The sequence below is a fragment of the Brachycentrus maculatus genome, unplaced genomic scaffold (genome assembly GCF_059751285.1).
Source record: "Brachycentrus maculatus isolate JH-2025_06_01 unplaced genomic scaffold, ASM5975128v1 h1tg000257l, whole genome shotgun sequence".
Classification (NCBI taxonomy): Eukaryota; Metazoa; Arthropoda; class Insecta; order Trichoptera; family Brachycentridae; genus Brachycentrus; species Brachycentrus maculatus.
The window spans coordinates 4,139-121,232 of NW_028281008.1; the positions used below are offsets into that span (position 1 = coordinate 4,139).

Below are 117,094 nucleotides of genomic sequence, written 5' to 3' on the forward strand. Positions count from 1 at the left end.
AAAATGTCAAGGGTCAAAGAAAAATGTCAATGGTCAAAGAAAAATGTCAAAGGTCAAAGAAAAATGTCAAGGGTCAAAGAAAAATGTTAAGGGTCAAAGAAAAATGACAAGGGTCAAAGAAAAATGACAAGGGTCAAAGAAAAATGTCAAGGGTCAAAGAAAAATGACAAGGGTCAAAGAAAAATGACAAGGGTCAAAGAAAATGTTAAGGGTCAATGGAAAATGTCAATGGTCAAAGAAAAAATGTCAAAGGTAAAAGAAAAATGTCAAGGGTCAAAGAAAAATGTCAAGGGTCAAAGAAAAATGTCGAGGGTCAAAGGAAAATGTCAAGGGTCAATGGAAAATGTCAATGGTCAAAGAATATTGTCAGAGGTCACCGAGAAATGTCAAAGGTCAAAGAATATTGTCAAAGGTCAACGGAAAATGTGAAAGGTAAAAGGAAAATGTCGAAGGTCAAATGGCCAAGATTTGGCCAAAGGGCAAAGAGCAAAAATCAAAGTGCAAAGATCAAAAGGAAGAAGTTCAGATTTTTTTTTTTTTTTTTTAAATGTCTAAGTTTCGCCTTTGCGAATGCCAAAAAAAAAAAGGTTAAATTAAATTATTTACATAAGAACGTAAGTAGACATGAAATTTGTCAAAAATCAAACAGAAAATATCAATAAATAAACAGCAAGAAACTCAATAAAACTCTTATCTTGTACGCAAAGAATAAACTAAATTAAGTAGCGAAAAATGAACGAAGAACAAAAAAATAATTAAATGAATTAAACATACCATTTTATGAAGATATTTTGTCACCTGTAGACGAATAGTCAGAAACTCCGTATCGATGTTTGGTAGAAGAAATCTGCTTTCCGCTTTCTACTGGTAGACAGGTGGCGGTAGTGTGCCTGAAATGAACGAGTGAGAAGAATTCATTATTTTTTACTATTGTCGTTGATCGAAAAACATATGATTTTATAGTCTATGGAGGAATATGCGTGTGCGATTGGAGGACTCGAAGAGGCGAGGGAGAAGGAAAGTAGAAGACTTGTCCTGTAAGGGGAAACGTCAGGGACTTAAAAAAAAAAAAAAAAAAAAAAAAAAAAAAAAAAAAAACCCTATTGACATTGCGTTGTGATGTAGCTGTTGCTGTTGCTGTGATTATTGTTTAATTGGTTTGTATTTAATATTTTTTAATTATGCGTGTAGGCTTGACGATATTTTTACGTTACATTCGTCGTTAGCGAATGAAGAGGTAAATATGATGATTCATTTTATCAAGCACCCGAAAATGGATGTATATACGTTAATAAATGTGTACGTTACATCCATATGTTAGGTACATAAATCGAAATGAATGAATGAACTTATAAATTGCATGTTGCTTTGACCCTTTTTGCACGTTCGTCCTTATAACAATAATAATTGATTGTTATAAGAACGAACGTGCAAAAAGGTCAAATCAACATGCAAAGACATGCAAAATTTACTTGCCATTTTTAGTAATACTTGTTTTACTCAGGATCGTTTTGCTGCTGACTTCATTTGCGTTTATCGAATGTCACTGACAGCTCCTTTTGACGCGTTGTTTTCTCAGTGTAAAAGTTTCTAAAGGATTAAAAGTATTGTTAATATATATTATATATTGTATAAAAAAAAAAAGGAAGAAACGGTTTCGAACAATAATACATTATTGATCCGTCGGTCGATATTCGTTTCCAATCAACTTTGACGTTTCAGAAAACAATAACCTCAAAACTCCCAAAGAAAAATTGTTACCACAGAAGACTTTCTTACTTTCTCGATTATATTATCCTAGCAAAAATGTTCCGTTGTGCCCGTGAAAACTGTGAATTCTCTTACGTTTCCTTTTGGAGTCATTTCCATATTTATTACAGTCATGCTTCGAGATTTTTCTATTCGTCAAATCTCTCTGAACAATCCACCGATCCCCATCGTTTATAAACCCAACATGAGTTCTGCTGGGATAACCATAACGTGACATGTCCACGTCTACGTGTGCAAGTGTGTGTTCATTTTTTATTTCGTGGATTTGCACGTACATGCACGTGTAATTAACATTCACGTGTAATTGCACGTGTAATCGCAGTTGTAATTGCACGTGTACTTGCACGTGTAATCGCACGTTTAAATCCACAAGTAATGACACGTGTAATTGAACATGTAATTTCACGTGTAAAAGCACGAGTAATTACACGATTGATTACACGTGTTATTTCACGTGTAAAACCACAAGTAATTACACGTATAATTGCACGTGTAATTTCACGTGTAATTGCACGTAATATCACGTGTAATCGCACGTGTAATTGCACGTATAATCTCACGTGTAAATCTACGAGTAATGACACGTGTAATTGTACGTGTAATCGCACGTAGACATTTGAACTTTGACCTTTGAACTTAGACATTTGAACTTTGAACTGAGTCATTTGAACTTTGAACTTAGACATTTGAACTTTGACCTTTGACCTTTGAACTTTGACATTTGACATTTGCGCTCTGACTTTTGAACTTTGACCCAAAGTTCAAAAACTAAGATATTTGAATTTTGATCTTTGAACTTAGACATTTGAACTTTGACCTTTTAACTTTGAACATTGAACCTTTACATTTGATCTTAGACATTTTGACTTTGAATTGATCTTTGAAGTAAGACATTTTTAACTTTGACCTTTGAACTTTCACCTTTGACCTTTGATATAAACATCAATAAGAAGAAATGAAGATGAAGACGGAGATGGAGATGAAGATAGAGATGGAAGATGATATGATGAATAAAATGAAATGAAGATGAAGACGGAGACGGAGATGAAGACGGAGATGGAGAAGAACACGGAGATGAAAACGAAGATGATGACTGAGATGAACGCGGAGATGAACACGGAAATAAGGACGGAGATGAAGACGAAGATGGATATGAACACGGAGATAAAAATGGAGATGAACAGGGAGATGAAGACGAAGATGAACACGGAGATGAACACGGAGATGAACACGGAGATGAAGATGAACACGTAGATGAGCACGGAGATGAACACGGAGATGAACACGGAGATGAACACGGAGATGAACACGGAGATGAACACGGAGATGAAGACAGAGATGAACACGGAGATGAACACCAAGATGAACACGGAGATGAAGACAGAGATGAACATGGAGTTGAACACGGAGATGAACACGGAGATGAAAACGGAGATGAACACGGAGATGAACACGGAAACGGAGATGAACACCAAGATGAACACGGAAATGAAAAACAGAGATGAACACGGAGATGAACACGGAGATGAAGACAGAGATGAAGACTGAGATGAAGACTGAGATGAAGACGGAGATGAACACGGAGATGAACACGGAGATGAACACGGAAACGGAGTATAAACGGAGATGAACACGGAGATGAACACCGAGATGAACACGGAGATGAACACGGAGATGAACACCAAGATGAACACGGAGATGAAAACGGAGATGAACACGGAGATGAACACGGAGATGAAGACAGAGATGAACACGGAGATGAACACGGAGATGAACACGGAGATGAACACGGAGATGAACACGGAAACGGAGATGAACACCAAGATGAACACGGAAATGAAAACAGAGATGAACACGGAGATGAACACGGAGATGAACACGGAGATGAACACGGAGATGAACATGGAGATGAACATGGAGATGAAAACGGAGATGAACACGGAGATGAACACGGAAACGGAGATGAACACGGAGATGAACACCGAGATGAACACAGAGATGAACACCAAGATGAACACGGAAATGAAAACAGAGATGAACACGGAGATGAACACGGAGATGAACATGGAGATGAACACGGAGATGAAAACAAAGATGAACACGGAGATGAACACGGAGATGAACATGGAGATGAACACGGAGATGAACACGGAGATGAAGACAGAGATGAAGACTGAGATGAAGACTGAGATGAAGACTGAGATGAAGACGGAGATGAACACGGAGATGAACACGGAGATGAACACCAAGATGAACACGGAGATGAAGACGGAGATGAACACGGAGATGAAAACGGAGATGAAAACGGAGATTAACACAGATATGAACACGGACACGGAGATGAAGACGGAGATGAACATAGAGATGAACACGGAGATGAACACGGAGATGAAAACGGAGACGAACACGGAGATGAACACGGAAACGGAGATGAACACCAAGATGAACACGGAAATGAAAACAGAGATGAACACGGAGATGAACACGGAGATGAACACGGAGATGAAGACAGAGATGAAGACTGAGATGAAGACTGAGATGAAGACGGAGATGAACACGGAGATGAACACGGATATGAACACGGAGATGAAGATGGAGATGAACACGGAGATGAAAACGGAGATGAACACGGAGATGAACACGGAGATGAACACCAAGATGAACACGGAGATGATGACAGAGATGAACACGGAGATGAAAATAAAGATGAACACGGAGATGAACACGGAGATGAACACGGAGATGAAAACGGAGATGAACACGGAGATGAACACGGAGATGAACACCAAGATGAACACGGAGATGAAGACAGAGATGAACACGGAGATGAACACGGAGATGAACACGGAGATGAACACGGAGATGAAAAAGGAGATGAACACGGAGATGAACACGGAAACGGAGATGAAGACGGAGATGAACACGTAGATGAAGACGGAGATGAACACGGAGATGAAAACGGAGATGAACACGGAGATGAACACGGAGATGAACACGGAGATGAACACCAAGATGAACACGGAGATGAAGACAGAGATGAACACGGAGACGAAAACGGAGATGAACACGGAGATGAACACGGAGATGAACACGGAGATGAACACGGAGATGAACACGGAGATGAACACGGAGATGAACACCAAGATGAACACGGAGATGAAGACGAAGATGAACACGGAGATGAACGTGGAGATGAAAACGGAGATGAAGTAGGAGACAGAGATGAACACGGAGATGAAAACGAAGATGAACACGGAGATGAACACCAAGATGAACACGGAGACGAAAACGGAGATGAACACGGAGATGAACACGGAGATGAAGACAGAGATGAAGACTGAGATGAAGACTGAGATGACGACGGAGATGAACACGGAGATGAACACGGAGATGAACACGGAGATGAACACGGAAACGGAGATGAACACCAAGATGAACACGGAAATGAAAACAGAGATGAACACGGAGATGAACACGGAGATGAACACCGAGATGAACACGGAGATGAACACGGAGATGAACACGGAGATGAACACGGAGATGAATACGGAGATGAACACGGAGATGAATACGGAGATGAACTCGGAGATGAACACGGAGATGAACACGGAAATGAACGTGGAGATGAAAACGGAGATGAACACGGAGATGAACACGGAGATGAACACGGAGATGAACACGGAGATGAACACGGAGATGAATACGGAGATGAACTCGGAGATGAACACGGAGATGAACACGGAAATGAACGTGGAGATGAACACCGAGATGAACACCAAGATGAACACCAAGATGAACACGGAGATGAACACGGAGATGAACACGGAGATGAAAACGGAGATGAACACGGAGATGAACACGGAGATGAACACCAAGATGAACACGGAGATGAAGACAGAGATAAACACGGAGATGAACACGGAGATGAACACGGAGATGAAAAAGGAGATGAACACGGAAACGGAGATGAAAACGGAGATGAACACGGAGATGAACACGGAGATGAACACGGAGATGAACACCAAGATGAACACGGAGATGAAGACAGAGATGAACACGGAGACGAAAACGGAGATGAACACGGAGATGAACACGGAGATGAACACGGAGATGAACACGGAGATGAACACGGAGATGAACACCAAGATGAACACGGAGATGAAGACAGAGATGAACACGGAGATGAACACGGAGATGAACACGGAGATGAACACCGAGATGAACACCGAGATGAACACGAAGATGAACACGGAGATGAACGTGGAGATGAAAACGGAGATGAAGTAGGAGACGGAGATGAACACGGAGATGAAGACAGAGATGAAGACTGAGATGAAGACTGAGATGAAGACGGAGATGAACAGTGAGATGAACACGGAGATGAACACCAAGATGAACACGGAGATGAAGACAGAGATGAACACGGAGATGAACACGGAGATGAAATGGAGATGAAAAAGGAGATGAACACGGAGATGAACATGGAAACGGAGATGAAGACGGAGATGAACACGTAGATGAAGACGGAGATGAACACGGAGATGAAAACGGAGATGAAGTAGGAGACGGAGATGAACACGGAGATGAAAACGAAGATGAACACGGAGATGAACACCAAGATGAACACGGAGACGAAAACGGAGATGAACACGGAGATGAACACGGAGATGAAGACAGAGATGAAGACTGAGATGAAGACTGAGATGAAGACGGAGATGAACAGTGAGATGAACACGGAGATGAACACGGAGATGAACACGGAGATGAAGACAGAGATGAACACGGAGATGAACACGGAGATGAAATGGAGATGAAAAAGGAGATGAACACGGAGATGAACACGGAAACGGAGATGAAGACGGAGATGAACACGTAGATGAAGACGGAGATGAACACGGAGATGAAAACGGAGATGAAGTAGGAGACGGAGATGAACACGGAGATGAAAACGAAGATGAACACGGAGATGAACACCAAGATGAACACGGAGACGAAAACGGAGATGAACACGGAGATGAACACGGAGATGAAGACAGAGATGAAGACTGAGATGAAGACTGAGATGAACACGGAGATGAATACGGAGATGAACACGGAGATGAATACGGAGATGAACTCGGAGATGAACACGGAGATGAACACCAAGATGAACACCAAGATGAACACGGAGATGAACACGGAGATGAACACGGAGATGAACACGGAGATGAACACGGAGATGAACACCGAGATGAACACCGAGATGAACACCAAGATGAACACGGAGATGAACACGGAGATGAACACGGAGATGAACACGGAGATGAAAACGGAGATGAACACGGAGATGAACACGGAGATAAACACCAAGATGAACACGGAGATGAAGACAGAGATGAACACGGAGATGAACACGGAGATGAACACGGAGATGAAAAAGGAGATGAACACGGAAACGGAGATGAAAACGGAGATGAACACGGAGATGAACACGGAGATGAACACGGAGATGAACACCAAGATGAACACGGAGATGAAGACAGAGATGAACACGGAGACGAAAACGGAGATGAACACGGAGATGAACACGGAGATGAACACGGAGATGAACACCAAGATGAACACGGAGATGAAGACAGAGATGAACACGGAGATGAAAACGGAGATGAAAACGGAGATGAACACGGAGATGAACACGGAGATGAACACCAAGATGAACACGGAGATGAAGACAGAGATGAACACGGAGATGAACACGGAGATGAACACGGAGATGAACACCGAGATGAACACCGAGATGAACACGAAGATGAACACGGAGATGAACGTGGAGATGAAAACGGAGATGAAGTAGGAGACGGAGATGAACACGGAGATGAAGACAGAGATGAAGACTGAGATGAAGACTGAGATGAAGACGGAGATGAACAGTGAGATGAACACGGAGATGAACACCAAGATGAACACGGAGATGAAGACAGAGATGAACACGGAGATGAACACGGAGATGAAATGGAGATGAAAAAGGAGATGAACACGGAGATGAACACGGAAACGGAGATGAAGACGGAGATGAACACGTAGATGAAGACGGAGATGAACACGGAGATGAAAACGGAGATGAAGTAGGAGACGGAGATGAACACGGAGATGAAAACGAAGATGAACACGGAGATGAACACCAAGATGAACACGGAGACGAAAACGGAGATGAACACGGAGATGAACACGGAGATGAAGACAGAGATGAAGACTGAGATGAAGACTGAGATGAAGACGGAGATGAACAGTGAGATGAACACGGAGATGAACACCAAGATGAACACGGAGATGAAGACAGAGATGAACACGGAGATGAACACCAAGATGAACACGGAGATGAAAACGGAGATGAACACGGAGATGAACACGGAGATGAAGACAGAGATGAACACGGAGATGAACACGGAGATGAACACGGAGATGAACACGGAGATGAACACGGAGATGAACACGGAAACGGAGATGAACACCAAGATGAACACGGAAATGAAAACAGAGATGAACACGGAGATGAACACGGAGATGAACACCGAGATGAACACGGAGATGAACACGGAGATGAACACGGAGATGAACACGGAGATGAATACGGAGATGAACACGGAGATAAACACCAAGATGAACACGGAGATGAAGACAGAGATGAACATGGAGATGAACACGGAGATGAACACGGAAATGAACGTGGAGATGAAAACGGAGATGAACACGGAGATGAACTCGGAGACGGAGATGAACACGGAGATGAAAACGAAGATGAACACGGAGATGAATACCAAGATGAACACGGAGACGAAAACGGAGATGAACACGGAGATGAAGACGGAGAATAACACAGAGATGAACTCGGAGACGGAGACGAACACGGAGATGAAAACGGAGACGGAGTTGAAGACGGAGATGAACACGGAGGTGAAGACGGAGATGAACTCGGAGATGAAAAAGGAGATGAACACGGAGATGAACACCGAGATGAACACGGAGATGAAGACAGAGATGAAGACTGAGATGAACACGCTATGAAGACGGAAACGGAGATGAACACGGAGATGAACACGGAGATGAACACGGAGATGAACACGGAGATGAAGACGGAGATGAAGACGAAGATGAGGACGGAGATGAAGACGGAGATGAAAATGGAGATGAACACGGAGATGAACACGGATATGAACACGGAGATGAAGACGGAGATGAAGATGGAGATGATGACGAAATGAAGACGGAAATGAAGACGGAGATGAAGATGGAGATGAAGACGGAGATGGAGATGAAGATGGAGATGGAAGATGAAATGAAAAATAAGATGAAATGAATATGAAGACGGTGAAGAAGACGATGATGACGGAGATGGAGACGGAGAAGAAGTAGTGAGTGAGATGAGATTGTCAAGTACTAGAACATTGTGATCACTTAAAGAGTCATCTTTATTTGATATTACACAAATATTTTCACTATTTTCAATATTATTAATATTTTTAGTATTTATTTAATACTACCCTGGGCTGGTCCCTGAAGCGCAGGAGTGATCATCTTACCTTCATGTAAGTATTGATCAAGATGCAGTGCATAAAGGTAGGTTAGCTAGTTGCTCTTGTGGTAGGATGAAGATGAAGATAACGAGGATGAAGGGACCGACTGATTTTGCTCGTTATAACCGTTCCTCGTTATGTCCAAAAATATGTTTTATTTTTTTAAATACCTATCACATGAAGTTTTTTTTATTTGAAACGGTCACAAAACACAATATGTCATAATCGAAACATAATTCATACAATTCACCCATTACGCACATTTCATATTTTTCTGTCAATCCAGTTTTCCTATAAAAAACGGAAAATCTTGTGCTGCTTGAGTACAAAACCAGTGTAGCAGTTTGATTAAAATTCGTACGATCACAGTTCCCATAAGTTTTTTTTTAATGCAGATAAAAATACAATATTGACACTGAGAATGACGAAAACTTTTGAAATACTCCAATTTCAATTGCCTGTTCACGAGAGACGCTTTTTCTTATTAGTACATTTGTCGATAATTCGAGGATTTGTTTTTAACGGACCTGCTCTAGAATTGATCTGACATTCCCCGCCTCGTAATGTTTAATATGCTATGTCCATAGTAAGCATAGATAGAACATACAAAATTACGAAACAATCGTAAAAATCCTCGAAAAAAACATGACGTTCAAAACTATATAATAAGTTATTGTAACAAAGTAGGTCCTTACAGACATGACAAAGCTTGCAATTTGCAACATGCAATTCAAAACCCATATGCGTGAAACCTTTTTTTTACTGTCGGTGACAACACCAAATTAGTACTTAAGAGTCATAAACGCAATCCCATCCCGGCGGCAACGGTCTAATTGCCCGGTCGGATTTTATTGCTTAAGGTCGAAAATGTTTTAAAGCATTCAAATATTTTCAACATTAAAAAAAACGACGATCTCTTTTTGCCCCCTTTCCTATAGCCGAGAAGTTCTTCGTTATAACCGTGAATAAATGTATGGAGAAAATCAGAAACCAAAATGTCAACGAATGTTTCCTCGCTACATCACGCTATAACCGTGCTCGTAATAACCGAGTTCGACTGTATCGATTGAAAAAAAATTGCTCACTGTTCGGTATTTATTTGGAAAAGACCTGGCAACACTGCTTACAAGTCACCGTCGACGGTATACCGATCCTTGCAAAGTCGCTGTTGAGCATATCTATACGGTTTAGTTCTCTGCTTCAAAAAATTTCGCAACATCTCCGAGTCCGACGTAATGTTGACATTTGAATGATTACGGCTCGGATAAACAAAAAACGAACGCAAATATCCAACTATGATAGGAGACTCGTCGGTTGCCGGGAGCCGGGAGGATGTCGGACGGCCAATGCGGCGACGCGATGCATGTCTGTTCTTGTTCCGATTCGGAACAAGCACGGACAAAAAACATCACCTCCAGAGTTAATTTCTGAATTGCAATCAAGATATTTATTTGTTTACATTTTTTTGCTAGTTTTGGGGTGTATCACCCTCTTCTTCTTCTAAATACCTAGTTCGATTTGCCCCATAATTTACTAGCGAATTGAAATCGCTTTTACTCGAATTTAGCCGGTCTTCGAGAAAATTTAAAATTTATGTGGGACATACGGAGAACTGCCAAAATCAGTTATAATAGGTGCATATTATGATTTGAACTGTGAGAAAAAACTCAACATTAGTTAATATTATTGACTGTTGGCATTGTACTTATGAATTAAAGGCTACACGATAAAGATAATCATCAAACATGAAAGATCTAAATTTCATGAGCACACAACGGAATTATGTAGGAGCAATGAGGATTATTTTCTCGTTACTTCTGGAGTTGCTATACTTACTAAATATACAAGAATGACTTGCATGTCACGTAACACGTGCTGATGAAATTTAAATCTGCGGATAAATGTAAGATTAGCACTTGATGTGAAGTTCTATAGGAACCAACATGCGTGGTATTTTATTCAGTTTTAGATGAATAAGTTGATACCACATATAGATTGGATCAAACGCCGAATAACGAAGTCAGAACTCAGCTAGTGTCCGCATGCCGCGTGCGACATGCGACTGAAATTTCACATGGAAAATCTTTGTCTCACACCGACAATTTTACAAAAAATCAGATGTTTAAATCAATTTTTAGATCAACACAAAATACAATAATAATAATAGGAATATACAATACAAATATATTTTTTAAACTCTAATGTATGGAAGTGAAACATGGAGTTGGCAAAAGAAGGATGAAAGTAGACTAAATGCAGTCGAAATGCGATCTCTCAGAAGAATGTGCGACAAAACGATGTATGATAGATGTTCGTATAGTGAAATAAGGAAGGAATGCAAAGCTGAGATAAGCATTATAGATAAAATTAAGAAAGGTGTGTTGAGATGGTTTGGACATGTAGAACGAATGAGTGAGGAAAGAACGGTAAAACAAATTTATGAGGCGAATGTTAGTGGAAAAAGAAGCAGAGGAAGACCGAGAAAAACATAGCACGATCAGGTATCCCAAATACTTGAAAGTGGTCAGGTTAGGAGTCGTAACAATCGGCGGGTATGTATGAGGAGATGCATGAACGTGGAAGAGGCGAAGTATGTTTGCAAAAACAAAGTTGTATTGCGTTCTATTCTCTCTGCCTACCCCCCTGGCGTGATGGTTAGTTAGTTAAAACAAATAATATTATTATTATAATAAAATACAATGCACATTGTTTTTTTAATATAAGTTTTACGAATATAATATATCAGATGAAAAAATAATTTGTCGTGAAAGTTCCTTTCACGATTGAATAAGGAAGCTGATGATTGTGTTGTATAAATTTGTCAAAATAAATATTGTTTATAAAACACGACATCCGGCATCCGTGCATTATCCGTGTACACTTCTGAAGGGTAATAATGACCAAAGTGCAGAAAAACAAGCACTAACGCGTATCAAAAATGCGTGCGAATATAGATCACATAGGCAAACATTTTTGAGGTTATTAGGTTGAATTTCGTATAACACATATTTAGGATTTTGCAAAAACCGTAAATAACATCTCCAACATTTAGGAAGAAAAATTAATTAAGCTAGGGGAGACCACAGAAAAAGGTAAAACATTGCCTCGATCAAAATCGAAAATACATGGCACAGCATTGATCTTTTATACCTATTGACATATTTTACCACCCGGTTTCATCAAGGGTTATTTGTATTTAATGTTTATATGTAGTATATAATTTTGATTTAGCTTGAAGGTAAGGGAATAATAAATCATCTACAAATAGGTTGTCGGCGCCATTTCTTTTCGCCATATGTTATTGAAGAAAAAATAGAAATAGAAATTTTTATTTTTATGTGCTTTTAAATGAAAAATTAATGTGAATTATGAAAAAATAAGCCATTTCGTTTCTACGTACGTGGCTGATAAGTTAACTAGTGAGATTTAAAGATTGAGGATATGAATGAGTAACTTTGAGACTGATTTTTTCTGTGGTAACAAATAATAATCAATACTTATAGTTGTTGCAAACTATCACTTTGCGAAAAAAAGTCAACTAAATTATAAATTAAATAAGGAAGTTTTGTCCTTATTTAAAATTTCAAAATAAATCGGTATTCGTTATTATTGCTTTGTTATTGTTATTTGATTGTTTGGCACGTAAGCTGATATGAGAATATGAAGAATGTCATACACCGCCCGCAAAATAAGTTTATGGTTTATAAAAATAAAAAAACATTTTGTCAAAAGTACTAACATGTCGGTTAGTTAACTCAAATTTATTCTAAATTTATTCACATTAAAAAAAATCAACGAATCGAATTGCGTAGTTATAAATTATGTGTACAGTACCTAAATTTGCATTACCTGGGGAGATGTGATTTGATGTGTGATAATGAAGAAATACATCCAGCGCTTGCAGATATATCCGATGTTGAAGTAGAAGCTGTTGAAAAAAATTTAAATGTAAATAAAATGTAAAAAATTTGCAATCAAAATGCCATCGATTATCGGATCATTATTTGAAATGAAACATGTTTCTACTAATATGATCACACGATGAACGTGCAAAAGGGTCAAAGCAATGCACGAATAAGTTATTTCACATAGTAAGTACAGTGGAACGTATACATGACGAGTAATTTAATGTTTTAAACTTTCTGTAATTAACTTTGTAACTAACAAAGTTAATTACAGAAAGTTTAGATAAACATCGTAAGTTAATTGCAGTTTTTTTGGACCTCGCAAAAGCATTCGATACAGTGTCTCATCAAATTCTCCTAAAGAGACTAGAAGAAATAGGAATTACAGAAAAGGCCCTTTTATGGTTTAATTGTTATTTGAGTGGTAGGACACAAGCAACAATAATTAAACATACAAACGTGTTATCCACTAGCAATAATCAACTTATAACCTATGGTGTCCCACAAGGAAGTGTGTTGGGTCCTATACTATTCCTTATATATGTAAATCAGCTCTGTGAGTTGCCAATATCTACAAAAACAATTGCATTTGCTGACGACACTGTCCTAATTTATGAAGCATCTTCATGGGACGCAGCATACCAGAAGGCAAACACTGGAGTAAACAGAGTTAAACTCTGGCTTGAACAAAATCTACTTACCTTAAATATCGAAAAAATAAAATGTATCCAATTTAGCCTTATTCCTCTGCTTAGTGATAAAAATATTTACATTCATACTTGTCAAAATATTTACCCATCTTGTCCATGTATACCAATTGAAAAATGCGAAAGCGTAAAATATCTAGGAATATACATAGACAAAAGACTTTGCTGGGAACCTCACGTAGCGTATTTGGTACCAAGACTACGAAAATTAGCACACGTGTTCTAGGTGCTGCGTAGCATACTTGATCCCTCCATCCTCAAAGAGGTCTATTACGCTCTGTTCCAATCTATAATTCTACATGGAATTATTGGCTGGGGCGGAGGTGCCAAAACCACGCTAGACCCTATTTTCAAAGTACAAAAACTTATCCTGAGAATAATAAATAAATGTAACTCGACACACCCTTCCAATGAGCTATTTACAAGCTATACGGTACTAGACGTACGGCAACTGTTCGTCAAGGAAGTACTGATTCACTTCTGGAATAAAATGGAAAAGGTTAGAACGCAACAAACTATTCGAACCCGGGCAGCATTAAATAAAAACTACATTGGCCCAGCCATTAAAACAAGTTTTGCCCAAAAAAAATTTTCATTCCTCGCTCCAAAAATATTTAATTTGCTGCCCGAAACCATTAAGATTTCCAGGAGTGATCAGGTCTTTAAGAACAGTGTCCGTCGATGGTTACTTAACATTGGAAGGGACAAGGTGGAAAGTGAATTAATTAAAGTCCAGGTGTAATTATCACACTGAAAAACCTTAAAACATAAATTATTTTTGTATCTCCTGTATGTTATGTTTATAATCTAATCATTAAAAAAAATATATGGATATTAAAAATTTTAAAAAAATATATATAAACTTTGTATTACCATGTTAGTATTCGGCTCAACACAGGCCATGCCTAAAGAGCCGTAATACGTATAATAAATGTGTATATGAAATGAATATGTATATTGAATGTATCTATGTATTATGAAAATAAATAAATAAATAAAAAAAAAATTAAAAAAATTCGCATAACGAACAAAGAAATGTGAAAAGGTTGCTCTTTTAACGAGCGACATCTCGTTATGACGAGCAGAGAAAGGGCAAGTCCCTTTTTTACGTCATTCACTTGTGAGCCGGGACTTTCGTGGCTTGGGAAGGAGTCACCAAGAAGGCCCCTTTATTATACTTGGAAAAACTTTGGCCAGAGAGTGTTGTCGAATGTAATTTTGAAACAGCACCTGTGAAGTCTACAGTCAACGAGATTGTGTCAAAAGTCAATATCATGGGACTCTGGGTGGATAACAACGATGTTGAAGGTCTTGTTAAAGAGCACAGCTAAGAGCTGACCACCGAAGAGCTTATGGAGTTGCATCATGTTTCATAGCAAGAAATTATGGAGGAGAGCTTGTTGATGGAGGAGGAGGAAGTAGCAGATCAACAATCTTCTAGCACAATAAGAGAAATGCTGAAAGTATGGGAAACTGTTGCATCGTATAATAAGAAGCATCATTCTAAGGTGGGTATTCGTGCTACAAATTTCAATGATAATGATGTGGCAGGTTTTCGCCAAATTTTTAAGCTTCTGCAAAAACAAATGTCTTTAGACGGTTTTCTAGTTTAAAGAAATTAATTATTTGTCTTAAACTCATATTTTGATTTAGGTTTTTTTCAAATCTGAATTGTAATCCAAGTTGTTACTCTCCTTGTATAAGTTATCTTCTTTGAATAAACGTTAATATATTTTTTAAAAGACTATACTTACGGCATGGAATGCATTATCGTATTTTACATTGATTTCTATGGGAAAACATGTTTCATGTAACGAGTAAGATACTGGAACGAAATTTGATCGTTATAAGAGGTTCCACTGTATACTTAATTTCGCTCTCATTTTATGAAAAGGGCATGCAAAATTTACCATGTTTTCATAACAAAACTTGTATTGTTCGGGTTGGATTTGCAAAGTGCCTTAATTTCCGTTTGTTATCATTGACAGTTTCTTCAGACGCGTTTTTATTTTCGTATCGACTTCCTAAAGCTTGAAATAATGGTTGGGATATCCTGGAGAGACCACATCTCGAACCACGAGATATTGTACTGCGAATAATCGAAGAAAGAAGGCACCTACTCGCGACTATCACGAAGAGACGCGCCAAAGGGATTGGTCCCGTGTTGTAGTTATATTGATATCAGTAGTGATTTTTTAATCAATACTTTTGATTTACGAAAATTTATGAAAAATTAAGAGGAAAGTGTATTTTTGTTGACAAAGTATTACAAAATAAACTTAATGAAAGACAAATATTGATGAATAAAATAATTAAGAGCAAAGTGTATTTTTAATGAACAAAATATTACAAAATAAGTAGAATCAATAATTTAAATAAACGACCTAAAAAACACCCGTCCTTAGTGTGTTAAAACACAGATACGCAAAATTACACCGCGCTGCCTTCGACGATACAGATTGATTTTGCCCTTTACAACGTTGCCAAATCTATGCAACAGCAAATATGTGTGTATATATTTTCAAATACTGTTTCCATTATATAAAGCGTAATGTGTTTTTATGTTAGTTAAGGTAAAGTTTCGTTTAATTAGGTTTTTTTTTTATGAGAGTTGCATTATTATCTTTATCATGTACGAAGTTTATACATCAGTTAGTGGTTTTTTTTTACTTCTACTCGTAGGTTAAATCTGTGTAGAGAACAGGAGGATAATCTAGTGTGAGCCAATCATTGACTTCTCGGCATTTGGTCATTGCTGGGAGGGAAGTCTTGTTAACTTTGGTTTAGTTATGATCATTTGTTAGGTTAGGTAAGATTCCAGTAATTTTTGTAAAGTTAGATTAGGTTAGGTTTAATTTGGTTGAGTTAAGATTTGTTAGGTTGTGTTATGTTAAATTCTGATACCTTGAAGAAACCCATTTGACCAGGATGTTCTCGATGGCGGCCGTTGAGATTGGTTGGTTTGATTGCTCCTCCTCGTTGTCAGCTTCTCTTTGAGTTCCATCATGTTGCTGGACCTTGGCACTACAGTTGTCAGCTCTTCAACCACTCGAGTGTCCTCAGCTGCTTGTCCCTGCATCGGAATGCAGTCCGCGAGTGGCGTGATGGACGAGCATAAAAATCGTTGTGCGCAGCGTTCGTTATGCGAGGCATCACTGTAAATTAATAATAAAATAATTATTGTTTGATAAGAAAAAAATTCAATTGTATTTTAAGTTAATAATATAAATAAACAATTATATTAAAATGGGTGTTATGGTTACCGTATTGGAAGTCCTAGGTTCGATACCCTTGTGAAAATAAATATAAGTGATTTTACACTCTAATATTCATTTAATATTACCATGGGCTGGTCCCTTAAGCGCAAAAGTGATCACCTAACATTCATGTAACTATTGATCAAGATAACACTGCAACATATAAACGCGTTGTTATCTTGATCGTTAACACATGAAGGAAAGGTAATCAGCCCTCCGCATCAGGTATCAGTCTACTGTGATACCTGAAGCGTATCTTTGTATATTAAAAAATAAGAAATGAAGAAATTAGGATCAAAACCAGAATACCTAAAAAAAATGACGTCTGGTTTATAGTTGTTTATAGCAATTTATCCAATTTAACAACAACAACAAAACTTTTGAATACTAAGATGAACGATATTTTTAAATCGGTGATTTTTACCGATGACTTTGATGGTCACCACTTTTACCAGCAACCCGATTCTCCGCAAAGTGATGACCCTGGTCTTAGTTATATTGATATTTGAATGATTACAGCTCGACTAAACGAACGTGAACTTCAAAGACAACAACGCCTGGAGGCGCGTTGCAGGAGCCTGGGTGAGGACCGACATCGGATCCGTTATAGTTCACAAGGAACTGTCACGAGAGGTGGTATCATACATGATATAACTAGCGAAGGACATTGGTACCCTAAACCAAGCTAGGACAACCCTCTTCTAGTGGAATGGAAGGTCTGCTGACGACTATCAACAATCCGGCTTCTGAGGAGTTTTGCGTGGTTTTCTCCCAGCAATGAGCAAATGCTGACAAGTTTCTGATTGGCCTACACTAGATCCCAACCTCCTGTTCCCAACACAGATTAAAATGTAACATATTTTTTTAAGTTAGAACAAAAAAAATCACTTAATGATCTTTAGATCATTTATAAATCTTGTACATCATAAAAAGCAAGGTAAAAAATAGATGCAACTCTAAACTGACCATTTATTTTTGTCTTCAAAACGGGACATTTACCAAATTTTACGTAAAAGTATATATATTCAAGAAAACACATATTTTTTCATAGTTTTTATGTATTAATAAAAAGAAAAGGAATGTTGATAAAGAAAATAAGAGAAATAAATAATACGAATATGAAAAAAATTATGTTGTTTTATATTTTTGTGATGAACAAATTTTCTTGAGTATTTTATAAATTTCATTAAGTGGGTTTTTATAAATTAGTTAGTCTTTGCACGTGACTCACCAGCCACCTACTGTAGCCATATGCACCGACATCAAGCTAGGATTTGTTCAGCAAAGTTAAATGAAACGGCTATATGTACTACAAACTACCGTTGAGTTTTTGCACTTTTTTATTGTTACCGTGTGTTGTTCTTTTTTTGAAACCGGGACATTTCGACGTCCCGAAACTTTAAAACGGGACGAATGGTCACTTTATGCAACTCCCATCTAAAAAAAAGTGTTTACATAAAAGTTTTCTTATACAGTACAATCCCGATTTTCCGGGATGTATGTTATAAAAAATCCCGTATGTTAATCCGAAAACATGAAGAAAATGTAGACAAATAGAATTTTAAAACTGCGCTTGTGTATACCTACTTGCTTAGTAAGGCGCACGTGTTGGCAGCGTGACTCGGCTAGAGACGACTAACCTTATAAAACTTTTGCAGTTGAAAAAAAATTTTTTTGAGGTTGATACCACAAAGTATCGTAATTGGGTAAGATCCGATCATTTAGATGATCCGCATCAGGAAATCCGTACTCAAATACCGAAACAATAAATCTGTCGTCGAATAAGGCTGGAGAATTTTTATCACAAATATTATGACTAAAAAATTCTTTAAAAAAAACAGGTTATCAAAGTAATTCACAAATATTCTAAGCCATAAACATCACATATAAGTGAGATACTGTTATATCACTGCGGACAACAAATGAGCTCGGCCGACGTACGTGTTTCGACATTATAAGTACTATTGTGAAATATGTTATTTTTATAAAATTATTTTGATATAGAGAGAGAAAGAGAAATCTATAAAGAGTGTGATTCCTACTAAAGACAGACGCGGAGATGGACGAAGTGAAGCAGCGACACAAGTCGCTGTTAAACAAAGCGGTGACTTACAAGTCACCGTCGACGATAAGTCGCTGTTGGGCTTATCTACGGTTTAGTTAGCTGTTTCAAAAATCGTCGCAACATCTTCGAGTCTACGACTCGGTTAAACTCGGATAAACAAAATACGAACGCAAACATCCAACTGTGATCGTATTTTTTTAGGATTGCAATGAAGATATTTATTTGTTTTTAGATTTTTTACTTCACTCTTTGTGTTAGTTTGGTGAGTACCACCATCTTATTATTATCCTTCTTCTTCTTCTAGATACCTAGTTCGATTTTCCGCATAATTTACTACTAGCGAAATGATATCGTTTTTACTTGCTTACGGTGATCACGAAAATTTAAAAAAAGTGGGACATACGAGAAACTATTAAAATGAATTGATTACAATAATTATTATTACACCGTATTAACATCAATATGATTTGAACTGTGAGAAAATAAAATTCAATTTTCATCAATATGACTGATTTTGTTGTACTAAAGAATTAACTCCTATTTAATATTTAATCATCGAACATGGATGATTTAAATTATCACGAGCAGACAACGGTCTCATGTAGGAATAATGAGGATTCTTTTCTCGAGAATGCTGGAGTTACAAGTAACTACAAGAATGAATTATATGTCACCCTTGAAGTATACGTCACGTAACAAATTTAAAATCTGCTGCGGATAAATGTAAGATTAGCGCTTAATATAAAGTTTTATAGGGAGCACCATTTTATTTAGTTTTAGATGAACGAGTCAATACCGCATACAGATTGGATCAAACGCTTCGGCGTTATTCGTAACGAAGTCGGTGCTAGTTGCTAGTTGCTAGTGTCCGCATGGAACATCGTTTAAAGCAATGTTTAGATCAACACCAAACACAATAATTATAATATAGGAACATACGATGTACATTTGTTTATAAATTAAATTATTTTAATCACACAATAATAGACACACACGGGTATCTCAAGAAAAATTATTTCTAATCAATCACAAACGTTTTAAATACAAGTATTATGAACATAATATTTCAGATGAAAACTTAATTGCACGTGAAAGGAAGATAATGATTGTGTAAAATAAATTTGTCAAAATAAATACATATTACATACAAAACACGACAACCGTGCATGACCGCGTACACTTCTGAAGGGTAAGAATGACCTAATTGCAGAAAAACACTTAAGCGCGAATTAAAAATGCGTGCGAATATATTGTAGATAACATAGGCGAACATTTTTGAAGTTATTAGGTTGAATTTCGTATGACGCATTTAGAAATTTGCAAAAACAGTAAATAATATCTCCAACATTTGGGAAGAAAAATAAATTAAGCTGGGAGAGACCACAGAAAAATGATAAAACATTGCCTGGATCGAAATTGAAAATACAAGGCACACATTTTACCATCTAGTTTTTTTTCGCAATCTTATTTTTATTCAGAATTTTACTGTCAATCTTTTAAAAGCAAATCTGTCGAAAAGAATTCCGAGTTCTTATGCATTTATATTTTAACGACAGGAATAAAATGGCCGGCGTTTTTGTTACGTTTTGTTTTGTACAAAACACAACATCCGTGTATGACCCGCGTACACTTCTAAAATGGGTCATTTTTACCCATTTTAGAAGTGCAGAAAAACAAATACTTAAGCGCGAAATAAAAATGCGCGTGAATATAGATTACATAGGCGAACATTTTTTAAGTTATTAGGTTGAATTTCGTATGACACATTTAGGAATATTCAAAAACAGCAAATAATATCTCCAACATTCGGAAAAAAATTAAGCTGGGTGAGACCACAGAAGAAAAATAAATCATCGTCTTGATTAAAATTTAAAATACAAGGCATGGCATTAATCTTTTTCATCTATTGACATATTTACCATCCGAGGTTATTTGAATTAAACGTTTGTATGTTATTTTGATAAAGTATACCGCATGGACATTTTACTTGATAATATTTGAATTACAGATACGATGTCTAAAATGTAATACTTAAATATTTTCATAATGCATAAACTACAGATTTTTAGATTTAGTAAAAGAGAAAATTATGGATGGTGAGGCCTACGCAGTCCTTTATTAAAAATTTAATCAAGTTGTGGTAGAGCGGGGAAACTGTACCTACACACCTATTGTTTATATATGGTCGGGGATATTATTGATTTAACAATAATTATTTTATTAATGAATAAAAAATACATACAATTATATTCAGAGAATACAAAATACATTTATATTTCTTTAAAAACCTTATGTACGTACGTTCAAATACGAAGATCTATGCGAAATTATTCACTTCCAAGTGTACCACGTTGTAAAAATTTAAAGAAAATGTTTTTTTTTGTAACAGATGTTACAACTAGAGAGTTTGTGATTTCTGAAAACAACACAAGCAATGAATGAATTAATTATGTAAAATAGTTTTTACAGTTAAATTTAAATTCAATAAAAAAATATTGTATGAGATACTATATTTTTTAAATGGTTTGTTTGCTTTTGAGATACAATATTTTAGCAATCCCTAGATTGCTAAAATAATGCACTGTGCGGCGGTGAGAAATTTTAGCATTGGGGTGCCAGAAAAAACCTTTTTTGGGAACCTGTAGCTCAATCCCCTATTAATTTCTATTCACCCCTTATAGTTTCTATTCACCCCATTTGAAAATATGTAGCAAAGCTAAATCGATCGAAATTGTAGGTACTTTTTGTTCAAAACAAACGTCACGTTGCAACGTTGGATTGCGCACGTGTTGAGGTTTTGACAGTGTTATGTTATGAGCAATAAGGGTTATGGTTTGAGACGGTTTGCTCTCGGTTTATAATATTTGACACTAGGTCAACGTCTTTTACATTTAATCATACATAATTTAGTTGAAATCACAAGAGTTATACGTTTTATATACCAATGATTGCTTAAAAACGGTCATTCAAGATGCAAGTTTCTGAAATAGATAATGTCAAAATATATAACCTTAGTGCTGGTAAATCTCTTCCCGATGTATGTATAGAATTCCTCCTAGTTTTATGAGTGTGGTGATTTTCGCCATTATTCGTGATATTTATTTTGTTTTATTTTCGCAGTGGTTGTCTGAAAGAAAACGAAGGGCTTTACTCAAGAAAGATGTTGACATTCGGCGCCGAATTGAACTCATTCAAGATTTCAATATGCCCGGACTTAGTACCTCTATTCGAGTTTCCAAAGATGGACAGTATATCATGGCAACTGGCATATACAAACCGCGAGTGAAATGCTTCGAAGTTAATAATCTCTCATTGAAGTTTGAGAGGTGCTTAGACTCGGAAGTTATTACGTTTGAGTCATTGAGTGATGATTATACAAAGGTAAAGCAAATTACTGATTTTCTTATTAATGTGACATCCACAAAATATTGTACATAAGGAATCGCCGCTCCGCCAAAGCTGCATTGTTTTCTTACGACCTTTTCTGTTTTGTAAATAATTACATCACCACTTTTTGCGCTGCCAATACACATAGAGACTTTAATTAATTTCATTTTATCCTTTTGAATTTTCTAAATTTAATTTAATTTTAATTTTAAACATCTAATTTTCCATCACCTTCTCCCACTGTCAGAAGTGGTCACTCTATCCCACTCCCTTTTACATGAATAAGTCACTGCTGAGTTGTTGATTTGTAATATTTATTTTCAGATGGTGTTTCTGCAATGCGACCGCTACATAGAACTTCATGTTGGCCACGGCAGACACTACCGCCTTCGAGTTCCCCGGTTTGGACGTGACATGGCATACCACAGACAAAGTTGTGACTTGTATGTCGTTGGAGCTTCTTCGGTATTTATTTTACTAAAACTCTTTCTGTATGGCTACTACTTACATCTACTCCGAACCAACATTGACTTTTATCATAACAAACGGTCAGGCTGGAGACGCATACTACTACCATACGCATACCGAGGCAGCTCGGAGCTACCGCTGTCTGGTCATCCTGCAATGTAATACAAAATCACTAAACTGTCATGTATGTGTCGTATGTATATGAAATCTGTCCTCGTGAGCAACAAGTAGATGTAATAATGATTAATTATTGTGACCATCTTTTATATTTTGATGCGTTATCAAATTTAGTGTGACGATTGAGTGGTTTGTTTGTAGGATATATATCGATTGAATTTAGAAGCCGGACAGTTCATGACACCATATTCAACAAGTGCGAGTGGAATTAACAAGTGTGTGGTCAATCCTGAACATGGACTGGTCATCGTCGGCACTCAGGAAGGGAAGTTGGAGGGCTGGGATCCTCGCACCAAATCCCGTCAGGCTACTCTGGATTGCGCCGTACACTGTTCCGATATCGACGACAGGTAATATTTACTATTGTTTTACATCGCACACTCATTCTATTATTGTTATAAAATAATTTAAATTGGCATTTTATAATGTAAGTAGTTTATAAGTACATTATTGTAATTTGTTTTTTAAATTTATTTCTTTATGGTGCCAGACATAAAAAACATTTGCAATGCACATGGAAGATTGTAATAATTAGAGCATAATGGCCATGCGTGTATCAAGAGCTCATTAAATAACCAGGGAATAATTGATTCTATATTGGTTTCCAATTAACTATTCATTTGGGCAACAACAAATGTCCCTAAAATTAAGATCTACAATTAATTTGTAAACACGCTTAGCGACTATCTTTTTTGGATTTTGAGTATATATTTTCTAAACCCCTATTCGATACCCAAAATATATTTACAAATTAATTTGTCGCTTTTAAGTTCTATTATTCGATTGCAATCAACTTAATTGTAATGATCGTTATTCTAGTTCAGAGTTAATATTTTATGGTAACATTTATAGGTTAGATATAGTACCATCTATCTCGGCTCTGAGCTGCTACGGAGCGCTTAATATCGGAGTGGGAACGTCTACGGGTCACGTTATACTGTATGATATACGGTCGAATAAACCTCTACTTGTTAAAGATCACATGAATGGTTTACCGATCAAGGATGTAGTTTACCACAAGGACATGGATTATATTTATTCTATGGACTCATCTGTGCTTAAAATATGGGACAAAAATACGGTAAATCTTTCATTTTCTTTATTTTAATAATATGCTTTAAAATGTTTCAAAGATTATCCTAACAAATTTACTTACAGGGGAAGCAATATACGAGTATAGAAGCTACTCACGACTTTAACAATCTGTGCGTAGTTCCCGGAACTGGATTACTGTTTCTGACAAATGAAGATCCCAAGATGTTAACTTATTATATACCTACATTAGGTTAGTTTATCCAAATAATCTGTTCATTTTTAAGATAATAACTTATTTCAATTCAATGCCATTAGGTTTTAGAATTTAACCCTGGCAATGTTGTATTACATTTTCTAAGGTAATAGTTATAAAATACCCAATTTTTTTACCAAATGCATGATACAAATAAGCTTTATTCATTTAATCGCTGTTTTGATTACAGGTCCTGCACCGAGATGGTGCGCTTTCTTAGATAATTTGACCGAGGAACTAGAGTCTACTTCAGCACAAGATATCTATGATGATTACAAGTTTGTCACTAAACCAGAGCTGGAAACATTAGGTCTGGGACATTTAATGGGAACCAATTTACTAAGAGCATACATGCATGGGTAAAATATTTATATTTTTGTTTAATAATAACAGGTTGGCAGAAATCAACAGTGATTTCTAGAAAAGTGACAAGCATCACCAAGTCATTATTAAAATATCAGTAATGATATTTTTCTTTAAAAAAATAATAAAGCACCAGTTTTATAAAATATATATTTTTTTATAAATGGCATGGTAAAGGGTAAAACCCTGAAGCTATTTATTTTTTAAATATTGGGACTCACTTAAAATATTTTAAATAAAGGTTTAAATAAGTTCAATAAATTTTTCATGGTATTGTATTTTAAGGCTTGTCATTAGGACGTATGAGGTAACTAGGTGAATCTCGCATGCATTAGTTCCCGCTAACTCACAAATTTTGCCTATGAAGTTTTTCTGATGTGTTTGTTTTGTCACTTTCAACATTTTGAAATTCGAGTAATGTCACTATGTATGTAAAATACACGTGGGTTCAGTAATGGCAGTCCATTGTTTTTTTCTTCTTTTGCAGCTATTTTATAGATATACGATTATACAAAAAGGCAAAATCCATTGCTGATCCATTTGCATTTGAAGAATTCAAGAGGCGAAGAGTTCGGGAAAAATTAGAGCAAGAAAGACCTTCTAGATTGAAATTAAAGGTTGATCTTCCGCCAGTCAATAAAGAACTTGCTGCCAAATTTATGTCCGATGAATATGCTAAGAAAAAGAAGAACAAAGCTACTGACATTCTTGGAGATAAAAGATTTAAGGTAACAAAAAAACATTTCTGTATTCTCTTGTCAAATAATGAATTTTATATATTCTTTTTTTTATAATAAGTTTGGTAGCCATAAATAACCTCAGGTAGTGAAATTATTAACGCATTAGACTTCTATGTATTATATTCCCACAATGAGTTACTAATAATTTTCGTATTATCAGAGTAGTATTTGAAGTGTAAACCTAATTACGCTACACTCAGACCTCGCTTTGCATCGTTACTGAATTAAGACTAATTTTTGCTGTGCGTTGTTGTTTTTTCGAATTGCGTTTTTTTTTTAAATTATTATTCAGACAATCATTTTTAAATTTTCTAAAAGGTAATTTCCTGTTTTGTAAATTTACATTTTGTTTAAATTTCGGGGAATCTTTTGGAAAGTATCTACGATGCATTACATAGTTCACTTACCGATTACCTTAACACAGTTCAGTTCCCTTGTTTCAAATTTATTTCTTTCAAAGCAGTATACAGTGAATTGTCATATGTATTATTACTAAAAATATATACATTTTTAATATTCTGATTGATAATATAATATGAACAGAAAAGAATAAATAAATGTTCATAAATATTGTTAATTTAATGTGGGAGAATAATATAGATCAAAGCAATTGATGTATTACAGTGTGTATATATTTATTTATATTTATATTGGACCTCCTTAAAATTACAATGTTTCTGTTTAATTTTTCTTGTAGGAATTGTTTGCCAATCCAGATTTTGAAGTAGATAAGGAATCCGAAGAGTACAGGCTTTTAAATCCAGTTGTAACAAATCTTCAAGTCAACAAAAACAGAGCTGCTAAGAAAGCCGTTACTGAGCAGTTTAATCCAGTTGAGGTAAATTGATCATTCACTTAACTACACTACCTAAAAACCCAAAATGATAAACTAGTACATATATTATTTCCAGTTTAACCGTATGTATTATCTTCACAGTAGTATAAAGAAATACCTACGTATTGAGCTAAAAATTATTACGATGCCAACACTTAGTTGGGAGCAATTGAGGTCTGAATTTGGGTACCGTGCTGTGCGCTGCGCAAACTCTGTGCCAAACCCGCGTTAAGAGTTTAACACCTGTTTTATTCAATAATAATAATTGTGTTTTCACACATTCAGCTTAAAAATTGATCATATTTTTGTAATTACAGGAAAACGAAGAGGAAAAAAATTCAGATGATGAATTATACGAAGATTCCGATGGAGATAGTAGTTCTGATGATGAGCACACTTGGTCTGCGGATGTAAAGAATAAATTAAAATTAGCAAAGCAATCTATTGACAGAAAAAGGAGGGAGGAAGATGAGAGAATGGAGAAGATTGCTCCAGAACCCAAGTTCTATGAGCTGAAAGAAGGGCAAGAGTTTAAGGGAGGCTTTAAAGGGGTTAAGAGTTTATCTAAGAAATTCAACAAGTAAGTTTTTATTTGCATTTGAATATTGAATATGTCATTTTAAATCTCCAAAAAAACTATAAATCTAGCATAGAGATTGGCCCAGTGAAATTGAGAAACATCTTAAATATTCTTACACATCTAAAAAAATATATATTATAAATATGTAATAAAATTCTAATATCTAAACTAAAATAATAATTCACAGGGTTTTTTAAACCCTATCTGCGTGCTTAGATGGTGCATAATACACCGCATTGGATCGACGTAAGATCGTGGAATATGTTTTATAAATGCAACATGATTAGTTCTCTTCTCTATATATTGAACTAGAAATGGAATGTGTTTGATAGGGTACAAATGATGAACGTGTAAAGCTCAAAGTGAAGAACATTACTATTATGTGGGAAAAGAAATAGTAAAAATTGCTAGGGCACTTATCACTAGTCACATATCCACACTCGTACTAGCTTGTGTCACTTGGACACTGCCTATGCGTACGAGTCGTTTGTAATATGTACTAATTTATACAAGCACGGATATTAATTATAACTGCTACAACTTGTATTTGTGCTAATATGTATTTTTTTTTAGAAGCAGTTTAGGAGAGAGAATCAAACATGAAAACAACAATGTAAAGTTCCTCGGATCCGTTGGTAATAGAGAAATGACATTTAATGTGAAGGGAGATAGAAGAGAGAGAGAAAAACGAAATGAAGATAAAATGCACAGAGAAGACAGAAAGAAAGTATTCCGACCGACGAATCATTTAGGAAAATCAAAATTTAAGCCTTATAGTAAAAGGCGGTAATTGTTGTTAATATATTTGTAATTAATGTATAATAAATGTGATTACAAGTAAATTTCTTATTCTTTTGACCCTTTCACGTCATCATATTGAAGCAATGTTTTCTTGATCAATAGGTATATGAAGACAAGTTGATCGTCCTGCACTTCATGTATCAGTCCAGTATGATTGTATTAAATAAATAAATGAGTGAAAAATCACTTCTCCTCGGGATTGAATCCAGAATGTTTGGATATCTGTTGGAGGTAGTCAAACGCGTTAACCACTATATTACAGTGACAGACAAGTAAACTACTTTATTATTAACAATCCACTGAGCTCTGTAACTTAATTCTAGAGGGACGTTAATTGATTTTTGCTTCAATTGATAAAATGTAATACTTTTTTCTGAATGAGATACCTCAGAAATGTTTTATGTTGCGGTTTCAACTGATTGTAAAGGTATCTTCAATTTGAAAATACATTTTTGATGAAAACCTATAGATAGTATAGAATAATTCTAGTTTGCTTAGATTATTACATTCAATACCTAGCTAAACGGTTATAAACGATTGGTTCTCATGATAGCATACACTTGTGTAAATATGAAGTATCCCTCAACATAGTGATTTTCGTACAGTAATTTTATGTGCATCCATAATAAATAAAATTGATTCAGAAAAAAACTTTATCTTTTTATGTAAATAATAGAAATGTGATTCATAAAAAAAAAAAACAAATATATCTACAGATTGTTTCAAAACTCAACGTCCAACACTGTCTTTTTCCCTCATATCATCTACACTTGATGATGTATGAGGAACCATATTATGTATATTGCAATATTAATAGTAAATTATTTGATGACAAGTGTATCAGCCTAATACAAAAAAACTTTCCAATCTTTATCTGCACGCAATGGTGCATGGGCACTGCATTTCATTGACGCAGTTTTATCTTGATAGCGAATTATGATAAGGCAACATGATTAGTCATATGCTTCATGTACAAGCCCAGGTTGATATAAAACTGGGTGAAAATTCTCTTATATTTATTATAATTACACAGAATTTTGATCTTCGCCTCCGTAGTATAATAGTAAGCGTGATTGCCTGCTTTACTTACTGATTCTCAGAGAGTTTACATAAATACATAAAATATCACTTTAATATTAACTTCCCCGAGAATCAAACCTAGGACTTTACATACTGGAACCAAATGATCTTACTACTACACTATGAATGTTGAAAATATCACACTATCTTGATTAATATTTTTATGACTTTGTTTACCAAGTATTCTTACAATGTGGTTTATTTTTAATGTTGAAATCAATATCCAATTATTTTAAATAATTTTTGTACACCTTTGTGTAAGATTATTATTTATCATCCTGTGAGGTTATCATCAACTCGCACGGCTCGCTGGTGAATATATCTCTTAGTATTGCATGCACAACAACATGATGGTGTGTGACTTGTAAACTTAGTATTGGATAAAAATATGTTTAAAAATGTCTAGCTTAAATGTGTTTTGATTATTTTTGCTCTTGGATGCTAGAATTGATAATAATTAACAATAAGTAAGAAAAGAAGTTGCACAATGTCTGGGGAAAGTAGTGGGAATCACTCGTGCGATGACGCACAAACTGCAGGGGACAAGACTCAATGCTCTGTTCCTACGAATATGGATGTTTCCACTCCATCCTGCCTGGACATGTCCAGTGTTGAAGTGAGTTACTATTTTTTAGTTGTTTTTGTTTAAATAATATATATATATATATATATATATATATATATATATATATATATATATATATATATATATATATATATATATATATATATATATATATATATATATATATATATATATATATATATATATATATATATATATATATATATATATATATATATATATATATATATATATATATATATATATATATATATATATATATATATAAAGCCACTTGAGATCTACCCAAGCTCCTTTGCATAACCGTCAAAATATTTTAAATTTTGTTAAGTAGATAGTGTTTTAGTATTAATCAGTCTTCATAAAGAAGCGTTTAGCTTTGAAACCTGTAAACATTAAAATAAAATATTTATAGTGATTTTAAAACAAAGTAACATTTTAATGGAAAATCACAAAGTTAGTGCTTCAAATACAAATTATATTGAATTGTTGGGTAATATATCCAAAATTAAACACGGTTTATCTGGTTGAATTTTTCATTTATTTATGTATATATTACATATTAACGTGACGCGTTTCGTCTTCTTAGGACATTATCAAACACTGACTAAAATTATTTACAAAATGCCATTTTGTCATTTTGTAAATAATTTTAGTCAGTGTTTGATAATGTCCTAAGAAGACGAAACGCGTCACGTATTAAAATATACATAAATAAATGTAGAATTCAACCAAATAAACCGTGTTTAATTTTGGATATATTACCCAACAATTCAATATGGAATTCTACCAACTGTCTGCAGTTACAATTAACAAATTATATTGATAAAAATTGTTAGTTCGGAATCATATGTATCCAGAAATATAAAACGAAACCGGAAAATAATGCATAAAATCGTTGAAAAAATTATTGAATATAAATGAAGAAGTATTTTTTTAGTAAACAAAGATTCCAATTTCATTCCCTGCTTTTATTTCGTTTAAAAAATATGAACCACTTAGAAAACATTGCTTTACTTTAATTTACATGAAAAATAGTGAAAAAATCTTCCCATTTACTTTTTTCAATTTTTGATTATAATTTTTTTTAATTTTGGTTCCACCAATTTGAAATAAATGAGCTTCTACTGTATGTCATCTATGAATAAAATACATACTATTACAAGCTAAAAGAATAACAGTGCAATGACATTATGTTTACCAATTCTTCAATATTAAACAACTAACAGACTTTTCTAACTTCATATGTCAATTCTGATGTTATTAATGTTTTATTTAAAAAAAAGTAAATTTCCAACAAAGACCATTTAAATAATCTACACTCTACTCATAATAAATAGAAATGTATACAATCAATAACATTTATTGTAATTGAGAAAAACTTAAATAAATAAATCTGGCGGTGTCAAAAGTCTTCGTAATCGGAGGGCATGTATGACTAGATGTATGGATGTGAAGGAGGCTAGGAGTGTATGTCAGGACAGAAGAGTGTGGCGTTCCATCCTCTCTGCCTACCCCTGCGGGGAAACGGCGTGATGGTAGTAGTAGTAGTAGAGAAAAACTTAATTAATTTCAATATATGCAGTTTGAAAGTATTACGAACTTCAAAAAAACAGTTTTCAAATAAAGAAAATAAAGCTTATATTGACCCATTTATTAATGTTATATTTCAATAATATTTTATACCACACAGAAATACATTTCAATATTAGAAATGCGAATATTTATGATATTGTCGGCATTCAAAATTTTAAATAATTTTTTTTCTAGATTGGCGAAATAATTGAAACCAATAATGATGAATTATTAAGTACATCAGCCGTGTTATTTTACTGCAAATCTAAGGTTAAGCATTTATTATCTCGAGTTTTATTAAAATATATTTAATTTAAATTGTTATAACTTAAATGTATATTTATTTTCTTTTAGATATTGTATCCTTATCTTAAATTTTTGTCATTTATGGGGCTTCGTCCGGTTTCTCTGGATCAATTACAGACATCAAAAATAGTTTTACTTCTTTGGCACTATCATACCATACAAATAACTGCGTTAATATTATTGGGATATGTTTTACAATACTTGTCTTGTTTTCGGTAAGTATACATTCTCTTGTAACCTTTGTCTCCATCCAATTATGCATAGGGGACTACATCGCTTTAAAATGTTTTCTTGATCGTTGATTATGTGAAGGCAAGTCCTGTATTTCAAGTACCTGTCAAGGGTGATATAAAATTAATATCAATGTGAAAAATCACTCATATTTATTTTGGCACTCCTGGGAATTGAACCGGAGCTCCAGTGCTAACAAAACATGCATCATTATGTTCATTAAGGTTTAATTTCACAAAAATCACTTGTTTAGTTAGGAGAGAAATGAGCAAAATGGGTGGTAAAATTTCTCTTTTCTAAAGTTTGTGTTAAATCACCATTTTTTTTTTCAATATGAATACATATTTAAATATTTACTTTTTCAGACGAGATCGTGGCTTTTGTTACAAAACTGATGTTCCACACGATGATTTGAAATATGAGAATTACGGACTGAAGGATTCCCATAAACTAATATGCTACAATAGTTCCATTTTAAGTTTCATTATTCCCAACATTCTTCATTTCTGTGGATATGTTTATGCTATTTATTTATTTCGAATTTCTGACAATGAGCAGCTTCAACATTTAATGGAAAGGGTAATATTATTTTTAACAATACACTGAAGCCTTGGTTAACATAAGTATATGGTTCCACAAAAACCTTGTGTAATACAAATCCGTGTTATACAAGGTTTGAAATTTATACAAAAGTAGGGTTTGCGTTCCCAAAAAAATCAAAGATACTTTAAATGAATATGTACTTAATTTTTTTAATAAAATTAAATAAATTTACATATTTATGGAAAAAAAGAACTTTAATAATATTTATAATATAATTTCTCTTAATCGTAATAATGTATTTTACATATAGATATTTGTAAAATCTTCTTTATTATTTTTTTTGTATAGTCTTCTCTTTTTTCTTCTTTTTTGTTCATATTAAGTTTATTGATGTAAAAAGCCATATATAAATTAATAAATATAATGTAGTATTCAATTATCATCACTATCACTTAGACCAATTCTATATGTTTAACTCTTTTTCGAGATCAGTTTAAGTTTTCATCATCGAAGAAGGGCTCTGAGTTTTTTGTGGTTTTAACCTTCAAAAATTCAGTAATAAGCGATTGTCTGCTTTTAGTGTTTAAATCTTTACGTATTTCCTTATAAGATTCTAAAATCTGTTACAATTCTCTCTTGAATTTCTAACTTCTTTCCATTATAGGATCCTTTTCAATAAAAATAATCTTATTTAAAAGCCAATTCCAAGCCCTCATTTATAGTTTTTAATGTAAAACATGTAGCTACCTCGCTGCAACTTCTTACTGAGTCATTAATTGTGGTAGGTTCACTCAAAATTTCGATTAATTTTTGTTTTTATTCAACAAACGATCTACCAATATTCAAGTCATGATGAACGAATTAAATTATATGTTAAATCTACAAATCAAACATATTATTTTATTCATTTATTTTTCTGAAACCGTGTTCTACAAAAAAATATGCCACAATTTATACATCCGTGTTATAAAAAATAGTTTATCACCGTGTTATACGAGGCCCAAGTGTACTCTTTTTAATGCAATATTTTATATTCGCTTACATCACATCCTTTTTCTAGGTATTTTTACTTTCGTCTTTCCCACCTCAGGGGACACCTTACACAAGTCCGAAGAGATTGCTCATGACACTTTGGTTTTATATATTTTTAAGCATAATTTGGACAGCTTTATCTCTCATAACTGTTAGTTTGATGCTTATTAATGGAACCATTGCATATTACTGGATATCCCCAAGGTAAATATACACACATATATATATATATATATATATATATATATATATATATATATATATATATATATATATATATATATATATATAATAATAATAATAAAACCCCTATCCGCACCCCAATGGTGCATAGGGCACTGTGTCATATAAACGCAGTGTTATCTTGATCGTTTACACATGAAGGAAAGGTGATCAGCCCTCTGCTTCAGGTACCAGTCCATGGTAATATTGAATAAATATTACAGTGAAAAAATCACTTATATTTATTTTACCCCCCTTGGGAATCGAACCCGGGACCTCCAGAACGGTAGCCGAGCGTGCTGACCATTACACTACGGAGGCGGACTATATATATACATATATATATATATATATATATATATATATATATATATATATATATATATATATATATATATATATATATATATATATATATATATATATATAAATACATACCTATACATAAACAGGGCTTTTTTAAACAGAAAAGGTCCCGGAATTCACTTCATATCAAGCTTTTTATAATATTCAAATATTGAAATGTGTAAATATATATAAATATATACATATATATATATATATATATATATATATATATATATATATATATATATATATATATATATATATATATATGTATATTAAAATTGTTCCTCTATGTTGCGCATAGAGGAACAATTTTAATTCATTCTTAAGGAACAAAAATTGTGTGCAGATTAAATGAGGGGGGAGGAGGATGTATAGACATCTGCATGTATGTATAGACGTCGGCATCTGCCGACACTTCGTCCCAAGCCCTCAGGATTCCTATGCCTATTTAAAAAAGCATGTTTACAAAATTTACAAAATTTATGAACCAAGATAATGACTTAAAACTAAAGTTAAAAAAAAACTTAGGTAAAAGTATAAACATTTAAATGGCAAGAACAGAAACAAACCACTGTAATTTACACTCATAGAACAAAAATAAAGAATTAAATGAAGAATAAGGTAGGACTTCGTGGATGAACAGAGACAGAGGAACTGAACACTACCCCCGTAAGGGGAGGACAAAACAAGAGAATGTGTGCGTTCCGCTCGGAAGGAAGCACAGTCCCGACTTTATCAGTATCCCACAGGAACAGTTGCCTGTCCCACCATATTAAGCCCAACTAGGCGTCTGCACATCTAAGGAGTTGCCAAGGAGACACCCAAGTCCGGACGAATTGACGGAAGAGTGCAAAATTTGTACTGTTGGCCATCAGATCCACATTCCATGCTGGTCGCATGACCCCTATCAGAACATTCAGCATCTCATCTCAGGCATAATGCAATAGCACACAGTATCATAAGATGTGTTCGGCCGATTGATGGTCATCACTGAAAGTCCAAGCTTATAAAGCTTATCTCTAAACTCCCCATGTCCAGAAACCATTTATGCAGTATTATGATCAAAAACAGTATGATGTCCGCTGAAGAGAGCCCTTCCAAAAGCGTAGGTCGAATTACGTGGTTTCTTGTCATCAGCCCTGCCCTCGGATATGCTCCTCTCTCGAGTACAACACATGGTGGGTTACCTCGGGTCCTACCGCTCCAGGCATACTGTTCCTGAATGAACATGATATCCAAGCACATGTCCCGCATAATGCAATGCATCTCAAGCGTGATAGCCCGCGACCGACAAAGATTGATTTGTCCAATTTTAGTTACTAGTCTATTGGTCTTAGCCAGTTGTTCTGATGTTTTAATAATCCATGGCTGCCTTAAAAACTGGACAGATCTGTGACCGTGTTGGATGATCCGCCTGTCGTTTAAAGGCAGTGGCAAGAAGCACATTTATATACTGTATATATACACTGTGCAACCTCAGAGTACAAACGCCTCTATTCTATTTCATATTTCCATCATGAATTACTGTTATAAAAGTTTATTTTCTGGGGGTGCGGAACAAATTCAACTGTATTGGCTAGAGAAATAATTTATTGTCCGCCTCGGTAGTGTAATGGTCAGCACGCTCAGCTACCATTCTGGAAGCCCCGGGTTCGATTCCCAGGGGGGGTCAAATAAATATAAGTGTTTTTTTCACTGTAATATTTATTCAATATTACCCTGGACTGGTACCTGAAGCGGAGGGCTGATCGCCTTTCATGTATAAACGATCAAGATAACACTGCGTTTATATGAAGCAGTGCCCTATGCACCATTGGGGTGCGGATAAGGGTTTTATTATTATTATTATTAAAATATCATAAGTTTAAACAGGTGTACTCTTTTGCATAATTGAAAATTCTTGTCTCTCTTTTCATGAAAAACTTATTGATAATTTTGAAAAAAATGGTTTTAATTTTTTATAATTTGCTAAATAATGCAAGTTACTTAGTAAATATTACTACGCATTTTTTTATGTGTAAGAAATATTTGTTTTTCTTTTTTTCATAGCTGATAATCACTTTTGTTTATTTTTATTTTATTTGGTCCTTTAAATTGCAAATTACCGAGCGTTTAATAATATACAATATTTCACTGTTATTTAATAATCCTCGTTTCAGAGGGAAAGCAATATTATTTTGTAAAATTTTGCTCGCAATAACAACTCTAACTCATGACATGGTACAAGCCACCATTATAAGCAGTTATTGTTTACAAGCACAACTTCTCACGGCACATCTTCAGTTTCTGCGAAACAGGTTGCTAACAAGAACTATTTCATCATTAGATTGGATGAGGGTAAGAAACGTCTTTCTTATTTTGAATAATAATAATTATTCACTATTCAATTTTCCACATTAATAATATGTATTTCAGGAAGTTGCAGAGTTCAGAAAGTTATTGAGGCATTTAAATGAAGTATTGGCTCCAGCAATCTCTATATTTACAATAGTGAACATATCCTGGGCTATATCCGGAGTCCTGTGGCTATTGAATGTTGATAAGGTCGATACACTTACTAAACCCGTTCTCGGATACACTTTTTTGAATGAATTTCTTTGGATTTTGGCTTCTGTTATACCATTTGTTTCAGTAAGTGTACTTTCTTCTTACAAATTGTCAACATCCCATAATATTTGGTATCTCTGAGATAGAAGATAGAGAAGAAGAATATGAAAGTCTTAGAATTTACAGAGCTTATAACCTGTCATAGGCTGATTTAAGTGATCACTTTATACACAAGATTGACATTCACCATTCTACCCGTGATTGTCAACCAAGTCTGGTCATCTCAACATAGAGTGAGTGGTCACTCACTCTATGTTGTGATGTCAAAAAATATAAAACAACTCCTGGAGGAAATAAGTGGAAAAACCCAGACTTGTGAACAAGAACTTGGACATACCCAAAAATTTATTAAGATTTACGGAATCGTATGTGTTGGCAATTATGTTGCTGCAGCAAATCATTATTATCATCTATCACCTATTCCAAAATATCTCTTTTTTGGTGTGTTCTCACATGATCTGCGATTAATCACGGAGGATTGAGAAAGGATCCATCTAGATTTTACAAATTGGCACACTATTGCGATTGTACAGATTGACTCATATAATTATAGGCGGCTCGTCTATCAACAGCTTGCTCCGTGACACAAGCGATCGGACACGAGATAATAGTTCGGCCCTTTCTGCACCAGGACACTCCGCAAGAGGACCTGAATACCGTGTTGCTGTATGCGTCCAGCCTACAAATGTCAGCTAGATTATTTAGATTACCAATAACTGGAAGATATCTTTGTTTAGTGCTCACAGTCATAAGTATTATAATATTCACCCTGAGTATGTGCCACTATCTTCCTGTTTAAAATTGCAAAAATGTGAAGAAACATTGACATAAAGGTTTGTTTATATAATAAGGCTCAAAATAGAACAATATAAATTGATTGTTAAACATAAGAGAGCGAGGTGTCAAGGAGAGAATTGACAATGAGAGAAAATTAGGTGCGGATAAGGGATATATATATTTATATATATATTTTTATTTTTTTTATATAAATATATATAAAAATTAAAAATACACATCAAGTGCTGAATAAAAGATTACTTTGTCATTTATTCAAATTGGAAATAAAAACAAATACAATAAAATGTACCAAATAGTCAGTATGAAACCAAATTGAACTAGGCCAATATAAAAATTTTTTTTTTTTTTTTTTTCATATTATTTTTTGACATCTCATCAAAGATGAAGAAGAATATGGAAGTCTGGGCATTTACGGGGCTTACGACCGTCATAGGCTGGTTTGAGTGATCACTTTACACACGTGTAACATTCACCAATTCTACCCATTATTGACAACCACACTACTCAAATTCTTGGAAGTTCTATATATATATGAACCAATTTAGAAACCTTGTTCATGAATCACTAAAACTTCACTAGAGACATCTATTGGTGAGATGTAAAGAAGCTTTTTATTAAGCAGAAACTCTTATATTAGTATGTGAGATCCGAATCCCGGATTATAATCACACACATGAGAAACGCCAGAAAATACCATTTTCATTTTTATTATTAAGCTTATAATTTGACCAGATAATTTATTTACAACATTTTGAGTGTGTCCAAATACTTGTTCACAAAATCTGGATTATCTCCAATTACAGGAGTTATTTTCATATTATTTTTTGACATCTCATCAAAGATGAAGAAGAATATGGAAGTCTGGGCATTTACGGGGCTTACGACCGTCATAGGCTGGTTTGAGTGATCACTTTACACACGTGTAACATTCACCAATTCTACCCATTATTGACAACCACACTACTCAAATTCTTGGAAGTTCTATATATATATGAACCAATTTAGAAACCTTGTTCATGAATCACTAAAACTTCACTAGAGACATCTATTGGTGAGATGTAAAGAAGCTTTTTATTAAGCAGAAACTCTTATATTAGTATGTGAGATCCGAATCCCGGATCATCTTTGATGAGATGTCAAAAAATAATATGAAAATAACTCCTGTAATTGGAGATAATCCAGATTTTGTGAACAAGTATTTGGACACACTCAAAATGTTGTAAAAAAATATAATTAATAAGACTTCACTTCCACAAATATATCTGTGGATTGGGTGGAAGTGCCGTGTCCCTATTTTTTATTATGAAAATAATTGAGTTTTTTAACCATTCTACTGATATGTTTGTCAGTGAACTCTTTTTAATTGGCTTATTAAGTTTATTTTGGTTAGATCTGGCCAAATGTAAAATAAATTTTATTCAAAACCTATATGTATAACAAATAAAACAGATTTAAAATAGGTATTCGTTTGGTTTTGTATCTCTTTCTCAATGTACATATAGTTTGTTTTTTAAATTACTATCCTAAGAAATATTTTAAATAAAAAGGTCTTTGAAAGCTGTTTGAATCTGAAAATTTTATTTAAATCTTAGTATAATCAATCACTACATTAACCTGGTTATCTGTATAGTCTCTTTTTAAGTAGATAACATACAACGGGAGCGCCCTTTTTTGTAAAGACGTGTCCTATAGTGTCATGTGGGGGTGTTGTAATTTATTATTGTTAAAAAAATATATCAAAGCTTGATGAAATTAATGAAAAGACTATGAAACATGTATTTTTTAAACTTTATTTACATATAAAAAGGTAAAGAAAAATAAAGAAACGTATCCAGAATTTGTCTCTTTTTTCTACCTGCCAGTACATTGACTATGTTACTGATGTCATTTGAATAGCTTGCGTCCATCTCGATGGATAATAAATAATAAACAAATCCCGCCTGTTCAAGCGTAGAAGTGGTATATATTTGATGGGATCAAAGTTGAACTTTGTACTAACTTGTGTAGCTTAAGTGTTAAAACAATATATCAATCAAATAAAAATTAAATAGCCTTTTCCACTTTTATTTTATTTGACCAGGGACCAGGTTTCGTTATTAACGGCATCCCCAGTTTGACCATGTTGGTAACAACAAATCTTGGCCACTGGCCAAATAAAAACACAAATAGCTAAAAAAAAGTTAGTAGACATATTATTCTTAAAATGCAATCCCACCGAGAAATGTTATAAGCTTGAAATATTCTGTACATGGAAGACATTTTTCCCACTTTGTTAAAATACCCCATTTTGCTTTGTAACAAGTTTTTGATAGTTTTATTTATTGAAACACTGTTGGTTTCGTTTTAAAGAAATTTATCAAAAAATCTTTTTACTTTATAATTTTATATAATTTCATTAGGGTACTATCAAATACAGCACCCCTAACCCTGCGTAGATCCCTGAAATCCCTCAAAATGGTAGATGGAGGTAAGAAGTAACTAGCTGATCCCCAGCTTTAGCTTTCAAGCACATCTTGAAAGCAGGGATCAGCTGAAGTCCATATGGGAGGAGGACGGTGTGAAAAATCACAAACAGGTTACTCTGCCAATACTAGGGTCCGATCTTCGGTGCAACTTCCAGCTCCACGGATGGGGGCTGACACCATCTCCAGGATGCAACTGTGGAGCGGAGAACCAGACTATCCGGCATAGTGGAGGAGTGCCCTACCAGAAGACACCCTTGGCTTTCACGAAGCTACGCCAGGAGCAGTCAAGCGGATGGAGAGTCTGGACCTGTGCCTGTAACGCGGGCCAACAGCCTAGAGAACTTTCTACATTTGGCCAAGCCATACAAAAAGTAAATTAAGTATCGGTTAAGGATTGAAATGCTTAGAAGCATGCGGTCGTAGTTTTTAAACAAACAATTATGATATTTCAACGTAGCTTGTAAATTCGCCTGTCACAAAAAAAGGATCTTTCATATCTAGTCTTCCATTGGTTTCATAAACTTAGCTTTCTTATTTTTATGTCCTGTACTTTGGTTATTGGTGGAGTTTTTATCTTCTTTCGGTGTGTCTGGTGAATGGTGTCGTTTCTTTTTTTGATGCGGTGAATCATTCTTGAAAAACTTCATGTTCTTACTTTTGAATTTCGAGTCCATTGTCTTTACTAAGGGATTGCGGAATGCCGCCATTTCTAGGTCGGAAATCTCTGTTTCTTTTTCGTTAGATATATTGGCTTCGGCCTTTTCCAGCTCCATTAATCTTTCAATCTCTGGATTCATACCAAGATATGATAATCGCCCTACTAGTAAATCCTCGCAATAGACGAAACTAGGTTCAATGACAAAACTACCAGCACCTTGCCTCATTTCAGCCGTAATTTCGTGAGAATACATTTCACGACTCTCTGCATCTTCCAGTTCTTTCTCGACCTTTTCTTTCGTCCGTTTCATAAACTTCATTTCTAGAATAGATTTTGACAATTTGGTCACGTTTTGTTCTCTAGCCATTTTAAGGTTAGATTTCAATATTTATTACTAATATTTTACAATAATAATCAATATTGTTTTGAATTTAATGATATCATATGATAAATAAATTCCGGGGTATTTGAAATAATAAATATATATAAATAAGACAGTAGTTCCGAACAAAGACTGACTAATTTGTATATTCCGAACAACTCGCTGCCACGATATATATCAGGGGGGGTCGACTCGTAAACGTCAGATTGTTCAAAAAACGACCAGAAATGACGAGATACACTAATATACTAACAAAAACGCCAAAACGGGAACGAAAAATACGAGATACCAACAAGTTGTTCAAATATTTCAAATAAATATAGACAAACTATGGTTATAGACAATTATCGATAGAAAAATAGAAATCCGTATATGAAGAACTTGATAATATTGAGTATTATGCCAAAGTTAAAGTTAAATTTTGCGTATGAAAGTGTAGTTTTTCTTACTTGACACAACGCTCCCTTGAACTTCTGCAGCACCCCCCAAATGCAAAAAATTTAAAAACGCCTAGCCAGACTTCACAAAGGGGCGCTGGCACCCCCGTTAAGAAACATAACTTCAGGAAGTGGTGGGCACTCCTTCCGCCCTTTTAAAATATTGTATTTTCTAGAAATTTAAATATAATATAGTAATTTGAAAATTCTACCGTTTTTGTTTTTGTTGAAAAGCCTTATATTTATACATGGTTTGAGATAATAATTTCAAAAAAGTTACCATTACCATTTACCATTGTAAGGCTGAGTTGAGTAACCATTTTTAATCGCCTGAACTCTTTTTATAAATGTCGCGTTTTAGCCGTGACCTTTCTATTTTTGTTTACACTGAAATAAATAAATTTAGATAATGAAATATCTTCTTTGTAATATTAATATTATAATTTTGAAAATATGTATTACAACAAATTTCAATATAAATACCATTTAACCTGAAAAATGAATGATAAATATTTCGGCGGGTGGATTCGACATTCAGCCGCGGCGAAGTCACGCCCAGCCGGGAGCTTAGTACTTCTAGCCACTTCCGGCCGCTGGCGAATATCACTTCTAGCCATAAAAAATCGAGGCAGTTGGCGGTCTTTATATAAATTAGTGAGTCTGTGATATATATATATATATATATATATATATATATATATATATATATATATATATATATATATATATATATATATATATATATATATATATATATATATATATATATATATATATATATATATATATATATATATATATATATATATATATATATATATATATATATATATATATATATATATATATATATATATATATATATATATATATATATATATATATATATATATATATATATATATATATATATATATATATCACAGACTAACTAATGATATATATGTTATTATTTTGTGACATTTATGACAATTAGTGTTGCCAACCTGAAAAAGGCTTTCGCCTTTTCCAGGTTCACTTCACAAATATATCGGAAAATTCCTGGGGTTGTTGTACTTTGTGTTTTGTATTTTTGTGTCGTATTTTTCAGGAAAAACTGATTATGATTATGCAAAAAAATATTTAAAACTATATGACAATCTAAAACTTTCCACAGAACCCTTTGTGATATATGGATAAAATATTACAAAAAAAGTATTTACCTTTCAAATTAAGTACCAAAAGTGCGTCCATTATCCAGAAGCATTTGATCACTATAACAAAATGATCACCATAACTAAATTAGGAATAAGAAACTAGGCAAATTGACCATTGATGATCATCTTTAATTCCATTCATTTATTCATACCTGCTCCCTATGTGATGCGCATGGAGTCTATAAACTGCCTCCAAGTTCTGCTGTCAGTTACCAGGTACTTTGCATCTTCTCACTTGAAATCCACCATCTGAAATTCAGACGAGAACTATTTACTATTTTTCGGTATTGGATGTCCCTAGATGGGAGAGAACTTTATCAATTAAGGCTCCCGAAAGGCATACGAAGTATATGTCCCGGAAAATTTATTGCTTTTAACCCCTATCCTTGATTAATACTACAAAACTTTATGTACATTACCTTTTCACGTAGTTGAATATGGCTGACGTGGAGTTGAAAAATTATGTACCAATAATATTATTATTTTGGCAGCGACGCACCTTATTTTTTGCATTTAGAGGAAATGTTGGAGTCTCGTCTGAAAATAAATAAATATAGTTTTCCACCTTTTTGACCCAGGCTTCATTGTTAATTTGTTACTTTCCCAAAAGCCGCTAAGGTTCTTGGTGAGGTTAGGCTTGTATAGAGGTGTATACACCGACATCTAAACTTATATTCATATATTTACCAGAAAACGTGCGTTTGCTGGCTACTTAATTTGTGGTCTAAACTACATAGTATATAATCTTTGGTCTAAAGTAGGTGACCTTTGAGCGCATGGATGTATTTCTTGAACGAGACCCATATATTTTACGTCAAAAGTTTAATTTGACGTTCGTTTTTGTTAGTAAAGTTAGGCGAATGATCAAATTTATCTAATAAGTTTTAAAAATATATAAATACACTTTGAAATGTGAAAAAGTTTTTAAATATAATCAATTTTAAGTTTTTATAAAATCATTAACATGTATGCAACAATCGCTGCAAGTTCCAAGGTCTGAGTAATATCTCGTCACGCACAATTGTTATGATTCCTCGCGGTAATCACTGGTTATGTAAATAATTGTTTTGTTTTTCAACAGAGGAGAGAGTCGAGCGAGGAATATTCGCAAGATTCTTTCAAAATGGTTCACACACAAGACGATGCGAATGAACATTTACATTATGTCAAACCGTCAATTGAAAAAACCCCGATTACTAACCCAGAAACGATGAAACTCTGCAAACTTTTTCAACAGGAATACACGATTGTTGCGGAATAGTAAGTTTTTTTTTAAAATTCCAGCTATATAATTTATATTTTCCGCCTCTTCTACTGGACATATAATAGAAACCATGCTGTAGCCAAACTTCGTCTGTGTTTATTTAAAGCTGTCCACAATAACTCGTGACTCATCAAGCATGTGGTTGAAAAGGCAAAAAAGTTATTATTATTTTTGAATCTACCACTGTTGGACGGGACAAAGATGGCTTCCACTGTAAATATTTCATGAGAAGGAAATTTATGATGCCACAAATTCGCCCTTAGGTACCGTCTGCTTGCGTTACGCAATAAATTTGCTATAATACAAAAGAAAAATGACAGAACTCCTGCTCAACTTATTTTTGTTGATGTATTGTTATTATTGTTTAAATAATTATTACAAACATCTTTTTAAACTATGTTTGTTTTGTAAAATATCAATTATTACATATGAAGTATTTCAATAATTTAATTGAAAAATATTTTGATTCATTGTGTTCCAAAGCAATCTATGAGATTTCACAATGTTTTATAACAAATTGGTTTTGAAATCTGCAACATTATTATTTTCATAGTCATAATATATTTACATACATATTATGTTATGTTATAAATATTCCAGCTTTTAGTATTCAAGAAATTTAGTATTCTTATCTCGACATCCCATGTTTTCATTTAAGACAAATTTAATTAATTTGTGCCAAAATACAGAACTAATTGTGAAATCTTTATAAATAAAATGTTATTGTTTTTTCATATTCTTGAATTATTCACCAATTACTTTGAAATTTTGACACAATGTTGCATTCAAATATGTATGCGCCTGTTTTTGTCTATGTAAATAAAAATGTAATTGTTCATTGTTCAAAATCTCAAATTTCGTAAAGTTATTCACAAGTAAAGACATGGTTTTTCAAATAAAAACCTTTTTGGATGCAATTACAGCGCCATCTGTTGAGCTTAATAGCAGTTCATGGCAGCAGCATGCTTCTTGACAGCCGGTGTCATTCAAATTAGCTCACCATTACTTCTTTTTGTTGTTATGTTTTTAAATACATAAAACATTTTCTATAAAGATATACATACTACATACACATGTTAGAGACTTGTTTGTGTTAGCAATGTACCACTTACGTAAGCTGGTGTGGGTACGCAACACTAAGTACCATAGGCATTGCTGCTTTTGTTGCTCCTCTATTTCCTTTCCCATATTAGCAGTAGTTTCCTTCACCCAAAGCTCCATCACTTACGTCATCCGCATCCTAACAAATGTATTCCACTTCTATATGTATGAATCTGGAGCACAAAACTGATCACCCTGCCTTCATATAATCACCATCACTTTGACAATGTGTCGACCTGCACCGCTTGGCCAAGATGTCAACTTTTATTGATGACAAAATTATATGACATTCACTGAAACCCTTATCCGCACCCTATGGTGCATAGGGCACTGCATCATATAAACACAGTGTTATCTTGATCATTAACATGTGAAGGAAAGGTGATCAGCCCTCCGCTTCAGGTTCCAGTCCAGGGGAATATTGAATAAATATTAGAGTGAAGAAATCAGTAATATTTATTTGATCCCCCCTGGAAATCGAACCTGGGACATCCAGTACGGTAGCTGAGTGTGCTTACCAATACACTACGGATGGGGACATATGACATTACAAACATAAAACGAAATGTATATATTTTTTTCAGTAAAATGCTTCAAAGCGAAAATCTTCATGGAGTTTATGTTATACCTTCATTCGAAAATTCATTCTGTAAGTTGGTTCCTTTTTTATATTTTATAGATTCATCCCATACTCGACTACGGTGAAATATTTAATAACATTTCCATATTATTTTTGTTTCATAAGCAACATGTAAAGTAAATTTTAGTTTTTATTGCTGTTTTATATTTATGGTAATCTTATTTTTTAAAGCAAATAATGTTCAATGTATACTTTTAGTGTGGTTTGGAGTGATATTTATAAGAAGTGGGTGCTACGAAGGTGGCGTTTTCAGATTTTCTATTACTTTACCGGATACGTTTCCCGACTGCGAATGTCCGGTAAGTTTATTAAACTATTCTTATTATTTCATTTGTATTTTCAGTTTATTGCCTCTCTTTATTAGGATTTCCTACAATTTACTCATATTTTTTTTTGTTTACTGGGATTTGGGGAAGATACCTCATTTGAACTAAATCCAAGCGAAAGTATCATTAAGTAAGCTCAAAGGGAATAAATAACAAGTGAATACTTCATAAAAATCATTTATACTATTTTATTATATAATAATATAACCGATTTATTCGTGTTCTGTGAAGGTGGTGGTTTTGTTAAATTATTCAGTAATTTTCAACATTAAATTGTAAAATGCCTCATTTTGCAAATTACTTGGAGAAAACATCCAGATTTACTTCTTGAGTGCCATTAATTCTACAGTTGAACTTCTGTAAAGCATGTAAAATAAAAAAAATATTAAAAATTTTGCATTGAATAATATTTTTATTTTACATAGAACTTAATTTTTTTATTTTTCAAGAGAAATATTTGTGTTTTTATTATTTACACAAATATTTCAATTTCATACTATTTCTGTGAGCCTAAGTGGCTCTTATTAAAAATAGGTATCAAATTGTGGTAGTGGATTTGAGGACAGAGAAACTCTGATTTGAGAGTCCGCGACACTAACCACGGGACCACAACCCGACACAAGGATATTTGTCAAGTATTTTGGCTTCTTTATAACAAACACTTATTTCTAATTTACAAAGTTTTATGTCTGAGATTCGTCTCCCATAATACTCATCTATAATTTCACCTAATAGCGTGAAATAAAATATTTAGTTTCCAATACGACAGTAATAACCAATATGCAATTTTTACCTGGAAGCTTCACAAATTGCTCCGCATTTTAGAAATTTAGAATTCGAGATGTAAATGGTAAACCTTTCACATACATTTTCAGATAACTCTTGAAATGAAAAATCAAGAATTTTTACAGAAATCAGAAAATATTCGAGCAGTATAATATTTTTTACCCTAATCAAACTAAAATTACATATTTTCTCTATTGAGAGTTCTCTATATAATGATATTTTTGTGTGATTTACGAATTTCGTGATATGAAAATTCAACTGTATTTTTATATAACCATAGTAACCGCATAGTATAGTATTATTAGTACAGTAGATATTGTATATATTTATCCAAGTAATATACACATCATTGGCTTCATCCGTATCCAGCTCTGTCGCGCATACTTTTAAAAAGATAAAATTGTAATTATTTAACTTACTTAATATGAAACATGACAAGGAGTACTTTTGACATTTCCTCGTTGATTATTATATTTTTCTGCCTTCGTAAAACAAGCTCAGATGGAGTTAGCCACTTTGCAGACTAAGCTGATTTATAAGACTAATCACCTCGCCTGCATATAATTAGTGATCAAGTAAAGGCACCTTTTACATAGCATTCCAGATAGGGGTCAGAAAGTGGTGAAATAATCACACATAGGAAAAATAATCATAAGAAAAACTTTTAAAATCATATTTCATTGATAACAAATAACAAAGATCAAGAAGAGGATTGATATGTGAATATACTTATCGAAATTTGAGTAATGTGGTTATCAATCACTGGTTGAATAGTGAATGTTACATAGTGTATAAAGTACTGACCTAAAGCAACCTATGACAATCAATGACCCTTGTAAATACCCGGGACTTCCATATTCTCATCTCAATAAGTTTCTTCATCTACGTTGAGATATTAATGAAATATTTATTTTCCTCCTCCTAAACTCCTAAGCAGTGTAAAACCCAGAATTTGTTAACAAAGATTTAAACATACTCAAAATATTGCAAATTCATTTTCAGACTGTCACTTTTCAATCCCAAGTATTTCACCCTGCCATAGATATTATAACCGGGGTGGTGTCACTCGGTGAAGTGTTTCCTAAGTGGACCAAGTCCAATAACCATATATGGCAGATATTGAAATACCTTCACTGGATATTTCTCAATATTAATGTGAAATCACCAGCAAATGCGGAAGCTCTGAGATTGTAAGTATTACATTTGAATAATTATTACCGAGGAAAGCAATTGTAATTCTTCAGTTTCATAATCTTGCCATTTCCTTTTTCAGATTCAAAACGAACAAAGTAGTTTTTACAGAAAAGGCCAAAGAGAGTGTTATGTTAAGTATAGACCACTTGTACGATGAACCGCCGACTGATGACAAACATTACATAAGTTTTAGTCCCTACGATCCTTCCGTTCACGACTCTGTCAAAGTGTCCATGATGAGTTCGTCCCTGACTCCATCCAGCGGCCACAGTCAGGCGGCGGGACTCTCGTGGGTCCGGCCCGGAACATTTCGACCATTTACCAAATGTGATGATAATGACGACTCGCGGTAAAGATATCTTTTTGTTTTTAGAATATTAATTATTATTTTCCCCATTCTTTAGAAGTGAAATCCATGGAAACTGCAATAGTACCATTTATCTACTGTAAATTTATATCTTTTGTGAATACTAGCTGAACTTTGTTTTTTTTATATTTACTTAATAAGTAATGATCTATTTTTAATGTCTAAAGTCTTATAATCAATGCAATTCTTCTTTACATTTAATAGTACTGCCGAATCGCTGTAATAATTCGCTATAATGAGTATTTAAATGTGTTCTGCTAAACCATAGAACACATAAAGACCTTAATTAATCCAGTTAGATGAAAACGGCCTTTTTGCCATTTGTAATAAGGCGATATACCGAGTGGTCTAATTGAAAACGAAAAGTTTTAATTCTCTTTCAACATTACAATTTAATAAATTACCTGCCATTCCAATCCAACTCTATCACCGGTCATCACTAGATTAAAAATCAGCATTTAATTATTACCTATTATGTATTTATAAAATCTATCTTTATTTTAATTTACTGTGTGAAAATTATTTTAATATTATTAAATAGCATTAGCTACATAATAAATCCTCTTTTTACCCATAAGTATATATTTTGGATACTAAACGTTAAAATTATAGATACAGTGCGAGAGAAATATAAATTGTTTATACGCATATTCAGCTATCAAGCTGGCTGTGAATATATTGTAAGAATATAAATGATTACTCTCACATTGTATGAGTATTGGTGCTGATGTAATTAGTGTGGATTTTTAAAAATGTCCTTTTGAAAAGTAAGAATTTACAAAGAAATAAAATATTAATAAAACATGCACATGTGATGTGAATTACATTTCACGTATGTGCATGATAAAACATAAAACATTTTTACATTATTAACCCTTTTCGCAAAGTTCTCAAAGTTTAAAAAAAATTTATACAACTTCTTAAAGAAAACAATCACCCAAAATTAGAAAACAAACATATCCCACAGATATAAAAATGATTTGAAATACACAAATGCAACATAAAACAGTACCAACAAAATTACATATACTTAGGAATTAAAAATTTCAACAACTTCCATTTAGAAATTAATCATATAAAAGACACAAAACACAAAAAGAAACTTAACGAACACTTTAAACATATACAGACCATACAATAAAAAAACTAAACAAAATAACTCCCTCGCACCGCATAAAAATATATGTTCCCCCGTGATATATATTTTTGTTAATGTCGCTATCAACAAAAAAATACAGTCCCTTTTCAAGCACAAGAGCTCAGGCTCTTTTTGGAAAGGGTCAGCGGAACTAAAAATATAAGGTTGTATTATGTAGAAATGTATAGAAATTGTATTAAATTGTATAAAAAATATTAACTATATTAAATAATAATAAAAAGTACAGTAGTCCCGCAGAATCAGATTTATTATCAACAGTTTGCCGTGTTCATGAAAAACTTTTAAACTAAAAATGATAGCTTGATACTAGTATATTAATTTCGATTCACAATAATAGTTTGAAATGTATCTTTTAAAATATAGCATTTGTGAGTAAAATTATATGGTAAAAGAAAAGTGTGTCAAAATGACACTAAAGTAAGATTCATATTAAAAGCTAGGTAATTCGAAATTGACAGGACCAAAATTTGAAAAATAATTCAAATTATGAATAAGCTAATTTTCCGAAAAATCTAAATATTTGAATTCCGCAGAGAGCACTGAGTATGAACTCTGAGTTAAAGTTTAATTTGATAATTTGCCTGTCAACAAAACATTTTAAGTGTGTCCGAATCCTTGTTCGCAAATCTGGGTTTCTCCACTTTGGAGTTTTTTTAAATATATTTAACATCTCGTCATAGATGAAGAAGAATATGGAGGTCTGGATATTTACATGGCACCTGTGATATGCTGGTTTAAGTGATCACTTTATACACGTGTAACTTTCACCATTCCACCCATGATTAACAACCATGCTACTCAAATTTTGGAACTCTTATATTGACACATTCTTTCATGCGTGAGTTCACATTCTTTTTATTTAGTAGATACCCTTATAAAAAAATAAAGGTCTCTGCTAAATAAAAAGTTTACTCAACTGAACTGTAGGTGCTGCCATCTTATATACCATCTTTTGGGGCTGAGAACAAATGAATTGAATTTCAGTTAAATCACATGAAAAAAACTGCTTCTATATTCCGTAGTGATCAGCTCAATGGTGAATAAAGAGGTTGCGCAGTATGTTATATCTCCACTACTGACTCATCTAGCCTATAGTTTACTAACATAATTAGATTTTATCAAAATACAATTTGTGAGTTTTTATTTAGTAATAGGTATTTTGGCAGCCTTAATAAATTATATTTTCATTTCACTTATCAATAAAGAAGCATTAATGGCGCAGAAACCGGAAGCGAAACCAAAAGTTCATTATTAACATCACTTGTGAAAATAAAAATAAAGGGACTTGTAATATTATAATTAGTTTATGCATAGAGTTTATAAAAATATATGTGAATTATCCTTGTACATACCCAGATAATTAATTTATAAATCCATTTACAGATTCACTAAAAAAATCAAACATATTTGAACCTATTCAAGGAAATAAATTATAATACTTATATACAAAAAATGTATATGCATATATGTACATTAATTTAATAGAACAATATAAATATAATGAACATCCTATTCTGAAAGCGGAACGTGCGAATACCCTGGTAGTCTTTTCTAGGTCATTCTGCTCCTTGCCAACATTATCATACTTGGCATGTAATCCAGAAAACTGCTATCAGTAACTAGATGGCCCTGAAAAGCTATAAAATGAATCATTTTAATACTTCATCTGTATTTAAGCATAAATAAAATAATCTATGTTTATTTTAAATTGTTTATATTGTTATTGTAACAATTATTAACATAATTTTTATAATATATTTGTTATCAAGGTTTTCCAAGTAAATGATGATGTAAATTTGTTATTTGAAATGTAACAATTTAACTTTAATTAATAAATTTGAATGAATGTTCACTTTACTTAATGAAAGTTATTGCTTTGTCAAAAATTAGCTGATTGTTTATTTGAAATCAGTCAAATAAGAAAATAACAGCATTGAGCATGTGTACAGTTTACATGATAAAATTTATTTAATATAGATTCAAAATATGTAATTTGTATTATTTACTATCCATGATGTCATTCCAAGTGGCCTCATACCTAACTTATTTAAACTTTTTCTCAACCATAATGCGGATTTCTTTTATACTTTTTAAAGTTATTTCATATTTTTTATTTTATTTTACCCGATTTTATATAAGAAATTTAACAAAAAGTTTAAACAAAATATTAACCATTGGATGAAATATCTATCTCCACCAGTTGGTTTTGAAATACCATTAATAAAAGTGTTAATTAAATTTTTATGTGTAAGGTGTTGCGATATAAATGCTCTGTACAAAACTAATTTTTGTAAAACATTGTTCTAAGTAAGTTTGGAACAATTTAGTCTGTAATAATGGAATATTAAGTATTGTATTTAGTTTTGATTTAAATCTATCTGCAAACATGCATTGAAGTAGTAATTAGAATTATTAGTGATAATTAGCAAAGTTGTAAGTGCCAAATGACCAGACAAATGTGAGCACTGCGCTGATTGGTTTAACCTACATTCTGAGCCGAACACAGTATACAGGTTCCACTTCTAATGGGGTACACTGAATATATCTACATCACCCATGACTGGTGCCTGAAACGTAGGACTGTCACATTGACTTCGCATAGTTAACATTCAAGACAACACTGTGTCGATGCAATGTTATGCACGATTGTACGTGATAAAGGTTAAAAAGAAAGAATATAGCTATTATTCTTATTTACGTTAATTTTCTTAACCAACTCCAAACCCCTGGTGGTTTCCATCTATATACAATCAAAATAATATTTTAACATCTTAAAATAGAATGTAATGTTTATTTATCGTTGCATTTTTTTTCTCCGGTAATATTTACGAAATATTAGTTTACTTTATTTGACCGTCAATGTTGGAATAAATACTCATTTATAATTCATCACTTTGTTTCTTTAAAATTTAATATAAGCAGGATTGATAACAAAAGTATAAAAAGTTTTTACAAAGATAATTCTTATCTTCACCATGCCATAATGTTATGTATATTTTTAAAACAATAAATTATAATGCCAAACGAATAAGTAATAGGGGCACTCAAAGGGTTTAAAATTATTTCTCAATATAAACAACAACAACAAAAAAACTAACAATGACCCTGTGATGTAATATATAGAGAAAATAAATAAAAATACAAAATACTATCTCGTTTTGTTTTTTATTTTTGCTATCCCGAACCAATTATGGTCCAATTGATGTTGAATTCCATCCCAAGTGAAGTGTGTTGGAGGATTATGTTCACCATTGTGAAATACAAAGTGTTTACTGATCTCTATGGCTAAGTTGGAGCGTACTAGACCGATAGATCCGAAGCGATCGTGGGCGGGATGGTATACTCGACCGGTCTCAGGGGACATGTAAATCATTTGAGGCAACATTTCTGTAACAAGTTGGTCTCCCACATGTCCGTATGACAAATAATTCAAATTTTTCTCTTCTGTCCTTTTTATGACGATGTGAGTATAAACTATAGGATAATCATCGCATCTAATAAAATTTCTCTCTCTTCCGCAGAGAGATATGTAAGGGAAATCATCCATATATTTTCCCGTGTCGTTTATTTTGAGATTTTTGAAAAAAAACTGCAAAAACTTTTTTTCTTTGAAGCAAGATGTGAAGTTTTTCATTTTTGAGTCATCCAAAAATAACTGAAATGATAAATTAACAGTAAGAAAGTGCACACAAAAATAATGATACCTGCTTATATATTTTTCGTATTTACCATGCCTTGGTGATCAATGTAATAAAAATATTCCCTTATCCTAGGTTCTGGTTCCTGACCCTGAACATATGAAATGGGTTGTATAATATGTTTGGTCACAAATTTTTGTTTTGTTCCGGTAAGTACGATTTTTTCTATATATTTATTAATCATAATATTTTTAAGGCACAGCATAATGTCATGTGCTAAAATGAACGAGTATCAAAAAATAGAAACGCCTAAAATATTTTGAAAGTAAAATTGTATGAACGATCGCCAACTGCTTGCTTATTACCGAAGACTAACTAATTTGTTGCCACTTTGCTTATTTACAAATTTAGATTTTTCCGACTTTTGTGTATAAACTTTTGACTTTGACAGATTTATAATGTATTGCCATTTAAAAAAAAGACTTAGATACTTTAGACTATTTCACATTGAAATAGATTTCAGCGAAAATGTTCCGTATTGTGTACTTCATAAGTGCACTTAAATATTATTTTTGTGTCTCATGAAAAAAAAAAAATTTTTTTATGGAGCCATTGAGGTAATATCAGTGGGAGGTAAATTTGCTCATATCTGTCGATATCTGTGATTTCTGTCGTTGACAGGAGCAGGCAGAAAGTTGAAAGTTGATTTGACATATTTGTATAAGTCAGTAAAACAACGTGTATTATTCGTTTCAAAAGATTTGTGTATTATTCTAATGCGTAATGGGATCTTCTGTCAAAAGAACATGGAAATTGCGTAAGTTATTTTTTCTTCATTATTATTTTTTGAACATTTATAATACCAGACCTTTTTCATCCTTAACCGTGCAAAATTATTTGGCCTTCGATTCGCTTTTATGTATTTATTTATTTATTATACCGATTTGATTCAATGGCTTTAAATTATTCAGTAGTTTATACTTTTGTTAAAATTAATTTTACGATTCCTCGTTTGAAATTTGTCGGGAACAATGGACCAGTTTATTTTAAATTTTATGATTCATAACTGGAACAAGATTTCAGTTATTTGATTCCGTACCGTCTGAACTAATAATTAAATTTGTCCGTACAAGTTCTTAAGTACTCTAATCGAGTAGACTTTGGATAATGTTTTGAAATATGATTTTTTCAGAGGAATTCACCGCTCATACTGCAAACGTAAATTGCCTCGCTATGGGCCACAAATCCAATCAAGTTCTCGCTACCGGAGGAGATGACAAGAAAGTTAACTTATGGGCCATAGGAAGACATGGCTGTTTACTGGTAATCTTTTATTAACTAGATCTTTTTTACTCACATGTTCTTAGTTATTTCGACTGTAAACTGTGTGTAATCTACTATACAAATGTGCAAATTTGATTGCTTCGCCTCCGATCCAGCTCCTCGCTTCCTAAAGAAAATAAGATGATAAGTATTCGGGAAGCCATGACTGGTATCTAACTATAACATTAACTAGACCTTTCTATACATGAATTATTATCGGATTAAACAGTTGTATAATACCACTTAATGAATTTTATTTCATTGCACACTAAATAAATTCAATAATCAACATGTCACTCCACAAAGTTGGTGCCGAATCAATGAATAATAAAAATATTATCGGTGTTTGTATATCTATAGATAGGTTTTTAAAGATTGCTATTTTTTCAGAGTCTCAGCGGACACGTGTCACCGGTGGAGTGCGTCTGCTTCGGGCACTCGGAAGACATGGTGTGCGCCGGTTCGCAGTCGGGGGCGCTCAAACTATGGGACCTGGAGGCCGCTAAGCTGCTGCGCTCACTATCGGGGCACAAGGGGGCCATCAAATGCATGGATTTCCATCCGTACGGAGGTTACCTCACTACGGGCTCGTGCGACACGGCCATCAAGTTGTGGGACACGCGTCAGAGAGGCTGCATCTGCACCTACGCCAGTCATAACATGGCTGTCAACAGTTTGCAGTTCAGTCCTGACGGTCAATGGATTGCCTCGGGAGGAGATGAAGGTGAGTTTTTTGGAGTTTTTTTCCATTTTTAACAAAGTGTTTTAAACATGTGTTTTAACGCACATGATTTTAGTTTCTTGAATGTTTTTCGCAGATACTTTGTGGTACATTTTATAAACTTTATAAAATAAAACTATTTTGTTTTTAACCACTTTTCTCCAACCGGTTTCGATAAGAACCTTGTCATCATCAGGGTTAAACATGTACTTAACCTAAAACATTGAAATATTCATAGTTAGGTGAGGGCGTGGGATTAAGGAATGGGTATTTAAGTTATGATGCATTATTATTATGTACATGATGTTGCATGTGTTATAAAAACAAATGATCAAAATTGTGTGCTTTTTAAATTAGAAATATTTGTTTCTAAATAATTTAAGGATTTTTAAAATAAAATTTATCAGAAATCATAGTATAAAAAATGCATTAAAATATTTTAGGTGTCTCAACAGAAACAAATCAGCCTTTTTATAAGAAGAAAATATGAAAATTAGAGCTTTCTTGTGAGTTCCTGTGAATACCCACACTTCCCATTCCCTTCCTATAAAAAAGGCACTCCGTCTTTGTTGAGACATCTAATATATATCTTGACATGTGATCCTCGGGGGCTAAATCTAGTATTTAAATACTGTCAAATGAAAATAAAACTGTCTCAGAGTAAAAACGAGGTTTTACTGTATTTTCATCTGTTCCAAGAGATATTTAGCTATATATTTACTACACCATCTAAAATGGCAAAACAATCACATACTCGAGTGTTTGCATTGGATGTAGGCTTAAGGAACGGTAACTCTCAAATACGTTGTAAATTTTTGGCGCTCCACATACATGCAATGCACAAAAATAGATATTTATTTAAAAAAAAAACAACAGGTTAGAAACTAAAAAAAATGTAAATATTTTTTTCAAAACCTATGTTTTCCCCATTCTTGTTAATTCAAAAGTGGCGGCAATATTCCAAAATGTGGCTCTACCTCATTAGGTAAATGTAAACAGTAGTCCAATTATTGGAAGATAATATCCTATTTGTAATATTTCAGGTGCTCTTAAGGTTTGGGATGTTCGAAATGGGAGGGTTTTGAAGGAGTTCAATGAGCACACGGGTTCCGTGACGTGCGTAAAGTTCCACCCGCACGAGTTCCTCCTCGCCAGCTGCGGCGAGGATAGGGTCGTCAACTTCTGGGACATGGAGAAGTTCAACTTGGTTTCTAGCACTGATAAACATACTTCGCCCATAAGGTCAGTTATTTTAAAACATCCGTGTGCATTCATTTCACAAGTTAATTATCATATACTATTTGCTAATGTTGTCAGTAGTTGTACTTACTTTTCAGTAATTATCAAAGTATTAGTAGATTTATTTTCTTCATAATTACTTATGTAATAAGGAAAAAGACATAAAACACACACAGTTAATCTTAAAAAGAAAATTAAAGACCGAAATATGTACCTACTATTGAATTTTAAGTTTTTTATTGCCAAATCTGTTTTACTAATCAGTTACCTAAATTGTCAGAAAAACCTTTTTTCTAAACAATTTGATGTGAAAGTCATGTTTCTAAAATATACATATTGACTTCAGAGGACGACCCAACAGTTTAACGATAAATTTACATGCGTAATAGTAGAGGTAAATTACTTCATCGCATTTTTAAAAGGAACAATTTTCAGTGAAGAAAGCAAAACGATTCTTGATATTGCAGAGTAGCTTTTTTATTATTAGTGTTTTTTTTCTTCTTTATAAAGCCATGCATTGTAATTTCTGTTTTCCAATGTTTTGACAGCCATTATAGAAATATTCTTCAAGGTAAAGTTATTGTAAAACATTAATTTTGATTTTAAAAATATTATTTTCAGATTATTGTCTTTCTCCGAGAATGGGCTTTGCCTTTTGGGAGGCGGTGGGGAAGGACTCCAAGTCCTGGGGTGGGAACCCACTCGACAGCTGGATACCATTCCCGCCTCCTGGGGACAGATATATGACATGACCGTAGCACATAATAAACTTGTAAGTACCTTTTTCACTCCCCTAATTGATAACCTTTTAACCTATTTATTGATTTGGCGTTTAATTTGTAGAACTCCATTTTAATTTATGTATTAATTTTAAATCAAACACAGTTGTCACAATATAATTTTTTATTTGTTTTTGTTAATAAAATACAACCTTTTAACCTCTTCAACTGGAAGAACTATTAGGGTTTAGTCAAATTACTTTTGCTAAACCCTAAACTGAACAATTTGTACTTTTAAAGTTTTTTATTGTTGTTTTTTTTTTAATGCACAAAACTGATGCACATATTTCAATTATTATATTCATTAGAATTTGAAAAAATAATAATATAATTTTCTTTTATTTTCAGATTGTTGGCTGGTTCCATTCCACAAATGTTGTTTTGAATGTTGTAGAATTAAGTAAAGTCCATCCGTTTGGCGGTCCTCCCCCTCCGGGCCCTCCTGTGGAATCCGTCTCTCCATTCCAGAAAAATTCTTCAGTAAGAAAAAGTTTTTCAAAAGAGCGACCAGCTAAGCAAGGTGTGTAATACAGTTTCATATAAATCAAAAAACCTATTTGCACCCAAAGTCAACCCTTTGGTTACCAGGACTTTTGGGGTTAATATGCTAGAAATACCGCGATAACATAAATAATTCAAAGTAAAATATTTTCGATAATTTATTAACACTCTGTACCATTGTAGAAATGATTTTTTTTTCAATTTATCATTCGGCGAGATAAAAATTTCACAGCCGGAGTTATGATACACAGATGACATTACTATGTATCCAACCTTTACAAAATTGACTAACAAGTAAATGCTGCCGTGCGCATAATACTGCAAATCAAATAAAATACAGACTTGATTAAGTATATATATATATATATATATATATATATATATATATATATATATATATATATATATATATATATATATATATATATATATATATATATATATATATATATATATATATATATATATATATATATATATATATATATATATATATATATATATATATATATATATATATATATATATATATATATATATATATATATATATATATATATATATATATATATATATATATATATATATATATATATATATATATATATATATATATATATATATATAGTGTGTCCAAAAATACTTGTTCACAAAATCTGGATTATCTCCAATTACAGGAGTTATTTTCATATTATTAAATTAAGTAGTGTGTAGTTAAATTTGAGTAGTGTGGTTGTCAATAATGGGTAGAATTGGTGAATGTTACACGTGTGTAAAGTGGCCACTTAAACCAGCCGATGACGGTCGTCAGCCCCGTAAATGCCCAGACTTCCATATTCTTCTTCATCTTTGATGAGATGTCAAAAATAATATAAAAACAAAATGAATTGAAAACTTTTGCACAACACTGAAAAAATCCCTAACGTACTGTCCAAAATGTATCTGATACTTTTATAATTTATAACGTCAGATCCGATATTTCTCGCCAAAGTACCGAAAACCGATATACATATTGATTTTGGTAGTCAAAGCGTTGTTAAGAATATTTCTATAAATAAAAATTTTTTTCATTGCATCGTATTGATGATCTAATACAGAAACCTAAATAAAAAGAAACATTTAAATAAATATTTTACAATCGTTAAAAAAAAAAAAAAGAGTTCCTTGTTCCGCATCGAGTGTATGATGTTAAACTCAGGTTTTATTAAATAATGTCCACAATCAGTTAATTCAAATGGATTTGTTTCACCATCATAAAACTAAACTGAGCCCTTGTTATCCTTCCTATTCTGATGTACAATTGGCTTCCAGTGGTTCATAGGAAGTCATTACTCGATGAGAGAACTGTGGAAGAATCCGCTTCAGGAACAGAAGAAGAAGAACCTGCGGTGATTCCAAATCTCACCGATTACACTGAAATATTCCGTCCGAGTCGAGCGTGTGAGTTCAACCCTTCATGTTATTGTGCTATTAATATTATATATTACGTATATGTTGAGCCTTTCATATAGTATGTAATATTTGCTTAAGCGAACTGCATCGGTGAACAAGAAAACCGTTAAATAAAAAATGTTGTGGTGGTTAATGTTAAGATTTTTATATTCTGCTTGAAATTTATCACTCGTACAATAAAAGCTCGTTGAATCAAAATTAAGAACATAATTTTTAAAAAAAATCTGATTTCAAATTATCAAATTTTAAAAGAAGACATTGCTTGGAGTGCTTTGATTAAATATTCTGTAATATATTTTTTTTATCATATTAAAATTTTATATTAGCCATTGTTTTTGCTATATTTTAAGGTTTTTGGTGAGGTTTAGTTGGATCTTTTATTCAAGGAAATAAACAGGAGGTCCAACCGAAAAGAATTTCTTACTGTGTAATTATGTTTTGTTATTTTACTCCAGCTTTCTTCTACTATTGCATTTATAAGGTATTATCATGGTGTGATTAATTGTCTTGTTTTTACTGTAAGCAAATGTGGTTATAATGGCTATGTGACAGTATTGTAAATGCCTAATGTTGTTGTGTCAACAGTAAACCGCACTCCACCCCCGAGCACAAGCTTGTTAGGTCCTCCCGAGAGCCCGCCGCCTCTCAGCTCAGGTGAGCGCATGTCTTATCTCACCTCTTCTCTCTTTCTCTCGCCTAGCATGGCCATGAACTGGTTAGCGGATTTAAACTAATTTTTGGTTTTGATAATATCTCTTAAAATGTCTTCTTGTTGTTGTAAATTTCTGAATATTACGACACATGTAAAGTACTTTAGATCTTTAAATGCTTCTGTCGCTGTAAATCTCTTTTTGAAAATGATTTTATGCCTGCTTTAAAGTTTGCTAAAAATAACTATTTATAATTCTTTTTTCTATTTGTGTGCTTATTAGAGTTAAAACAATTAATATTTTTTGCTTACTCTTTTATATTTAAGTAAATTATGTCACTATGGATGGACACAATCACTTTTCTTTCTACCTTCCATTACCATGTAATCTACAATCCACTATACAATCTACAATCCACATAGCACTGCATTTTTCTCTACTAATAATAATAATAATAATAAATTTGGATAATTTGTATAGCGCCATTTTCGAAAAATGCTACCTCAAGGGTGCTCGTACTAAATAGTACTCCATCCATTGTTGGAGGCAGATAAGGGCAAGGAGAAAAATGTTTTTCGTTAGCTTATTCCGTTTTCTGTATATATTTTTTTATATCTAATTTATTTGAATTGTTTGTAATTTATTTAATTTAATTATACATTTATTACATTTCTTTATTTGCAGATAAATATTTAAAAAAATAAATAATAGGTATCGACCTTATTGTACCTTTCGTAAATCAATATTTTTGTTTAAATTATATGCATTGTGAATTAAGTAATTTTATTTGTATTATTTAATATATGATTTTCTTCATACAGTTGAAGATAAATTAGAGTATAGTTTGAGTATTTATTCTGATTTTAGATATAAACCAGCCATCATCCCTGTCCAGTGATCTGGGAGGACTGTCACTTACCGGGTCCCCCCCGGGAATGGGGGCAGGTCCCTTCCACTCCGCTCCTAACTCGTTAAATAATGATGTACCGCAACATTTCTCCCACAGGTATATTAAAACTACATATTTGAATTATTACAATGTGTTGCCTTTGTAATATAGTCATTATAACAAAGCGCACTGTTAATGATACACTAAATAGTTGCTTTGTAATATAGTCATTATAACAAAGCGCACTGTTAATGATACGATGCACTAAATATCGAGTTTACATTTTTACAGTTCTGAAGCTCGAGTTTTTGTTTAAATTTATTTGTTTATCTTCAGAGTTCGGAAAGTGTGTGCCACAAAGTTTCTACGAAAAACATTCAATAAATTAACATCATGCGTTTAAAACAGTACGTGTTACATTCATTTATATGATTCTTCAACATTCTTCAATGCTATTGTGTAATTATATTATTTCACTTTTCAGATCATATGAAAGTGTGCACGCTCCCCCTTTGGAAGACTCCGAATTCGAAGTAAAAACAGCGTACGAGGCTCCGGTGCGCTCTCTGCGTCGTCAACACTCGGATGGAGAGCGGTGGCGTACTGGGGCGGGTGCCCTGCGCGTCGGCGGCCCCGTCGCGGCCCCGCCCGGTCCTCTGCGACCCAGCACCAGCGAACTGGCCCTCGCCCGCGCTCCGGCACCGCCCCCGCGCTCTCTCTCTTTCACACGGCCCCCCTCTAGAGACTACTCCAACCACTCCAGAAGGTAACCCCTCAGATCGTTCCGCGACGTGTCAGATCCATTTTTCTTACAGTGTAAGACTAACCAATAACGAGCAATGACGCCTTTGTATCTATGAAGACTTCCATATTCTCTACTCATCTGTCTTAAGATTATGAGATTATTAAGATTAGAACAATTATGAATCACGGCCGCCTTTCTTGCGAACATTATATTATTTGTCCATTTAAATAATGCCCATCAGTAAAATCTAGCATCTTAATGAATAATGTTTCTTCTTATTCAGCGGTATAAAGAGCCCCCCAGTTGAAATATATGCGACTCGGCCCTCTGCTCCTCCTCCCCCTGCCGCGCCGTCTGCCCCCTCGGTGGAGCGATCGCCTTCGCCGGAGTTCATCCCCATCGCCACTGACCGATCCGTCGGTGTGGATTTGGAGGAATTCTTACCTGTAACTATCTACCTTTGACATTTTTCAAAGAAGTAATAATTTTTCCCCGAATCTAAAAAATATTGAGTGTCTATATTTGTATTTTGAAAGAAATCAAGGCCCGGATTTGGACCGGCCCATGGGGAATTATCGGAACAAGAAGTACTCAGCGTAATTATGCGAGGCCACGAACCCATGATGGCCGTACTGGCGACGAGGCAACGCTCGTTGCAGGTAAATATTAATATGTTGATAATATATCGATTCATTTACAAGAATGAATATTTTCTATTGTTATTTATTTCCCTTCCTCAGGTTTTCCATTCTATGTGGATGAGTAAAAACTTAAAGGTAGCTCTAGAATCTACTGTGGCTGCCGGTGACCTCTCAGTTATACTAGATATCCTTAACGTTATGGTATTAAGACCGTAAGTATACAATATCATTTATATGTATATATGTACATACATATTTAATATTGTATTATATTAATGTTCTTATTTCTTTATTTATAGTTCTATATGGACTTTAGATATCTGCGCAATTCTCCTTCCGCAAATTCATAGTCTTCTACAAAGCAAATACGAATCGTAAGTGTTTGTACAATTTATATAATTGACAATTTGATGGGGTGATATAAAGTGAGTATAAGCTGTTCTGTGTTTCCAGTTACATGACAACGGGGTGCTCGGCTCTGCGGCTGATTTTGCGCAACTTTGCTTCGGTGATCGCCAGCAACATCCGCAGCGGCGGTGCGGGCGTGGACATCCCGCGCGAAGAGCGCATCGCGCGCTGCCGCCGCTGCCGCGACCAGCTGCTGTCCATCCGCTCCACGCTCGGCACGCGCCGCCCGCACCATCCGCGCCTCGCCGCCTCCTTCCAGGACCTACAAACCCTCATAGAGCAGAACATACAATAGTGCACTCTATACCGATATGCATATATGTACAAGCAGTATGTCATAATGACAACCTCGGTGTGCATTTCATTTCTTCCATGATATATTTTCATTTTTTTATCAAAAAAAAATACATGATTCGGAAAAATTTGAGATTTAATATACAGAACCATATTAAAATTTCTATTTATAACAGACTAATAAATATTTGTCACCAAAGTATTGTTAAAAATAAATCCTTTGTGATTTGATCCATTTTTTAAAAATGGCTTTGCTTTATATGTACTTAATATGTTTATATTTAATGTTTTTTATCCAAAGTTAACAAATAATGAAGATTGATTATAAGATATGTATTAAGTTTTTATTTATGTTTTATGTGTGAAATTATTGGTGATGTATTTATTTGACTTTTTTGATTATTAATCTATGATTTTTTTGTTTGTAATAATTTTTCTTGTCAACCCTAGATTTTCGAGGAAATGCCCCATACCTAGAATATGCAGTTATAACATATACATGAATGGTCGATTTGACCGATGAATAAATTGATCTTTTCAACAGTTTTTTTTAATGGAAAGATAATCTTCATTACTTTCAAAAAAAAATAATAATAATTGTCGATTCAATTGGTAAAAATTATGTATTTATGCACGTACTATTTTTTTTCTTATTATTTTCATAAATTGGTATTATAATTTTGTTCTTTATGAGTCCATTTTTTTACTGCTCTTCTTCCATTTGTTTTTATTGCTTGACATTTTTACATTTTCTATGAGTACTGTGTAATAACTGTCTAACCTAAGGTAATCCACATAATAGAAAGGTGCTCTTGGTAGTTTATTATTAAACTGCACAAATTTTAGCAACTTTTTATGATGATTCAAATATTAGTTAAATAATTATAGTTGTAGACAGTATATAGAAGCACAGAGAAGATAAGCTAAGTTAAAAAAAAAAACATTGTGAGAAGTTTAAATTGTTGTTTGGATTCTGGATTTACCGATTTCACATGTTTAAAAAATGATATGTTCAGAGTCGATTCATCCCTACATTTTATTAGTATGTATTTTTTTGTTTGTCTATTTGATATGTAATATGTAACTAATATCTTGATATTGTATGGGACTTTCGTATTACTAAAGCATACTTAAAAAATAATCTTCTCCGCAGATTCATATATATTTATTTTGAATACAAATTTATAGATTAATATTTTTTTGGATTTCTATGAATAATTTTCGTGTAATAATGGCATATCTTCCATGGTCCCCCCGACCTCGTCTATCACTTGGGAGTAATTGTCCCTGTGAATGATACATCTAATAATAATAATAATAAAACCCTTACCGCACCCCAATGGTGCATAGGGCACTGCTTCATATAAACGCAGTGTTATCTCGATCGATTACACATGAAGGAAAGGTGATCAGCCCTCCCCTTCAGGTAATATTGAATAAATATTAGAGTGAAAAAATCACTTATATTTATTAAACCCCCCTGGGAATCAAACCCGGGACCTCCAGAACGGTAGGCGAGCATGCTGACCATTACTCTACGGAGGCGGACAAAATTCATTATTTCATATGAATTTTGACAATGTCCTGTGATGAACATTGAAAGTAACATATTTCATAACAATATCACATTTATTCGGGAAGGGAAGCGGAGAGGGAAAATATTATTTTCTTACCCTATTCTCAAGCTAAGGTACTCAATATCAACATTAATAATTAGTCGTTGAAAAGAAAAGAAAACTATATTTATTTCGTACATTGATCAAAATGGTCGGCTGGTTATTCTAGGTATCGAAAATTGAAACTGAAAAACGCTTATTGAAAAACGCTGAAACAAATTATTGCCATAAAATTACAGCTTTTTTTCGATCAGCTTTTTTTGTAATTCGGTTTTTAAGGGTATTTATAAACCGAAAATCTATTAAATTTTTTAAAAAATGTTTTAATGACCGCATGACTGGTCATCGCGTTTCCATTTCAATTATGATATTTCATAGTCGCCGAGAGATTTATTATTATCGTATCCCAATTTTGTCAAATAACTGTACAAAATCACACTTTTCTTCAGATATCAATAGTAAAAATCAGCTACATTTTAAGCCAACAATCATTACAATGTTGATATTAGAGGATCCGAGAAACAGAGATTTGACTGTTGGGTACCACATCGTCACAAACTGTGTGCCAAACGCACGATGGGCATCATCGAAGGTGTCAAAACTGAGTACCAACCGCGGGTAAAGAGTTTATGTCATGATTCAATTTAATTTTTCACACTTGTGATGTGTGTGTGTGTAACACTCTCTTTTTTTTTTTTGTCTAATTTTATCAGTCACTTTCAATTTAACTGTAAACAAAATGTATACATATCGTAGTCATACAGGAGAAAGTGACCAACTGACAAAACGTAAAATGTTCAGGAGGGCCATTTAACCGTTTTTACACTTTTGTCATCAATTAAAAACAAAGAAATAATGTATTTACGATTGTGATTATTTTTCTGTGAAAAGATATGTTTGCTTATATTGAAATGAGTAAATAATATTTTAGAAAACTTTCATCGTAAAGTTTTTAAAATTACTTAAAGAATTTGGTCACTTTTTCCAGGCAAATATCTAGGAAAAAATTCAGATAGTCACTTTTGATTCTTAAAATGAGATTGGAAACGTTAGTTACAGATACAAAAGTTTAATTCAAAGCATTTTATTTTATTAATTTAAATTGAGAAAAAGCCTTTTTTTTGGAAAATAAACTAGCTAGTAACATAACATTTTTTTTAAATAACATTTTTTTATTAAATATACAAAAAGTAAAGAAGTATTATTCTGACTCAGATTCAGAATCAGAATCAGATTCAGAATTGGTTCTGGTGCTCTGTCTTCTTTAATATTGACAGAAAGTGATCTGTGCCGCCCATACAATTCCCGTGGAATTGCACCAGTATCACCAGCAAATCTTTCTTCTTTTTCTTAGTTCTTCTTTGTATAAATAATTTAATGGAGGAAAAATTACTGAAAATCCTCACCCAAATACTGACAGGATTTTAAAATCTTCGTTGTACGAATACTAATGCATTTTTTCCTGGTCTAGTGTGCTCATATCGCAAGCATTTAATTTGCAGCCATGAAACAATTTCGCTGTCTTTATTTTTATCGAGTTTTTTGTCATGTTTTTGGCAAGTGATTTGAGATCTGTGTATGCCTCCGTGGTGTAATGGTAAGCGTGTTTAGCTACCGTGCTGGAGGTCCCGGGTTCGATTCCCAGGAGGGGTTGAATATAAATATTAGTGATTTCACACTATAATATTTATTTCATATTACCCTGGACTGGTCCCTGAAGCGCAGGAGTGATCATCTTGCCTTCATGTAAGTAACGATCAAGATAATACTGCATCAATAAGATGCAGTGCCCTATGCACCATTAGTTGCGGATAAGGGTTAAAAGAAGATTTGAGATCTAACATATCGTCAAATCTTAATTCATGTACATTATATGGATCACTCTTTCTTAATTTTTACACATTCTCATAAATAATTTACCTCTACTGGCCATTTGACTTCGAATTTAGTCACTTTGTTTCTCTAGAAACATTTAAATGTCAAATGTTTCATACAGAACTTAACTAACTTCATGGCGTTGAAAATTGTTACAACAGGCAATAATGTCCAACTGTCACTTGGTCACTTTTGCTTGTAAAGAAAATGAACATCAATGCAGTTAGTCATTTTTAACAAATCAAAATATTATACTTCCAAATTTAAAATCGCTCTGGGATTTTTTTCAGGGCAGTATTAAGCTAGTAAGATGTCAAATAGTTGATAATCACGTTTTTGTAAAAACTGCAGTTGGTCACTTTCTCCTGTATGACTACGATATGCCTATATAAATTGATGATATTGGAAATCAGAATTCATTTCCCAGTTAACTGTTGTTCGATTCATTAGTTTTATTTTTATAAAGTTGTCATGTCGTGTTCCCTATGCTCAGAATAAAGAAAAGTATTACCAGTTAGGTTACACCAATTTTTTTTCATAGGAATATGTAGATCACACAAAATAGACTATTTAGACATACGTTTTTTCGATTTCTAAATTTATCCTTATTCATTGAAGCGTCATTTTGTATTATGCTATTCATAAATATTTCATTATTAACATAAGTTTCCCAACTGGAATCTTTTCTTCATCGTGTGAAGTTGTTCTTGAAAACCTTTTTTTTAGTATTCTGTATAAAATTATGAAATAATAGTAGTATTATCCGTGACTTCTGAATGTATTTTTTTAATATTATTTTTTGACATCTCATCAAAGATGAAGAAGAATATGGAAGTCTGGGCATTTACGGGGCTGACGACCGTCATAGGCTGGTTTAAGTAATTTTTTTTAATGTTTTATTTGACTCGCTTAAGCCCTCAATTTTTATATATGATATTCTAAATATATCTGTAACACTCTTATATTCCAGAAACTTTCATTCATATTCAATGTGATAAAATTCACTTTCTTGATGTTTTTATATGTGTAACATTTTTTCCAGCAATGCATTTCATACATTTATAAAGGTAAAGTTTTAACTCAACATGATTAAAACAGTATTAGATGTTTGACCGGACTCATTTAATAAAACTAAAATAATTTAGTCTATAAATGCCTTTTTAAACGATAATTATAAATTCAAAAAAAATAATTATTGCATTGATCTGTTTAACAATGTATACATAATGACTACATATTTTAAGTTATGATATTCATGAATATAATATTTATATTCATTTATACCGAATGTATTTTATACTAAATAATATAATCATAAAATTAACTAGTTTTTATTCCTCTAACACCTTACTAAGAAGATAATATTTAAAAAATCCCTTATAGGGGACATTTTTTATGGAATTATCCCTTTTTTGTTGAACTCCAATCAAAAAAGCCAAATAGGTATGAATTTATCTGTGTGAACAAAAACTTTTAATAATTTTATATAGCTAATCTTATATGATAAAGGGTAATAATAATAATAATAAAATTGGATAACTTATATAGCGCCATTTTCGTAAAAAAATACCTCAAGGGCGCTTCACTGTGAATGAATTGGGGAAAATATTATGGTGGAAATGATTTAGCAAACAAATGTGTTTTTAGTCTTTTTCTAAAGATCATCTCACTCTCACTATTTCTAACCATTGGTGGAAGAGCATTCCACGCCGTCGGTCCTGCAACAGCAAAGGCACGCTCGCCAAATTTAGTGCGTTGGTTGCGAGCTGGTAAGATAACTTTGCCCATTGCAGATGTTGTAGCCGATCGAAGCGTGAGACGTCTATCAACCAATTCATCTGGAATACACAGCTCCTTAAGATACTCTGGAGCCATATTGTGTATTGATTTATACATGAGTAGGCAGAGTTTATACTCAACCCTTTCGGGAAAGCGTAACCAGTGGAGTTTGTGAAGTAGTGGGGTGATGTGACTGAATTTAGAAATTCCAAAAATTAGTCTCGCAGCTGCGTTTAACACTGATTGCAGTCGAGTCATTTTATTGTTTGGTAGACCCGTGTATATACCGTTACAATAATCTACTCTCGAAAGGGTACCACGTATCTTTTCTAATAATACTAGTGTCTCTGGTCAAATTAATGATTGAATACACTTTACAAAAGCACATCCGTTTTAAGGGTTTATGATAAATCAGTATGTAATTTTAATGTGTCTTTGGTCTCATGGTCTTGCCGTATGTTTCAGGGCCGCGAGTCAAAGTTTCCGAATTTCTTCCAAGGCCCGCTTGGAAGCTTGGGCTTATCTGAAAATTGGATTAAATATTTGTTATTTTACAAATGGGTATTTTTAATAAATCAAGAAAAAAATATTTTTCTTAGCCTACATAGCATTATATACTTATTAAAGTAACATCATACATCAGTACCTTTGAAGAATATAATTTTAGCATTAACTATATTTAAGTTTATAAAAATGAACTAATTCTAATGATGTCCCTCCATATTTTATGTGCAATAGACTGATTTTATTATTTTTATAAGGTATTAAATAAATTAAATTATTCAATATCATTCCATTGAAAAAAGTTAAAAAAGACATTACTTAATGTAAACATTATATATTAATTAACTAATTCTTATGTAATAAATAATATTAAGTTATCTAATATTATTTTATTTCTTTATAAAATACATACCCAAACAAACTTTCATTTCTTGCTGTATGAGTTTTTCACTTTGAAATAAATTTAGCAAGTAATGGAAATAATTTCGTACCAATGTCTGAAAAAAATTTTCATTTATTTTTTGATGCCTTAAAAGTAATCTTAGTCGACCGCCTTATCCCCTAGGCCAGGGATTGCGAAAATTTTTCACAAGTGGGTTTTTTTTTAAAGGTAAAAAAATCCATGTTGCGGGTCACGTAGGTTTAGTTATTAAAACAAATGCTAACATGTTTCATTAACTTTTAAATTTATGAGTAAAAGTTCAATGAATTCAAAAAATAAAAATAAATGAGAATATTTTATAAAACATTGTTAAAAGCGCAGTAGCTAATATTTCAATAGTTTAATGTTTTTTATCAAATGAAAGTTTAAAATAAAAATAATCTTATAAAGTTCAAGCGCGTAAGATGATTTTTCACATGGGTCACTGCGAGACCCTCGTTTGCCATCCCTACTGTAGGCGTCAGTGCCGGCACTGGATTTTAGGTCTATATTAATAATAAAATTATTTCTTATATGGCTGGGAAATATGTAGGCAGGTAGTGCTTTTGCATGTTAAGTGAAAAGAAAAGAAACGAGGAGTTGCAGTATGAATAATTAAATAATTAAAATATTTTATAAAGGGTGTTTTTTCAGAGGTATATAATTTCAAAATGAAAAAAAAACACATTAAAATAATGTTAATCTATAAGATATTGGCTTAATTTAATAGTTTATTACAATTTTATGCCATTATTGTTTAAATAAGTCAGCTCGAATGAAGCGCAATTGTGAAATCCAATTTTCAACAACTTTATCGAGCAACTTGGGCCGTATATCAGCAATAACACTGTGAATGTTGACTTCCAAATGATCCAACGTCTCAGGTTTATCAGCATAGACTAGTTAATGACTTCACATTCTCCCAAAAAAAGTAATCTAATGGTGTGGGATCACACTATCGTGGAGGCCAGTTCACAGGTCCATTATGTGAAATTATGCTCTCATCAAATGTTTCCCGCAATAAATTAATGGTGGCATCCGCCGTGTGGCATGTTGCCCCATCTTGTTGAAACCACAGCTCTATCACATCAATGCCATACAACTGAGGTACGAAGAAGTCAGTAATCATGGTTCTGTAGCGCTCTCCATTGACCGTAACATTCTGGCCGGAATCGTTTTTTAAAAAATATGGGCCAATGATTCCAGCCCATAAAGCACACCAAACAGTGACTTTTAATGGAGGTAAGGGCGTCTCGACAAAGGCTTCTGGGTTTTATCCACTCTAAATTCGGCAATTCTGCTTATTGACATAGCCATTTGACCAAAAATGTGCCTCATCGGTGAACAAAAATTTGCTCTCAAAAAGAGGATCAAGCTGAATATTGTTTTCGGCCCATTCACCGAACCTACGACGCGCATAATGGTCGTTTTTTCATGGTAAAATGAAAAAACAAATAGACTACAAATCGACTGTCAACTGTTAAATTGAAAATATGTAGAAACAATGTTGCTAGTTTAAAAACCAAATCTCTAAAAAACCGCTGTAGGTACAATAAATCTACAAATTTATGAAAACAAGCAGGATATGATTGAGGAAATAGAATTATGTAAGAAGTTGAGGGGGAGGGGGAAATGATCCAAGGAAAGGATGATATGATGTATTATTTGTATTGTGTGGTATGTGTAGTAGGTTGGCTTTATAAAATTACATATTTTTTTGATTTTTGGCAAACCACCCACAAGTGGATAAAACATAGAATTATATATTGGTAAATAATAAAAATCATGTACTGGTATATGTCCAATAAAAGTATCGGACATGTATCAGTTTATGATTTTAACAAAGGTTCACAAATGATGGATTTGCTCTAGTTTCGCCAGCGACAGCACTTTTTTTTTCAGAAAAAACTTCAAAGTGACATCTTTGGTTAAAATTTGCAAGTTTTTTCTGATGAATTAGCAAAGTCCTTCCATGAATGAACCTGAGAAGCTTGTTGAGATATCAATAAAAATCTTGGTACTTAATCAATCGCTTTTATTTATCAACCAGTATTATGTTTAATTCAATATTTTAATTTTATTTTCAAAAAATGTATATGCAAAATACATATTTCACCCTCGTTAAAAAACATTTTGCTTAATCCTCGCACCCTTTCTTCCCCTTTCCTCGCGCGTGCAGCGCCCCGCATATGTCCCGTCACGGATTTCAGTTTATTACGATAAATATGCAGGAAATTTTGAATGCTGTTAACACTTGTTCTTTCCGGGCGTGATTAATGGACCGCCCGCGCCCTTCACTCTTTATAGTAAAAATTCATTCAAATAGTTACAGAGACGCATCTAGAGCCGAAATCATCTGAATTATTTCAAAATAAAATCTAGTTTATATGAACTTTTCATAATTATTAAGAATATTTATTTTATTGTACTAAAACAGTGGTTCAACCCCCGAGGCTATGTATCAAAATATACTAGATAACTCAACGGAAACGAAGGATTTTTATACGTAATAGATAAGGATAGTTAAAATATTGTGAATTATCAAATTAGAGGTATATTTCAGGCGCCTCCTAATTAATAGATACAAATATATTCTTACCTATGGGTGAGAGGGGAAAAGCTAATTACTTCATAACGATCTCAACAGACGGCAGTTCCAACTGAGACGAGAAAGCGGTTATTAAAATACTCCATATACTTATATATAGTCCGCCTCCGTAGTGTAATGGTCAGCACGCTCGGCTACCGTTCTGGAGGTCCCGGGTTCGATTCCCAAGGGGGGTAAAATAAATATAAGTGATTTTTTCACTGTAATATTTATTCAATATTACCATGGACTGGTACCTGAAGCGGAGGGCTGATCACCCTTCCTTCATGTGTAAACGATCAAGATAACACTGCGTTTATATGACACAGTGCCCTATGCACCATTGGGGTGCGGATAGGGGTTTTATTATTTATTATATATACTTATATGGAGTATTTTATACAGGTGCAACCTCCGTAAATTCAGGCTATATATTGCAAATGTTCAATGATGGGCAGAATAATAATAGTGTTTATACACCGTATCCCTTTATAGGGATCACTTAAGCCAGCCATTTCCAAGTCGTAAACCCTGTGAATTCCCAGACTTCCACATCCCCTTCGTACAAAAAGATGATTCGTTTCTGTTGAGACATCTGGTCTATATTCATTACGAAGGTAAAGGTCTCCCGTTCCGGATTCTTGAGTAAGTACGTATACGAGAGGAATACAAAAAAATTAGGTTATTTGACGGTATAAAAATAAAGTAAGTGAAGGACAAGAAAAGAAAATATCGATCAGTTACCCTCCGTCTGGGCGCGGATAGAGGTTCAAAAAGAAGAAAATAAAACATATTCTACCCCATGCGTCTCTGTACGCTGGCGCTTTACGCTGTCGTTGGGTGCACCTGACCTAACAAGCTACTGAGGCGGGGGGTGTTAAATCTCACTGAAATTGTAATTAATTTGCATACAGCGCGACAAGCGATAACCTTCCGTTCAATAAGAACAATTTGTTCGGGGCTAAATTAACTAGCTATAATTTATGACTGCCGAAGAACATTTCATAAATGGACTTTCACATTTTATTTTGTTTTACATCTGGCATATATTTTACCCATATATTGTATAATATATGGGTAAAATATTACCTATTTCAAATAATAGAAAGTGTATGACCTTGACTTGACCAATACTAGTTTTATTAGAAGGCGGGTCAAATTATTTAAAAATTATTATTTGTACCTAAAACCCTACTATCTTCTTCTAACCCTTATCTGGACCCAATGGTGCAAAAGGCAATGCATCGTATTGATGCAGTGTTATATTAAACCAGTCCAGGGTAGTGTTAAAAGTACAGCACGGTAGCTAAACAAGCTAGCCATTACACGGAGGCGGATCAACCTACTATCATCTACATTTAAAAAATAGTAAAAAAATGATAATCCTTAATTATTTTCGGTTCTACTGTACACAAACTCAACTTCTACTTCTACTCATAATAATCTCTACTTCAACTTCTGTGTACAGAACTCAAAATAATAATCTCTACAGAGATTGATTCAATCCAGGCAAACAATATTACCATTTTTATATGAAGATAGCGTTTTTTCTAAGAAAAGTGTCTCCCACCCTCTTATCATTCCATCGTTTTGAGGATGTCCTACATGTATTGTATTATATATTGATTTCGACTAGCAGATCTCTCGTGAGAATGTAACTCACCTTCGGGTCCAGGCGCACTCATGCTGTTAATCCGTCGCGACTGGTCCCGGCACGCGGCACGCGGCTCCCGGAGGGGAGGCACTCCGCGCAGGTGGGACGGAGCAGGACTTACTCCCGGATGATCCTAGATGATCCCGCGTTCAGCAGTCCCATGAATACATTACTGCAATACTTCATCCCCCATCCCCGACCCCCGCAAACCGGCCAACCGCGTTAAGGATTGATCGATCAATCAAAATGCTAATTTAAAACTTCGTTTAAAAACAAAAATAAAATATAACTGGGAATACACTCTCGGAAGGTCAAAAGTAGTATTTATTGCCTTGTACTTTTTATGTCAATTTATAAGCTTATAAAACCTAATGAATAATATCAAGCTTTGATTACGTGCAAAAGTCGTACCAGGGAAATATCACGAGGTGCTACTTTAATAAAACAATGTCAATATTACGAGTATGTAATATGTAGATGTATATGTATATATATGTACATATAAGAGTATCTATCTATAGCGGATCCTTCTTTCATGATTTTGTGTGGTTACAAGAAAATATGTATAACACGTTAAACGTATTGCTGACTACAGGCGCATAACACAATATTGATGTACTGTTCTTTTTTGCTTAATTAAGCAATTTAATAAATTTAAACAAAATAAATTTAAACAAAAACAATGTGCGTTTGATTGACCCGGGGTAAATTCTTGCGACTCGACACATCAGCTGTGATACAACTAGCACGGGTACGAGCATGCAACATAGCCATTATGTATTGTTTTTTTTTTATTATCCTACTTACTTTTCTTTCTCCATTTCATTTCCAATTAATCAGAAATTAAATGAACAAGCATTTCCTAGTTTGTGAAATAATACGGAGGAAAGGAAACTTCCTTATTTTAATAATGGATGTCACCTATGTACTTTTAACCGAAAGTATTCAAGTGAATACACCATTGTACTTACAATTATAACAATTACAAACATTGTCGTTCAATGGTGTACTTACACCATTGAACGACAGGTCGTTACCCCTTTTATACAGGCCATATTCCTATTTCAATAACAAAAAAATCTTCATCTAATTTGCGATAACAATAAAATCTAAGACTTTTTTCTTTCCGTAATCATCTCACCGAGTACATAATAAAGTAAATAAAAATGCATATAAAATTAAAGAAAATCGGCGCTGTAATAAAGTGAGTATATTATCCTCATATAAATAAACACTCACGGCTCCAGCTCGAACCCCAGACATAACGGTCCGCTCACTTCTCAGCCTACTGGTTGGAGTATTATGTACCGTCCTTCCGTTGTTTTCCAGCGCTAAGATGCATTAAATTGTTTGTTTATTTTTTCGTGCAATAAAATCCTAAATAACTCATTTTATGACATCGACAAAACAACTATGGCCGGCGGAAGCTCGCGGAATGAGCGGTACAGGCGGAGAGGCATAAGGCATTTACAAAAACATTAAACTGTTAGACCATTCAACAAAAATATTTATTATTATTAATAATAATCATAACTTGACTTATAGATTCTGTTGAATTTATTTATTTTTGTGTACCTCTGCCAGGGTTTTGTGTCGAAAAAAAAAACAAATTAACATAAATAAGTATAAAATTTATCTAAACTGTTAATAATATTGGATTATTCAATAGAATAACTATTAATAATAATTCAGTGCATTTCTTCGGATTGCAGACGTGTTCGGAACTTACGAAGGTTTGTTCCCTGGTTTTTATGCACTATGAAGTAAAGAGGTTTTGTTATAACAGTTGTGTATATATGGTACAGTAGTCAGTGGAAAAAGGAGAATATCAGCAAATGCCGAATGGAGAACTAGAGATTGATACCCGTAACTTATATTTGATATGCCATTTGGATACTGCTACATATGTAATGTAATATGTGAGTGGTGAATTATAAAATTTAAATACCGATTAAAAAAATTCAATTGAAGCATTTCTAATAATTATATCGAGGGACTAAACGCCAGAGGGACGCCCACGCCGCGAATACCTAAGCGACTTATACGAGGACATGGGCTGCTCGACGTATGAGGAGCTGAAGAGGGTTTCGGAAAATAGACCAGAACGGCGAAGGAGATGTCATTTGTTGCTGCAGACCAATCCGCAGTATTGAGACCAGAGAGAGATATCAAATATATACCTACATATTATCCACTGAAACTTTTTACAAATACCCTTCTATTCCTTCACCTCTCCCCATCGCGCATCGGGAGGATGGTAGGTGCCCCTACATTAGGCAACCAGTAACTTCCTCTCCTTTCCTTGGTCCTTCCTGCTAAATCTATTATTTTATATCATACCCTTTTTTTTAAATCTCTGAATGTTTTTTCATAGTTTTATAACATAAATGTGGAATTGTTTAATTGGCTTTTTTTTTAAATAACTATTTTTTGTTAATGTAATGTAATGTTTATTATTGTTAATGTAACTATTGTTTATTATTTTTTTATATGTAAGCTGTACAATTCCCGAATAAATAAAATAAATAAAATAAACTCAACGCAGCCAACACTGTCATGAAATAATGTCTTCATTTTATGGCTATGGCAAGGCGTGTTTACAATACTTTAATATGTGTAATAAAGTTAAAGATAAATTTATTCTGTACTTCAAAGATTAAAACATATACAGCATATTTTTACTAAACGATAATATTTGTTTAGCTAATATATTTTTAACGATCGTTCTATTAAAGTTGAATATATCCATTTTATCTGGAATATATATACACACGAGTATATAAATCAATGAAACTTTTTTTTATTTATGAAAAGCACCCACAATTGAAAACCGTTAAAACGACAGCAAATCTGTGAGTTGAAATATCACTACGATTTATTTAATTTTGTCAAAAGTATTTGCTATTTTATGCTATAAATGTGAAGAGTATTAGGTTAGGTAATTTACAGTAGAATTTGTTTAAAGATTCACCCCTCGATGGGCGGACTGGTATACCGAAACTATAAAATATAAAATTATATATTGTAACTGCAGACAGTTGGTAGAATTCCATATTGAATTGTTGGGTAATATATCCAAAATAAAACACGGTTTGTTGGATTGAATTCTACATTTATTTATGTATATGTATATGTTAATACGTGACGCGTTTCGTCTTCTTAGGACATTATCAAACACTCATAGAGTGTTAGTGTCGCGGACTTTTGAGTCAGAGTTTCTGGGTTCGAACCCACTCTACCACAATTTGATATCTATTTCTAATAATGATCAGCTTAGGCTCACAAAAATTGAAGTATTTTTATAAATAAATAAGACAAATATCTCTGTTTTAATTTTAAAAAATGCAGTTTTTATATACGTATGTTATCAAGGATTTTCTGAATTGTATAATGATATTTTCCATTTAAAATTTGAATGATTGAGATGGATGCATTTTTGTATTATTCTGTGCTGGATAAGGAAAGCTTTTCTTTAAAAGGGTTTGATTAAAGGGGTTGATTTTTTTATATGAAATTTTGTATGGAATTTTTCTTTCGCGAAAGTAACGGCGAATGCGCCGCTTGAAATTCATTATTTAAAGCATTTAGAAACAGTGTAGTGCCAGTGAAAGGAAAGTAAACACAAAGCTCCCTCTTGCCCATTGAATGATTGAATCCGGCAAACGTTACAAGAGGGTATCTACACTTTTAGTATTATTTAGTATTTAGTTTGCAATAAACTGCGCCTAATGGCTCAGAAGCTCTATTTCTGGTTCATTTTGGAAAACTAACGGGTGGTTGCAACATAATTTAATTATACTTATCATTAAAAAATTGCTCAGCATTGGTATTTTAATGCTACCGCGAAGGATAATCGATTCGTTTACAAACTCAATAATATTCTTCTCTCCTCCATTCGCACCCAAGTGGTGCATAGGGCACCGCATCGGAATGACACGGTGTAAACTCGATCGTTGATTATATGAAGCAGGGTAACTATTGCACTACAATTTTCTTTTATCTTGTTCTTCTACTCCACACCCAATGTTGCATAGGGACCTTATCGTATCAAAGCAGTGGCATAAGTGAATGATGAAGAACATAGTAATGTAGCAGTAGCTGCATGCGAAAGAAAATAGAGAAGGAATAATTTATCTAATTTTCTTCTATTCCTATCTGGAATAGAAGAAAACCCTAAATGGTTAGGGCATTCGGGGTTGCATACATAATACGGTTTTCGAAATACCGTGTAGGTACAAGGGTAGGTACTCGTGAGGACGCGTGCGGGAAGCGCTCCCACTCACATTTGCAAACGTATAGTTTACACAATGCTGCTCTGTATTTGCATACAATTAGAGCACAAAGGGGCAGGGAGGGTGGTATGACGTCACACGTTCCGTAGAGCTCTGGATAAAAAGCTTAGGGCGTTCTAAGTAATTAATTCTCACATCAAAGGTTGAATTTCTTTACTTTTTACATATTTTAAAACGATGATTATGTAAATGCTTAAAAAGATAGCCGAAATCAAGTAGGAATTACAAGTAATTTATGAATCAAGATAATTTAGTCTTCCCATCCTCACCCTGAAATTCTCAATACTCTTCGAATACTACTTTACTCAACTTGGAGTAGGTAAGAACCCTCTTCTCTCCTTTTTCACTATACGTCTGTACAAACTAAAAATATTTAAATATTTATGTTTGTATTTTGTACATACCACAAATATTTTAATTTCCTACTTTACTTCTTACCCCTAAGCGACCAGTTATTAAAAATAAGAACTATGTTATGGTAGAATGGACTCGAAACTCTGACTCAAAGCCAACGACACTATCAACGAGGCCAGAACCCGTAAACTATTGTATTAATATATACTTCTTCTAGCCCTTATCCGCATGCAATGGTACATAGGGCTATGCATCGTATCGAAGCAGAGTTAATTCGATCATTTGTTACAAAAGGGTAAGGTGATAATCCTAGGCGTGAGGTGCTAGTAATATTAAATCGATATCAGTTTTATAAAACCACTCATATTTATTTCGACTTCCCTGGGAATGAAGCTCGGAACCTCTAGCAAGGCAGACAATATTTATTAATCTTAGTATTAACAGGGTAAATTAACTTTAGTCACATATTTTTTCGGGTGTTGATAAATTGAATCCTTTTCATTTCTCACGTATTGTAATGATTGGATTTTCTGGTCGGTGACCATTTTATTCGGGTAGGAACGTTGAGGGTTGATAAAGCAGGCATCCCCTCAACATAAGCCGTGAGATACTATGCACTTGCTTTTATTTAAGTAGGATTTATTTACTTCAACTCAAAACTTGTTCCAATATGTCCTGCCAAATAGCAATTATAATTTAATCTGAAAATAAACAACACAGAATTGCTGTTAGCATTTAAATTGTCGCAGCATGCTAGGATATAATTAAATATTATCTTAATGAAAATAAGTAAAGTATATATATCTACATATCTACACAGGTAGAAAATATTTATTTAGGTAATTAAATAAATCTTTATTACATGAATATTTTCTATTTTATGAAATGTAAAGGTGCGATATAAAGCACTTATTAAGAGGAGAAACATTGGGTATTTTGTATAATTAACACTTTTTCCTGTCATTGTAATGCATAATAGGAAAAATTAAGAGTACAAATTAAAATATTATAAATTGGCATCTTATGCCATAACATTGTTCACCTTTACTTCGCCTTACTTAAAACGAAAATAATAGATAATAATACAATACCCCGTCCATGTGGTAGTTGGATGCGAATAATGGAAAATTGTGAAACTGTGGAGTAATTTCATCGGCTTACCAAACCGCCAACAAGCTGTTAATTAAATAAAAATGCTCAGATTGTACATAATGATTTTAACGCAATTATTTTTGTGTCATAAATTCAATCACATAAGTAGGTGTGTATGGAAGTGAAATATTATGGATTCGGGTAGGTTCTGCTCATAACAAAAGTTTTGATCCTCAAATTTTAAATGATGCACATTAATGTAAATACCTTTATAAGAGGTATCTTTTTATACGTGTGTGTGTGTATGGGATGGAGGACATACTTCACGGCGTTTTATCATCCTGTAATCTTATTATTTATAAGTAAGCAAAAAACTGTTTTCTTAGGACGTTTTATGATCGAGGGTGGCGCCTTTGAGCAAACTTTAGCCGAACAATAATGGAGAACGAGGGTGATAGTTGGTACGTCTGGAGCCCGGAGGGGTCGCGTCTGTCGAGATCGGGGCTCGACACGCACATCGCACATCCAGGCAATCCAAACACGCAATCCTTAACAGAAAATACATTTTTTCCATTGTACATAAAAATATTTGGTTAGAAAATCAGAGCAAATGCCAAAAAATGTGGCAAGAAGTTATAATAATCAAATGTATGTGGTATGGGTACCAAAAATCGATTCTTTCTGAAGACAGGAAAATTATAAAAAAACTATTACATTTTAATGAATAATATACCATGGATGGATATTTTAATAATATAATAATTGTGAAAATACTGTTGAGACGTTTTGGTAAATTCTATATAACTCGATCGAATGAATCTGTTTCTTTTACTATTTTAAATTAAATTTGCAATCCAGTGTTTTTTTAAAACACCACTCTCATAATGATATCATTCAACCTTAAACTTTTAAAGTAATAAATAATATGTATAAACCATGCATTTATTCGTTGGTATGAATGCCTATGTAAAACTTTTGTTCTTTATCTACGTCTCAGAGTTAGTTTACACTTACATACTCGTACATATGTATGTACATAAGAAGGACCCTACAAACAAAAGAAAACTGGGACGCCGACACTGTACCATATATGTACTAGTACCAGAACACGACATATTATATGATATTATTTCCGTGATAAAATGTTAAGATAACATTCAGCCGACCCGCCCCGCTCCCCTCCAAGGTGTCGGTTACCCCCACCCCTGCCAGGGGTACTCAACCAATCAGAAATTGTACACCTTTGGCTAAGACCGTTACTTCAACTGATTTGCATACATCTTGATCCGGTTTTATTACCCCTATCGTTCTTACGAATAAATTACGGAATAAATATTTATCTGCTGTATCATTGTGCTTTTTCTTAAATAATGTAAAAAAATAGATAATACAATATTTTTTTAAAAGATTACAGAAACGTATTCAAATATATATGTACACTTGTAAACCAATATATTTTTTCATTTAATATACATATTTAAACATCCGATAAAAGTTAAGTTTTCAGAAGTTAAACACTGATTGTCCTGAAAATAAATTAAACTGTTTTTTCCTCGACCCAATATTCGATAAATTTTTATTTCATTTTCTCAAAAATGATTTGCATGACTTGTAAATGGCAGTTAACAGCTGTTATCGGTGGAGTATATAATTGCAGAACGAGGTTGGGTTTGAAAGAATTTCTCAATGCTTAAAATAAATCCTTAAACATCATTCAAAACTACAAAGTTAGTATTATATTATTTATACCTATACACATGTATGATATTATGTCTTACCGTCACGCCGCATTAAATGATATTTAAAACATTTAGGATCAGTGTCGAAAGCTTTTATTAAATTTTCACAGTTTATTAAGGTATCAATTCCAACAAACGCAAACCAGGAGCACAAAAAACTTATAAAAGATTTATTGAACAGAATTCACGCTGTTTGGGGCCTGTCGGAGGGATGAATTCAATCCGGCTCATTTTCAATTTAAACCCTTTCAAATAAAGTTTTTAAACATTTTATTAAGCCCGGACAATGCAGAGAGAAGTTTTTTTAAACAAATATAAGGATTATCCTGGGTCGATACAATCCGAGCTGGAATTATTGTCTGGATTTATTATTGTGGAGCAAGGATTAGCGCAGTTTGTTAACTTAACACGGGTCGTGACTAACTATTCAGTATTCAGTCATTCGCTTTGACGCACATGAATCGTGAATTTTTCTATGAAGGTATTGCGACTTTTTTACTACACTTTTTATTATTGTGTCTAAGGAGCGTATGAAATCGTGTATTATTGTGAGTTAAAGTTTAAAATGGTTTTAAAATATTAATATCTTCTTCTTCTTCTTCTTCTTGGTATAGGCCTTGTGGCCTGTTTTTAAGAGGGATTAGCCTCCTGCGATGTCGATTCCCAGCTATCGATTCATCTCTTTGGTGGTCTGCCCGGGAGTCGTCTACCATAGGGTTGGCCGTTCAGTGCGATGTGGGGGAGTCTGGATGGCTCCTTTCTCCTCACATGGGCATACCATTGTCTCCTTCGTTGCCTTCCCACCTAACGAGATCTTCGATAAATATAAATATGTATCAACTTATTGCGATTTATAGAATAATGTATCAAATTTTATAAACAAAATTAAAAAAAATATACATTTCCAATACTTACATTATATCCGTCAAATGTTATGATCTCACAACACTGCAATTGCTCAGGTATATCAGAAGAAGAAACAACATTTAATTCTTCTGTACCCAATGTTGTGAAAGAAGTAAAATTCGTACGATCCGGGCTTGGGTATAGGAATGGAATATACAATATTTGATAAGAAACATGAACTTAGAGTAGAATATAAAGTAGAAAAAGGAGAATACCGGCTATCCGTTCACACTGAGTTGCTTTACATCCTATCGTTTTCACGTTTCTGTTTTGCAATAAGATTTGTCACTCTTTCTCTCCAGTTAACTCGTTCCATTCTTGTATAGAGCGAAGAAGAGGAAGAGGTACTGACACACATCTTAAATGCTTCCAAACTTTCTCAATTTTTTTTTTGTTTTTAACCTAGTTAATATTTTTGGACCAGTTCCCTGAGAGAGAATAGGGGATAACATATTATTATTTACTGTTAAGGTGCGGACTAAAAATATTAGACTTGTGAAAGTTATATTTTTTTATAATGACCAGTGTCGTGTGAAAGTTATATATTTTTTTATAAATGTAGATCTATTACACAGTCGTTTTTACCTAACGTTTTAGTCGTGTGGATAAACAATAAATATTATATTTATAATTCATACAAATATTATTTAAAAAATTAAACATATCGCTCACATACCCTTAATAATTTTTTTTGGTTGATAATTAAAAAATATAAAAAAACCATCAAACTTTTTTGTTGTTTTTATTGTACGATAAAAACGTTACTTTTCAATATAAAGCCTGCACGACTTACCTTTCTTTGTTTTATGCGCTCACTCGCGATTAATTTAGTACTAATTTTTCTACGAGGTATCCGCACCCTACTGAGGACTAAGGGCATTCCGAGACATGTCTGGTGAAATATATACCTTCAGTTGATGGTTCGTACGTCTGACCGTTTCACGTCTGATTACCTCCACGCTGCTCCACGAGCGGCTAACTAGTGGGTAGGTATAATATGATCCACGTCCAGGACTTCGCATTCTCCAAGATATCGGGTAGCCGAATCAACTCCGTGAAATTGATCCACTTTTTGTAACACTACCCACCTACTTTATAATGCATCTACTTCAAAACACGGCGTGTCCTGAAATGTTTTATTTAATTGAAATCGTATTTATAAACCTTATATATACGATTTCAATTAAAATATATATATATATATATATATATATATATATATATATATATATATATATATATATATATATATATATATATATATATATATATATATATATATATATATATATATATATATATATATATATATATATATATATATATATATATATATATATATATATATATATATATATATATATATATATATATATATATATATATATATATATATATATATATATATATATATATATATATATATATATATATATATATATATGTATATATATATATATATATATGTGTGTGTGTACATACATATAAGGAAAGAAAAAAGGATGAGTAACAGATATGAATATGAGAATAGTGGGAATAACTAGGGACTCGGGGTTGTATATCCATACTTGTACAACCTTGATGTAGCTCGTACTTAATGATTTAATAATTCAATACTTTTTATCTTCGATTGGAATGCGATTATATACATCCAATAAAATCCTGTAAATAATTTTAGTATAAGTAATTCTAATGTTTTTGAACAAAACATTATGAAATCATCCTGTATCTTTTTATTAATATTCATGTTTCGTTATATTTTTATGGGTTCATGAGCAACCGAAGGCTTGATACGCTTCGAGGAACTTCACCGCAAGTGTTTTTATTGATATTGTATTGTATTTTGTTGGTTTCCCGTAATATGAAGATCATTTTTTACTCCTCCGATAGGTACATTATTGAAATTCTTAACTTTCATTCAAACATTTTCCTTACGTTCGACGGTTTAAAAAAACTTATTGCAATGAAGTGAAAATGTCGACTTTATGATTTTCATTCCATTACTATTGCATGACGTTTCTGAGCGATGCGATGGTAACTGCCTATACAATATTAGGTATAATATTTTGACAATGAAATATCGATACGTTTACTATCGTATCTAAAATACCGAAATACATTTTTTAATGAAGTTTCTATATTTTATTTTATTATTTTTAATAGTGGTTAATACTCAAATATGTCAAATAACATTGTATCCAAATATTCATTCCGATAGTTCACTCCGAAGTGAATATTTGGATAGAATTTTTTTTGTATCTGTTATTTTAAGCTGTGTTAAAATCCACTTGTTCGTAATTCGATTGTGAAGTGAAGCGTAAAAGACAGTTCCCACGAGGACTTTAAGGCTTCTTTTCACCCTGTTCTCGTTATTTGACCTTTTAATACACCAAATAAAATTAATGAGAAACAAAGTATATTGTGTGTTGTAAAAATATTCAATTATTGTCAAAAGAATATAGGTTTAGATAATGCTTCCATCAATCATAAAGTTGATTCGTGTTTTATGTAGTAATTTTTATAGAATTCCTTTGTGATGTTTTTTGTTATGGTAAAATTACATATTTGAGGTTGTTTTTTTTATTTTGATATTTTTTACTTTAACATTTTTCGCCAAAACCACAGCGAATACAGAAACGTTACTCAAAATTTCTAGCATATTGTTTCTAGATATCAAAATTTTAGAACTAAAGCAAATGAAAAATGAAGAAAAGGTTTAAATCAAGACATGTAAATTAAGAGATTACAACTTAAAGTTTAATACACAATTAAGCAAAGAACTGAAATTTGTGAGCATTAATTTTATCATAATAATTCATATACTCTAATCTTTATTATTAGATTATTATCTAATTATTAGATTATTATCTAATCTAAATATTTCTAACAATTCATAATCTCCCTATCAAATAACTGCATTTTTCGTGGCGTCCCCCTCTCAAGTGTCAAACTTTCATAAAATTCAAAATTAATAAAAATTAAATCAACGAAGGGGGGAGGGGGAGATTTCTGTGATTTTAAATTTTCAGATTTTTTAGAACTTTATGTGTGAATGTCATGTAATTCAAAGCACTATCTATGCTTGTTTTATATTGTCACTGTATGGTACCTGTTAGGTTGCACAAGCAGGCCATCCCCAATGGTCACTACTGCAAACTGAACTAATATCATTTCAATAAACTTCACTTCAACGAATATCATTATATATGTTTGGATGGTCATTCGTAGTTCAAAAATATTTGTAAGCATATTTTTGATACATAAGTCAACCGAAAAAACAATCACATTCATATGTACCCATTTTATTTTATTATTATTTTTTTACATTTCATCAAAGATGAAGAAGAATATAGAAGTCTGGGCATTAACGGGACTGACGACCGTCATAGGCTGGTTTAAGTGATCACTTTACACACGTGTAGTAACATTCACCAATTCTACCCATTATTGACAACCACACTACTCAAATTCTTGGAAGTTTCGTATATATGAACCAATTTAGAAACGTTGTTCTTGAATCACTAGAACTTCACTAGAGACATCTATTGGTGAGATGTAAATATCTGTAATTGGAGATAATCCAGATTTTGTGAACAAGTATTTGGACACACTCAAAATGTTGTAAATTCTCGTAAATGTAGACCAAATTAAGCCACTATTGATTTTTAGAAGAATGAACACCATATCCGCTATTTTAACACTCACTTTACAAGTGGTTAGTAACTTCCTAAAATAACATTGGCAGTTTCCATCCAGTATCGACTACGCCAGAAAATCGGCAGCTTTGTAATCATAGTAAATGTCTCGGTTGTTAAGTCCTCGAGCCTCGAGGGTCGATGTATTTCATATTTCAACAATTCCATTGTGATTTTTGTTGACAGTAAATAATAAATAACCATTCCTTTATTAGTTTTATTTGCCTTTATACCTTTTTCACACCTACGGACACGACTTTTTGTAAGCAGTCGTGATTTTTTTCAGAATTATCCGCGAGTTGGATTTTATTCACCTTTACAACAATAAGTATATATGTATATATATGTACATATATACTTATTGTTGTATATATGTACATATATACAACAATAAGTATATATTGTCTTATATATATGTATAAGTTCTGATAGTAGGTAGACACGTCAATGTACATAATGTATGAGCAGTATGAGGGTGCTTTTAACAGTTCGTCTTGACGAATTGGATATGTTCACTTGCCACGCTTCCTGACAACGTTATCAGATCAAAAAGTGAAGGCTTCTACGACATTATCGCATTTCATTACATACTAAAAGGTGTGAATGCAAATACCGTTTTATTTACACAAAGCTTTATATACCTTTTAAAGGCAAATATTTAACACGCTATATAATTAGCTCATAATAAACCCACGCAAGTAACATCTTTCCAAAATGTTATTATGCTAATAATTTATTTAGACATGAATATTACAATTTTACTATGAACAGATAGATTTTATGTTTCTTTGTTTTCCCATTTCTTCTTCTTCTTCTTCTAACCCTTATTCACTCCCAATGGATATGTACCATGGGCGCAGCATCGTATTGACGCAGTGGTATCTTGATCGTTGCTTATACAAAGGCAAGGTGATCCTCTTGCGCTTCAGCTGGTCCTTGAAGGTAATATCAAATAAATAACAAAGTGAAAAATTACCAATATTTATTTTCACCCCCCCCCCTGGGAATCGAATCCGGGACCTCCAGCACGGTAGCTAAACAAGCTAACCATTACACCACGGAGGCAGACTCCCAGGAGGTAGTTTCCCATTTTCCTTGAATCATGCACACGTACAAGGAAATATTTATTTACCTAAGTTCATCTAATTGCAATTCACTTATAGCAAAATTTTTAGGAACTGCTCAAAGCAAGTATATAGCTACATATATACTTATGGTAGGTATTTCAATGCACTCTTTGAATATCATTTTCCGATACCGTATGCGATATTTCTCACTTACTCTTGCCCCTTGAACATCCTAAGAGCACTAACTAACTAACCACCACGCCGCTTCACATTCTATCTCTGCAAACATTCTCGTCTTTTCCACATTCATCTCCTAATACATACCCGCTGACTTTTCGACTCCTAACCAAACCGGTTTCATTCGACATGTTCAAACCATCTTAACACATCTTTCTTAATTTTATCGATAATGCTTATCTCAGCTTTGCATTCCTTCCTTATTTCATTATTCGAACATCTATCATACATCGTTTTGCCGCACATTCGTCTGAGAGATAAAATGTATTCAGTCTACTTTCAGCCTTCTTTTGCCAACTCCATGCTTTACTTCCATACAATAGGAACTAGGACTCCGTTGTGTACTGCCAATTTAGCTTTCCCATGAAACATTATTTTTTTCATTTATAGGTGTTCAAAACTGACATAGAATACGCGTCATATAAAATATAATAATATCGTCATATTGAAGTATAATAATTAGTGGTAGATATTTAATAGGTTAGTATTTTTTGTTCATAAATACGTAAGAATAGATATAGGTATTATTAATATAAATATTTTTCAAACTACATTTTGTATATAAATCTGACAAGCTTTGTTTCTTTTTAAAATAAATATTTTTAATGCACGTCTTGTAATGTTTTTATTCTTTCCAATACATGTGTATATTATAAATATATTAATTTTAATAAGTTTTCATGCAATGTAAAAAGTTGATTTTACATTCTGTACTACTACTACTACTACTACCATCACGCCGTTTCCCCGCAGGGGTAGGCAGAGAGGATGGAACGCCACACTCTTCTGTCCTGACATACACTCCTCGCCTCCTTCACATCCATACATCTAGTCATACATGCCCTCCGATTACGCAGACTTTTGACACCGCCAGATTTTAGGTTCTGATTGATCTGATCGTGCCAAGTCTTTTTCGGTCGTCCACGTTCTGTTTTCCCTCTCACATTCACCACATATATTTTCTTAGTCATTCTCTCGCTATCCATTCGCTTCACATGTCCATACCACCGCAAAGAACTCTTCCTAATCTTTTCAATTATTCCTCGTTCAGCCTTACATTCCTTTCTTATATCGTCGTTTTTAATTCTGTCCTACAATGATTTTCCACACATTCGTCTGAGGGAGCGCATTTCAACAGCGTTCACTCCGCTTTCATCCTTCCTTTGCCAGTTCCATGTTTCGCTTCCATACATTAGTGTCGGTACTAGCACGCCGTTGTGAACCGCTAGCTTGGCTTCCATGGACATATTCTTATTCCCAATCACTCTGTTAAAAGCACCATTTATTCTATTCCCTGCATTCACTCTTCTCTCACCTTATCCACTTTTCCATCCCTTGTGAACATGCTTCCTAGATATAAAAATTCTTGCACCTGTTCTAGGGATTCATTGTGCACGATAATCTTGCATTCTGTCAAATCTTTCTCTCTTTCAAACACCATGACCTTTGACTTACCTTCATTCATTGCCAGATCATTTTCCATACATACATCATACGTTCTTGACACTATTAGTTGCAAATCCTCCGCGCTGCTCTCTAGCAGTACGGCGTCATCCGCATACAGCAAGCAACTAACAGTTATATTCATCATTTTCGCTCCGACTCCCATAATTTCAATCTCTTTCATACAATGGTCCATATAGAGATTAAACAACCATGGTGACATTACACATCCCTGCTTTACGCCTTTTGATATTGCAAACCATGATGTAATGTCCCCATTCACTCTTATACTAGCTGTGCTGCCCTCGTAGAGGGAAGCAACTGCTTGGATAAGTTTATTGTCTACTCCATATTTTTCCAGCACGCTCCATAATTTTATCCTATCAACCTTATCATACGCTTTCTGCAAATCAACGAAAGCACAGAAGAGTTTCTGATTTTTAGCCAAAAACTTTTCCGTCAGCATTCGTAGTGCAAAAATTTGATCTGTGCAACCTCTTCCACTCATAAAAGCACCTTGCACATCCCAAATCCGTTCTTTCGTCACCATTCTAACTTTTTCAATTACAATCTTACTATAGAGTTTACCGACAGAGCTTAGCAGGCTTATCGCCCTATAATTCCCACACTCTGCGCGAGATCCCTTTCACTTGAATAGAGGCATGATAACTGCTCGTCTCCAATCCAGAGGTGTGTATCCTTCCTCAAGACACAGGTTAAATAGTCTGTGAATCCATGTGAGGGTGGTCCGTCCACCACATTTTACAAACTCTATAGCAATATTATCATACCCAACAGCCTTACCGTTCCGCATTAATTTTACATTCTGTAACTTTTTCAAAATCTAGTATTTTTTATTATTATTAAAAAATATAAAAGATGTGAACGTTTTACCTTTTCTCATGATATTCTCTAAAAAGAAAGTAGGTATTGTATGTTTGCACTTTTTAATTGCGCCCGAGGTTCTAAAATGCCTGGTTCCGCCCTTGTAGATTATTTCACTCCACCGCCGCCGCCCATAGGCAGTAGTTGGAGTGTGGATTGGCGTCTTTTCACATCCAACTATCTGATGATAGATACTAGTAATTGTTGTACTAATGTAAGTATTAAAAGTATTTTTCAGATAAACTTACACTGTGTGAAAATATTAAGCATTAATTACATGTAAATGTTTCGTTACTAGGTATATTCAAATTAGGTTTATCATCCTGTGATATATAAAGAGTATTTGGAATCTTACGTTATCACACTTTCTAAGGTCGAATTTAGGGTCGCCAAGTAAACTAAGTATGAGTATACTGATATTCTCCTTTTCCTGCTATTCCTTATTTATTTTCATTTTCGTAGATCAATAATAAATCAAATTTGCTCTCACATATAAGGGTAAGCGACGCAATGACGGGACTACAGCCCGACTTTTGTTTTTATATATCAAATATTCCTTTAAAATACTATAATCAACTTAAATCAACTGGGGGTACTTATGCAACACACATAAAAATAATAGTTTTCACAAAAACGGATAAGCTACGTAGTTCCAAAGGCACCGTCAAATATGACACGAAATTAGCCTTATCCGTTACAATTTTCAATTGCCTCGAAAACACTTAACGTCAATAAAATTTATAGCCTTTTAAAATGCTCCGGAATACCCGTAATTGCCGATCGCCGACCATTTTTTTGTTCGATTCCGGTCCACGCATCGTTAGTCCGAGGGTCTATTTACCTTCAAACGTTTCGAGGACTGAAATGACCGAAGGGCTACGATAATTGCCGACTAAATTGTTACAAATGCGCGGGTCTTACTGACACGCACGCCTCCCGGCGATAAATATCACAACTGTTGTGAAGAAATAGCGGAACAATAAGGAACTATGGGGGCGGAAAGTAAAGACGCGTCACAAAGGACCCTAATTATTTCAATTTTACAGTTTTTTTTTACCTACTTTTATTTTAAATTTGTTAATTTTATAGTATAGGTATTTTGAAAATGTGGAAGGGGGTAGGGAGAAACAAAAAGCGATGTCCACAGCAGTGTAATCATAAGTGGATATATCGATGACTTTTTTTTCTTCAACTTTCCGTTATCGATAGAAAAATTCGTTTTCGTAATGACTTTTCGATCTCACAAAAAGTAGGAAAATAAATGTCGCACTGACGATGCCAATATTACGATATTGCGTATGCGCGAACATATATATTTTTAAAGAAATCTCAACCTAAAGAGGTTCAATAGAGATTCAACGTTATTCTCAAAACATTCCAGTGCAGTGCTGTGAATGTATGACATCAAACATCTGGATTTACAAGTGGATAAGCATACAAGTGTAGAGTAAATTTTTGATCCCTCATGCATGTAGCGTGTAGTTAGAGCGGCTAGAACGCCCTCGATGTCACGGTTAGTGAACCGGAACCGTAACACAATACTTATAGTAACAATAATTAATTTGTCAGTAATTATCATTAACATCGTTACTGACCATTGTACGTGGCCATGTTCCGTTTTGAGCTTTACACGCAATGGCTAATAAAGCTATATTACCACTTTCGTATGTAGGTATACACATTGGTAGAAACTTAAAATAGCGTGTATTGTTCAGTACGTAATTTCTCCCCTTCTAAATAAGTGTTCAGTGATGCTCAATTGCGTGCGAGTCGTGACATTCCACCTCCAATATATTATTTATTAAAAAAAAGTTTAATACTTCTATTAACCGCTTTATGTTTTTGATCGGAGACCGCGTTTCGTCGCTACTGATTAATGATTGAAACTGACCGACAAATGTAATTCAAATATATTATATCACTACTATGGCAATGGATCGATGATATCGAGTCGATAGTAAATAATGTAATGTGTTTTGTGCTTTAAATAAATTAAATTAATAGAAAACATTAATCTATTTTTTTGTTAATTTAAAAATGCCGGTAGTGTGTATTTAATTAATTGTATGGGTTTTAAAATGTAAAATTGCAGTGTTTCACATCGTCGTCTTAATGCTTCAATGTGTCTCTATTTAGGCTGAATGTACAGGAAAAATAAAGATATTTTGATGTAACCATGAAACGAAATTCATCGCTTCCACTTTATTATATTCATACATACCTACTTATGGAACCGATAAAAGCCGATAATTGACGTTTGTTTATCAAATTGCATACGTTTATAGTGTCTCCTCAGTAATCTCGGATGGAGTAAGACGCTTTACTAAGTCGACGATATATTATAGTATTTACTAATACTTCAAATGTAAAAAGCATATCGTTATATGTGCCACGTTATGGATATTATGTATGTTAATAAAAAAAATAAGGCGGCAGGAAAATATTTAAAACAGTTTTTGCAAATCGTGTGGTTTATTTACAAATATCACAACACATAAAATTATGATTTTATTCTAAGTTATCGTATAATTATTATATTAAAACTTAAAATTAAATAACACTTTATACAAAATTCGATAAAAAGGTGAACGAATTGAACAAATACCGGTAAATGCGCTAAAACGAACATTTTATTTTGGTTAATTTAACATTTTGTTTGAATAGGAAAACAAGAAATTGAACATAATCATATTACCATATTCCAACTATATTACCTATAATATATTCATTATATACATAAACATTATTATAATCCTTCTTCATGCATTATCTTAGTCATGTTTTCATAATTTCACAATTCAATTACTGAGATCTCCTTAGAGCAGTCGTTTGAGAATAGTTCGCTTTAATAAATGTGTAATAACGTATAAAAATTGTCTGTAAGACCCATAAATAAATCAAATGTAAAATATTCGAACCCACTCTTTTTTTATAGCGCATTAACTAGGATATCTTTACGAAAATAATCCAGTTTATTACGATGTTATTATCCCTACATTTTTATTTATAAAAAAAGTAAACATCGCAGGTTAGGAAATACTTTACATGATTTGACTTAACATTTACCGATGTTAAAGGCAAACAAGCTATGTCTCATTATGTAGAAATTATTATATATTTTCTCATCCTTTCGTTTTTTCCGCACAACGCCGTCCCTAGCGAATTTCACAATATTTCAGTATTTAAAATGAGACAGGGATAGAGGATTTTTGGTCGAGACCGTTGTATACCTCTAAGGAAGGTCCTGCTTCCACATAAGGATTTTTTATTGTTATTTTATTGTTTTTACATAAATAAATGTTGTATAATTAATCATAAATCTAATGAATATCTACGACTGGTAAAGATCTACATTTTTCACATTTTGTGGCACATTTTTTCTTATAAATCGTTCGACATAAAATAAAATTAAAAATACGAGTACATCACAATAGGTACAGACATACGAGTATGTGCGTATATTATTTCATTTTCAAAAGCTTTGTTTCGTTCAATTATTTGGATTTACGCTTACATATAATTTTTCAAAATTCATTGGAATTCTTAACTGTTTAAAACATTTTTTACTTATATTCTGGTGTAAAATAAAATCGCTTTCGATACAACCTTCGCATGTGTAGTAATGTGTACAGGTTTTTTGTTTTTTTTTTTAAATATGACTGCGGTGGTATTTTTTTTATAATTCATGATGTTAAAAAAAAATCTAAATACGTTTAAAATATGGATACTTCTAATTATTTACAAAAGAAAATATTCGCGCTATACGAATTTTATAATTGCATTCTGCAGAAGAATACATTCCGCAAATTTCAATTTATAAATGTGGGATTTTTTTGTGTACTTTTCATTTTCAGTCAATGCATTTAAACCACTTTTACGATGTTTGAAAATACAATTTGTAGCGTAGAAACACAATCTAAATCTATCTTACCCCGACCATCCTCCCGTTACGTTCTCGATAGAGGGGTGTTCTAAGAGTGAAAGTTTTGACCGGAGATGATTTGGAAATGAGTTTTGACTGGAGATGTCTGCGCTCGGGTGGTGTCTGTAGGTTGATGGGTCGCGCGTGGTGGCGGCCCTAGCGGGCCTAGCGGGCCGGCCGGGGTGGCTCCCTGGCGCCGCCATTAGGACAGGATGGCCCCCTGCGAGTGGGGCTTGAGTCCCTGGCCGTGCTGCGGATGGCGGGGAGATTGCTGGTGGCAGCGGGGCTGGTGGAGGCCGCCAGACATTCGCAGTTGCTGTGGAGAAGACACGTCTTATTTAGCATTCAGTTTGCTTAGAAAAAACACTACTTTCAAATCGATCGGTAGATGCCATATTATCTCGTAAATATTGATTTTATGTTGATAATAAGCATAGCGTGGAATTCTCAAGATGTACAATACACATTTTACTGTCTCATCTCATTACTGCCATAACGTGAAAGACGGTATGATAAGAAGATAAATGTAACGATTGATATTCCAAAAGCTCGCGCTATATATTGTTCCCATATACGAGTAGGAATACCCTGCCTTCGTACATATAATGAGGGATTCGTGGAACCAACCTCCATGTCCTGGTGCGCGTGGTCCCGGTAGGCGCGCTGCTTCTCCTCGAAGTCCCGCAGGCGCTGGTTGTAGCGCTCGATCTGCTCGCGCAGCAGCGCGTCCTCGTGCGCCGCGCGCTCCGCGTCCAGCTCCAGGCCGCCCGCGCCGTCCAGCCGCTCCAGGTCCAGCCAGCCGCGCCACGCCACGCACACGCCGTTCATGATGAACCGGGACACGAGGTGGACCTGCCGGCAAACAGCACCACGTTACGCACACGAGACGAGAGTAGCCACAAACCCAAACAATGGATCCCATATCGAGACATAATGCTAATACTAAAACGAATTATTTAAACGGTTATCTGCCATTTTATGTTCAGAGTGCGTCGAAATTATATTTTTCCAATATGTATCACTCGGCCTATAAGAAATAAATAGTTATATTAATTCATAACATTAAAAAGTTTTAATAATTAATAACATTAAATAGCATCCAACCGAGGGATTAGTATCTTTCTCTTTAGAGCTCAATCACTAAACAAACTCTCGATATGTGAGACGCGTACGAGTATATCAACAACTGTGTGGATAACAGAAACTGTGTGGATAAAAGGTTCACGTTGTACATACTAAAATTTCAAGGGATGCGAAGAATCCACAACGTGTATGGGCGGAACGCGCCTTGCCCTCAGAGGGCGTATAAATATGTATTTTACAAAATATCTATAAGTTTTAACCGTATGTAATGTATCGTAGTTCCTTTAAATGCGAAATCCCGGCACTGACGTTTCAGCGTATTTAATAAAAATGGTTGAGTGCGGAATAATAATAAATAATTGATTGCACATGTTTGCGTCAGGTGGATAGTGGAGAGCTGAAGCCCCGCTGCTGGCACTAAGTGCCTTAAGGCGGAAGAGGTTCCAGAGGTCTCGTGCCGCTAATTGTACCGGCTGGGAACCACACCGGATCGGCACAACACATGTACTCTAGACTCGAGTCTCGAGATGGCGTGTGCCGTGCGCCTCCTAATTAGGCAGAAAAAACAGCCAAACTGCACCAACCTAGGTAGCTGATCTGGAGGTGAGAAACGACAGATTACACTAACGATATATATATATATATATATATATATATATATATATATATATATATATATATATATATATATATATATATATATATATATATATATATATATATATACATATATATATATACATATATATATATACATATATATATATATATATAAATGTATAAATGTGTGTATATATTTATTCTTGTTTTCCGCTTTTTCAAAAATCATTTTTGTTATTTATTATTTCACTTTGTGGTAAGACATAATTAAATTATATAAAAAAAAACACTTGTTTTTACCACTTGAGTATTATATTATTACAACTAGTTTCGGGAACTTTAAATATAAAAAATGCTCAAGTGGTAAAAAACAAGTATTTTTAATAAATTAATCCAAGTATGTTACTCAATTTTATTAACATTACTAGATACGTTCTAGCCAAATTTTCAGAGGTATCTATCTATATGATTTTTATCAGCATTGCGGCGCAGAAATTCACTATTTCTCTTATCTTAGCAGGCAGGAGGTAGGGATTGGCGATTTCAGGCGTGAGTAACGATGATTGTGGCGCATCCAACATGGCGGCCGCAGGCGACTCGGCGTCCCGACGCCCCGCCCCGGCGGTATCGATCCGCCGCCCGCCCGCGCCGCCCACAACTCCGCCCCACGCCGCTGCTGCTCCCCTGGTATCCTGGTATCCCCGATCATCCCGACACTCGCTTCAGGGATACCAAATCATGACAAAAAGAAATTCGGCATTTTATTTATCTATTTGAAATCGCTGTTTATCTATTTAATGGATTTATATTGACATCATGTGTTTATTTTATTAAACATTACCTTAAAATAAAAAATCATTACTTCAAATAGAAGTTTTTAAGGAGCTTGGTACTCCCTTAGGTACGTATTCGATTATACGTATACTTTAGTAACAAATAATTAAACGTATATTTTGATTTTAAATGTAAACTACAAATGTAAACTGTTAACCATAAAAACATATGTAGGTACATGGATATGTAATAGTGGTAGAACAAAAAAATGTCTTTAAGACCACGAAATATTTATGAAAAAAATATGTATGTACATATCAGCATCTAAAATGATAGATAATAAAGCGGTCAGTTGTAATTTTTATTTGTCACAGAAAATTTCATACGAAATCTAAAAACTAGTTTTCTTTATTTATTTGAAAAAGAAAAATAGGTACAATACTTATGTTATGTTATTTTTTGAGAAAACAACCATATATATTATAATATAGGGTTTTACTCTTCTTTTATTTTATACGCCTATGTAAATATTAATCTATTAGTAAGTAAAGTCAGAGTGTTAAAAGTAATCAATATTGTTACGTGACGTGTGTTTTGATTTCGATACATTATTTTATTTGAGTCCAGTAACAAAGGCTTAACACTAAGTTGTTTACCATAGAAGGTGAGATAATTTCGTTGATTATTTTTTTTTGTAAAATTTCATGATTTGAAAAGCAATATAGCGATATATTGAAAAAGGATACTTCTTTTTAAAAAATATCCTAACCCTGCCCCTTGACATGTACTGAGGAGGGGGTGAAGGATAGGGTGGATACATGCGCCCCTAATGAGGGACTACTCGAGGGAGTGTGTCGAATATTACATGAATTTCTCAAACATTATCTCAAACCATCCCCTTTATACATTAATAATATATATTAGGTTTGCATGTAGGTAGATAGGTATACAACAAAATACATCATATACATATAATGAACATTACATTTTTTTTATACAGACATTCTCATATGATCTTGAACTGTAAATACGGGTAACGTTTTACGACATAAATTCGAGTACATCCAACGATTTATGAATACGTACTTATTTTTATACAACTATGGATATTAAAATGTAACTATCTAGGTCAATGTAAAAATTCAGAGTGCAAAATTAATAACACGTAACCAAATAATTTATCTGCATACATAAATAAAGTATATTTATGAATGCAGATAAAATTTATATCCAATATTCCATGGTATGTATGCAGAATACGAGCATACACACTATAGAATGTAAATAGAATGTAGTATTTGAGGCTCCTAATAAAATAGCTCGTACCTACATGTAAGCCCATTCGTTTGATTTTATTTTACTTATTCCTTTGTTTAAAGAAAATTTGTGGTTTAATTAATAATAATTAATATATAAATTTATTCTACGGTCACTTTTTGGTAATGTATCCATTTTTACTATTGGTTAAGTTTTACTTGTTAAATGCCACTATTTGTGGAAAAGTAAAACTCAAATTAAAAAACAATTACGGTGATGAATGTTTTAAGGATCCAATATTACATATAAAAATTACTAAAAGGAATGTTAAAATTTGAAAAATTAACGCATCTTTGATTTGAGTATCGTATTTTTTTCGTTTTCCGTAGATTTAATATGTTCACATATTATGTCGTTTGAATGTCATAAATCTGGCCAAAAATAATGAAAAGGACGATTTCACGATTGTATTGTAGCGTCATTGTTTAAACCGGTTTAGGTAATTTTTTTGCAGGAGTGGTACGATGTTTACGTTCCGAAATAGTTTCAGGCGATGAAGTTGTCGAATACCAATATACAATAGAATGAAATGATCAAGTATGTAAGTTAATGTGGACTGGCATCAGGGTCGAATAGTATTCGATGCCAGTCCACATCAATAGTTATTTTACCGTGATCAAGTCGACGCGTCGATTTTCACGTCGCGACGTTGTCGCTGTGTTCTCCAATTTGCATTTGATAAATAACTCTTAGTAATTTTCTCTTTGTCCATTCATTTCTCGCCTCCAAACTAAAAGATGCTTTCTCTTAATCTTTTCACATATCTCTAATCATTCATCTTTACATTCTTTTCTAATGTTTTCATTTTTAATTTAGTCATACGTCGATTTTCCCTAAATTTCTACGGCGTTCACTCTCCTTTCTTATGTAAATTCCACGATTCGCTTCCATACAATCATGTCGGCACTACTATTTTAACTTCTAAAGTTTTTGACTCAAAAGGAAAAAGACTTTCATTATACGTGAAAACGAAAATTCAACATGGCCGCCGTTTCCTGTTTTGCTCCTCTCACGTCGCTCCAGCCCCAACCTACCCCCACCGTTTTCTATAGTAAGAGTAAAAAGGGGATCGTTGATCCGACGCATGAAGGGGGCCCGGGGCAAGTTGGAACCAAAGAGACCGGAATATATAATGATATATAGTATCAGTTGAAACCGGCTCCCGTGGAGATTGAATTACAATTACACCCCTACCCTGCGCACCTATGTATTCTCTTTGTGATCACAATATCTAAATCCTGCTTGTATATCGTTTCGAGAGGGTCCTTATGTATTCAAGGATCAAAATATTGTGCGTGCTTGTAGGATTTTTTGTACATTTTAGGGTATAAAGAGGGTACAAAAGAGAGTATAATTCAATCAAAACGCGCGGAGTATAAATACATAAGTGTTTGTGTGTGTATTGTAGCTACAATACTCGTATAACACTTGAATAAGCTACATATTTGCATAATATGTTTACTTTATTTATAAAACTTTGGTACATAACATTATACTCACGCCGTTACACGTCTTAATAGAACAGTGAAATGTAAAATCAAGTTTTTTTTTTAAAATTCAATCATTCGTATTTATTCATTGAAATGTATGGCCCGCTTAGAAATCTGTATTAGGATGGCGTGTGATGTGACAGTTTAGTATAATTCCGCGAACAGTGCGATTGAGCTGATATCGGGTTTTCCAACACACGATGTCATCCAAAGACACGATCCAAGCCGAAGGAGACGCCGACGGCCGATGGCTGACTCGAGCGCCACTTTTGAGATTATAATATGAGACTTATGCCTTGTTTACCATTCTTACTAAGTAAATGCGTTTTTACATCTACATATATGTAATCGCTTAACCTTTTCATAGCCGCAAATAAATTACGCCGCAGTGCTCAACAGGCCAAGTATTTTTTTGAAAAAAAAAAGTTGTCTAAAGATTTTTTTTTTTGTTTTTATTGAATTATAATTTACTTACCAAATATTATATCCCGCATCGATTGTTAGAGTTTTATTCTTGAAGTTAAACCAGTTTCAAATTTTCAGGGTTGTCACACTAAGTCGCACACGCAAGTTTTTATTAAATTTAATATTAACACACAACTATTATTTATCAATGGAATATTTTAAAATAATAAGAAAAACACAAAAAAATTGAGCAAAATAAAAACCCCTGGCGTTCAAAACAATCGATTAAAATAATCAATATTTCAAGTGGTTTGAGTGGTAGCCCTAATGACATCTGTCAACTGTCAGCTGAAAGTGATACCGATAAATCACTTAAAAGTATTTTAAAACTTTATAAAATATTTTGTGACAACTTCAACTGATGGCAATGTATGTTCCGTTTTTGACAGATTGTCAATATGAGTTAAAACTGCGGAGTAATACGTCATCAAAAGTACTGACGAGATATCTCGTCTCTGGCCATACGGGCACTCCGCCATTTGCCGAGATATCTCGTCTCTGGCAACCATCGGGTTAATTAATAAGCAATGGTGTACGTGGTGACTATTAGTCAGCCACCGTGTAGTGGTTAGCTACAATGCTGGAGATCTCGGATTCGATTCTCGGGGGAGGGGGAGGAAAATAAATATATGTGTTTTTTAACTGTAATATTTATTTAATATTACCCTGGACTGACTTGAAGCGCAGGACTGATCACTTTGCCTTCATATCATTAAAAAAAATTAACAAAACAAAGAAAACGATTTTTGCGATTGCTGTTTCGCCTTTCGAGAGCATTTTTAAATTAAATATTAAAAACATTAATATTCACAACATTAAATAAAATTCCCATTAAACTGCTATCTAATCTGGGGATGTCATCGCATAATTGAACATAAAATAAAGGTTGTAAAACCTTACAACAAAAAACAATAAATGTTGAAAAAGTCAACTATATAAAAATATTATTAAGTATATACAACAGTTATTGTAAAATATGATTTTTTATTAATTTTTTTAAGTGAAATATTTGTGTTTTTATTATTTACACAAATATTTCAATTTCGTACTATTTCTGTGAGATCAAATTGCGGCAGAGGGATTCGAACCGAGAAACTCTGACTTAAGAGTCCGCGACTTAAGACCGCGGGACCACAACCCGACACTTATGATAATAAAACAGACAACTTTATCCCTAACGAATTGCTCAAAATCAATTATTAGATTTATGCGTGACTTTCATTATTTCTATAACACTTAAAGAATGTTTGGTATATTATATTCTAAGGTTATTTTCCGTTCTTAAAGTTGAGCATAATTCGTCCATCGGGTGAAATGAATCTAGTAAAGTAAATGTACTCAACTGTATTTTTATATATTAAACTTGACAAATAATCTGACAGCAATCACAAAAATCAATAAATTCTTTAGAATTATACAATAAATCATGTTTTTATTAATATTTATATACTTGATTATAGAATTACAGAAAGTAAAAAAAAAAAACTATTCTAAGTAAATTTATAAATAACAAGAATAATTATAATATTTATGTCTATACCTTTGCTTTCTGGCTTTTGAAAACATTTCATTTATCGCAAGTGTAAACGAGAAAAAACTTAACTCTATCAGCGTAATTAAATATATAGCCAATATTACCAAAAGTAACCTTCGGTTACTTTTGAACCTACCCGCAGGTAGAATAAGATTATACTAAATACATGTCAATACATTACATACAATTATGTAATATTTTCAACCACTTATTGATTGAAATTGTGATTATTATTTACAACTTCATATTATTAAAAATATATATATTTTAATGAAACATATATTTTTATTCTGTTTAATATTCACTTTCTTTGTAATTGTTTGAATCTGGAGGCGGTTTCTTTTAAAAGTTCAATTTAATTGCGAAGTAATGCCATGTCAAAACATTAAATATTAAACTCAAAACCTCAATCTATTTTATTTACCCAATATTGTGTCTTTCGTTCACTGATAAATCGTTGACAACAATAAATAAAATTAGATTGTCTTCTCACACAACAGGATACATAACAGGAATTGAAAAAACGGTGTTTTCCCGATGCTATATTTAGTTTAGCGAGCAAACTTGTACGTGAGTTGGATTCCATAATAAATTCAATCAATACATCCCAGTGTTATTACTATATTGAATAGCGTTTCTTTTTTATAAGTAGGTTTAATTTTGTTTCTTTTGAAAATTTATAGATTTGGTTGGTTTTTTCAATTCATCATAATATTAACCTGTTAACACTTGCAGTTATTGTAAAACAATATGATTTCGTGTCCGAAACTATTTATTTGCTACCCATTCCCTTTTTATTAAACAAAAGTTTTAAAACAAAGTTATATTTCAGTTTTATGCATTTATTTTTGGAGTAAAATATTTGGAACAGTCTTGGAGTGTATTCATCAATCTCAATCTTAATACTTATACGTACACGGAATTCTATAAATACAAAATCACATGATTTAACAATAAGCACTCCAAAGCATATTACGAACGCGGATAAATGCAGCACTAAAAACTAGCTAACCATCACGCCGCTTCCCCGCAGGGGTAGGCAGAGATAATCGAACGCCACACCATCTGTCTTTGCAAACATTCTTCGCCTCTTCTACATGCATGCATCTCCTCATACATACCCGACGATTATTACGACTCCTGACCCGGCCGCTTTCAAGTATTTGACATACCTGATAGTAAGAATGCAAGGCTGAGATAAGTATTATCGATAAAATTAAGAAAGGTGTGTTGAGATGGTTTGGACATGTGGAACGTATGAGTGAGGAAAGAACGGTTAAACAAATTTATGAGGCGAATGTAGTTGGAAAAAGAAGCGGAGGAAGACCGAGGAAAACTCTTATGTTACCGTTTACTATTACATGTTAGATATAAGCATAGGTATATTGTTCATTCATGGCCATTGATTATAATTAACTACCCGATGAAATGATTACCTGAATACAAAAAACCTATATTGACTCTTTAAGCGAAGACTAAACCAACTTTTTAAATAATTTCTTTTTTTTTAGACTTTGCAGGCTAACCTCTCAATATACGTAACTATTATTGCCTACAACGAGAATCTCCTCGCGTTGATTCATCATTCCGTTGAAATAAAGTCAGTGATTATAATATGTATATATCGAATTATTGGAAAGGTCACGTGTTTTTTTTATGTCGTTCACTACATATATGATGTTCTATGATGTTTGTTCTATGGGTTGTTTTACATAAATACTCCGTGGTTCAGGCCCATACTGAATAATTTTAAAGAGTGACTACTATTCAAAGTCTATAATATATATTTTTTAAACCCTAACAAAGGAGGATTAAAAATTATCCTTTACTTTTTTAATATGAACTAATAGAATTTTAATATGCTTTTTGGAAAACGTTATTTTTTTCATAGATTATTTTCAGAAATCATTTTTATGCTCCTAAAACATTGTTTTAATTATTGACAAGTGTTTTTATCCAGCTACGACCGTGAATTGGATTTGTAAATTTGTAAACCCCTCGGTCCAACACAAGTGAGCCACGTTCCTTTCGAGCTCATATTCATCGATAGTGAAAAAGGTCAAAATTAAAAAAATAACGTAATAATCTAAAACTCAAAATAGTAAAAAAAAAAACTATAAATCAATTACTTTATAAGTAAATAATTGCAAGAAACAGCTTAGTTTATAGGACAAAAGCTACCTCCGATTTTGTTTTAGCAGCCTACAAACCTTTTTTACTGTAGAATATTATAATACATAAAATACAAAGTATATTTTACATAGCTTTTCATTCTCTAGTTATTTGTTAGGAACTCCACAAACACTTGTAAGTAAAGAATCAATATTCGTATGTCCGAATACAAACCTTCCCTCTCTCCTTCTGGAAGTCGCACTCCCTCTCGGCGTAGGGCGCGTGGTTGAACACCAGCTGCAGGTTGGTTCCCGTGGCTGTGAAGGCGACCTCCGCGTGGCCCTCGCGACACCCGTTCTGGAACCGAACCTGCCTTTCTTCCAGAGGCCGATCTCTATAACCGGTGTAGCGAACCTAAAATTTAAAATGTTTAAAATGTGTATCCTTTTGGTATTCGTGTCTTGTATTTCCCTTAAAGTAAGGTATCGCGGGGATGAAAGCGCCCTAGGGAAGAAACAGTCCGCATATCATAAGAAATATCGATAATCAAATCGAAACATCGCCCCCTCCATAAGATATCTTCGCAGACTAAATAGTTTCTTTGGATTTGTAAAAATTAAATTTTCTTATAATTTAGTAATTTAAAGAAAACCTCCGTGAACCTGTAAACTGTAGCAAATCTTTCAATGTTCGTATATTTATATACCGACATTAAAAAAAACTAACTAAAAACTGAGTTTTAAGTCAATTTGAACAATGAAGCTGTCTCCGACGGTTAATGAAATGATCATAAATACCGACAAATATTTAAGGAAATGAAGTTACATACAAATATCATGAAATTTTTTTAAAAAAAATGTTTTTGACGTATTTTCATACCTATCTTTTTTAATGATTCATAATATAAACATATACAAATTGAGCAGCCCAATGTCCGAAAAAAGGAAAACATTGTTTTTTTCAATATTGAAGACTAGTGATAATTCAAATTCAGTAGGTAACGCTGTTTAAAAAGAGGAGTGATATCAGTTACCAGTGCCAGCAGAGGACCAAAAAAATTAGGGGTTTTTACAATATTTTAATTTTTTTTATAAAACAAAATATGTATGTATATTTCTGCTCCTCATTGTCCATACATTACGGTGCATAGTGATATAGCGAACATGGTGCAGGCTTTTTAAAACAAATTTTGTCTAAAAATTGCACCAAAAATTGCAAAACATACCGAAATAAATTTTCCAACACAAATGTGACTAAAATTCTTTCTACAACATTTTGAGTGTGTCCAAATATTTGTTCACAAATCTGGATTAACTCCAATAAGGAGTTCTTTTTTATGTCATTTTTGACATCTCAACATAGATGAAGAAGAATATGGAAGTCAGGGCATTTGTCAATCATGGGTAGAATTGGTGAATGTTACACGTGTGTAAAGTGATCACTTTAAACCAGCCAATGACTATCGTATGCCCCGTAAATACCCAGACTTCCATATTCTTCTTCATCTATGTTGAGATGTCAAAAAATAATATGCTATCAATATTTTTACCTAAATTTTATAGGTTACGGCAATATTAGTAACACGGTCTCAACTGTTAAAGTTTCAGCGGTTAATCATTTATTTATATTTTAAATCCCGTAATATTCATATGTTATGGGAGCATAAGACGGCGGTGATAAGAACATTTGTATTTTTAAGTTAATATTAGGCTTAAAACTGCGGAAAAAGAGGGCGTTATTGTTACTGCGGGATGTTTGTACAATTATGTCATGTGTGTAATACTTTGGCGCAATGCGGTTACCTTTAATTACTAAGGATTAAGTCATTACCCGACACCAAATATTGATATAATTACACCATTACGGAAAATATGGGAATCTCATGTAGTATATGCAATTTAAAATCCAAAAAATAATTTAAAATTTTATTATTTTAGATGATGTGAGTTCGCGAGTAAAAATCAGTTTTTTCCGTGGAGCCATATGACGGATAATTTTGGAAATTCATCCACTACGTCATCTCTAGGTCATCTCCATGCTAGTAAACGCCATTAGAGTTGACATAACTAACAAATACCAAGATCTCGTATCGTATATCCATATACATATGTTTGTAGGCCTATAGGGCGGGAACAATAAACAGTTTATTTGGAAAGAAGTTTTAACAATCCGTATAGAAATCTCGCGTCTGTGTTAGTACCATATTAGTGTTAACTCTGATAAAGGTAGGTGTACATCCTCGTACATAATATAATATGTGCATACCCAACTATCTATCAAACCTACCCATATATGGTACACTAGGAATGGAAGATATTTTTGTTACCACATATAAATATTACGACGGAGGGGTAAGATTTTATCAGGATCTGAAATTGAACGATTTTCACGATTGTGGAGGGGGCTTCCCCCGACTCGTTGTTAATTTTTTTAACTTCATTTAATGTTAATATTGTAAAAATTCATACGAAAGTGTTTTAGCTGAATATCGGGACATTTTCCGATAGACGGTGTCACTGCAACAGTGACATGTCTCGACGTGTGACGTATCGAGACGAATGATGGGACACTCGTGTAAAATATATTTATTTTAGACATTCTCCCAACATGTGAGCTTACAAATCAACGCTTCAAATAATGTTTTAAACGATTCATCATTATACACGAGGATATAATAAAATACACGTAGACCCGATAAATACAACTATGTTTGGATTAAGAACCAGCTGCCTGCCATATAAATAATAGAAACCTAAATGAATGAACTCAAAAAATACTATATAGAAAGATATTGTGTTAGTGATTGCTTATGTTTTCTCATTTGTTTCCTTTAAACATGCTTATTGTATTATATGTCTATTTACTATACCCGTTTATTCATTTACATTTATATTTTGCCCTGTGTTACTTTTGTTTAATTTAATCCTTTTTTATAACTTTCTTATAACTTTTATAACTATCTTTGTTAACCTTAATACCATGTCTCAAAATGTAATGGAAATTGCTCATCGGGAATATTATGTGACTTATGTATGTAATGTTTTCTAAAAAATGGCTACACCAATACAAGTTTCAGAATTATTCAGAATATTCAACGCCGAGAAAGTGTTGAAATATATAAAAGATTATTTATCCCTACCTCACTTTCCCTGCTGAGTCTCTTAAACAAGTCGTCTGACTCAAACTTCGCCTTCTGGTCTGGTACTACCCTCGGCATCTTGAAGATGAATCTGGGTTTGGGCTGTTCGTACAACCCCATGGAGTCGAAGGGCAGCATCCCCGCCAGGGCTGCCGCGTCAGACATGGAGTGCATCCTGGATTCTTCGCTTGATCGGGGTATTTTTACTTGTGTAATTAAACCGCGAGTAAAAAACAGCTCACTTTTCAGTGATCACAGCACTAACATTTAAAAATGCACAAAATAAGTGTCCTATCACATATATCACGAAAATCTGTGTCACTTATACAAACTATGCAGTAATAATTACGCTATAGTTGGTCGCAGAGCGCGCATTTCTCAAATTGCAACAATATTTCGAACGTGAAATTTCAGTGAGAAATTATCTTTTAGTGCGACACGACCGCAGCCGGAGAACTTTAGCCAGGCACTGATTTTTTCACAGCAGCCTCGTCCCCTCTGAATTCTAAGTAGGCGGTTCTAAGTTGACAGACGAGCGTGGTGGGAAATAGTGACGCCCGATTGGCCGATTCCATCAGGGTGGGGCGAATGAAAGTTCGGGGAAGGGTAGCTCTCCCGAATTTTCCTACTCCCTCTCCCAATATTTCCTGTTTGGATGTAGTGGAGGGAGGGGGGGATTTTTTTTGGTGATATTTTAATTTTTTTGTATTAAATAATCGTCTAAAATTATGTATTAAATTTCAATAATGCTTTTTTATAATTTCTTATAAACATTGTACCTACCTCAATAGGAATCGACATGAATTTTTTTCCCGCTATACAAATGTAGGTAGTTATGTATTAGACCGAGGTTATGTACTCGGATCGTAGTGCAAACCAGAATTAAATAAAAAATCCTGAAATATCTTAAAATAATACGAATATTGAGTAGGTATCCTGATATGCTCTGAAACGTGCTTGTAGAGGCATAGTATATTTATCTTTTTATGTAAAGCAATGCTACCCACTGCCAGGAATGAGTCCTCCCGGAGTAACAAGTATTTAGTATAATGAACAACTGTAGATAAAAGTTATCCGGAAAAAGTTAAACATCATGATGTAAAGATATAACATGATTTTTTTAAAAGTTATCCCAATAGCCTTTATCCCACAGCACCAATTTTCTTGTTTTATGTATTTATTCATTTTTTAATATAGGTGCGTGTAATATGCAAAAAGCAATAAAAGAAATTTGAAGAAAAAACATTTATAACAGAATAGTAAGACAAAGTCTATATAAAAAACAATAAAAAACATTAAAACCTACATATGTAGTGCACGTACAAAGGACATAAAAACAAAGCAATACACAACTGCGAAGTTATTTGCACGGTTTTCGTTCATTTTCAATCGCTTTCATTCTACTAGGTTGTGAAAGGAAGGAAGAGATTACGCAAAAAAGACATCAAAATACACTCAGGTTTGTGCCTATATTATCTCAAAACATATCTTTTATTTTACAGACACCGTAAACAAGCGATGCGTCTATGGGAGTACCGTGTTTTCCTCAACTCTTTGAATAAGGATTTGCTGACACCCTCTACAATATATTTACTTATATATTAAAACACATTGGTAACACGTATTAATGAAATAAAATAGAGTAGTACGTATTTAACAAAATCATAATATTGATATGGAAATCTGTATTATCACGGACTGCTCAAAAGACGGTTAACACGTTAATACCTTGCTGACTGTTACATCTTTTTCCATTCATATCTTAATTCACAACCCTGGTCCACTTTGGGCTATATATTTTTACGTTAAGATCCACCCATACGAGTATATGTCGTCGGCGAATCTTCAACCGTGATGTTCCTAAGTGTTCCCCATTGAAGGGGGCTGATATCGATCTGTAAAGACGCCGACTCCAGGAAAGTGTCGGGGCGAGCAACCCTTGCGTAAGTAGGCTGTAGCTTACGGCTGAACCTATTCGCAATATCGTTTACAATCCACCCCTATCTACTTTAGGAAATTGCTATAAACACGTCCAAAATAAACAAAAAATATCAGAATGTTATGTTAAATTATATTTGTCAGTACCAGAAGGTTGATTACAATTATTTAATTAATTATTTTTTCAAATATGTATTGAACGACGAAATGTTTCAAATTTAAAAAATAACATCATGGTTTTGAGAAATTATAAGAAGAAAACATTCAATTATTGAACGTTTTATCTTTTGCAAAAAAGGAAATGTTTCCTTTCAGTCACCCCTACCGCCCAGAACCTACAAACGGCCGCTGTCCTTACTGCTAAGTTCCAAACTTCTACATGTAAATTCTTAATTTTCTTATAAAACTTTGTACAATGATTTTACCAGTTATCAACACTACATCTCTAATAAACTTCCTTCTAATCTTTGTAACGATCGAATTTTCAACCTTATAGTCCTTTGTCGGCAAAACACATCTATACTTTTTGTTACAGATTGAAATGTTTTTTGTTTCCTGTAAAGTGTGTGTAGTTTCACAGTGCACTTGACTCGGTCGTGTTGTGCTAAATGCTAAATAGCGATCTCAGATAAGTAAAGTATCGATTCGCTTTGAGCTATGACGCGACGCCGACAGGAGACATTATGATACAAAATAATTTTGCTTTAACAATAAGTGACAATTGCCATCAAGATACTGGAGTAAAAGATTTTTTTTAAGTTCTTTAGTTTTTTAATTATTATTTTTAAAAACAATTCATAATATTTATGTGCGCCTAAGCGGCTCATTATTACAAATAGGTATCAAATTATGGTAGAGTGTGTTCGAATCGAGAAACTCTAGACTCTAGAGTCCGTGACATAAACCACGGGACCACAACCCGACACAGACAAGATGGTTTAATTTTTGAAGGTTACACACGAACGCAAAAAAAACATATTGGATTCATTTTATTAGGCATATTTCAGATAATTTTTAGTAAATATTATTTTTATTTCTATTTAATTATAGTCCGGCAATCTTGGCTTTTATATCTATTTGCATAGTGTTTCCAGTAGATACCTGATTTTTCTCCTCCATTTTCTTTTCTACATAGCCTTCATCTTGGGCATATTATCCTCTTGGGCTCTCAAAAGGAAGAATATTTTATCTTCTTTGCGATATTCTTTCTTAAGAAAAACGTCTTAACAGTTTTAAACTGGTTGACCGTATTAAAAAAGAGTTCTAACAAAGAGATAAAAGTGTGGAAAACCATTGTATGAGAGAATTAAAAACGAAGATATAAGAAAGGAATGTAAGGCTGAACGAGGAATAATTGAAAAGATTAGGAAGAGTTCTTTTAGGTGGTATGGACATGTGAAGCGAATGGATAACGAGAGAATGACTAAGAAAATATATGTGGCGAATGTGAGAGGGAAAACAGAACGAGCACGACCGAAAAAGACTTGGCACGATCAGATCAATCAGAACCTTAAATCTGGCGGTGTCAAAAGTCTGCGTAATCGGAGGGCATGTACGACTAGATGTATGGATGTGAAGGAGGCGAGGAGTGTATGTCAGAAACGGCGTGATGGTAGTAGTAGTAGTTCTAGTAGAATAATTATATCATAAATAATTATAAACTTATAAAGCGCTATTTTTGTGATAATCACCTGAAAGGCACCAAAAACATAAATCTTATTCTAATTATCGACAATTACATGATGTACATTGGTAGATTATAAAAACAAATCTAACTTTTAAAGGTAAAAAGTAAAAACTAAACCATTAAGACCTACATCTCGGGCGTTCAAATCATAACACGTTCGGCCGCGCTGAGGGCTTGACGTGTGTTCAAGCTCATGTTTATTTTTATAGAATATACATTGGAAGTAGACTTTTTTTTAAAAATATCTTGGAAAAATATTTCTATATATTTTTTAACCTTTTCGATAACTCTTTTCTTTTCAAAAACATATATTTGTTTCGGAGAAGCACCATTTTTTTAATATAAAAACGGTCTTTTAAGAAAAAAATCATTTACGTTAAATGTTACCTGGGTTTAGAGAAAATTAAGTAGCGATTTAACAGGATTTACTGGGTCTTAAGTGTAGGTAGTTCATAAATATGCGCATAGGTGGCCGGTCATTATTTCCCGAGTTCAAACTAGGGAAATAATGACAAAATTTTAGGTGTCTCCGAATCATCGTTCACATATCTAGATTACACAGGAGTTATTTTTACATTTTGATATCTCAACATAGACGAACGATAATATTATTCTATTTCATATGAAAATGTGGGTAAGCCCTGTAAATACCCACACTTTCATATTATTATTCATCTATGTTGAGATATAAAAAAAGAAAAGTATTTCACTAATTTACCAAGTAATGCTTTTATATTACTATATATGGATATCAAAATTCTTTAAAACGTAACTCTTATCTCGATCTTTAATAACCAAAAAGTAAGGTAATCCGTCCTGTGCTTCAGGTACCAGTCCAGGGTGATATTAAATCAATTTCACAGTAAATTATCACTAATATTTTTGATCCCATCGAAGCCACCACTGAACACAAATGTACAAACCACTATACGGAGTATATATATATATATATATATATATATATATATATATATATATATATATATATATATATATATATATATATATATATATATATATATATATATATATATATAAGCATTGTAAAAAAGTATATATGCATATGCTATGAATTTGAGATGCCCGATAAATATTACTTTGTTACTTGTTGAAATGGTTATTTGACCTTTATTTGTTATTCTGATCACATTTCAACCTACTTGGGCACGTTACCGCGAAAAATGTAATTGTGGGGAAATCCAAGTGTCGTATGTCGTGTATGCAGAATGTCATAGTACCAGGGAATGATATTGTTTGTTGAACATATTTGAAATATTAAGTCAGTCAATACTTCGGTACCCGAGAGTAGTTACTTCCAATCTTAGAACAATTGTCAGCAAATCAAGGAAGATTTGGCCGCCTCCAAGATGCGGTGGTTAGCGCGTTTGGCAACTGTTTATGAGATCTCGGGTTCGATCCTCGGGAGTCGATATAAAAATATTAAACATTTTTTTACTCCAATATTTATTTAATATTATTGAAAAGCAGAGCGCATGTATACGTATAACCTTGCCATCAAATAATCAACGATGCGGTGTCCTATGCACCATTGGGTGCAGAGGTAGACCTGGGTGAGCAAATCGTACGCTTATAGGTATTGTATTTCATTAATTTACATGTAAATAATTTAGATTATTAATACATATTAGGCCTACAAAAGTAGACTATTGTGACGTATTTCAAATTGATTTTTTTTTCTTTATTAATGTACAAATTATACGAAAAAATCAAAAACAATGTTAGCAACATTTAAAAATTTTAATTCTGGCTTTTTCTTAATATTAAGCTCTTGAAACGAAAATTTGGCAAATGGGTTTCTATTGAGTGATAAATTAACAATTTTAAACTTGACAAAAAAATACATATTTTTTTACTAATGACAGCCTGTTGGCACGCGACTTCCGCCCCTGAATCAGGGGCGAACTTAACAATAATACTTCTTCATGAATATATTCTTTGAAGTGATCTACTACGTGATTATATTAAAATTTGATTTCAATTGCGAAATCCTTAGTCGGTGCTTAAATTCTTGATGGAAATTGATTTATTGATTTTTTATTTTATTTAATATAGGTGTTTAGAGGTGTTTAAGATTTTTGGTTCTCAAATGTTCTGTTCGAATTGTTTGGTATTGAATTTCGTTATTGTAAAATCTTTTTTTAATGAATCTTAAAAATGAAAATTTATTAGATTTATAAATTTATCACCCTTCTATAATTGAAGTATTGCTGATTTTTTAAACATGGTTTCTGCATTAGTGACATGAAATTTAGAAAATAATAATTTTGTTGAATAAGTTTTCTTTTAAAATAAATAATCTGTCGTTATTTGGTCGGATTTATTATTTTGATTACTATCTTTATGATTTTGTTTGTTCATGAAACGTAACTTCGGCAGCTGGTTCATTCCCTCAAATAATGTTTTTTATTTATTTATTTTTTATTCCAGGCTAACGAACCAATACAATGTACCTATTTTATTTTATTTATCAATTGATACACCAATTGAAGACAAATTTTAAAATAATGTTGCGAGTTTTAATGTTTTTCTTTATGTTAAAAACAGTCATTAACTACTTTTACAAAATAGAGATAATAGTATTCTATGTTTTTATTTCTGCTTCCTTTGCTGTCGGCTTTGGACTGTTGAGCAAAAGTAATAATAATAAACTTTTAAAAAACACCGACATTCTTCATATCTGCGGACCATCCACGAAGATGATTTTACCTGAATAAAGCCCATTATTATCTATCCATCAGAATTGGTGATTCATTGATAGAATCCGTTTCGTATATTTTTTGTTTATTTTGTGATGGCACCTAATTCTGCTAATGGCAACCAGGTATATAGTGTAGATATCTGTTTTTATTAGTATCCTGCGTTTTGGAAGATAAATTTAATGAAGGCTATTTATCTCTGTTTTTTAATTATTATTTTCTCCTCTGTCCGTACACAGTGATTCATAGAACATTGAATTAGATTTTTACAATATGAACTTGGTTTATCGCCAAATTTACGGGTGTTGGGCGATTCTTTACTGATTTACAGGAAAAATTATCTCGTCGTTCAAAATGAAGTAAAGTATTATTAATAAAATATAAATTGTAAGAAAAAAGTGAAACAGTGAAATAAATTCACTGCATAAATAAATGAAATATATATATATATATATATATATATATATATATATATATATATATATATATATATATATATATATATATATATATATATATATATATATATATATATATATATATATATATATATATATATATATATATATATATATATATATATATATATATATATATATATATATATATATATAAATATATATAAATGTATATATATTATTGCTACTAGGTACTACTCCTTCACCAAATCCAAGTGTTCCTAACTGATCCCCAAAAAGGATATTTGCAACAGTTAGTCAGTATAGAGACGATTCGTTGATTGTGCATATACTATGGAAATAAAATTTTAAAAGGATGTACGATGTAAGCAATAAAAGTATATTATTTATTTAGTTAAAGGGGGTGAATTATAAACGCCGTATTTTAAAGCTTGGTCCCTTTTATAATTATTTAGTTCGCCGTCGGTGGATACCTTCAGATGTTTCATTACAGTTTAATGGACGATTACTTTGTTAGCACCGTTCTGGAGCGATTGGTTACACATGTTAAAATATTTTATGGCGCATCTTGACAGACGGCCATATTATTATTTTGTTTTATTAACCCGCCATCGAACTAAGCGTAGGTATAGAGGTAAAGCAGACCAAGTTAAACCATTTTATACGCTTGATGGTTTGGTATCAATTTGGTATGTATTTATAATATAATAAACAACTTGCCATACACCACGTGATGACTTACGGATTTTTTGTTGTTTAACTTGTTTGAGTTATCTAAATACCATATGACAAAAATGGTATAAACCAATAATTTATCATATATTATACCATAATAAGCCATTGCGTTAAGTTCGTCGTAAGCGTTACGAAGAAATGGCTCCGGTCAGTCTCCACCCTTATACCTCATGCACTCCTATATTTTATAGGTAATACAGATGTACGTAGGGTATTTAGGGCTCAGTCGTTACTACTTCAGAAAAAGTAATAAATGTATAAAAGAAGAGATTGCAGGTCCGAAGTCGGAATAATCGGCGGGTTTGTTTAAGAGATGTACAAATGAAGAACACCTTCTAAATACTCTTTTAAACCACAGTGGTATAGCGTTGGCATGACGGTCAGTTATTTAATTTAAACAGTATCTATCACCGATACAATCGCATACAACGAGCGCAAATCATTATCAAATTAAAATTATACTAATTATTTATGTAAAACCATACTTAAAAAATTCCTACGATCAAAATCTATTCGTCGAATATTATTTGACAATTGTAACGACTCTGACTCACAGACAATCGACCGTTGGAAATTTTCTCGGAACCATAAATCGCCAAATTGATATATTTCCTCCATCTTAAATTTAATAGTAAAATGTTATGAATAGTTGTGAGGATCCGATCTCAGGGTCATTCAGATTAAAAAGGACAATGTATCATTTTTTACGGCCGTTCTGGTGTCCTTTGAGTGTGATTTTTGCCTACGAAGAAAAAGTTTTTGTCAGCTTAGTATTTAGTATTTTGTCGGATGAAGCGATCGAAGCAGGTAGATTTCAATCCATTCAAACTTCTGTTTGCCAGTGTAATATTTTGCTATCATAATATTACGCCGATAGATTACCTGCTTACGAGTACAATGCGCGCATTCTGTACCATGTTTTTATTGATACTGCTCAGGGTGACCATTTATTTACTACATATACATATTATATACGTACTACATTTATTTCATTAAAAAGGTTTCTTTAATTTTGTAAAATTTTTAAGGATACAGCGTAAAAAGTTTGTATCTATACAAAATTGTAATGTCAGAAACCGAAACAATCGACGTACATAATATAGTTACATGAAGAGAAGCATGGATGTGAAACAGGCAAAACATGTTTGCAAATAAAGAGCAGTTTAGCAGTCTATCCTCTCTACTTACATTTACGGGGAAGCGGCGTGATGGTCAAAATATTATAATTGAATCTTGGCAATCCAAGTGACCAATTCTACCGCAACCAAATTTACAGCAGACATTTTTGTAAAGACAAATTGCGGTAGTTTTGTGTTAGCATTAGTAAAATACATATGTTTTAAATAAATAAAATAAATACATATGTTTTAAAAAAATAAAAATATCTCATGATTTTCGTATACTTATTAGATGTAATTGACTCTTGTTTTCAATCCGGTAAATGAAATAATTTACTGGATTAAAAACAAGGTATAATACACACTATCAATCGCAAAACTGATAACTTAAATTAGTCCATGTTTTGGGTACTTGGTTACCCTAATCAAGTCATGAGAAATTTACGTAACACTGCAGCAGCCACCTGTGCAATTTGATGCTTTTTTTCTTCTTCTTAGACTAGCGGAGGTAATGGCGCATTCACAATATTTAATCCCATATTGGGTCACGCTTTGTTGGCCTATCAAGTTTTTTTATTCAGAATCTTTTTATAGAAATTTAACAAACTTAACACCATTGTACAGATATCCTACGTTTGGATATGATATTATTTGTGTAATCAGAAACTGGATTTACTTTACAAATGATAAAAATATTTGTGTTTATTGCATTGTCAGGGGATTGTTTATTTTCGCGTAGTTTCATAGCACCATAATCCGGGGGGAGTAACTTACAGAGAATTACCGCCCTTACAATAATTCACAATACACACGCTTAGCATTATCAAGATTCATATTTCTTGATTTATAAGACTATTGTACGAGCTGTACCTACTACCACCTAACCGTCATAATATTATACACCTTTAACATAACGTGCATTTCTTCATTCAGTAGGGATCATAATGTGTCCAATTATGTAACTTTATTTCTGAGCACCTTTTATTTTTAATAATAATTTATATATTTTCGATCGTACATGCTTATTGTAATTAACATTGAAGCTTACCTGTACCATAAAATCGAAAATGTTTTCCCATTTTTGTTTTTTATCATATGTATTCTCATGTATCCATTTTTGCCCATTGTATAGGTATTTAATACTTCGATGGACCATGCATTTGACATATTTTTGCATTTTGCATCTTTATTGCAGTACTTGAAACTACTTACCCGAATAGAAGATCGAGAGGAGACGAGGATAGTGGGAAGAGCAGAGGGAGATCGGAGTAGAGAAAAGAGAGATGACGGATCTCGCTGTAACAGAACAGGAACAGGAGGTGAGGCGGACAGCGCTCCACAAAGGAAGCTCAATGGAGCGCGTAACTCCGATGTATCGATGCCATTTTTTTCCACGTGCGTGCATAAGTACGTACTTGTAAAAATCACCATGTATCATCACGCTTTTTATTTTATTTTATAAAATGTATTTTTTGAGGTAGAAACAAATTAAAAATAACATACCTAGTACTTACTACCTATATACATGTCAATTCGGGAAAAAAAATAAAAATAAATATGCTGGGGTATTATTTTCCATTTTATATTTTACGTGTTTTCAATGTATGTATTTTAAGTATTCATAGACTGTACAAATCAACACGGCGATGTAACATAGGCACGGCATTATCAAACAAACGGAATGTTAACAGAGATTTAAGAAAATAGACTCGAAGGTCTGTGAATTTGAAAGGATTAATGCTAGTTACCTCGTAATTGAAGTATTCTTCGACTGAAAGTGAAAACAATCATTTTAATCATAAAAAATGAAACACTTGTATAAGACCGGTTTCTTAAGTTTATTAATATAAACACGATACAGATGTTCTCGTCAACAGGTGAAAGTACAAACTGGTACAAATACAAATCCTTTGGCTCATATACATGAACTCGACATGTTTTAAAATTATTAGTATTTACATTAATTATAAAGAACATTGAAAAAATGATGCGTTTTGACGTATAGTAGAATTTTAATAAAATTGTGTTTTTTTTCCTTTTATGTATCTTCATCTGATTTCATAAATACATAATTCGTAAATAAAAAGTTTATGGTACAAGAAAGATCTTCAAAAGAACGAAAAAAAAATTGCGGTGCCCAATTTGAAATATTTTAAACATAATGACACATATATTTTCACTGTGCCACCAACATTGATTCATCGCTTCCCGTCCCTCCAGACCTCTCATCCTGTTAGTGGCTGCTCTTCTGATCATGTACAATCCAACTGCCTTCCCATACTTATGCCATATAAGATACTGTTGCATTGCTACGTATACCTTTGTTGCGAGACAGTTCACTCTCAATGCGCGGCACATAATAATAACGACATGTTTTTATCGTCCTAATTGAAGATTAGTGACGCAAGATTACGAGGGCTCTGTTACATCCTTAAAAGCTTCCTTTTTTTGAATACATGAGCACTAGCTCTACACTATTAATTTGTGTTGAGTAGCACGTATTTTCAAAGAACAGCATTATCACTTACAACGCCTACATCCTGACGGAACGGGCGTGGTGTATTTAATAAAATGAAAATATATGATTAATGGATTGTACATTACTAACCTAACCTAACCTAACAAAATTTATCCTAACCTAATTTATACGACAAAAATTAAAATTATGGCTTTACTCGAAAACAGCAGGGAAACAGCCAACTGTACATAAACAAGTATCCGATAATCGACTCATTTTAGAGAATGGAACGCAACAAGCCTCTGCCCTGACATCCATTTCAAGCTTCGCCAACTTTGACACATTCGGTCATAAATGCCCCCCGTTTACACCGGCAAATCGCAGGTTCTGATTGATTTATTCATGCCATGCCAACATCTTGGCCATGCTTCAGCCCAAGAAGACCGAGAAGAAGGCGCAATAATACAGTGGCTGCACTTTTCCTCCCTTCAGACTCAGCCGATTGAGGACGTTTTTCTTTTTTTTATCTTATCATTTTCATATTATAATCCATATCTGTATAAGCGCCCTTGAGGAAGTATTTTGCGAAAATGGCGCTTTATAAATCATCCAAGATTATTATTATTATTATGTCTTTATTGACCATTCTAGTCATTCTCCAATTCTTACTTGCCAACTATACTGTATTATTACTCATTCTAAACAGCATCTCTAGATAAAGTCTCCTACTCTAATGGTTTTACGCGAATGAAGAAGAAACCCAAAGGTGGAGAATGTTGTTCAGTTTTCAATCATGGGTACACAAACAAATATGCAAATAACAATCTACTAACATTTTTTTTCTGCATTTTTTTCTGATCCACTCAATGAAACAAAACTTTATGTAGATGGACATTATAATTGAGATATCACTGACTCCACATTCCTATTGCACATGTTATCGTCGGTTAAGGCGCCA

The 117,094-nt window shown here is 33.3% G+C and overlaps 7 protein-coding genes and 3 long non-coding RNA genes across 12 annotated transcripts; 5 read left to right on the plus strand and 5 right to left on the minus strand.

Moving 5' to 3' along the window:
* Window positions 1–22,056: 22,056 nt before the first annotated feature.
* On the plus strand, window positions 22,057–27,937 carry l(2)34Fd (nucleolar protein 10 lethal (2) 34Fd). The gene is made up of 11 exons (XM_088265685.1): window positions 22,057–22,294; window positions 22,378–22,638; window positions 22,969–23,109; window positions 23,431–23,639; window positions 24,142–24,370; window positions 24,448–24,574; window positions 24,768–24,936; window positions 25,428–25,668; window positions 26,378–26,518; window positions 26,833–27,095; window positions 27,669–27,937. The coding sequence occupies exons 1-11, from the start codon at window positions 22,229–22,231 to the stop codon at window positions 27,883–27,885; spliced, it is 2,064 nt and encodes a 687-aa protein (XP_088121811.1). The 5' UTR covers window positions 22,057–22,228; the 3' UTR covers window positions 27,886–27,937.
* A 1,348-nt stretch (window positions 27,938–29,285) lies between these two features.
* Window positions 29,286–40,333, plus strand: GrlHz (Gustatory receptor-like Holozoa). 2 transcript variants are annotated; one of them, XM_088265719.1, is made up of 8 exons: window positions 29,286–29,592; window positions 31,333–31,407; window positions 31,492–31,658; window positions 32,040–32,253; window positions 33,278–33,453; window positions 35,982–36,159; window positions 36,238–36,453; window positions 36,983–40,333. In XM_088265719.1, exons 1-8 carry the CDS (start codon window positions 29,464–29,466, stop codon window positions 37,226–37,228), a joined length of 1,401 nt encoding a protein of 466 aa, XP_088121845.1. In that variant the 5' UTR covers window positions 29,286–29,463; the 3' UTR covers window positions 37,229–40,333. The 2 variants fall into 2 exon arrangements, with proteins under 2 accessions (XP_088121845.1, XP_088121846.1); XM_088265720.1 differs by having other exon boundaries at window positions 37,002–37,147.
* On the minus strand, window positions 39,203–40,943 carry Mpp6 (M-phase phosphoprotein 6). The gene has a single exon (XM_088265724.1). The coding sequence runs from the start codon at window positions 40,715–40,717 to the stop codon at window positions 40,190–40,192; it is 528 nt and encodes a 175-aa protein (XP_088121850.1). The 5' UTR covers window positions 40,718–40,943; the 3' UTR covers window positions 39,203–40,189.
* A 1,243-nt stretch (window positions 40,944–42,186) lies between these two features.
* On the minus strand, window positions 42,187–45,150 carry LOC148305997 (uncharacterized). The gene is made up of 4 exons (XR_015838068.1): window positions 44,742–45,150; window positions 42,785–42,902; window positions 42,518–42,614; window positions 42,187–42,422 (listed from the first exon to the last, which is right to left on the minus strand). It is a non-coding gene; the product is annotated as an uncharacterized LOC148305997 (long non-coding RNA).
* On the plus strand, window positions 43,120–49,199 carry LOC148305998 (protein crossbronx homolog). Its single transcript, XM_088265722.1, has 6 exons — window positions 43,120–43,359; window positions 43,447–43,625; window positions 45,315–45,379; window positions 45,569–45,669; window positions 47,485–47,672; window positions 47,756–49,199. Exons 1-6 carry the CDS (start codon window positions 43,330–43,332, stop codon window positions 48,027–48,029), a joined length of 837 nt encoding a protein of 278 aa, XP_088121848.1. The 5' UTR covers window positions 43,120–43,329; the 3' UTR covers window positions 48,030–49,199.
* LOC148305999 (uncharacterized) lies at window positions 45,871–47,478 on the minus strand. Its single transcript, XR_015838069.1, has 2 exons — window positions 46,490–47,478; window positions 45,871–46,053 (listed from the first exon to the last, which is right to left on the minus strand). It is a non-coding gene; the product is annotated as an uncharacterized LOC148305999 (long non-coding RNA).
* A 147-nt stretch (window positions 49,200–49,346) lies between the features above and the next one.
* Window positions 49,347–53,289, minus strand: LOC148306000 (UPF0598 protein CG30010). Its single transcript, XM_088265723.1, has 2 exons — window positions 52,932–53,289; window positions 49,347–52,857 (listed from the first exon to the last, which is right to left on the minus strand). Exons 1-2 carry the CDS (start codon window positions 53,103–53,105, stop codon window positions 52,351–52,353), a joined length of 681 nt encoding a protein of 226 aa, XP_088121849.1. The 5' UTR covers window positions 53,106–53,289; the 3' UTR covers window positions 49,347–52,350.
* Window positions 53,290–53,491: 202 nt separating this feature from the next.
* kat80 (katanin p80) lies at window positions 53,492–63,023 on the plus strand. 2 transcript variants are annotated; one of them, XM_088265696.1, is made up of 15 exons: window positions 53,492–53,657; window positions 54,033–54,163; window positions 54,554–54,887; window positions 55,928–56,126; window positions 56,745–56,895; window positions 57,251–57,422; window positions 58,715–58,843; window positions 59,441–59,509; window positions 60,373–60,511; window positions 60,879–61,160; window positions 61,423–61,585; window positions 61,676–61,798; window positions 61,880–61,992; window positions 62,080–62,154; window positions 62,234–63,023. In XM_088265696.1, exons 1-15 carry the CDS (start codon window positions 53,624–53,626, stop codon window positions 62,481–62,483), a joined length of 2,364 nt encoding a protein of 787 aa, XP_088121822.1. In that variant the 5' UTR covers window positions 53,492–53,623; the 3' UTR covers window positions 62,484–63,023. The 2 variants fall into 2 exon arrangements, with proteins under 2 accessions (XP_088121822.1, XP_088121823.1); XM_088265697.1 differs by lacking the exon at window positions 59,441–59,509.
* A 28,033-nt stretch (window positions 63,024–91,056) lies between these two features.
* Bgb (core-binding factor subunit big brother) lies at window positions 91,057–105,535 on the minus strand. The gene is made up of 4 exons (XM_088265706.1): window positions 105,065–105,535; window positions 102,160–102,339; window positions 93,178–93,402; window positions 91,057–92,866 (listed from the first exon to the last, which is right to left on the minus strand). The coding sequence occupies exons 1-4, from the start codon at window positions 105,236–105,238 to the stop codon at window positions 92,753–92,755; spliced, it is 693 nt and encodes a 230-aa protein (XP_088121832.1). The 5' UTR covers window positions 105,239–105,535; the 3' UTR covers window positions 91,057–92,752.
* Window positions 93,444–95,761, plus strand: LOC148306003 (uncharacterized). The gene is made up of 2 exons (XR_015838065.1): window positions 93,444–94,236; window positions 94,754–95,761. It is a non-coding gene; the product is annotated as an uncharacterized LOC148306003 (long non-coding RNA).
* Window positions 105,536–117,094: the final 11,559 nt, after the last annotated feature.

What these genes read in the sequence shown, in the direction of transcription:
- LOC148306000 (XM_088265723.1), bottom strand. Translation starts at nt 53,105, where the DNA reads ATGCTGTGCCTTAAAAATATTATGATTAATAAATATATAGAAAAAATC. An exon ending in ACATTGATCACCAAGGCATG is followed by an intron (nt 52,858 to 52,931) that starts GTAAATACGAAA and finishes TTATCATTTCAG; the next exon opens with TTATTTTTGGATGACTCAAA.
- LOC148305998 (XM_088265722.1), top strand. Translation starts at nt 43,330, where the DNA reads ATGTATGCAACAATCGCTGCAAGTTCCAAG. An exon ending in TTCATTCGAAAATTCATTCT is followed by an intron (nt 45,380 to 45,568) that starts GTAAGTTGGTTC and finishes GTATACTTTTAG; the next exon opens with TGTGGTTTGGAGTGATATTT. An exon ending in TTCCCGACTGCGAATGTCCG is followed by an intron (nt 45,670 to 47,484) that starts GTAAGTTTATTA and finishes ATTCATTTTCAG; the next exon opens with ACTGTCACTTTTCAATCCCA.
- Mpp6 (XM_088265724.1), bottom strand. Translation starts at nt 40,717, where the DNA reads ATGGCTAGAGAACAAAACGTGACCAAATTGTCAAAATCTATTCTAGAA.
- kat80 (XM_088265696.1), top strand. Translation starts at nt 53,624, where the DNA reads ATGGGATCTTCTGTCAAAAGAACATGGAAATTGC. An exon ending in CCGTAGCACATAATAAACTT is followed by an intron (nt 56,896 to 57,250) that starts GTAAGTACCTTT and finishes TTTTATTTTCAG; the next exon opens with ATTGTTGGCTGGTTCCATTC. An exon ending in CCGCAACATTTCTCCCACAG is followed by an intron (nt 60,512 to 60,878) that starts GTATATTAAAAC and finishes TTCACTTTTCAG; the next exon opens with ATCATATGAAAGTGTGCACG.
- GrlHz (XM_088265719.1), top strand. Translation starts at nt 29,464, where the DNA reads ATGTCTGGGGAAAGTAGTGGGAATCACTCGTGCGATGACGCACAAACT. An exon ending in TTCAACATTTAATGGAAAGG is followed by an intron (nt 32,254 to 33,277) that starts GTAATATTATTT and finishes TCCTTTTTCTAG; the next exon opens with GTATTTTTACTTTCGTCTTT. An exon ending in TATTACTGGATATCCCCAAG is followed by an intron (nt 33,454 to 35,981) that starts GTAAATATACAC and finishes TCCTCGTTTCAG; the next exon opens with AGGGAAAGCAATATTATTTT.
- Bgb (XM_088265706.1), bottom strand. Translation starts at nt 105,238, where the DNA reads ATGCACTCCATGTCTGACGCGGCAGCCCTGGCGGGGATGCTGCCCTTC. An exon ending in GACTCAGCAGGGAAAGTGAG is followed by an intron (nt 102,340 to 105,064) that starts GTAGGGATAAAT and finishes TTTAAATTTTAG; the next exon opens with GTTCGCTACACCGGTTATAG. An exon ending in TCCAGAAGGAGAGAGGGAAG is followed by an intron (nt 93,403 to 102,159) that starts GTTTGTATTCGG and finishes GTTTGCCGGCAG; the next exon opens with GTCCACCTCGTGTCCCGGTT.